At 41.2% G+C, this 137,735-nt stretch overlaps 17 protein-coding genes, 2 long non-coding RNA genes and 1 pseudogene across 32 annotated transcripts; 10 read left to right on the top strand and 10 right to left on the bottom strand.

The window, feature by feature from the left end:
- Nucleotides 1-10,795: 10,795 nt before the first annotated feature.
- On the bottom strand, nt 10,796-13,848 carry LOC4328531 (desmethyl-deoxy-podophyllotoxin synthase). Its single transcript, XM_015771371.3, has 2 exons — nt 12,920-13,848; nt 10,796-11,506 (listed from the first exon to the last, which is right to left on the bottom strand). The coding sequence occupies exons 1-2, from the start codon at nt 13,835-13,837 to the stop codon at nt 10,880-10,882; spliced, it is 1,545 nt and encodes a 514-aa protein (XP_015626857.1). The 5' UTR covers nt 13,838-13,848; the 3' UTR covers nt 10,796-10,879.
- Nucleotides 13,849-27,863: 14,015 nt separating this feature from the next.
- LOC4328530 (desmethyl-deoxy-podophyllotoxin synthase) lies at nt 27,864-29,712 on the top strand. The gene is made up of 2 exons (XM_015768566.3): nt 27,864-28,806; nt 28,944-29,712. Exons 1-2 carry the CDS (start codon nt 27,877-27,879, stop codon nt 29,571-29,573), a joined length of 1,560 nt encoding a protein of 519 aa, XP_015624052.1. The 5' UTR covers nt 27,864-27,876; the 3' UTR covers nt 29,574-29,712.
- A 1,352-nt stretch (nt 29,713-31,064) lies between these two features.
- On the top strand, nt 31,065-32,961 carry LOC4328529 (zealexin A1 synthase-like; annotated as a pseudogene).
- A 323-nt stretch (nt 32,962-33,284) lies between these two features.
- On the bottom strand, nt 33,285-36,193 carry LOC4328528 (uncharacterized). Its single transcript, NM_001409367.1, has 5 exons — nt 35,714-36,193; nt 35,032-35,170; nt 34,149-34,375; nt 33,891-34,064; nt 33,285-33,799 (listed from the first exon to the last, which is right to left on the bottom strand). Exons 1-5 carry the CDS (start codon nt 35,924-35,926, stop codon nt 33,713-33,715), a joined length of 840 nt encoding a protein of 279 aa, NP_001396296.1. The 5' UTR covers nt 35,927-36,193; the 3' UTR covers nt 33,285-33,712.
- Nucleotides 36,194-37,011: 818 nt separating this feature from the next.
- Nucleotides 37,012-45,399, bottom strand: LOC4328527 (probable sucrose-phosphate synthase 2). Of its 4 annotated transcripts, NR_176831.1 has the most exons (14): nt 45,053-45,399; nt 44,825-44,914; nt 43,557-43,765; nt 42,575-42,638; nt 41,398-42,096; nt 41,125-41,232; nt 40,838-40,969; nt 40,530-40,706; nt 39,916-39,969; nt 39,755-39,817; nt 38,961-39,662; nt 38,714-38,841; nt 37,659-38,326; nt 37,012-37,542 (listed from the first exon to the last, which is right to left on the bottom strand). NR_176831.1 is itself a non-coding variant. In NM_001409366.1 (13 exons), the coding sequence occupies exons 1-13, from the start codon at nt 45,383-45,385 to the stop codon at nt 38,050-38,052; spliced, it is 3,036 nt and encodes a 1,011-aa protein (NP_001396295.1). In that variant the 5' UTR covers nt 45,386-45,399; the 3' UTR covers nt 37,589-38,049. The 4 variants fall into 4 exon arrangements, 3 of the variants coding, with proteins under 3 accessions (NP_001396295.1, XP_066163086.1, XP_066163085.1); NM_001409366.1 differs by lacking the exon at nt 37,012-37,542 and having other exon boundaries at nt 37,589-38,326; XM_066306989.1 differs by lacking the exon at nt 37,012-37,542 and having other exon boundaries at nt 37,607-38,326; nt 43,557-43,781; nt 45,053-45,312.
- Nucleotides 45,400-54,336: 8,937 nt separating this feature from the next.
- LOC4328526 (pyrophosphate-energized vacuolar membrane proton pump) lies at nt 54,337-60,035 on the top strand. Its single transcript, XM_015770127.3, has 8 exons — nt 54,337-54,853; nt 56,955-57,529; nt 57,671-58,050; nt 58,136-58,222; nt 58,307-58,637; nt 58,898-59,308; nt 59,387-59,446; nt 59,533-60,035. The coding sequence occupies exons 1-8, from the start codon at nt 54,592-54,594 to the stop codon at nt 59,737-59,739; spliced, it is 2,313 nt and encodes a 770-aa protein (XP_015625613.1). The 5' UTR covers nt 54,337-54,591; the 3' UTR covers nt 59,740-60,035.
- A 301-nt stretch (nt 60,036-60,336) lies between these two features.
- Nucleotides 60,337-63,334, bottom strand: LOC4328525 (uncharacterized). The gene is made up of 3 exons (XM_015770129.3): nt 63,193-63,334; nt 61,155-61,216; nt 60,337-61,022 (listed from the first exon to the last, which is right to left on the bottom strand). Exons 1-3 carry the CDS (start codon nt 63,280-63,282, stop codon nt 60,659-60,661), a joined length of 516 nt encoding a protein of 171 aa, XP_015625615.1. The 5' UTR covers nt 63,283-63,334; the 3' UTR covers nt 60,337-60,658.
- A 939-nt stretch (nt 63,335-64,273) lies between these two features.
- LOC4328524 (protein S-acyltransferase 24) lies at nt 64,274-72,483 on the top strand. Of its 2 annotated transcripts, none has more exons than XM_015771577.3 (13): nt 64,274-64,677; nt 65,496-65,636; nt 66,509-66,621; nt 66,763-66,842; nt 66,997-67,160; nt 67,751-67,889; nt 67,976-68,075; nt 68,601-68,658; nt 68,808-68,885; nt 68,964-69,062; nt 69,332-69,410; nt 69,491-69,639; nt 71,591-72,483. In XM_015771577.3, exons 1-13 carry the CDS (start codon nt 64,378-64,380, stop codon nt 72,053-72,055), a joined length of 1,965 nt encoding a protein of 654 aa, XP_015627063.1. In that variant the 5' UTR covers nt 64,274-64,377; the 3' UTR covers nt 72,056-72,483. The 2 variants fall into 2 exon arrangements, with proteins under 2 accessions (XP_015627063.1, XP_015627064.1); XM_015771578.3 differs by having other exon boundaries at nt 65,449-65,636.
- Nucleotides 72,484-73,887: 1,404 nt separating this feature from the next.
- LOC136355418 (isoleucine--tRNA ligase, cytoplasmic-like) lies at nt 73,888-77,108 on the top strand. 2 transcript variants are annotated; one of them, XM_066307984.1, is made up of 5 exons: nt 73,888-74,500; nt 75,183-75,248; nt 75,335-75,476; nt 76,229-76,422; nt 76,774-77,108. In XM_066307984.1, exons 1-4 carry the CDS (start codon nt 73,967-73,969, stop codon nt 76,231-76,233), a joined length of 747 nt encoding a protein of 248 aa, XP_066164081.1. In that variant the 5' UTR covers nt 73,888-73,966; the 3' UTR covers nt 76,234-76,422; nt 76,774-77,108. The 2 variants fall into 2 exon arrangements, with proteins under 2 accessions (XP_066164081.1, XP_066164080.1); XM_066307983.1 differs by lacking the exons at nt 76,229-76,422; nt 76,774-77,108 and having other exon boundaries at nt 75,335-75,630.
- A 1,109-nt stretch (nt 77,109-78,217) lies between these two features.
- LOC136355419 (uncharacterized) lies at nt 78,218-78,943 on the bottom strand. The gene is made up of 3 exons (XR_010739669.1): nt 78,897-78,943; nt 78,675-78,806; nt 78,218-78,611 (listed from the first exon to the last, which is right to left on the bottom strand). It is a non-coding gene; the product is annotated as an uncharacterized lncRNA (long non-coding RNA).
- A 5,677-nt stretch (nt 78,944-84,620) lies between these two features.
- LOC107279905 (uncharacterized) lies at nt 84,621-86,573 on the top strand. The gene is made up of 2 exons (XM_015767701.3): nt 84,621-84,916; nt 84,985-86,573. The coding sequence occupies exon 2, from the start codon at nt 85,377-85,379 to the stop codon at nt 86,205-86,207; it is 831 nt and encodes a 276-aa protein (XP_015623187.1). The 5' UTR covers nt 84,621-84,916; nt 84,985-85,376; the 3' UTR covers nt 86,208-86,573.
- A 1,001-nt stretch (nt 86,574-87,574) lies between these two features.
- On the top strand, nt 87,575-96,258 carry LOC9272464 (isoleucine--tRNA ligase, cytoplasmic-like). The gene is made up of 22 exons (XM_015767700.3): nt 87,575-87,719; nt 87,864-87,961; nt 88,283-88,361; nt 89,418-89,576; nt 89,753-89,842; nt 90,763-90,896; nt 91,147-91,306; nt 91,463-91,546; nt 91,706-91,918; nt 92,022-92,147; nt 92,628-92,765; nt 92,868-92,971; nt 93,252-93,315; nt 93,583-93,671; nt 93,754-93,895; nt 94,123-94,186; nt 94,260-94,327; nt 94,813-94,935; nt 95,016-95,081; nt 95,427-95,488; nt 95,588-95,620; nt 95,739-96,258. The coding sequence occupies exons 1-21, from the start codon at nt 87,594-87,596 to the stop codon at nt 95,595-95,597; spliced, it is 2,199 nt and encodes a 732-aa protein (XP_015623186.2). The 5' UTR covers nt 87,575-87,593; the 3' UTR covers nt 95,598-95,620; nt 95,739-96,258.
- A 1,216-nt stretch (nt 96,259-97,474) lies between these two features.
- On the bottom strand, nt 97,475-97,822 carry LOC136355070 (uncharacterized). The gene has a single exon (XM_066307204.1). It carries the CDS (start codon nt 97,820-97,822, stop codon nt 97,475-97,477), a length of 348 nt encoding a protein of 115 aa, XP_066163301.1.
- A 1,978-nt stretch (nt 97,823-99,800) lies between these two features.
- LOC4328523 (uncharacterized) lies at nt 99,801-103,336 on the bottom strand. Its single transcript, XM_015768851.3, has 8 exons — nt 103,218-103,336; nt 102,998-103,134; nt 102,684-102,877; nt 102,318-102,602; nt 101,720-101,778; nt 101,578-101,614; nt 101,349-101,420; nt 99,801-100,650 (listed from the first exon to the last, which is right to left on the bottom strand). The coding sequence occupies exons 1-8, from the start codon at nt 103,330-103,332 to the stop codon at nt 99,909-99,911; spliced, it is 1,641 nt and encodes a 546-aa protein (XP_015624337.2). The 5' UTR covers nt 103,333-103,336; the 3' UTR covers nt 99,801-99,908.
- A 4,689-nt stretch (nt 103,337-108,025) lies between these two features.
- LOC9272403 (uncharacterized) lies at nt 108,026-118,948 on the bottom strand. Of its 5 annotated transcripts, none has more exons than XR_010739121.1 (9): nt 118,553-118,948; nt 118,088-118,295; nt 116,861-117,112; nt 113,047-116,508; nt 112,856-112,940; nt 110,563-110,623; nt 110,416-110,440; nt 109,887-110,005; nt 108,026-108,793 (listed from the first exon to the last, which is right to left on the bottom strand). It is a non-coding gene; the product is annotated as an uncharacterized lncRNA (long non-coding RNA). The 5 variants fall into 5 exon arrangements; XR_010739122.1 differs by lacking the exon at nt 108,026-108,793 and having other exon boundaries at nt 109,750-110,005; nt 113,047-113,123; nt 113,456-116,508; XR_010739123.1 differs by lacking the exon at nt 108,026-108,793 and having other exon boundaries at nt 109,750-110,005; nt 113,047-113,123; nt 113,468-116,508.
- On the top strand, nt 112,109-113,965 carry LOC4328522 (protein RGF1 INDUCIBLE TRANSCRIPTION FACTOR 1). Of its 2 annotated transcripts, none has more exons than XM_015770870.3 (4): nt 112,109-112,343; nt 112,428-112,673; nt 112,770-112,910; nt 113,426-113,965. In XM_015770870.3, exons 1-4 carry the CDS (start codon nt 112,335-112,337, stop codon nt 113,738-113,740), a joined length of 711 nt encoding a protein of 236 aa, XP_015626356.1. In that variant the 5' UTR covers nt 112,109-112,334; the 3' UTR covers nt 113,741-113,965. The 2 variants fall into 2 exon arrangements, with proteins under 2 accessions (XP_015626356.1, XP_015626355.1); XM_015770869.3 differs by having other exon boundaries at nt 112,112-112,343; nt 112,425-112,673.
- Nucleotides 118,949-119,275: 327 nt separating the features above from the next.
- On the top strand, nt 119,276-124,275 carry LOC4328521 (BRCA1-associated protein). Of its 2 annotated transcripts, NM_001409364.1 has the most exons (12): nt 119,276-119,557; nt 119,637-119,752; nt 119,965-120,073; nt 120,170-120,284; nt 120,792-120,889; nt 121,159-121,265; nt 121,348-121,594; nt 121,695-121,748; nt 122,032-122,175; nt 122,286-122,350; nt 122,635-122,689; nt 123,184-123,512. In NM_001409364.1, exons 1-12 carry the CDS (start codon nt 119,393-119,395, stop codon nt 123,325-123,327), a joined length of 1,419 nt encoding a protein of 472 aa, NP_001396293.1. In that variant the 5' UTR covers nt 119,276-119,392; the 3' UTR covers nt 123,328-123,512. The 2 variants fall into 2 exon arrangements, with proteins under 2 accessions (NP_001396293.1, XP_066163084.1); XM_066306987.1 differs by lacking the exon at nt 122,286-122,350 and having other exon boundaries at nt 119,283-119,557; nt 123,184-124,275.
- On the top strand, nt 123,780-124,275 carry LOC9267286 (uncharacterized). The gene has a single exon (XM_015768850.2). It carries the CDS (start codon nt 123,802-123,804, stop codon nt 124,111-124,113), a length of 312 nt encoding a protein of 103 aa, XP_015624336.1. The 5' UTR covers nt 123,780-123,801; the 3' UTR covers nt 124,114-124,275.
- A 751-nt stretch (nt 124,276-125,026) lies between these two features.
- LOC4328520 (homeobox protein knotted-1-like 2) lies at nt 125,027-128,467 on the bottom strand. 2 transcript variants are annotated; one of them, NM_001409362.1, is made up of 6 exons: nt 128,002-128,467; nt 126,945-127,065; nt 126,056-126,246; nt 125,848-125,979; nt 125,624-125,757; nt 125,027-125,525 (listed from the first exon to the last, which is right to left on the bottom strand). In NM_001409362.1, the coding sequence occupies exons 1-6, from the start codon at nt 128,323-128,325 to the stop codon at nt 125,486-125,488; spliced, it is 942 nt and encodes a 313-aa protein (NP_001396291.1). In that variant the 5' UTR covers nt 128,326-128,467; the 3' UTR covers nt 125,027-125,485. The 2 variants fall into 2 exon arrangements, with proteins under 2 accessions (NP_001396291.1, NP_001396292.1); NM_001409363.1 differs by having other exon boundaries at nt 125,032-125,514.
- A 3,311-nt stretch (nt 128,468-131,778) lies between these two features.
- Nucleotides 131,779-137,089, bottom strand: LOC4328519 (uncharacterized). Of its 2 annotated transcripts, XM_015770753.3 has the most exons (5): nt 136,582-137,089; nt 135,080-135,166; nt 134,505-134,567; nt 134,352-134,411; nt 131,779-132,305 (listed from the first exon to the last, which is right to left on the bottom strand). In XM_015770753.3, exons 1-5 carry the CDS (start codon nt 136,951-136,953, stop codon nt 132,138-132,140), a joined length of 750 nt encoding a protein of 249 aa, XP_015626239.1. In that variant the 5' UTR covers nt 136,954-137,089; the 3' UTR covers nt 131,779-132,137. The 2 variants fall into 2 exon arrangements, with proteins under 2 accessions (XP_015626239.1, XP_015626240.1); XM_015770754.3 differs by lacking the exon at nt 135,080-135,166 and having other exon boundaries at nt 136,582-137,083.
- Nucleotides 137,090-137,735: the final 646 nt, after the last annotated feature.

Genomic DNA, 137,735 nt, shown 5'->3' with positions numbered 1-137,735 from the left:
GTTAAGTTCAGAGCATAAATACTGTGATTTAGACGACTATTATCTGTATAATCATTTTAATTACAACTTATAGGCCTCATCTTTTTGCGTATGCTTATGCTTATCAACCAAAATTTCAAATTTCAATATTAAATATAGAGTTTATTTTAGGGATTTTTCATCGTAGTTTATTTTTCAGCCTTTGCTTTTAGATCGTTAAGAACATGTATATATAAGTTTTATTCACAAATTACTTTTCATTTGCAAATATGTCATATGGCTTATTCCACAAATAAGCGAAACAACGGGGCTCAATAACATACAGAGACCACCCATATATAACAGATTATCTAATCAGATATCTCAAATATATTCGTATATTCAATGACTTAATTATACGGAAAACTGGTTTTATCTCCTCGTTTTTTCATGTCACCTATAGTTGTAAATAAAAAATTGATAAGATAGGTTAATATGAGATATATCACCATGCAAACATGCAAGTTTTCGACTTCTACAAGTTATAACAAACTAGGAAGGTGGCCCGCGCAGCACTTGTATTATTTGAAAGGTAAGATTTTTACTGTTTGTTTAAAAATTTTGTCTGATAGATTAAGGGCAAACTAAAGTTTAGATACTGTTATTTTATAATAATTTAAGGGTTCTATTTTCTTAAGGTATCTTTAAAATCCATTCATAAACTTTTGAGTAGGAGATTGATTAAGTACTTACGATTTTTGAATCATGTTCTTTTTCTCGAGTAAATAATAAACTATTGCTTGTAGTATGGCTACAAATGAAAAAGTGAGAGCAAGATACTTAAAATTCTTGTGATTAAATCGTCTCATGAAGGTGCATGATACAATAAGAAAGGGAGGGAAGCGTATACATGGAGAAAAAGAAGAAAGGGAAAAATGGAAAAAAGGGAGGGGAAGCGTAGGTACCCACGTACGTAGGTGCGTACCGAAGGTGGAGAGGTGGAACCTCGTAGTATTTGGTTTGTTCTAAGATCAATTTAATCTAATGGTTTATAATATTGGACCCATCGATTAAGTGAAAATCAAGTAATAGATACTTTGCTTTTTTTCTTATAATTTCTAATATTTTAGAGCATCACGTGGCAGCTTGAGGGCATTTTAAGAAATTTTAATGGACTTACCACATGTAATTATAATATTAACCATGTAATATATATGTATGGGATATATGTTAATATTCATTCTAGCTTCGTCCATGTTTATATATAGTCATATTTACAATTATTTATAGTAGCTCTTACATATTCATCTTACGACTTTGATTATGCGTTGATCACCAATTTACTGATCATCATGACTCGCATGAAAAAATTATAATTATGTACTACTTAGGGTTTAGGGTTTAGGACAACTTAAATTGATGAATTATCTTATTTATGTGATAGCTATTTGAGATTATAAACGAATGAATTAACTTCTAAAAAGTTAAAAAGATGTTTAAGAAAAGCACCATTTACGAACTTGGAAAGCGTGGAGCGTGCAAACGAAAATCCAAAAGATGGAATCAGGGAAAAAATAGCGCCTTAAACTCCCTTATAACACTCTTATCCTAGTAAGAGTTCTATTGATATTCGTTAATATTGTGCTCACATTTGTAACATAATGATTTCTTTCAATTGTACAAACAAATAATACAAAATCTGAATACAACATAACACAATACATTATAATTATTATGTAATCAACTATCGATTTCGGCTTAAACAGAGCTAAGTGTTAACACGGTGCTTAATTCTTCTCTCACTGCATCACACATTTAATTTTCTTTTCATGTTATTAACAAAATCGGTAGCGCTGCAGCGGTCATGATCACCTGAGATGCCTCAGACATGACGCTTTGTCACACATGCGAAAGGAAAAGGTGTAGACGTGCATTATGCAGCAGGCCAAAAAGAGAACTTTAGACACTTTAGTTATTAATAATAGATCCGATGATTTAAATAATGGGTCGTACTTGTTCTAGTATAAATATAAATTAGTTAATCTATATTTTAAATTGTTAATTTAATGGGTACACAATATAACGGTGTAAACTTTATTTTAAAACAATGTATTATTTGAGAATAATAGTCCAAAGTAATTATAAAAATAGATCCAATGATTTAAATAATGGGTCTATCTGTTTAAGTGCATGTATATATTAGTTAATATAGATCTTAAATTGTTTATTTGATAGGTACACAATATAATTGTGTAAATTTTATTTTAAAATAGTGCATTATTTAAAAATAATAGTACAAAGTAATTAGTACACCGGTTTAAGTGGAAACTATCTTACATTATTGATTTAATGGGTAAACATATAATATGGTGTAAATTTTATTTTCAAATATTATAGAGCTAATTTAGTTACCTGTGTTTATAAAGAGTTATATAATGGTATATTCTTTGTTTATAAAATTATCAATTGTATAAATGGAAAAAAGTAGTAAAAAAAGGAAACAAAAGGGAGGGAGGCGTACGTACTACATACCCGTACGTGACCTACCTATGCACGTATAAAGAGGAGAGGTGGGACCCATAGTATTTTGTTTGTTTTAAGATCAATTTTATCTAACGGTGTATAATATTGGACCCACCAATTTAAGTGAAAATGAAGGGGTAGATGTTTTGTTTTTTTTTAGAATTTCTAGGATTTTCTTTAATTTATCATAGCGCCACGTGGCAGAAGGAAGTTTAATGGACTTTTAGTATATAATAACATAAATGTGAGTTTATGTTAAATAAATTCAGTTTAATTTGTTTCCGTAAAAATAACATACAGTATCATGCAATTTATGATAACTACTGCCATTTGATCTGCGGCCTACACTACTGTTGACCCCAGCAAGATAAATTGCATCTGTCCTTACTAATCCATTGGAATCACTGGTGGAGAAGTGCTTTTTAGTCCCGGTTCGTAACCCCCCTGTAGTCCCGGTTTTTAAACCGGGACTACCAATCCGGGACTAAAGATCGTTATCTTTAGTCCCGGTTCAAATGCCCGGGACTAAAGATCGATCTTTAGTCCCGGTTGGTGTTACCAACCGGGACTAAAGAGAGGGGATCTTTAGTCCCGGTTGGTAACACCAACCGAGACCAAAGAGAGGTAGCGGCGGTGAGATGGTCCTTTTCTTTTTTTTCTTTTTTATTTTCTCTCGAATCAAGTGGGATACATATCCCAAATCAAACCCCAAATACCCAAATCAAACCCAAACCAAAGTAACATCACAAATCTTATACATCACAGATCCATACAAATGTACAATGAATCACAATATTGTCCATACAAAAGTACATCACAGTGAATCACAAATAAAAAAACAATGTTGACTGCCGCTGTCGCCGGCCGCCGGCCGCGGCCCCATCGGCCGCCGTCGCATGGCCGCCTGCCGCGCGGCCGCCGCACGGCCGCGGCCCCACCTACCGCCGCCCACGGCCGCCTCGCTCCGCTGCCGCCGCACGGCCGCCTGCCGCGCGGCCGCCTCGCTCCGCCGCCGCCGCGCGGCCGCCTCGCTCCACCGTCGCCGCACAGCCGCGGCCCCACCAGCCGCCGCCGCGCAGTCGCCTTGCTCCGTCGCCGCCACCTCGTTCCGTCGCCGCCGCCCGGCCGCAGTAGAGAGGGGAAGGAGGAGGAGGAGGCGGGGATAGAAAAGGGGAGCAGAGAGGGGAAGGAGGAAGGGGAAGGGCCAGGGGAGGAAGGGGATATCGAGGAGGCGCTGGAGGCGGATACCGAGAGACTTAAAGAGGAGAGAAAAAAAGGGGACTTAAAGGCGGGGATAGCATGGGAATCTTTACTCCCGGTTGGTATTACCAACCAGGACTAAAAATACATCTTTAGTCCCGGTTGGTAACTCCAACCGCGAGTAAAGCTTCCAACCGGGACTAAAGATGACAAGGCCTGACAGATTTAGAACCGGGACTAAAGATCATTTTTAGTCCCGGTTGGTAACACCAACCGGGACTAAAGATCAAATATACCCGTTGTAGCCACCAACCGGGACTAAAGATCATTTTTAGTCCCGGTTTTTAGTGGAACCGAGACTATTGTGGATTTCGGGCGACCGACCAAAGACGGTTTCTCCACCAGTGAATGCATCCGCTAGCTAGTAAATGTGCTGTTATTTAGAACAGTTAACCAATGGTTATGTACTATTGTTAGCGATTTGAGTTGCAATTTGCAACTCCCGTATGATCACTCCAACAAGCACAACACCCATGCTGATGACGATAGCACAGCAATATACCTTCTTTGTCTCAAAATATAAAAGATTTTAAACAGATGAGACAACTTTCAGGACATCAATATACTATCTATCTAGATTCATAGTCTAGAAAGTATCTCATCCGTTCAAAAATACTTATATTTTAGTACGGTCGTAGTAGTAATTATTATGCAGCAGAGGCAGCTGGAATTTTTGGCTATCTATGACAAAGCTGACCTTTGAAAATTGCAAACTTCAAGTCAAACCATTAATGCAATACTTAATGTATGGCTCGCTTTAACTGCAAAGCTGACTACTGAACTCACGGTGAAAATTGGCAATTTTTTAATTCATGGCTGAATTAGTGCCAGATTGCCAGTTAGAGTGATAAATAGTTAAATATCTCACAACAACCTGGACGTACGGTGTCGCTGATGAAGAACAAATTGCAGCAGGACGTGTCTTCACCAGCGAGAAGCACATAAAAAGGATAATTCTAAATACATTGGGCTAAACTAGGCCAAGTACGTAATTGTAAGCCGATTTGACCCATTGAGAGTGATCCGTAGAAAGATATGAGCTTGGAAACATATATAGTATAACTGTATGTGTGTGGAGATTTTCAGACATAAGTGATTTACACTACATATTCACTTGCTTTTGAATTATTGCACGAGGTGGAGAAATAAGTCTTCAAGAGTATGGGAGTTTTGCCAATATACTCACTTCAAAAAAAAAAAACTCCAAATTCTGTTAGTCATGCTTGAAACATAAATTTTTCGGTGTCAAAACTGCCAAACTAGCATGGTCCAGAGCTGAATTGTCCACACTACACTAAAACCTAGAACCAAGCCAAAATTCCAAATTCCATGTTCCAAGTTCATATTCATAAAATCGATCAAATTTCACTATGATTGCTGAATAGCGAGCCTCTTTTCTCCTGTTCCCTCTCCTCCCCTTCCTTCATCCCTTCTTACCTCCAGGCTTTGGTAGAGCTTTCAAAAAAGCTCGAGTTCGGCTCGACTCAGACTCGATTCGAGCTCGGCTCGTCTCAGACTCGATTCGAGCTCAGCTCGAGCTCTTAACGAGCCGAGCCTAAGTCCAGCCCCAAACTCGTGAGATTTGTCGAGCCGAGCTCGAGCTTCTCACGAGTATAGATGTACGTTTTATTTTTATGTTCTATATAACAAGATAGTAGGTAAATGATAATTTAATCTACATTCATGTGAAAAATTAGTATGTTTTGGTGTCATATCACAATCTTATGTGATCCTTGGCCCTAGCTTGCATTGAACCGGGTCACCCATGATGGTGCGCAGTCTGAGATGAACACCGCGATCCGCTCGCTGACGACGTTCACGGGCTGCGTCGCCGCGCCGGCGATAGCGACGATGAGACTGGACGCGGCGCGCGCTGAGCAGCTCCACCATGGCGATCTTGCGGAGCTGCCGCCACAGCGCGCCGTAGGGCGCGAACACTAGCCCCAATCAGCCCCCAACCCGTCGGCCATCAAGACCCGGACGGTGGAGCTCCACGGCCGCGTCGCGAACTTGACGTCGTGCGTCTTGGTGAACTCCCTGCAGGCGGCGTCGGTGGACGAGGCGACGACGCGCGACGCGGAGTTCGCCGATTGAGCCTGAGTGACATCAGCGGCGCGTATGTCCAGCCGGCGTGCCAGGTCGGCCATGGTGCTGTAACACCCTGAAAATTCGACGAACAAAAATCAAAGTTTCAAAAATATGGGCCTTCAAAAACTTTTTAAATAAAATTGCATCATGCCGATTTTGTTCGATTATTTTATTAGATTTTGATTTCAGAGTTTATAAATCGCGAATAATGGATAATTAGTTAGGAATAAACCCTAAAAAGTAAATTGACTAAGTAAATAATTAAAGTGCAATTTAAAATAATATTTGGTGAGGATAGAAATGAGTAAAATATTATTACGACTATATTTGTATCAATTAAATTTAAAAGTGTCGGAATAAGAATTAACTCTAATTAAATTCAAGAAAATTATATAAAAATAAAATATAGGTAAAATTAATCAAGGATGGACCCATTGGTTGGAATAACACAAATATTGAGTGAACTTCATTTGTACAAAATTTAGGTTTATAGAATCAATTTTAAATAAATGAATAGGCTTAAATCGGGTTAAATAGAAAACGGCACTATTCATCGGCCGCCAGGTGTTCGACGAGGTTCCCTAGCCTAACCCTGCCCCGCTGCCGCGCCGACGCCGCGCCCGCGCCCCACACCTCACGCCGCGCACCGCCGCTACCGCTGTCGCCGTCGGCCGTCGCCGTCGCCGCTCGCCCGTCACGTCGCCATCTCGCGCCCCGCCGCGCCGTACGCCTGCCGCGCCGTCCCGTCGTCTCGCGCCCCGCGCCGCGCGCCGTCGCCATCGCCGTCGCATCGCCGCGCGCCGTCGCCATCGCTCGCACGTCGCCGTCGCTGTCGCGTCGCCATGCGCCCCGCGCCGCGCCGCGCGCCGCCGCTGCCGCTCGCCCGTCGCGTCGCTCGCGCCACGCAGCCGTCGCGTCGCCTCGCGCCGCGCGCCCCCACCTCGCGCCCCGCGCCGCCGTCGCGTCTCCCCTCTCCCCTCTCCCCCTTATCTCTTCCCCTCTCCTATATAAACTCCACTATTCCCACTCTTTCCCTCCATCCTCACCTCCTCTCCTCTACCCACTCCACCACGCCGCCGCCTCCACGCCGCCGCGCCGCCGCCTCCACGCCGCCGCGTCGTCGCATAGAGCCGCCACGCCGCCGCCACGAAGCCGCCGCGCCGCGCCGCGCCTTGGCCGTGCCGCGTTCCCCGCCGCCGTCGCAGCCGCCGTGCGCCACCGCCGTCGCAGCCACCGTGCGCCGCCACCATTGCCGTTGCCGCCGGTAAGCCGTGCCGCCGCCGCCTTTTTCCTTTTCCTCAGCCGGTCTCGGTAGGCAGGGCGAGAGAGAGAGGGAGAAGGAGCCGAAAGAGAAGAGAGGAAGAGAAGGAAAAGAAAGAAAGGAGCCGGGAGGAGAGAAGAGAGAGAAAAAGAAAGAGAGGAGAGGAAAAAGAGAGAAAAGAAAAGAGAAGGGAAAGAAGAAAAAAAAGGGGAAAAAGAAAAGGAAAGGAAGAGAAAGAAAATAAATAGGGTTTGAGTAAAATTTAGAAGTTTAGAAAATTCAAAATAGTTAAGAATTTAATCGTAGGTTAATTATAGTCGTAAAATTGCGAAAGTTAATTATAGGATTAATGAAAATATAGTTAGATGAATTCTTACTAATTAAATACCTAAAATACTAGCATTTAATTATAGGATTAATGAAAATATAATTGGATGAACTCCTATAGATTATAATCTATAGATTATTTTTAGTAATCTCCCTAAGAAATCAAGTTCGCGATAATAATTTACATATGATTAAGAACTCAATAATTCGATGAGTCTTAGGACATGACTATAACTTACAAAATATCTTAGGAAGAAGAACAATTCCACTTCGCGAATAAAGTAGCCTATATAAAATTCACCTCCCGCGCTCGTTTTTCAATACGGTCATTATGTGGATTTTGTTTGAATTCTGATCGAATTCAAATTGTTCTTACGCATGTAACTATAGAGACCGAGGGAGCCGCGGATCCGGGTGAAGGCCAAGGCCCACAAGACCTAGAGCAAGGCAAGTCATCACTATTCCTTGAACATATTAATCCCAATTGCGAAATTGTTTTGTTTACAAATAAAATTGCATGCAGTTATGAACATCCTACTTGTGATTATGCCATGCCTTGATTATTGTTTACCCTTAAATCCTTGTAACTATGATTTACGTATAAGTCCTTAGTCAACTATGACAAATGCTTAGAAATGCTACTCTAGATTTATGCATACTCATATTTATCAAATGCTATATGCTTGGGCAATTACCTTTGGGAAGGTAATTGAGATGCGGCATGTGGAGACATGAGCGCCACATTGCCATGATATTGATGACATAATTTGTGAAAGGAAAATAAAACTAAACAAATGTTTTCGACTGGGGCGGATGGAGGATTTGGGTGATGTCCGGAAAAGGCTAGTGCCGTCCCTGGTCAGTTAAGGACCGAGCCATGAAGTTAAGAATGAAACGATCCCCCGTACAACCGCACTTCTCATATGGGTATAGACCTAGCGGAGTAGATAGCTGAGCGGAGGCAGTATCCATGCGTAGTGGTCTTCTTTTAGGTGTGTGATGCGGCAAGCAGTCTGCTGGCGGATGCCCGGTTCAGATGGCCAGGTGGATGGTGGATGCCCGTTCCGGATGGTCAGAGACTGGCTTGGCAATACTACATGAGGATACCCATAAGAGAACAATCATGATGGACTGGGTACAACGACAGGAAGCAACGTAGGAGTGCATGTGTTTTTCCTTTCCCGGGTGCGCCAGAACTCCTCTCACTGCTAGAAATCGTGTACGCCTAGAGTGCATGAGGATATAAAGTTCATGGAGCGGGTACTGCCAATGCGAGGTTATCGAAAAGCTTTGCCGTGACACGTCTCATGTGTTGGGACGAGGCTCATGTGTTGGGCAGTCGCGGAGTGCGGGTAAAGTGTACATCCACTGAAGTGTGAGTAAACCAAATCTATTCGAATAGTCGTGCTCGCGGTTATTGAGCATCGGGACATGTATTACACTTGGCTAGTCTCTAAATTCTTAACTTGTGTGGGATGGGTTGTTGCATGACGAATTTTTATGCTGTTGGAGCCACTTCCTGAGAAGGGGGAAGGTGGGCATCCTCAGAAAACCATAACAACTCAATGGCGGGAAGCTATCCTTGGGATCACAATGGATGGTGGACAGAACCATCGTTGTTTAAATACAAACACTGGTACTAAAATTTGATCAGTCAATGCTAGGTCTGAGGCTTGTAAAAAGAATTACAAAACTTGCTTTGCGCAAAAGAACCATAGCTATCCTTTGAAATACCCTTTCATATGCATTGTTGCTGTGGTGGCTTGCTGAGTACGGTTGGTACTCACCCTTGCGAATATAAAATTAATCAGAAGCGGGAGACGAAGCTCCGGAGGATCCCTATGCCTACTACCAGGAGGGAGATGAAGACGATGTCGCCCAGTAGGTCTTAGTACGGTCGTTGCCTGTGGCAATGGCATGCCGCTGCCTAAAATCCGCTGTCTTATCTAATTCTGCTTTTGGTTGTATTCCGGACCGCTCGGTCCGATGATTTAAGACAATGCCTGCGGGCTTATGTTGTAATAATTCACACTAGACTCTCGTGTATGAGTATTTGGTATTTCAGCTATGAGCTCATGTGTACCAGACTACTTGATTCAGAGAAATGGTACTGTTTACACGATTGATTCCTGTTATAAAAACGAGGGTCCACAGGTGCCCATCATGAGCTGGTGGAAGTTGCCGATCGTTGACCGGCAGCCGCCACGGCCCCGGCGGAAGCCTCGGCTGGCCGGCGCCACTACAACCGCTCGCCTTCCTCGATCGCCACCACCTTGTGGAGCACGAGAGTGAGCAGGACGAGAGCCAGGGAGAGGCAAACGTAGCCGGTGACGTCTTGCATTTGCACCACGGCCATGGCGATCTATGAGTGTTATATATGGAGGCCAACAAGAAATGTTATATATAGAGAAAGAATGGAGTGGATTCTAACTTCTTTAAGGGATGTCCCCTCGTTACTTTTTTTTCTTCCAAATCCAATGTAAATGGTAGTGAAAAATCTGAAAAACATTAACAATGTTAGTATAGGGATATATATCAGCGACGGAAATCTAAGTTTAAATTCGACCTACACATTTAGAATAAAAAATAAATTTGGGTGTGAATAATGATTTAAAAAATTTACGCTGTTAGTGTAGACGATTTGAGAATTTTTCTTTGTTGTTTGGATGGTTTATAAATAGACAAGTGGACATCCGCTCGAGATATCAAAATACTAGTTTCCATAGAGAAGTTCATTCATTCATGTAAGTGAAAAAAAAAGTCAGGTACAGTGCGGCTATCCCTATTTTGAAAAGATAGGCAAGAGAAATTATTGCAAAATGAGAGGGACAGCGCGACTACTTTCGTACCGGCACTAATACAACTATACACAATTTTATCTGTTAATAATAGTTACTCCCTCCGTTTTATATTACAAGGCATTCAACTTTTTTTAGTCAAAATTCTTAAATTTGACCAAATTTAAAACAAAATTATAAGTCCTCTTTTCTCATGTTTGTCCCACCCCTCTCCACCTCATCCCTTCCAACTCTCAGGCTCCAACCCGCCTCTTATCCTCTTCTCTTCACACAACGCCATTGTGTGTTAGCAGAGCTACTGCCAGCAATAGGAGGCACGACTATTATCCTCCTTTCTCCATATTGTTCATGGTTATGGCATCCCAGAGTCTACACCAGATATTGTGCGTGCAAGTACATGTATATGTGTAATGAGGTGACCGCCATCAAAATTGACAAGCTAGGAGGACTTTAGCATTTAAAACATATTATTTATCAAATTATTGTCACGAGTTAAACTCTTGATCATATATATAAATTAAATAGTTTAATAACTAAATTTAAAGTAATAATGTAGAACGAGTAGGATGCAAAGTAGGAGTACATCAATCCATCAAAAGTTATATAGTTTATCATATAGGCGCGTACAGATGAGACAAATATTTTGTCTCTTAAGTGTAAACAGCTATAGGGCAGTCGACATAGGCACACGAACAGTTGGAACGAGATAAAGATCATTCTTTTTTCGAATAGTTGCACCCAACTCCTCCATCATGTCCACCTTGGTCGGCGAGATCCCATCAGGAAGCTCCCAATCAAAGTGATAGAGAAGCGAGGCTAGAACGAGCTCCATGATTGCTTCTGCAAATGCCATACCAGGGCACATCCTTCGCCCAGCTCCAAACGGTATAAATTCAAAATCTGTTCCTTTGAAGTCTATATGTCCATCCTCAAATCGCTCGGGTCTAAATGTCTCAGCGTCCTCCCAATACTTAGGGTCTCTACCGATTGCCCACACGTTAACAAGCATAGTAGTACCTATGGGGATATCGTACCCCATGACCTCACATGTCTCCCGACATTCCCTAGGGAGAAGTAGTGGCACCACAGGATGTAACCTTAAGGTCTCTTTGATAACAAGTTTTAAGTACCTCAGTTCAACTAAGTCATCTTCAGATATTGTTTGCTTTCCTTTGATGACGTTACTTAACTCATCTTGTGCCTTCAGCATCACTTTTGGATTCATTATGAGCTCAGTCATCGCCCAATGAAGTGTACTTGCTGATGTCTCGCTCCCAGCACCAAAAAGTTCCTATATGCATGGAAAAAACATGATTTCCCATATACGTAAAAAACAATATCTTATCAATTACTTTCTTTGTTCAGTGTGCATACCTTTTTTTTTATTTTCATATGCTCCCCCATTCATCAGTTAAGGTTATTTAATTTTATTATTAAAGGTAAAACTTTATAGATTTTTACATTAACAGTAGTAAAATTTTAAGTGCACTCAGGTAAAAGGGGTTTGGTAAAATATGTCTTATATTCCATCCGTTCACGAATATAGGGATTATAGATCCAGAAAGTGATTGGTGATACGATTGAAAAATAAATGATTGATAAGACAAAAAGTACTTTAAACTCATTAATATTTTTGGACAAGTCAAAAGGGCTTAAAATTATCTGTATTTGTGAACAGATGGAGTAGTTATTAAGGTTGTACTATTTTGCAACCAATTAAAAGTTAAAGCTTTGGTGTCGAAGATGTTAAAATTGAATAAAATAAGTCCTATCAAAATTAAGGGAGATAATACTATTATCATTATCCATAGGGAAAAGGATGGTCCTAGTACGCGATCGCTCGCTGGAGGGAGGGTTAAGCGATAAAAAAAAACTATCAGCACCCGCGTCCCTCCCCGCACACGTCTCCCCTTTCTACCACACTATCAATTTTAAACCATTTAAAAAATATAAAAAGAAATCTAATACACTTGAAAAATATATTCATGTGAATAAACTTTATACTTACAAATTCGAATTCGAATTTGAACCGGGTATATAAACTTTTAACCTATAAACTTTGGGTATACAAACTTTAGATGTGTAAACCTGATGAAATTTCATACATATAAACTTTATGTATAGAAATATTCTATATAAAAAAATATTTGAATCCAAATTAATTTGAACAGGCTATTTAAACTTTTAACTTATAAACTTTGGGTATACAAACTTTAGATGTATAAACTTGATGAAATTCCGTACATATAGACTTTATGTATAGAAATATTATATATATATATATATATAAATATATTTGAATCCAAATTTGAATTCAAATTTGAACCGGGTATATAAACTTTTAACCTATAAACTTTGGAATGTATAAACTTTGGGTATATAAATTTTAGTTGTGTAAATTTGATGTGTACCACCTTTAGTTATATAAACTTACTAAAAACAGAAAAGTAATGCGAGTGAAAAAAAAAAAGGATCATGGGGAACGGGCTGATCGCCGCGCGTCACCATTCGGTAACAGAAAAAAAACAGCCAAAAAAGCGACGGAAAAAACAAAGATCTCGAGCACAGGAGTCTGGCAAAAATGGAAAGGTAACGGCAAGAAAAAAAACCGATGGCCTCGCCGAGATTTCAGCGACCGATCGCGTATTAGTGATTTCGCAGGGGAAAAGGGGAAGAGGTGAAGAACAAGTACTTGTCAACTTACAAGGATAACGGCTTTGATATTGCCCATGGTGAGGGGCACTTGGAGGCTCCCTTCCTTCTGAACCCTGAGAAGCACATCGACGAGGTCCTCGTCGTCGTCCACGGCGCCGGCGGCCCTCCGCTCCTCGTGCTGCCTGAGAGCGCACTCTATCAGCCCGAAGTTCTTGCGGTGGTTCGCCTCCGCCCGCCGCGTCGTGCCGCCGACGAAGCTGGCCAGCCTCGACGACGGGAACAGGTCGCCGAGGCTGAACCCGGAGGCTATCCTGTCCCCCTCGGCGAGACCCTCCAGGAATTCGTCCCGCTTCTCGAACCTGTCGCCCATGATGGTGCGCACCGCCGAGTCGGAGATGAGCGCCGTGATCCGCTCGCTGACGTTCACGGCCTCGCCGGGCTGCGCCGCGGCGACGGCGGCGACGAGGCGGCAGACCTCGTCCTCCCGGATGCGGCGGAACGACTGGACGCGGCGCGCGCTGAGGAGCTCCACCACGGCGATCTTGCGGAGCTGCCGCCACAGCGCGCCGTAGGGCGCGAACACCAGCCCGACGCCGTCGCTCATCATGACGCGGATGGTGGAGCTCCACGGCCGCGTCGCGAACGCGACGTCGTGCGTCTTGGTGATCTCCCTGGCAGCGTCGGCGGACGAGGCGACGACGACGCGAAGCTCGCCGAGCCTGAGCGACATGAGCGGCGCGTCGTGCCGGCGCGCCAGGTCGGCCATGGTGCGGTGGACGAGCGGGCCGCCCATCGCGACCTGGTGGAGGTTGCCGATGACCGGCAGCCGCCACGGCCCCGGCGGAAGCCTCGGCTTGCCGGCGCCATTACCGGTCGCCTTCCTCGCCACCTTGTGGAGGACGAGAGTGAGCAAGAGGAGAGCCAAGGAGAGGCACAGGTAGCCGGTGACGTATTGCACCATGGCCATGGGTGTGAGTTGTCGAGCACTTCATGGAAATGGTATAAATAGACAGAAGTTGATTCATTTATTATTTGTTGTCTAGCACAAAAATAATTGCAAAATGAAAACATAGGCAAGAGAAATAATTGCAAATTGAAAGGCGCAAAGCGATTTGGAGGTTTGGACATTAATACAGCTTGGCTGTGGTGTGATTTCCGCTGCCTTCTTATTAGCATTAACGTGCAGGAATCATCAGCCTTATAACTCTTTGGACTAAGCTTTTTAGTGTGCTACTTTTGTAATAATGGACTATAGCTCTTGTGAGCAAAGGCCGGGATGTTTCATACCATTATTAAAAAAAAGAGAAAAAACTCTCTTATTTGCTGGCCAATAGCAATCGTGTAGTTGCCTTACTATATTTATACTACACTGAAAAATGTATATGTCACAATGATTTGTAAAAGCTGATCGATATGCGGCACTACTATGCAAAACAAATGAAAATTACTAATTAGCACAAATTATGATTTTGATGATCCTTACTGATGAATTAGATTTGAAATGTAGAGAAAATGTTGTTCTGATTTCTGAAACAAAAGCCAACGGGCCAATTAGAGGTACTGAGGTAGGTTGTTGGTATATACGTATACGTATACGTATGTACTCATCAATTCAGCATCCAATAATTAGTTTGTTCACAACAGTTCAATAGAATCACCACTCAAGGAGCATCCTGCCAACAAAGTTAAACATGTGTTTGGCGTGCTTGCATTTTGAAATACGGTGTTAAATATGTAGTACTGCTGTTAGGAGCGCAGCACGTTCCTTAGCATTTCGAGCACCAAACATGTATTAGTCTAAGCCTACCTCACTCCACGTCCTGTCATCCCGCTCCCATCGCTCCCATCGTTATCGGAGTAAATGATTTACTTCGATAATAAAAACAACTTTCCTACTTCCGATCCCACCCCACGTCCCATCATCCTGCTCCCACTATTATCGGAGTAAATGATTTACTTCGATAAAAACAACTTCCCAGATTCCAGTATATATTCTATTTTTCCCGTACCCAACCAACCACTCTCGCCCCCACTTTATTTTTTCCTCTTTTTTTTTGGGATATGCATCGATCCATCATCCCAGCCCACAGATCGGTGACGCACCATGGAGGAGGACGACGACAGGCGATGGCCGGCGAGCGGTGGCCGGTGGCGGTTGATGCGAAGGCGCTGCTTCGGGCCTCGCTGCCGTACGTCGAGCAACACCTTAACTAGTAAAGAGGCGTTCACCTAGGTCAAGAGCAACAATCGGCGGCTGCTCCACGTCGGCGACATTGACAGAACAAGCACGTAAGGAAATAGCACTCCGATTTGCATCTGCATACTCTAGTTTACCTTCACGCATGAAGCCCCAATTTTTTTTTGCAAATCAGATTAACGTGCAATCTCCAATATTACTTGATCTGAATTGATGGGCTGCATAGGTCCTACATTTGCACATCATGCTCCATGTGGTTCGCCGCAGAGGATAGGGTGGAGTTTGCCGATGATGGAGGTTTTTTGCTATTTTTCTTTTGCTCGTCGTCTCTATAACATGAACGAGAATGTTCTTGCATTTTTTTCGTGCTTGCTAGATGATGGATGGCTGCTACTGCGCAATGTCGAGCCCATCTCTATACCATGCCGCTACACCCTTCTATTATTCCATCATCGACTACCGCTCGCCATCTGGTTGCCCTCTCCACTACCTGTCACAAGACACAGACCGGCATCTCCATCCTTATAGCAAGATCCAAGAAAGCCACCAGAATCCTAGTTTCACGATGGATTTTTGGTTGAATCATTTTTTTTCTTTTCTAGTTTGATTCACTTGTGAGTAATTTTTATCATTTGTATGTGATTGAGCCTGTAATTTTTTTTATTCGTACGGTCATTTTGTGATATAGATTAACAATACTTTTAGTATCATTTTTTACTCTTATACCGTGTATTGAATACATCAGTAAACATATTACTATATGGTTGCTACGAGATCATGAGCTATATCGAGAGAAAAGTAGTAATTGTTTTACTCGCAGACCACGAAGTCTCAGCTTTTACTCTTATACAGTGTACTGAACATATCAGTAAACATATTACTACATAGTAGCTACGAGATCATGGGCTATATCGAGAGGAAGGTGGTAATTGTTTTACTCGCAGACCACGAAATCTAAACAATATTTATAACACTAGTAAAAGAATTACTAGTGTTTTAAGCAGGTAGTAGTTCTTTTACGACCATCTAGGAATGGTGTCGCACGATATGGGGACATTCATGCAAGTAAAAAGTAAGGGCATTCATGCGAGTAAATTTGTTATTTTAGAAGGAGCAGATGTGGAAGGCTAGGAGTAAATGGAAAACTCCACGGAGTAAATTCGTTACTTTTGAAACGTGGGGAGACACTAGAAAAACAGAAAACTGGAAAAGAAAAACTAGATGATAAATATTTTACTAAAACGCGAAACAAAATAACTGGAGAGAAGGAACCAAAAACAAAAAAAATCTGGATGTTTAATATTTTACCGGGCCCTTTGATGAAGCACGGATAAGATGGAAAAGAGAAAAAAGAACCACGGAAGATAGGGTGGTAAAAAAACGAAAAAAATAAACTGATGAAAGGTGGGATGCGGAGTAAAGGTGGGTGGTAAAAAACGAAAAAACTGGAAGGAGGGAGCGCTGTGTGGCGCTCGATCTAATATTCCGTGTGCAGCGCGTGGATTAGCGCTACCGTTAGTTATATGTGCTTAGTTGTAAAAAAATCGGGTGCCGATTTTTTAGTATTCAAGCACATGCAACCTTTTAATTAGGAATGTTGTGGAGTTCAGAGCATGAATAGTGATTGTATGAAATTTTCGCAGTTGAGTTCAGAGCATAAATACTGTGATTTAGACGAATATTATCTGTATAATCATTTTAATTACAACTTATAACATACAGAGACCACCCATACATAACATATTATCTATTTAGCTATCTCAAACATATTCGTATATTCGATGACTTAATTCTACAGAAAAGTGTTTTTATCTTCTCGTTTTTTTCATGTCACCTAAATAGTTGTAAATAAAAAAATGATAAGATAAGTTGATATGAGATATATCACTATGCAAATTAACATGCAAGTTTTCCACTTCTACATGTTATAACAAATATATCAAACATAAAAATGAGTTTATATTAACTAGATACGGTTTAATTTGTTTCTCTAAAAATAGCATATCATGCAATTTATGATAACTACCATTTGATTTGGGGCCTACACTACTGTTGACCCCAGCAAGATACATTGCGTCTGTCCTTACTAATCCATTGGAATGCATCCACTAGCTAGTAAATGTGCTGTTATTTAGAACAGTTAAGCAATGGTTCTGTACTATTGTTAACGATTTGAGTTGCAATTTGCAACTCCTGTATGATCACTCCAACAAGCACAACACCCATGCTGATGATGCTGGCACAGCAATATACTTCCTTTATCTTAAAATATAAAAGATTTTGAACAGATGAGACACTTTCTAGAAATACAATATATACTCTATGTCTAGATTCATAGTCTGAAAAGTATCTCATCGGTTCAAAATTACTTATATTTTATTTTAGTACGGATGAAGTAGTAATTGTGATGCAGCAGAGGCAGCCGGAATTTCTGGCTATCTATGACAAAGCTGACCTTTGCAAATTGCAAATTGCAATTCAAACACATTAATGCATGGTTCACGATAACTGCAAAGTTGACTACTGAACTCACGGTGAAAATTGGCAATTTTTTAATTCATGGCTGAATTAGTGCCAGATTGCCACTTAGAGTGATAAATAGTTAAATATCTCACAACCCCTCTCACAACAACCTGGACGGTGTCGCTGATGGCGTATTGAGCTAGCTAGCTAGTAGCTTAGTTGTCGAATACCTTAAGGGCAACTAGGAATGGTATATATAGAGAAGTTTAATTACTATAATAATATACATAGAAAAGTTATTTTAGTATGATAATGCATCTAAGAATTAAAGTCAGGTTTTGATGTCTGCTAATTGCTTGCGGTCCTCTTATTTGGAAAGATTGGCATTTAACACATTTTTTCAAATTAATACTATATCTTTGTTTTTAAAATAGACTGGGAAATTGACCTGTGGTATAACGTTGACCATTTATTTTATTCAAAATTTGATTTCAAAAACTTTAAAAAATATATAATTCATGCTTAATATTCTTTTAGTAATAAAACAATTGATAATAAAATAAAATATGATTATATAATTCTTTTTAATAAGACGAATAACCAGACACGTCAATATTATGCTAAAATTTAACGGAATCATCTGTTAGAATAATCTATTTGGAGTGTTGTGTAGAGAGGATCCTATCCTGCGAGAGTGACCGACGCGACGCTGGGTCATTGATTTGGACGGCTCTCCAACCTGCAACGCAGGCGCTATTTCAGCTAGAAAATTGAATTGCCAATTTTCGCAGTGAGTTCAATTGTCAACTTTGCAGTTGTTATCAGCTATCTCGGGGAATTAGTATATTGCTGTGCTTACCATGCATACACGTGTTGCAATGAACACAAAAAAAATGTCAGCGGTATCAAGGTTTCAAGTTCATATATTGTTGTGTTTCCCAAACACACGCAACATCTGATTAAGCTCTAATATCTGGTATAGTCAAAGAAGAAAATATCATTACTTGAATTAATCAGTACTACGTCTTACTACTATTTATGTAGGGGGTGCATCTACGACCCCTTCTATTATTGGTGGTATTATAATGGTACAAATATATATCTACTAGTTGATTTTTATGTGCTTTAAAAATATTTTATTTAGGATTTTACTAGGAATAAATTGGTATTGTTAATCTGTCAGAGGTGACCGTGCGTTGCAACAGGAAAAATAAAAAATTATGACAAACATTGGACGAGTAGACAAGGTGTTTAATTTATTCAGATAGATAAGACAGTTAATTTATTCAAAACAGTCTATTTCTATTATAGCTCTAACATCAATTAAGTTCTTTTGTAAAGAAAATAAAACTTAACTTTGTGTAAATTAATAAACCAATCCTTGCCATCCACAATGCATTACCCCCATTTGAAGTTGTAGACTTGTAGTTGTGCCTCAGTAGGAGCAGATTAAGTTTTCTTTTTAGCAATATATTTCTTGAGAAAACAATTCTGATATATTGATGGGATATCGATCACCGTTCTCGAGACAAAAGGGAAACTACCTATTTTTTAAGTTAAATCTACTCCCTATTTTTCGGTGCAAGACAAAAGGGAAACTGTTGAACTAATATTTTTACTCCATCCGTATTTTAATGTATGACGTCGTTGACTTTTTAATCAACGTTTGACTATTTATTTTATTCAAATTTTTTTGTGCAAATATGAAAATATTTATGCCGTGCTTAAAAAACATTTGACGATGAATAAGACGAATGGTCAAACATTAAATAAAAAGTCAACGGCGTCATATATTAAAATATAAAGATAGTATTATTTAAGGTGCCATACCTGATGTTCGAAATATGTGCCCCATGCTGTCACCTGGAATGGCACATGGTGAGGGTTGTTCGAGTATTATCTTCTTTTTTTTCATGGCAACTCGTGAGAGCTTCGACTACTTGGTGTTGACTTGACAGGAGTATATAGGTGTGCCTGCAGAATACTAACTTCATCCAAAATATTACTACCTATAAAATTTTAGGGGGTGTCCTCCCTCCCAAACATCCTCTTGAAACAACAATCTAAATAGTCAATACTTGTTTAGATTCGTTGTTTTAGAGCAAGGATAATAATATAGCACATTTCCTACTATTAGCCTATACTAAAGTTAACACATATAATAGATTAACTATAAGGTTAGCTATGATTTTCTTCTTCTATCTCTATCTCTCACTTATACATTTAATGTTGTTTTGGAGCTTGTGTTAAGCCAGCTCTTACATGAGAACCAACATCTTTCTCTTTTATTTACTTCTCTCCTCTACATAAGTTTATAGTAGGCTTATAGCTTACTATTATACTTGCTCTTGGCATGTCGGTTTTGTCGGACCGTGCCTCTGATTATAGGGGCCCCACCCAACTCCTGAGATTAGCGATGTGATTAACTTAATAGCACGGAGTCGAGATTAGCGGTGCCGTAGCGTAGCGACGTCTACCGAGACGAGCCTGTGACCGCAACGAGCTTATGATCGAGTATCGATCCGCACCATCCATCCACTCCTCTGCTTCTCCTCGCCAACAATAAACAATTTTGATTTGTTTCAATTAATTCTGTTTTTACCGTACATTTAATTTTAAGAGGGAATGGACAATAGTCTCACATGTCAGAATTTTGGGGAGTTGATGCTGGTGACAAGCCATTCCATTCTTTAAAGGAGCATAGATCGGCAGCAGATTTTGTCTAGTCATATAGTACTGCGGATAATTACAAAAGGGAAGTGTCAGCGCGATTTGGACGGCTCTCCAACGGGCACTAATTAATTTAACCAGAAATTGGCCAATTTTCACCGTGAGTACGTTCATAACTTCGCCGTTGTCGTTATCAATTATGTCAGGCCATTACGGTGTTTTGTTGATATAACTAATTATAGGCTATTTGGTAGCACGCGCGTTCCAATCAGCACCTAGTATTTTTGTTAGCGGTAGTTTTTTTTTTAAAAGAAAATTGTGAGGGTGTTGAGGTTTGAAAATGGATCACAAGGTTAAAACCTCACATGTTTTGTCCCTTGCACTATCAAGTATATCTTAGTGTCTTTGTGTTACGCAACATACAATAATTTGATAACACTTAAACCTCATATCTTTTGTCCTTGCACTGTCAAGTACATCTCAGTTTCTTTGTGTTACGCAACATACAATAATCTGATAACACTTGGGGGCATTTTTTTCCAATCTCTCTGGCAGTAAGTCAATGCAAGGCAACAAGAAGGTCATTACGTGGATTAATCACTCTGTCTTGACGTAGGCAACAGACGTCTCTTTTACTATGAGCAATTTTACTATAGCTTCTAATATTGGCGGCAATTTGATTCTAGAAAATCATTGACTTCTGTGTGTATTCTGATTTTAACGATCACTCCTATATTTTTTTCCATATATATTACACTTCTCTGTTTTTTAGGTGCATTCATATATATGAAACTAATTAGTTTTTCTTATTCTTGTGTTTTATGATTCACCTGTTCCATAGTGTCCTAGATGAGAACAGTCGCTGAGTTCGAACCAGATATTCAGCTAGGATTTTTGGCAACGTGTAAAACAAGACAAACTATTAGACATGATTAATTGAGTACAATTATTTCATTTTTTTCAAAAAAAAAACTTCTATATAGTAAAACTTGTGTACGTAACGCACCATTTAGCAAGGGAGTAGCAATTGGAAAACATACTAACGGAGCAGGAGAAAGTAGCCACCACCAAATAGCAGTTCAAAACTCAGACTAGTGCTTAGTGCACCATTTTGTGAAACATGCTTACTTAAAAACGACTTTTACGTTTTACCTCAACAAAGTATTCATGCGTTTTTATACAGAAACTGTAGCTAATATGGCACGCCGGTTTCTTGATGCTTGAGAACTCCCTATTTCCATTGCACTGATAAAAGTGAAATGGTGTTATTTGTAGCAATCTAACCTTTGACAGTAAACACTGATAAAAGAAGGAAGATATCTGAAATGTGAAAAGTGACAGTATAATTGTCTAACATTGTTCATCCTTTTTTTATTTGTGCAGATCATCGTTGAGACTTGAGACCAGGACTGTACACACACCAGCATATATGGAGGCTTCTTTGAATATGACCTTTGCAAATGAGAAAAAGAATCTCCTTGAGAACTCTGGTGAGTGATGAATCAGTGATTCTGCATCTGCACGATGAACACAAACACTTGTAGGAAGTGAAATGAACAGTCTACTCTGAAACCTGACTCGCCGGCGTGCCTGCAGATCGACCGTTCGTCGGCGGTGGAGAGCTTCGGCAGCGGCGGCGGCAGGGCCTGAATGTTCGCCTTCAACAATGGCATGGAGCATCAGGAGAGCACAGGCCGATTTCAAGAGAGGAGATGAACTGATTGATCATTAATCAAGAAGGAAACGAGAGAGCAATACATTACATAATTGTCCAGTAAAGAATCTGAGCTAGCTACCCTCATGGCTTCAGATGATGGTTAATTAAAAGTAGTTAAGTTAATTGACTACTCATTCATCAGAAACTCTTTGGTAGAAACAGACAGAAATCAAATCATTCTGAAGACTTGTTTACTGTCCAACTGCAGATTCGCTGTCAGTTAATTATCCTGTCCCAACTCCGATCCAAGGTCGTTCCGCTTCCACCTTTCATGAACTAATCTGTTCATCCAATTCTGCAATCGCTATTGTTCTTTACCTTTTACCACTACCGCATTATATGTTACTGTACTTCGAAGGATGGAAAAAAAATCCCATTTATTAGTGTGTTATATGTTGGTGCTGCGGTTCGGTCTCCGAGTACTGTTTTGATGGGGTGGGCCGGTGGGCGACGGCCCAATTGCTGTGGCATATACGGCCCAAATGCCTCTTGGGGTCGGTGAAGAATCACCGACCCAACCGAACCGCATCTCTTCTTTCAAGCTCAGAGATTTCTTTCACCCGATAATCGTCGGCGAGTGCAGGTTTCACCATGGCCATGGCGTCGAGGTTGGTAAGCTGTCGAGCACTTCAGAAGCTTAAATCCAAAGCGAACTACTGAACTAGTCGTTATGATTCTATCAGTTTCTTTAATGAGTAAATTACCTTTCACAACAAACGAAACAATACGATGGGTAGAAATAGAATCATAACCGGGTCTCAGAACAACAAAGTCAATTGCTTCAGTATAAGGACTTCGTTTGGTTCAAACCGGGTCTCAGAATCATAAATGACTGACCAGCTTGACGGGAACATATCCTATGCACACAAGCTTCTCGTGCACACCAACTAGTAAATTTCACAGAAAATTCTAGAAAAATTAAACACATATTTTCAATAATATTATTAAATTGTGCACGAGAAACTTGTGTGTATAGGATATGTTCCCAGCTTGACATGTCAACTTTCACGTGGTTTGCATTTGTTTCCATCGGAGATTCGGAGTTCATCTCTACTTTCAAAAAACCGTTCAAAATTTTTAGACTAAACTAGAAAGGTAGTCCCTACAAATACGCAGGCATACAACATAGGCCATGTACTTAAGAAACTTATAAAGGTTTAGATATTTTTTTCTCAGTCTATTTGTTAGCTCTATGCAGTATATTATTTAGTAAATTTCAAGAAACAATTAATTATCTAAAATCTGTGTCATCATATAAAAAGAAGATAGACTAGTAGGATATGTACGTCGGAAAAAAAAATTGTATGGCACACCTATTGAGATTCTGTCACCTGGCGTGCACAAATCTTGGAGCACTTCTACCTTCAAAACCGCATGAAACTAATTAACTGGCTATCGCTAATCTCGCGCGCGGAAGGATTCCGGCGGTCGCGTGCACGTACAGTGCACACAAATTTGTATGCATTCCGTATCTACTGAGCACAACAAAGTACATCAATCAAAATTACTCACACACTGAGGGTGTGCTTAGTTCACACCAAAATTAAAAGTTTGATTGAAATTGGAACGATGTGATAGAAAAGTTAAAAGTTTATGTGTGTAGAAAAATTTCGATATGATGGAAAAGTTAAAAGTTTGAAGAAAAAGTTGAGAACTAAACCAGGCCTGAATCATTTTCTTCATTCATGCAATCTTCAAGATTCTCATCATCTGAACTGAACCGATGATGTGCATGGCTTGGGTCTTTCATGGCATCGTCAGCGAAGTTTGACCTCGAGTTATGACCGATCAGCCCACGCACCTCTGCCGCGCGATCAATCTGGGCAGCGCTAGCTCCGTCGATTTCCGCCGTGTTGCTGCGTGCGTCCGCGTCGCCGTTGCCGGCGGCGGCCGCCCTTTCTTGCACGCACGTCATCGTGTCGTCACCGCCGCCGTCCGTTTCCTGCACGTGCATCGCCGTCACGCGCATCGCCGCCGCCATCCTTCCGCGCGCGCGAGATTAGTGATAGTCTGTTAATTAGTTTTTGCCCTAGTATGGTTTTGAAGGTAGATCAGTGCTTCAAGATTTGTGCACGCTAGGTGACAAGATCTTGATAGAGGTGCCATGCATGCTTTGTGGCATGGGGTGCCATACAATTTTTTCCCATGTACGTCTTCACCGTCCTTACTAATCCACATATACGGATTTACTACTGTTGCTAATAAATATATTTTATTTGTATAATCAAACTAGTTTCCTTCAAATTGGTTTACATTGACGCGGTTTGTCGTATACTTTCATACCAATCAGTAAAGATGGAGGAGATATACATATTCTAGACCTCATTTTGTATGATATATGTGATCTATAATGTTTTTTTAAAAAAAAACCGTAGTCAACATGAGCCTTAGATATCTATTCCTCATCAATTTATTCGTTTTTAATCTCAGTAGTTGTTAGGTGAGATCATGTGCCCGCATTGTTCATCGATCATTGTGTTTGTGTGGTTTGTTTTACCAGGATGTGGTTATATTAGGCCGTGGTTTACGGGTGATCGAGCTTTGTATGGCAGGCCAGATGATCGTCGCTGACTGTTCTTACGCTTCGCAAATTAAGCTGTAGGACACTGTTTGCATGCACTTTGCAAAGCTGTAGGGCAGTTGATGTATAGAGTGGCATGTTTCACTGGAAGGACGAGTCTTTGGATTTGCATATAGGCAACGTACAGCTAGCTACTATTCCCCATCCCATAATATAAAGTATTTTAGATGGATGTCACACATTCTAATACAATAAATTTAGACGTACCGTATATTTAGATTCATTGTACTAAGATGTGTTACATTTATCCAAAATCTCTTATATTATAGAAACGGAGAGAGTGATAGTATCCCGGAGTCTCTTCCGTGCCTCGATCGGGCGCCTTCTCCAGGCCTCCATCGCAGCCGTGCACAGCCAACCGATCTGTAGCTGGGTTTAGTTGGGCGTTCTATTCTTAGGATCAATCTAATCTAACGATTTATAATTTGAGAACAATGCAAGCAACTAATGTGATTGCTTAGAAAGATTTTTATGCTTATTAGCAATTCCTTTGTTCCGAACATCACTTTTTTATGATTTTCAATCATCTATTTTACACAAACAATCTTATCCCATTTATATGTATTTTTTGTTCCTACTTTTTTTTCCAATTCTACCTTTCGAATGAGCCCTAAGTGAAAATTAACGGTTGAATTTTTTTTTCTTAAAATTCTTAAGATTTTCTCTAATTTATTAGCATAATGTGATGATTTAAGAGCATTCCTGAAAATGTTTGATGGACTTTTAATATATAATAGATTGTATGCCCAATTAGATTGATACATGACAGTGCAAAACCAGATGAAATTACAAGCAACAGCTAAAAAATAAAGAGATGTAATTGATAGCACAATAGTAAAGGACGTATGGTTTCAACCCCAATGTATCGTTTTTAATCTCTAACAAATTTATAATTTCTTTTTAAAAATATTTAAAGGACATCTCTTCCACCATATCTAGTTGTAGCCACATAAACAAATAGAGACAACACAACCAATATATAGTACAGAAAGTTTCTGCGTTTGCGCACCGTCTGATCAATCACTTCCTGCTCAATCTTCTTTTCGTCTTTACTCCTAACCCCTCCGACTCCAGTCTCACCTCAGGCTCTTACCATATTCCTCATCGTTACAAGAATTGTTCTGAACTACTGTAGAGAATCATCCGAAGAATCAGGTAGATGCAGATCGAGACGTACGGGACGTGTGCAGGTTGGAGGCATCGCACGCTACCGCGGCGGATATGATGCGACGCGTGCATCTACTCCCTCCGTCAAAAAAAAAAAAAAGACAAACCCTGGTTTCCGTGTCCAACTTTTAACCGTTCGTCTTATTTGAAAAATTATGAAAAAAATTAAAAAGACAAGTCACGCATAAAATATTAATCGTGTTTTATCATCTAACAACAATAAAAATACGAATTATAAAAAAAATTATATAAGACGGACAATCAAAGTTGGACACGAAAACACCTAGGGTTTGTTTTTTTTTTTTTTTAAAGAGGGGGAGTACATGCGACGCATTGGGCAGTTTACGGCTAGATCGATGCATCGATCGACAGCCACCCGACCAGCAACCGGCCGGCCGGCGACGCGAGGACGTGTGGACGGCGACCTGGCGGCCGGCCGGTTTTGGCTGTACGCGCGTGCGTTGCTACTCTATGCTACAGGAAGGATCTTGTCCTCCGTCGAGATTAACAATGACTAAGTTTGTACTACTCCTTAATTAGGGACCTGCCCTGCCGGCTATATATATACGTAGTTTAAGATGGCAGGTAAGGAACGAGAGGGGTGTGTGGAATGAAAAACTATATCTCCCACTAAAGAAAATTAATATTTTGTTTTTTTTATTTTAGGATAAAATGGTAATGTAATAAGTTGGTAGTGCAAATATAGTACAGCCTTATATTTGTAATAATTAATTTTGAGTTCAAAAAAAAGAGCCTAATTAAACTATTTTCAACTTCATTCTTTATTTAATATGAATTCTCAATAAAATCTATATCGAAATACTACATCCGTATTTTAATGTATGACAACATTGACTTTTTATGTAACGTTTGACCATTCGTCTTATTCAAAAAAAAAATATGTAATTATTATTTATTTTAATGTGACTTGATTTATCATCAAATGTTCTTTAAGCATGATTTAAATATTTTTATATTCGTACAAAAATTTTGAATAAAACGAATGGTCAAACGTTAGTCGAAAAGTCAACGGCGTCATACATTAAAATATGGAGAGAGTAACATGTTTCGCCTAATAGATGATCAGAATTTAGTTAATTAGTACTCTCTCCATTTTAGGTTATAAGATGTTTTGGCTTTGGTCAAAGTCAAACTACTTCAAGTTTTACTCATTTTATAGACAAATATAGTAATATTTACATTACCAAATTAGTTTTATTAAATTAATAATTAAATATAGTTTTATAATAAATTTATCTTGGGTCGAAAAATATTACTATTTTTTTCTATAAAATTGGTTAAACTTGAAACATTTTGACTTTAAAACATCTTATAATCTGAAATAGAGGGAGTAGTAGTTATAGGCTCATGCATTTCAACGATTTTTTATTAAATTTACCGAGAGAATTTAGACTTAGTGGGGTTATTTAGCTTTTTTTTTAAGAAGTCTGCTTTTTAGATGGATGGTTTTTATGGTAGTAGGTTTTTACGTAGAGGTGGAGGTGGAGGTGGAGAAGGATGATTTAAGTAGTAGAGATATAGCAACTCCCTCATACTTAAAGTAAAGATCATTAGAATGTGTTCGGGAGGAGAGGGGACATCTCCTCTCCAACACGTAAAATGAAGCACGTATTAGCATATAATTGATTAACTATTAGAAAAGGATTTAGAATGGATTCTTATAATTTTTAAAACAATTTTACTATAGAAATTTTTATTTAGTAGTTTGGAAAGAATGTGCGTGAAAAAGAAGAGAGGTGAAGTTGAGAAAATAGACTTAAGAACAATTTGTTTTAACTAACGATGAAATCTTTTTTTAATGTAGAAGCTCTCTCGAAGTCCCTAGTTAGTACACAACGATTCTTGGTAGTATCATAATAATAAGATCCGCTCAATTAATAGTGAGATTTTTTTAGTTAATGTAAAGAACTCTTTTATAGTGTCTAATTAATTTAGTGTAAATGTATTCTCAATCTGTATCATAACAATGTGATCTGCTAAATTAATGGTCAGATTTTTTCCAAGTTAGTGTAGAAGCTTCCTCAGAGTGCTATGAATATAGATGTTAGATATAAGGTAATTAAGATATGAATAGAAATACCATATCTCTATCTATGGTATAGATATAAATACATACAGCTGTATACATACGCAGGTAGTGTATAAATATACTGCTTTGGCTGCGTATAGTCAGCGAAGCAAAGCGAAGAGATGGAAGAACCAACCAGCTGCTACGGTTACTACCACTACCTCGCCCTCGCCGTGGCCGTGCTGGTGCTCGTCCGGGTCACGAGGACGCGCGGCGGCGGCAGCGATGGCGTCAGGCTGCCGCCGGGGCCGTGGCGGCTGCCGGTGATCGGCAGCCTGCACCACCTCGCCGGGAAGCCGCTGGTGCACCGCGCGCTGGCGGACCTCGCGCGGCGGATGGACGCGCCGCTCATGTACCTCCGGCTCGGCGAGGTCCCCGTGGTGGTGGCCACGTCGCCGGGCGCCGCGCGCGAGGTGATGCGGACGCACGACGTCGCGTTCGCGACGCGGCCGGTGAGCCCCACCGTGAGGATCATGACGGCCGACGGGGAGGGCCTCGTGTTCGCGCCCTACGGCGCGCTGTGGCGACAGCTCCGCCGCATCGCCATCCTGGAGCTCCTCTCCGCGCGCCGCGTCCAGTCGTTCCGCCGCGTCAGGGAGGAGGAGGCCGCGCGCCTCGCCGCCGCCGTCGCGGCGGCGGCGCCCCACGGCGAGGCGGCCGTCAACGTCAGCGAGCGGATCGCCGTGCTCATCGCCGACTCGGCGGTGCGCGCCATGATCGGGGACAGGTTCAAGAAGCGGGACGAGTTCTTGGAGGCCCTCGCCGAGGGGCTCAAGCTCGTCTCCGGGTTCAGCCTCGCCGACCTGTTCCCGTCGTCGTGGCTCGCCAGCTTCGTCACCGGCGCGGCGCGGCGGGCGCAGGAGAACCACCGCAAGAACTTCGAGCTCATGGACCGCGCCATCGAGCAGCACCAGGAGCGGCGCGCGGCGGCAGCGGCGGCGAGCGGCGACGTCGTGGAAGACGACGATCTGGTGGACGTCCTCTTGAGGATTCAGAAGGGAGGTGGCCTCGACGTGCCTCTCACCATGGGGATCATCAAAGCAGTAATCCTTGTAAGCAAGCACAACATCATTTCCAAATTCCAACCAAATGTTTTTTTCTAATTTTCTTTCCAAATCCTTTTCGTACGTTCTAATTCATTTAATTTCTGGCATGTTCAATTTAAGTTAATAATTTTGAAATTTCATAGGACCTTTTTAGCGCCGGAAGTGAGACATCAGCGACTACAATCCAATGGGCCATGTCGGAGCTCATGAGGAACCCAAGAGTGATGAAGAGAGCGCAAGCTGAGTTACGCGACAATCTCCAAGGGAAGCCAAAGGTGACCGAGGAAGACTTGACCGACCTAAATTACCTAAAGCTCATTATCAAAGAGACGCTGAGGTTGCATCTGCCAGCGCCTTTGCTCCTTCCTAGGGAGTCGAGGGAGTCATGCAAGATCTTTGGATATGATGTGCCAAAAGGTACCACTGTGCTTGTTAACGCTTGGGCAATTGGTAGAGATCCTAAGTATTGGGATGACCCCGAAGAGTTCAAGCCTGAGCGATTTGAGGATAGCAAGATTGACTTTAAGGGTTTGGACTTTGAGTTCTTGCCATTTGGGTCTGGACGGAGAATGTGTCCTGGTATAATGTTCGCGCAGCCGAACATAGAACTCGCGCTCGCCACCCTTCTCTACCACTTCGATTGGAGCCTCCCTGCTGGGGTGAAGCCAAGTGAGCTAGATATGACCGAGGAGATGGGCATCACTGTTAGGAGGAAGAATGACCTATACCTACATGCCGTCGTTCGTGTGCCACTCCATGCGACGACACCCTAGTATGTAGTTGTTTTTTCGCACACAAATATGTTATGGAACATTGAGATAAAGGAATATTGTTCCTTCCATTATCTAAGAAAAACATGTTCGCAGATGAATCTTTGATTGATAATTTGAGATAAATTATGCTCCTACTATATAGTTCACATTGTGATATACTACGGGCCTGTTTGGCACAGCTCCAGCTCCAGCTCCACCTCTCCTGGAGCTGGAGCTCAGCCAAACAGTTTCAGCTCCACTAAAATTGGGAGTAGAGTTAGGTGGAGCTCTCTCACAAAATGTACTAGAGTTGTGGAGCTGGGTTTAGGCAGCTCCACAACTCCACTCCAGACTCAACTCCTAGAGTTAAATTTAGGGGTTGGAGCTGTACCAATCAGGCCCTACTTGTACAACTTCATATGATCTTTGGGGAAACACTACTGAGACAACTAGCCATCTACTACCGTCGTAAAATATAGCTATTTAGGATGGGATTTGACTCATCTTAGAATATAGAATTTGAAGAGACCTCTGCTCAGATTCGTTATTATAGGATGAGTCAAATTTCATTCTAAATAGCAATATTTTAATATTTTAGAACGAGAACGCGGTAGCATCCCAGTATGATGCAGCATGTAACCGAAAATGCTGCCATTGATGACAAAGACAACCTGGAAGATTACTGTTGCACTTTGTAACTGAACTACCGAAGCTGATGGCAGCGGTAGTAGAATTCTTGAATTGTCTGTTCATGATGCCCTGCAAGCTAATGCATTCAGTTGGAGTGATTAAAGTAGGCAATAATACCATGAGTAATGTCATTATTTGTATCGGACAAAAAAAATGTACTACCTCTGTTCTAAAATCTATACATAATATAACTAAAATATAAAGATAGAATCGAATAGAAACAAATCTGAGCACGTCTGTTCAAATTTATCGTATTAGGACGTGTCTAATATAATAATTATAATAATGTATCTTATGTTTTGGGACGGATAAAGTAAATTACTTGATCAGCACACTCTGGTGACATGACAGCTGTAAAGTTGACTACTGAATTCAGTGGAAAGACCGTGAGCATTATTGTTCACGGCTGAACACAAATCTGTGGGCCACATCGTGACCTTCTCCGGGGCCCACAGAACGCAACCGGGCCCTTCTTTGGGCCCAAGGAAAAATGGGCTGCTCTTTTGGGCCCACGTGGGCCATTTTGCCTCCGTTTTGGGCCGGCCGTGAAATGGCTAGAGCTGAAATTGCAGGTGTTGATGACGATCGAAAGCTGGATGCTAATTCAAAAAAAAAGAAAAGAAAAAGAAAAGCTTGGATGCTGCACTTGTAACTGAAGCTGGTGACAGCAATAGTACAACCTTGAATTGTCTCTTCTGATCTGCTGATGCATTTCTAGATAATGCATATCCAGCAGATTTGGGTGATTAATCCAAGTAATGATCTCACTCCACTGATAGTGGAAATTGCTGGCTTCAGCATCAAAAACTGCATTGTATGTTTGTTTTTTCGTTCTTTTTTTTGGCATTGTTTCAGCTTCTTTATATGAAGTACAAATTCTACACTCCAGCTTGGCCTTAAAGTGATCGAACACCTAGCTTGCACGGCCATGGCGCCCATGGCGCAAGATGTCGCCGAGTACCTGAGCATCTTCTTGGCTCTCGTCGTGGCCCCTCTCCTGCTGCTCAGGGTGGCGAGGCGGGCGCGCGGCAATGGCGCCGGCCGGCCGAGGCTTCCGCCGGGGCCGTGGCGGCTGCCGGTCATCGGGAGCCTGCACCACCTGATGGGCAAGCCCCACGTGCACCGCGCCATGGCCGACCTCGCGCGCCGGCACGGCGCGCCGCTCATGTACCTCAGGCTCGGCGAGGTCCCTTTCGTGGTGGCCTCGTCGCCCGACGCCGCGCGCGAGGTCCTCAGGGCGCAGGACGCCAACTTCGCGTCGCGGCCGTGGAGCCCCACCCTGCGCGTCATGATGGCCGACGGCGAGGGCCTCGCGTTCGCGCGCCACGGCGCGCACTGGCGCCTGCGCAAGATCTGCGTCCTCGAGCTGCTCGGCCCGCGGCGCGTGCGGTCGTTCCGCCGCGTCAGGGAGGAGGAGGTGGCGCGCCTCCTCGCCGCCGTCGCCGCCGCGGCCGCGGCCGGGGCCGACGCCGTCGTGAACGTGAGCGAGCGCGCCGCCGTGCTGGTCACGGACACGACGTGCGCGCCATGATCGGCGACAGGTTCGAGATGCGGGACGAGTACCTGGAGGGCGTGGCCGAGGTGGGGAAGCTCCTGCTCGGGCTCAGCCTCGGCGACCTGTTCCCGTCGTCGAGGCTGGCCAGCCTCGTCAGCGGCACGGCGCGCCGCGCCGCAGCGAGCCACCGGAAGATGTTCGAGCTCATGGACTGCGCCATCAGGCATCACCAGGAGAGGAAGGCCGCCATGGACGCCGACGAGGACATCTTGGACGTGCTGCTTCGGATACAGAAGGAAGGAGGTCACGATGCCCCGCTCACCATGGGAGATGTCAAGGACACCATACTTGTAAGCACCATGGTTTCTCTCTTCACTCTACTTATTAATTAATTGTCTTTCATTTCATCATTGTGATACTTCATTGTTACTGCTACATATATGTAATGTTGATTAATTTATCTGACATCTCTTATTAGGATCTTTTTGCTGCTGGGACGGAGACATCAACAGCAACACTCCAATGGGCTATGTCCGAGGTGGTGAGGAACCCAAGAATAATGCAAAAGGCACAAGCCGAGCTACGTAACAAGCTTCAAGGGAAGCCAAGTGTGACCGAAGATGACCTAGTTGGCCTAACCTACTTAAAGCTCGTCATCAAGGAAACCCTAAGACTGCACCCCGCCGCACCAATGCTTGTCCCAAGGGAGTGTGGGGAGTCGTGCAAGGTGCTAGGGTACGACGTGCCCAGGGGCACTAACGTGCTCATCAACGCGTGGGCGATTGGCAGAGACCCCAATTACTGGGATGACACGGAGACGTTCAAACCAGATAGGTGTGAGAATAACAAGTATAACTTTAGAGGCACCGATTTCGAGTACATACCGTTTGGATCTAGACGAAAGATCTGCCCTGGTCCGGCGTTCACACATGCCATCTTGGAGCTCGCGCTCGCCGCTTTGCTGTACCACTTTGACTGGGAGCTCCCCTGCGGAGTTGCTCCAGGGGAGGTGGATATGGCCGAGGAGACAGGCGTCGTCGTTCGCCCGAAGAACGACCTCTACCTGCGTCCGGTCGTCCGTGTGCCGCCGGGAGCTGCCTCGAGCGGCAATGGTGGCACCTAGCCGTGCACCGCATCTACTACCTAGCCTTAATTATGTGAAAATGTAACCTGGTTGGATCGAATGGATTAAGTGCTAAATAAAATGGTTTATGTGTTCATGTTTGTTTGTGTTCGTCACATGTCACATGCATAAGAGAGAGAATCAGACTATCAGAGAAGGCGAGGTCCAGAAGCAGGATCAATGTTATGCACCTTGCAATGTCGATAGCAATTGGCATTAGTCCTAAACTGCTCAGTCATCGTGCAGGATATTGGTGCAGGTATCCCATAGAGTCATACTCTGGTTCTGTAATCACCAGGCATTCAGAAATCAAAACCGTGAAAACTAAAGACAGGCATATTCATGCTCCACATAATTCTCCAAGAAGAAATTTGGATAAAAATATTGATATAAATTTTTAAAAGTACGGAACAATGGAAACTTTCATCTGATAAGCATTCTTTTATCGGAATAAATATATCAGTGGATACGTACGATACAATGAACAGATCCTCTCATGCTTTGTATAAATTGTATTACATGCTACTACAATACAGTGAACAGGTCCTTTCATACTTTGAATTACATGCTACAATACATCTCACCATACTTTACATACAATCAATGGTCTGAGAGAAGGGTCAAGCACTCAAGCTTCCTGGTGCACACATTAATCTACACCTCAATTGATGCTTCACCGTTGCTTGCCTTTCTCCATTTTGAGGATCGTTGCTTGTTTATGATTTGGACGTAAGGGTGAATAGTCTAAGTGTCTAACCACACCATGAGCAATAGGTCAACCCCTTGCATCATATGATATCTTGGTATGATTGAGTATAAGACTATGAGAGGGAATATTGCCCTCAAGATCTGTTAAAAGACATCAGGAGGGAAACGCCCAGGCATAGAATTGTTCTGCTGAGCTTGCTTCAGATGCACTCTAAGTGCATAATTATTTATCTGCAATGTTAAATATACTTATGTAAGAACAATCAAAATCACCGGGAGTAGTGTTCGGGACAAAAGAATCACCAGGAGTAAGGAGTAGTACCTCAAGAGTTTTTATCTGTTCCTGATACTGCAAAACCAGTTGTTTCAGGCTATGAACCTCCTGAGTCCTCTCGTCAAACTCTTTTTGACGTTCATGTTGGATAGCAACCGCCCTCTTCAGAACAGCGTTCTCTCTCAGATATATTGCCAGTTGCTCCTTCAGCATCACATTTTCCTGCAGGAAAGCAAAGCATAACTGCTTAATTTGCCTAGGAGTACAAGTACTATGGATGAAACGTGCATATGCTGTTGGTTGCACCTTGTGCAAATTATGCACTGCTTCAGTTCCTGCTCGCTCCATTATGGATTTCTCCAATGCCTCCAGGGCTCTTGAGGCACGAGCCCGCGCATCATCTATGTCTGATGCACTCATCATCTCTCTAACAAATAGCTCAACCCACTCAGAACCATGATGATTTGTCTGAAAGTTTTCTGTAGCATGTGGGTTTTCAGTGAGCACATCCAAATGTCCATTATTAACAACACCTGTCCAAGATTGCAAGCTGACATTTAGCAGGCATTTTTTGGAGAAATTTAATTCATGAAAGAGGCATAGTTCATGAAGACATGGCAAACATAAGTTGGCAATCAAGCTTGGACATATCCTAGAAGGAACCAAATATAGTACATGTGTCATGTCATAGGCCAATTGAAAATGGAACCACCCAGCTTGATAACTTGCTATAGGAGCATGAAGTAGAAGCATGCACAGTAACTTCAAATAAATACTGAGGCTAGAGAACCGCATATCACAATGGAAGTTCATCCTTGACACTACTCAGTACTCACAATTGTGGATTGTCCATTAATGAACACACCACAATCAACTAAAACATATCATATTTAAACGGGATATAAGAACATGGCACTTCAGTTTATCACCCACTCTGGTGTTACACGCTAATGGCAGGTTGCCCATAAAAATGCTACAGTACATTACAATAAAGGCATAGCAGAGAGGTGGGGAATATGCCAAACAGAGAGTTCAAATTCACAGCTTCAGGTATCCAACATGTCTATGAACAGCTTCAGGTATCCAACATGTCTATGAACAATCAAATTGGACCAGCGCAACACAGGAAAGTATGAACAATGAATGTCTGGATGTTTAGCATGCAACTGTCTAAATTCAACAGACGTACCTTCAGCCGATAACTTAAGAGCGGCTGGCAGGACGCTATTGGAATCACCTACCGCAGCCGATTCCAGGCACAGCTCGTTCAAACTCTTTATAGCAGAATCTATATCATCTCCAGATGCCTCAAGAGCTCTTTCAAGTAACTGTAATCATGCGGAAACTCATCATCAAACAGCTAAAAATATAAACACCACATAGCTGTGATGGAAACACCCTTTAGTTGCAAAAAATGTACATGACGAATGCGATCCAATCCAGTTTCTTACAGTATATGCATGCTCAATTGAAGATAGCAAAAGGTGCTGACAAAAAAAAACACATTTGCCGTATTTGTTGATTACACATTCACACTTACATTCCTGAATACTGTAAAATTAGTGAAAACATGGCCAGCCATCAGATCATCGGAGATCGGACGGACATGATATATTAGTAGCACTTCGATTCCTAAAGGTTGGTTGCAAAAATGGATAGGCCATTGCTATCTAACTATTGTTCAACATTTCTGCAGCATCATAGTTGGTAGTAGCTATTAGCTATTGCATCCTTAGCTCCAGGCACCAGAGAATTTAACCCAACAAGCCACATAATTTACTGGACGGAGATTCACCTCTTCGCATCCAATTGCAAACTCCCACAAAAAAAAATCGAAATAATAGCGATATAAGTAGAGCTCGGAGGCGAACCTGGGGATCCATGTGGGGGAAGAGGGAGAGGAGATGGTGCAGGAGCGCCTCCCGGCGGTGAGTCGCCTCGTCGAAGGCGCGGGCCGGGGAGCAGCGGGAGCGCTTGGCGGGGTGGTGGTGGTGGTGGGGAGGGGATGGGGAGGGAGGGGAGGAAGGGATGAGCTCGTCGCCGAAGATGGAGGAGGACCTCTTCCCACACACTACGGCAGACATGGTGGCCCCCGCCCCCGCCGCCCCGCCGCGCCGCAGATCCGTCCGCCGCTCGTCGTCCTCGCCGCCGCCGTCGCGCTACTCGCCCCCGCCGCCGACCATCTGGTGGTAGCCGCCGCTCCGGCCGGCAACCCCCTACTCCGGCGATCCACGGCGAGGTGGGCCTGGGCCTGGGTGGGCCGAGGTGGCGTGCGCGAGTTCGCCGGCTAGTCGCCGAGGAGGAGGTCGCGTCGCATGGGAAGGGAAATTTGCTGGTTTTTTTTTCTTTTTCTTTTTTTTTTTTGGGGGGGGGGGGGGGGGGGGGGGTTGGTTGGTCGGTCAGCTGCGCAGATGAGTTTATTGCGTTTTGGAGCGGCTGCTAAGCTTGTGCGTACTGACCTTTATACCCTTCTCTTTGGCCAGGTGTTCTACTACTCGCTTTTGGATGTTGGAATGTCAGGTCACTACGCTTTACTTCCTTGTTCCAAAAATAAATTTATTTTTTATCCATTTCACGTATATTTAATATAACAAGAAAAAAAAATATTCTTACTTTATTGAATCACAATATAATTATTCTTTTTTATATGCTTTCAATACAAACTGATTACTTAAAATGAACTTATTTTTAAGAGAAATGAGAGGTTAAAAATAAACTTATTATGTAATGGAGGGAGTCACTTTTTTCTAATCTTCTGCATTTTGGTTTAGCCGCCATTTAGAAAAATTGGCTCTCATGTTGAGGCCTTTAAAAAATTGAAAATTTTGAATGAAGTAAGAAAATGATTTACAATAGGAAAATATTTTATGTTTGTATAATTTGTGATATAAAAGTTAACACTGTAAGTTAGACTACGATAAAAGAAACTCCAAAATCAACTCTAAATTAAGTTTTAAAATTCAAATAGCTAATAAGCCAATAAACCGACTATGGGTGCCGGAATATTTCTCCATTGCTGTATACGAAATTCTGATAAAAAAAAACTTTTACAAATTCTCGTGTCTCATTCCTGAAGAGTTGTTGCATTTCAGAGTCCCGTAGATTTTAGTTAAGAAAAACAAATATTTTTGGACTCTTGTATTAAAAAAGATCAACCATAGTATGGTTTGGTGGCAATGTTTTATTTTTTTTCTACTCATCTCCAATAATCTGTTCGGTACAATTGTATTTCTACTTCCAACTGTCAAGTATAATCTATATAAAATATTATCCCCTAAAAAAAGTATACTATTATTTGCACAGGGGGGGAGTTAGCTTCAGATATATACTACTCTACTATGAATTTTCCGATCTTCACGAACTTATTCTTGATACGGATACCTGCCTATTTCAGCGCGTCAAAACGGGGGAATAAAGTCGACTTGTCCAGCTTCAATTGCGTGGAGCGTGGCTGCAAACGATCCTCTGGATTTTTGTCCGACGTTATCCATTCCCGTTTTAGCAGGCAACGGGTGGCTTTTCACTCGATTCCCGACCTCGACACCTTATCACCTGACGTGTGGGCCATGCACGCACGCCGGTGTGCTCTCCTGCTTTGCACCGGCCGGCGAGCTGCCAACTCCGGCGAGTTTTCTGCTCGCTCGAGCCCGTCTGAGCAAGCGATCGCCGGCCATGGCGGCGGCGGCGGCGGCCTCAACAGCTGCAAAAGATCAACATGAAGATGGCAGAGCATCCAAACAAAGTGATTAAATCAGTACAGTACATGATTGAAGGGAAATGTATAAAGATATAAGACCATAATGAACATTGGATTACATTGAACACAACAAAATCGTATTGAGCACACACTCTCGAGAGGTCTGTCTCCCTCCATCCATGTAATTAAGTTGGCCTTCTTGCATTTTAGAGCTCTCTCGCTCTGAACCATTCTATTCTTTATGTATGGTTTTTTTTCCCGTAATCATGGATGTTTAAACCATCTTTGTGTCTGGTTTTTGATGTATCCACATGGTTCACTTCAAAAAAGAACTTAGCACAAACAAAAGGAGGGAGAGTTATTCACAGCTCAGGAATGGAACACACACACAAACTCTGCATCCTACAAAACAAAATCGGCATTTCCATCAAGTATGGAAATAGTGGTTCTTGGTTTGGTTCTTTACTTTCCCTTTTCGTTTTCTTTGTGTGGTATGCAAGCTAGAAGGTGTTATTGTGTCAGCACACCAATCTGCTGCAGAGCTGACTTCATGTCATCTGTACTGTAACCCTCAATGCCAATGATATTTGAGCTGTCCAGGGCGACGACATCTTGTAACGGATATCTCCTGACAGTATGGATTCTGTTCGCGGGGATGTTGAACTCGCCCTTCAGGATGACGGTCCTGTGGAGACCACCTAGCAGTTCTTCATAATCCGAATCGCCACTTTCACCAACAAGGACTGCAACATTTGGCAGCTCTATTCCCCAGCGTATACACAAGTACCTAAATGAACATTAGGTTTGGTCAGCACAACGGGTAACAAGATAAAACTTCATTTCTGAGCAAGTGCAAATGGTTAGGTGCACAGCACAATGACACACAAGAATTACAGCAAGCATCCTTCTACTGTGTTGTAAACAATGATAATTTGTTCACATCATCGTTCATTTTAGCGAATATTAAAGCTGGCATGAGTTTGAAAAGGAATCATATTGCACATTTTGTTATTATCTCTGTTTGAAGCAAAATAGTATGGAACTACAGACAGTTTTTTACTTAAAACTTCAAAATTCACTGTTTATTGAAGTTAGGCAACACAAAATGGAAAAATACTTCTATGGTGAGTTGGTATAAATGAAGGAAAGAAAAATGCAAAAGAAGATGCCAAACCTTAGTGCCTGGGAACGTGATGCGTGAATGGGAACTACAGAGAGTCTGGTGGCACTGTGGTTATACAAGGCATTGCAACGGAGTGATTGGATTCTCATCAATTTCCTCAACTCCTTTAAAGGGGGTAGCTACAATGAAAAAAACCACATTAAACATTCAAAAGGGAACGTCTAAAAAAACATTAAACATTAATAGCACACATCACACACGATAAATCTGTGTGTCAGTGTGTGGTTGGAAGGCTCACATGATTTGGATTGACCACTCTAAATGCAAGACAATAGGTTGAAGAGTGTTCAGGGTCTTCAAAAATAATTTGTCTTTCGATTCTTCCCTTTCTTTCTACCACTGAAGTAGCCCATTTCACTAGATACTTTCTTAGGCCTTCTCCTCCCCATCGATACTCAATATGTGCTTGGTGATTTTGATCTATTGCAGGAGTAACCTGGGAACTGCTTGGCGTATCTCCCGAATACAAAGGATAATAGATATTACTTCCACTATTGCAGATGAAAGCATCAAAAACAGTAGGCAACATGCCTGCAGACACTAGCAGCGAGCGTATCTCTGATATTGTAAGTGAAGTTGACAGCACAAAACCAGTTGAACCAGACATTTTTTCTGTGCGTGTGACTTCAATAGTGTTTCTGATTATCCGGACTAGATCTTCCTTGTTAACAGAGTCTACAGATATAACAATGATATGCTTCCTTCCTGATATGGGTGCCTTCTGTTCCTGTTTGCCACCAATAGCAGGTGATCTCGGACCAAGTGTCAATATCCTTGACAAGTAATTCTTGCAATGTTCAGGCCATGAGAACTGGTGAATATTTTTTAGCCCATTCTCTCTACATCTCGACCAAAGTTGTTTGTCAGAAAGAAGCTTATACAGTGCATCTGCAATGGCATTCTGATCATGTGGATCAACAAGGAGACCATTGTTCAGCACCTGCATGAAACATCCACAAGAAAGTAAAGTGATTTACCCCTTCAGTGCGTTGTTGTATTTTTGACATATAACATGGTAGAACATATACACACCTGATTAATTTCTACAGGAGCTCCATTTTTTGTTGCAATAATAGGCAAACCATTCATAGCAGCCTGCATATAGATATAATAAACTGGTTATGATTTGGAGTTTAGGACACTGAAAAAGTTGAACAGCTGGAAAAGGCAAGTTGAGCTCTCAAAGTTCTGACCTCTATTAGGGTAACACCAAATTGTTCAAAATAAGCCACATTCACAAAAGCACCCTGCAGAAGATCAACAGATGATCAACACCAAAGTAAGTGGGAAAGGAACATAAGGTACTGATGCCTTCTGCCTATTATACCATAAGAAAAAAAAAGATACTTCAGTTTTAAAAATCAAGAAAACAATCTTTGTTTCAGCAAAAACATTGCTTAAAAAAATTGCAACATGGGGTTCTTCTGCAAAGCGACGTAGGAGAAAAAAAGAAGAAACAAGAGCCCACCCCATTTCACAATATCTGTCCATTCAAAGTTGCGCCACAGACCAAGGAGGGACTAAATCTATTTAAAAAAAGCTAATGTAAAATGACCATATGTACCCCCTTTTAAATGCTATCTACAGCCAATTATCCACTTTTTTACTGAATCAAATAGAGCTGGAGTGTGGAAATCTTGCAATCTCAATTTCTTCAATGGGCAAGGCACACATTGTGGTAAAAGGTGGAATGGAGGGAGTACATTGAATGGTAGATTTCAACCAAGAACACTTACAGAACATAAAAGCAGCATAAAAAAACTAAAACATAGAAAAGTTTCTTTGCTTTATTTCAGGAATAGCATACCTTTGTCCTGGCAGCTAAACGATAAATGTCTGGAACTTCAGAGTGCTTATGATGCTTGGGATAAGCCACTTGACCATACAAGTCATATTCATCAATCAATGTAAGCACTGAGGTCAAGACAGCAGCACTCATGTTGTTCATCTTAGAAATGGCCTCACGGTTACCCATTATCAGTGTCTGCAATGCATAATAAAATTAGCACCTAATAGTCTAGGAAATATATATCATTTTGTACACTATACAATATGATTATGACATTACAGAGAACCAAACCACAGAACATCGAGATGGTTTAAGTCCAATCTTACCAGATTTGCTAGCTCCCTTAGAGGGCGACATTCACCAAATGCCTTTACAAGTGATGTAATATTCTTTTCAGGATATGGACGAGCAACAGCCAGAATCATAGGCTTCCTAGGATTTGTAAAGAAGCGCATTATCTGTCATCAGTTGCACATGTACAGATTATCAGTGATCAAACTCAGGTACAGGTTTAACAGGCAGAACAAACTATCCTCAATAAGACAAGAAATACTGAATAAAGGTTATACTAGTAACTGAGATCTCTGTAGGATTCTAAAGGAAGTGCAGTGACCTGAGACCAAATGGGTGGGTCCTCAGAGGCTGGACATGGATTTTCTTCTTCACCATCCATTTCAAAATCGTGAATGATATGACCAAATTCAACACCAGGAGGTATTATCTGAAAAATCAGGAATAGGAAAGCAATAAACATTAGGGGTTATTGACGATGCTTGCAACTACAGCTAGGCAGCTGGTGCTAATGCCAAAAGCCCTAAGGTGTAACATATACTTTCCCAATAATTTAGAAATTGTTGTGCAAGGGGAGGAAAATGTGTATACTCACAACCATACGAGGCATATAACGGCCATAGCAGTTAGCACCACGCTTAACTCTTGCCCGAAGCTTCCTTGCAAGTATAACCTCAAAACCATCATACAAGTTCCACTGCTCTTCTATCTCCTGTCTAGTGCTAGCAATAACAATTTCAGATGCATCAAGAGATAATTCCTCTGCCTCAATTCGGCACATTATTTTGTATGTCATATTTATTTGTTCCCTTGAATGTCGCCCTTGCTTGAGAAGCCCTTCCAATTTGTCCTTACCAAGAAAATGGCCTGTAAATGCCATAGGAATATTAAGAGACCCAGACAACAGAGCAGCAGCTATTCCTGCACTGGCATAGTGTCCATGAATCACAGCAGGCCATACTGGATGCCCACAGCCAATTTCTTCACCAATGGTTTTTGACATCCGCACGATATGGCCAAGTGCACCATCAACAAATTCTTGAATGAAAGGCCATAGATGTTCTTTAGCTAGGTATTTGTCTTTTGGTCCAAATGGTATCCGAATGATGTATGCACCACTGTTCTCACCCTTTTCCTGTTTAGAATTTTTAAAGCTTGTTGAAACCAACATTTCTGTAGGTTCACCATAACTACGATCGAAATTTGGTGCCAAGATTTGTCTTGTCAGCAAATCAACCCTGTAAACTCCAGGAGATGAACTCAACGCTTTAGCAAGTTCAACCACATATTTGACCTACAAAATGGTATGTGAATATATATTTAAGAACTTGTTGGAACTTCTGCTATGAGAAAAATCTCAGTAGATAAACTAGAAATGGAAATAGAGAAAAGGTCTGTAAATCTGTCATACACTAACAGATAATGCAAAAGGCCTTAGTTTTCTCAGGAAAAAGTGTAAAAGTACTAGAAATTACCACCAAAAAGGAAAAGAACATCTACCCCTACCCCCACCCTGACCCCCCACAAAAAAAAATGTCCAGTGGGCCATAACAACCATTGGATATTAGAACCTAACTCAAAATTTAAGACTGCATCCTAAACATAAAAGGATTCAAATTAAAATACACTCAAGTAAATTTTGAGTTGAAAATATTAGAATGTCAGTATACATAATAGTATTTGTAGTCCCAGTATGATATAGTCATAAATAAATTTGTGTTGCCAGAGATTGGGATCCCATGTGCACAATCATGATATAGTAGCAGCATTACCTGGCCACCAGTATCTGAATCTCGTCCTAGCTCCATGTTCTCACCACGGACCAGACCATGTAGGCTGCAGTACGAAGCATGAACTGATTAATGAACATTACAAATTGGCTTCAAGGATAGAGTAACAGACACCGTTTCCACGTGAGCATGGATTATAAAATCAACATGGAAAATTTTGGTCGGCTGCCCATTATGAAGCTGTTCAAAAGATGTATGATTGTTTGTTAAACATGTGATACATTTATATCTTGTCAATTCTAAGTTGTGGCTCTTGTTCTTTCAACAGTAGCAACAGACTGCCCAAAAGCTAAGGAAATAGACACATAAATATATAATATAATATAAACTCTGCAACAGAATCAGATGCAGAAACAAAATGCATGCTAAAATAGCAGCGTCGATCCACTCTTTCCTAAAAAGGCATGCAAAGTGCGCAAAATGATAATGAGGTCATCCTACTAGAGCCAGTATTCATTGTATACCACTTCAAGCTTGTGAATACCTAAATAGACAGAGGAATGCAAAATGCACGAGCATTACACTTGGACTAGAAGGAATCAAGGAAATCTACAGAATCAGGGCATCAAAGCTAGATAATGCTTTGGACTTCGTTTCTTTTCATGTGCCTAGAAGCCCAGAACAGGAGAGAGTTCTTCAGTGTCATGGACATGGCCAAATAAATGTCATGATAAACAAGAATACTGCCATCTCGTTATTTGAAATTACTGCTTCATTTGTCGGATTTTCTTTGAATTATTCTTATAGTACAGAATGATGAGGAACTCGGCTGCAGTTTACTCAGGAAGTATGGAGAAGTTCCTAATAAAAAAGAAAGAAAAATCGACACAGATAGCAGCTACTACTATTACCTTAAGAAATTTGACTAAAGTAGTTTGATTAAATTGAATTTTTCGTCCTGATGTTATGCTGAATGATTCACAAATGGTAAAAAAAAAGGGTTACTTAAAATAATACTTTGTACCTTATCAGTACTATGTATAGCTTGTCAATTGAACTCGTCTTAGGTGAGCTCCCTGTGGTGCTGTCACCATACGCAACTGAGGGATCACCAGCATCTTCTCCCTTTTCTCCTTCAAATAGATCTTCAGACATATCTGCATTAGTATCAGTTCGTAATTTCTCAGCTTCTGGTTGGCGTTTCAACAGACGACAGGCTTCTTCTTTCTCGAACTGCATGTAAGAACATCTGAACATGTATATGACAAGCGAAGGACAAAATACAATGGTACAGAATAGGTACAACTCCAACATCAGTCTTTCAGGCAAGAATATTTGTACATGTTGGTATAGCCAATTATATTACAACACGAAAGGTAGGTAGATGCTGAAAAGAATAAAAATGAAACATTCATTGAACTGGGAAACCAAGGGTTGACTAAGACTTCCATGCAAAAGTACTTCCAAAACAGATGGACTAGCCAAAACAGGATACGTTGCGTCATGAGGACAAAGTAATAGCCAGGCAGAGCTAAGAGCTTAAGAAATAGACAAAATGGATGATGGAACAGGATGCGTTATATTGTGCCAGGCATGTACCATCAGGTCGAGTTGCTATTCATATATTACATTTGTTTGCAGCCTTTGCTTTCATATGTATGAATTACCAAGTGATACAATTCAGGCACTCACATTGTACTTAGCAATATGACAAAATTTAAAGCTTCTAAGATTGTAGCACGAGGCACGATGACATAAACAGTAGCAAGAGATACTCTCTATCGTAATACCTCAAACAAAAGATGCAGCAAAACAAATGACTTCATTCACATTCTACCTAGAACGTTAGGGGTCAAAATGGAACAAACACATAAAGGCTTATCAATTGTAGTGTAATGACATAGCGGTCACAAGAGTATTCTAAACAACTGAAGCAATAGAAGCAACAAAGCAATCCAGCATTCTCTGCGTGCTGCCCGCATTTGTTCAGTAACTCGGCTCAATGTCTTCTAAAAGTCTTATCATAGATGACGAAACAACTCTCTGTAATAAAGCAATGCCAAGCAGGCAAAGCATCCTTCCTAAATAAACCAAGAGCTTTGTTAATTATCCCCTCTGAACAGATCCAGCACCATCTAAGCAAGTAACTATCACATACGCCACACTTTATCAATTCATCCATTAGAATCAAAATTACACCGAGTCACTGGCTGAGCTCTCTGCAACCTACGCACACTATCATCATCATCATCATCATCATCATCATCGAAGGGAACGGAGCGAAGAGCTCACCTCCTTCTTCTTCCTCGCGAGGTTCCAGATCCTCCACGTCATGTTCTCCAGCCGCGTGTTCCTCTCCTGCGGGCTCCGCATCGCGTTCGCCTGCGCCGCACACGCACACGCACACAGATCGATCCACCGATCGATCGATCAATCAAACAAACCCAACGGGGAGGAGAGCGCGGAAGCGGAATTAGAGGTGGGGGGAGGGAGGGAGGGAGGGAGGGGGGAGCCACGCACGCGGAGCCATGTCTTGTAGAGGTCGGTCTCGTCGTACCCGGTGATGACCTCCTCGACGAAGTAGCGCGCCGGGGAGAAGTGGCCGCGCTCCCGGAGGAGGAGCGAGGGGCGGTCGCCGCCGATTGCCGCCTTGCCGGCGTCGAGGATGGCGTCGAGGTAACTGTTTATCCAGTTGTCGTTGCCCGCCATGCCGCCGCCGCCGCCGTGGAGATCCCGGCGAGATCGTGGAGGGGGAGAGGAGTGAGCGGAGGAGTGGAGGCGAAGCCAAGGGAAGGGAAGGAAGAGGAGGAAAAGGAGAGGAGAAGGAGCAAGTGCGGAGAAATGGCGAAGCATAATAATTAAAAAATGCGTCCGATTTGGGGTTTTTTTTATTATTAAGGAGAAAGAAAAGGTGGCCTCGTAATGGAATGAGTAATAATAAATTAGTGCCTGTGTAAATCCATTGTCAAAATTTTTTACCATATCACATCAAATATTTTGACACATGCATAGAGTATTAAATATAGGTTTAAAAAACTAATTACACAGATTGCGTGTAAAATGCGGGACGAATCTTTTAGACCTAATTGCTTCGTGATATGGCAATGTGGTGCTACATTAAACATTTGCTAACGACGGATTAATTAGGCTTAATAAATTCGTCTCGTAGTTTATAGGCGGAATCTGTAATTTGTTTTGTTATTAGTCTGTGTTTAATACTTTAAATATGTGTCCATATATTTGATGTGACACGCCAGAACTTTTTACCCCTAGATCTAAACACAGCCTTAGTGGACTGATGATGAAATAAATAGTTGTTTAATTCTATATATAAAAAATATTCAAACAAATCTTGCTTTTTTAAAAAAAAACTTTGTTTTTCAGGGTGGATTTGTCCATCTTTTCCAAAGGGCAATCAAATTCCATTCAGATTTTGGACAGGCTACCATCAAAGTTAGGTGAGCCCTTCGAAAAAAAATACTAAATTAGTAAGCAGTACTGACGCCATTTCTAAATTTAAGTGCAATTTCGAGGGAATATCATGGTTTGTGAAATAAAAAAAGATAATAAGAGGGAGCACGTTTGGTCCAATTCTTCTTTGAGACCATCATGTGTAGCTTAACAATTTGGCCCAACTCTAAAATAGACATGCCAAGTTTGAGGTCGTTTTGGGCCTTAACGTTTTCACTCTTTTGCATTCGGTATTTTTACCACGGTTTGGTTATTGAAGGATGTAGTAATAAATTACATTGTCCGAATAGTCAAGTCAAATCAACGTATGATTGACAGAACGAGAACCGTGTCAATGGAATTCAATACTACCTCCGTCCAAAAATAAATGCAGCCATAGATATCTGTGCCCAACGTTTGACCATCCATCTTATTTAAAAAATTTGTGAAAAAATTGAAAATATTTAGTCACACATAAAGTATTATTCATGTTTTATCATCTAATAGCAATAAAAATACTAATTATAAAAAAAATTCAAATAAGACGAACGGTCAAACGTTGAACGTGAATAGTGTAAAACTACACTTATTTTGGGACGGGGGAATAGTTTTTTTTGGGTGTGTGTTTTAAGGGCAAGAATGACGATGTGGTGTCACCATTTGGAAAAAGATGTCACGTAGAGCTTTTATGACGACGAAGAAAGAGAAAGATGCCACCTAGAGTATTAATTACCCCCTCCCTCCATCCTGTAATATAAGAGCGAGTATAATAGTAGACTATAAACCGGCTAAATACTGAGGTGGAGGAGAAATAGAGGAGAAGCGGGTTGTCAACTTACAGCCGGCTTGGACACAAAAACAAAGAAACTCTGTGAGAGAGACAAGTGGGCCATATATTAATTGTAAAGAGCTATTCCCTCCGTCCAAAAAAAAGACAAACCCTAGTTTCCGTGCCCAACGTTTGACCGTCCGTCTTATTTGAAAAAATTATGAAAAAAATTAAAAAGACAAGTCACGCATAAAATATTAATCATGTTTTATCATCTAAGAACAATAAAAATACGAATTATAAAAAAATTTCATATAAGACGGACAGTCAAAGTTGGACACGGAAACCCAGGGTTTGCCTTTTTTTTGGACCTTAGGGCAGTCCCAAACCTCCAACTAGGATGGTGTCTATAGCATTAACTATATTGCCATGTAGGACTTTTAACTTATGTGGCACTATATTAATTAAGAGAGAGAGTGAAGAGAGGAAGAAACTGGGTCTCATGCAAGACACAGCTTCAACACGAGAACCTATGCGCCAGGCTCTTCAATAGATTGAACCGCAAGAATACCCACGATTTTTCGGATCGGGAAATGGGTCGAACCGCGCGAAATGGTCGCCTCGGAATACAGGGCGCAACGAAACCAAGGTTCTTTGTTGGCGTGTTGCGAAAGCCATATGAACCGCTATTTAGTCCTTGAATGAAGAAAGGTAGTAATTTCATCTAGTTGCATTCCATCGAACTAAGGTGGGATTGAAGAAAGGGGTCTTCAACTTATCTTGAGCCATCAGTCAGATTAAAAGCAGCGCCCTGCCGCCAGCTCCTGACCTCTGTTCCTATGGGAAAAAGCATTTTGGAGATTTGCTCAGTTGATACCGAATTTGAAGATAAGCCCTTCCCCCGAACAGGCTTTTTATTTGGTGGGTAACATCGATGAAGCTAGCACGAAAGCGACACTATTAAGTTTTGCATTGGGAGATAATAGTGTCTTCATAATAGATAAAGAATAAATATTATTGGTAGAGAAGAGAGATGTTGTATTTATTAATGGTCCACTTTAAGAAACCATGGGTTGTGGAGTATAGTTTCTATTGTGATGTCTTATTAACATAGCACCATAGACACTACTTATGGACACTATGGGTTGGGACTGCCCTTATAGCTAACAAGCTGAGAGAAGGCTACAAATAACCTTATAGCCAACAGGTCGGTTGTATTATTAGCCTTGTTCTAAGGGATAATGGATGGATGTGATACATTCTAGTACAATGAATTTGAACAGATAAGATACATTTATCCATTATCTCTTATATTATGGGACAGAGGGAGTAACATATAGCTTAATATCATATTATCACATATAGTCAAAATCATTATTTCGTGGCACCTAAATTTACGCTTTCTGCTAGAGGACACCATAAGAATGTGTTTATACTATAGGACACTATAAAAATATGTTAATTAACTGTTGAACACTTACGATATTATTTTATTATATGCAGAAGAAATTGAGCGAGAAACAACGACGAAAATACGAATCTCCACTTGTGGTCGGGCAACCGGCTTGCCTAGCCTTCGTGGTGCTGTGGCGAAGCAGGAGGTGTGTCTCCGCCATGGCACCATCTCTCAAGCCCGTGTCCATGGCAGCGGCTCGCGGCATGCTCGACAAAGGAGCCCTGCTGGCCCTAACCCCCGCGACGTCGCCTCCAACTTCGAGATAACCAAACCTCACCGTCGATCTGTTGATATAAAAACACGAGATATGAGAGATCTGCTTAACTCCAGTGTATGTCCAAAAGCTTGTCTTTAGTGTAGGTGTAAAAACTTGTCTTTAGCTAAAACTTCTTACCATATTGTTATTATGTTATACTCTATGCATACATAAAAAGTTGACGTGGAGTTATTTCGTTGGATCAGCCATTCAGTGTCAAATTAGATCTCATAAACTTTCTTTATTGCGATTGGATCCCATAAACTTTGTTTTATTAACAGTAATTTTCATAAAACCAAGTTATATACAAAACCACAACGATTTTATCGTGGGACACATAACTTCAGATATTATAATCCCGTTTGAATCCGATGAATATGAAGATTAAGTACAGCCACGCAAAATAAATCATTAACACATAATTAATTGAGTTTAAATTAATTCAAACCTAAAAAGGGCTTTATCTCATATTTTAAAATTTTTAATAAATCTATATGATTTTATACAACTTAGCGTAGATAAAATTTACACTTCTATTAATTGATCATCCCCTGAAACCAACAGGTGGCAATATTCTCACGTGTCCCATGGTATCATTTTTTCTGAACGAAACTGTTCCTATCATTATCCTTATTTCACGTACTGTTCTCAAATGCGCAACTACAAAAGTATCCCACTTAAAAGGCAAACAGATGCGTCTAAAGGACACGTTTTAAGTCTTACCTGGATTATCCATTTATTCTTCTACCTAAAAGTTGATGATTTCTTCATGAGATTTAAGGCAAATATATGAATTATGTCCACTTCATTTTTTTATTGGCTCAATTCTGTCAATTTTCGATAAACAATGAACAAACATTTTGTGCGAATATAGCCAACGTGTCAGCCCATCAGTCCTTTTCATGCTGTGTAAAGTGATTCTTACACACGCGGCTGTGTTTAGTTCCTTCCAAAGTTAGAAGTTTGGGTTGAAATTGGTACGATGTGACTGAAAAGTTATGTGTGTATGACAAATTGATGTGATGGAAAAAGTTAAAAGTTTGAATCTAAAGTTTGGATCTAAACACAGCCGAAAAAGTAAAAGGGAATAAAGGCAACTAGAGATATATGCTTAGTTAAATATATCTTTTTGGTGCCTGGATTCCTTGTTTGGTACACGATGACTCATCATTATATTTAGCTTAACTAAATAACAATCAAAACCTAATAGGAGAATCTTGTTTGTCGATCGTAATGTTTATCTTGAAACTTGATTAAAAACATAACTTAGGTGTAATGTTAGAGTCTCCAGATCCTTTTTGTCCATGCCATGAGTCTAAAACAAATTGAAGTTTTCAAAGAAACATCACTTGGCCCTTTTAACTCCCTTTAATTTGCCATCATAACATTAATTAGTTTGTTAATTTTTTGTGCAATTGTAAGAGGATGTTTGGTTGCCAGCCATAGTTTACCACGTCTAAGGTTAGACAGATTTGATCATATTGGTAGTTGTTTGGTTGTAGTCACAATTGTGGCAAAATTCTTTTCCAATAAATTGAGTCCACATGTCATTAACTTAGGGAAGTGTGACATGATTCTCTTAGACTTGCTAAGGTGTGGTTAACAATTTGATCGCCTAACTTAAGCAAGTGTGATAGTATTTATTGACAAATGGTGGTAAAATATGGCTAAGAACCAAACACACCTTAAATTTCAATGAGTTTAAATATAGTTAAAGACGTTAAGTACAATTAATAGGGCAAGTTATAGTCAGAACAAACTCAAAAACGGTAATTTAAGAACATAGAAGCAAGGACTCCTGGTTGCTGAAAATGATCCTTGCTTTGTTACGTGAATACTCCATCAGTATATATATGACACTATCAACTTTATTTGGTTAAAATTTTTAAACTTTAATCATCATTTTATTTTGATTAACAATTTATTGTTTGGAATTGTTCTTCTGCTTAATTAACCTAGATGACAGGTAAATGAATGGTGACGACAATAGCCTTCAACATTTCAGGGTGACTATACTTTTTAGTCATAGACAATTATAGTGCTTATATATGGAAGATTTATCTCTGTTCTTGAGGAGATACCGTGAGTACCGTGCAGGGGGAACAGTTAAAAAAACTAGATGAATATGATTTGTGATTATTATTATATTCGATGATACAAATGAATGAGTTAACCATTACAAAGGTGAAAAATTGTTTCAAAAGGGTATTGTAAAAAAAAATAGTATACAAAGTAGCTCGTCCGAGAAGCACTTAAGCCTTATAAACCCTAAAGAACAAACTTGAATACTAGCACTAAACTACAAATTTACAAAACCAACACTGTTCCTTTACAGCTGGGAGCTAGCTAGAAGCAATGCCTGGTCTCAACCATAGGAGAACCTATGTGTGTCCTGCAATGGCCTGAAAGAGATAAGGGGACCAATAGCACAGTGCATGCATGCAAATGAAATATAATGCAATGCAGGCAATCAGGAAGGTACCATCCATCCATCCATCTGAAAACGATGAGAAACCTGACTCCAAATTCACAGAACCACACGTAGAAAGATCTGCATAATTAAGCAAGCAGGCATGCAAGATGTTTTTCTACTATTTGTGTTTTGAATTATTGTGGCCTGAGTTTCCATGGCATCATCCCCTCTTATCCATCCAAGATCACATTGTATGGCGCTTGGCGTTTTTCGCCGATCGATCTCTTAATTCTCTGCATCCTGATCTTTTCCCTTCTCAGATTGGAGGTTGGTAGTTTCAGACAATGGTAGTATGATTGATTGGGACAATCATCTGTTCAATGGTCCTAGCTGAACTTCTTGTTCAGATGAAGCTATTAGGGCACCCATAATAGTTATCTATAGGCTCTCTACAAGAAATCCATGTCAGCATATTTTTCTACATGGAAGATATTAAATGAAGAGAGAGAGAGCAAAGCTATCTACTAAGTTAGAGATAGTCTATAGAGAAAAACGAGGCAATGCATGAGAGAGCTATAGATACCCATGTAGATATACTATTGAGGCGGTTTACTATTAATCTAGTCTATTGCTGAGATGTACATGTTTTATAGATAGCACCTTACTTTACCATTGCGGGTGCTCTTAAGCTAGAAGATTTGTGATTTTTTGTGCAGTTCAATGGCGTTCAATTCAAGCTATGTATTATTGTAGCCAGCGAGGAATTTTACGCATTTCGAAAAGTTCATCTCATCGGAATCTGTATATGTGCCCTTTTCCATGTTGGAATATGTTCTTGGCAAGACGAGAATATTGAAAAGGTGAAGCTCACTGGGTTGTTAAGAACCTAAGCTAGCTAAGGTTAATCATTGTGGCAGGGAGAAGAAGACAAAGCGACCAGTTGAGCTGTGGTTGTCAGCTACTATTGTTCCTTCAGAGAATTCAGAGTTCAGGCATGCTGTTCTTGATGATTAATTTCAGGCATGGAATGATGGAAATCTAATTTACTCATGTGAAGTAACAGTGCAGTTATGACCGAACTTCAGAAACTAAATTGTCTGGTCTAGATATATAAGTATACATGGTGGATTTTGTGATGATAATGTGATGCAATTGTTGTTTCATTTAATTTGGTATTCCCAGGTTGTAATTTACTAGTTGATTTTATATTTGTAGCAGTGACACTACGAATCTACAGAATTTACATGTCACTTTCAAATTCTTATACAAGTCTCTGAATCTCTCTCTTTTTTTTTTGTATAAAAAGGATCACTGTCAGGAAGACTGGAAGAGTATCTTACCTACCATTGCATTAGGAGCATCAAGAAAACTGAAAAGACATCGTATTGTACAAAAATAACAATGGAATAATTCATACCAAACCTGTGTGATCATATCGAAAAGAAATCTTATTATACAAATAATAATAATGGAAGAATTCATACTCAATTTGTGTGATCATATCATATATACTATGTACGTTTAAGCTTAGTAGACTTCAGTGATTAATTGATGATCTGTACGATAAATTTCGTCTAAAATCTACCTAATTGGCAGTACTGTTGAAATTTAGTGACGATTACGGCAAAAAAAAAATCATCAATACACGAGAAATGGATGAAATTACTGCATAACAAACTCGTCTGTTTTTTTTTGGAACAACCAAATTAGACAGGTCATCTCATTGGCGAAAAGCTTAAGAACACAAACAACCGGAGTCTCATCGGTTGCCCATATTCCCTAATAAGCCAGAATAAAAATTAATTTACAGGGAAAACTTTTACATATTTGTTTATAGCGACTTAAAAGCCAACGCTAAAAAGAAATTACGTTGAAAATATCCTAAAATCAAGTTTAAAATCAAATTTAAAAAAAAATAAATTTTAGCTTTTGTTTTGACTTATTAGGACAACTGATGCGGCTCGTGGTGATTTTTTCTGGTGTGGTTGGTGTGGAGAAATCACTTCGCAGAGACAACCACCTCGCTTTTGACATGATCAATCGATGATTTGCTGATGAAACAGTGCTGGTTTTTTTCCCCCGAAAGGTGATGGTTACCGTTGCAATTGTAGAGTAGAGATGGATACATAGCCACATGGCGTGGACAACGATTCTTCGCGTGATATAAACCGCAAACTGTCGATATCACTCCATGGTCCCTTCCATGGTGAATGTGATGTCGCTGCCATAGTCGATCTATTTTTCTCTGGAAAATCTGAGTATTATTGTTACAAATGAAAGTTTTTATTTTAAAAATAAAAGTGTTTTATATCTTCGGCTTTTTAAGTATGCTTTATAGTCTAATTAATCGATTTGGAAAAATCCAAAAAATATCATTAACAAGATCCGATTTTTAAAAAATTGTCATCGATGAGTATAAATTTTATGAAATCCATTGTACTGTCCTAGAAATGCCACGGTGTTATGGTTCCATTAGCAACCTCTGTTAAGTGCTATAGGATAAACAATGCATTTAATGGTACGAGATAGATGGAACCCTAATGGTGATGGTATTTTGAAACAAAATCGCTTGTACAATGATATTTTATGAAACTTGCACCCGTCGATGGTATTTCTTGAATTTGGGTGTTTGTCAATGACATTTTTTGGATTTTCTCGATTGATTTTGTGACAACATGTTCTTTTTAGCTAACAGATAACAAATAACCACGAACATATTTTTTAACGAATGTGATGATGTTTTTTTTAAGAAAAACTTTCTTTATCAATATTTCTTCATAAACTCTTTGATTCGATCTTTTGATTTTTCTAATATTTAACTATTTATTTGCGCCATCAAGTAATTTTCATAACATAGTTTCATCCTTCGGCATTTCAGAACACAACTTGAGTTGTTCTGATATCTTGTTTTTATCAAAAACCTTGCTTTAAATACTTTCTCCATCCTGAATATAGTAATTTCTGGCATCCAAAATTTATATAAAAAAAGTATAACAACTTATATACCAACTCTCTCATCTTAACCCACCACATCCATCTCTCATTAATTTATCTACATGCTTTATTGTCTCAGCTGATCACAACCATAACTGATTTAGTTTCACCTTTCTCTACAATCTCAACGAAAACTCTAAAAATATCTTCTCTGTCCCAAAATAGTATAGACATGCCCCACAATCAGGTTCGTAGTATTATTTTGCGTCTAATCTAACACTATATCAATATTGTTATATTTTAAGACGGAAGAATACCTATATTTTATAATGGAGAGATACATTATATTTTACAGCCTAACAAAACTAAAAAAAACAACTTGATTTGTTGCAATAAAAAATTCTACTGTAATTTTTACAATATATTGTTAGGATAAAAAAAACCATTTTGCAATAAATCCACTTTTTTGATAAAAACCAAAGGATGTCATGTCAGTTAAAGCTGAATTAGTAATTTTCTGCTGCTTACAACAGCTCAAGCCACCAAGAAAATCCCCAAAATACCCTCCCTCTCCCTCTCCCTCTCACGCAGCTCGCTGCCTCACTCTGCTGCGTACTCCTCTTGCTCCGCTCGGCGCCTCTCCTCTCCTCGCGTCCCCTCTCCTCCATTCTCATCCACCTCCTCTCTCTCTCTCTCTCTCTCTCTCTCTCTCTCTCTCTCTCTCTCTCTCTGCGATCCGAGGCGCGAATTGTGAGGAGAGGGGGGGAGCTTAGCTGCGGAGATGGCGGCGGCGGCGATACTGCCGGAGCTGGCGGCGCAGGTGGTGATCCCGGTGGCAGCGGCGGTGGGGATCGCGTTCGCGGTGCTGCAGTGGGCGCTCGTCTCCAAGGTGAAGCTCACGGCGGAGCCGCGGCGCGGGGAGGCGGGGGGCGCCGCCGGGGGGAAGAGCGGGCCGAGCGACTACCTCATCGAGGAGGAGGAGGGGCTCAACGACCACAACGTCGTCTCCAAGTGCGCCGAGATCCAGACCGCCATCTCCGAAGGTGAGCAGAGCAACCCTCTCTCTCTCTCTCTCTCTCTCTCTCTCTCTCTCTGTAGCTCAGCTCGTACGCGTTCGTGTTCTTCAGCATCGATCGGTAGATCTTGTCGTTAGGGTTGAGTAGTCGTCGAGTTCGCTTGGTACATGATCGGATTTTTACGTGGTTTGCGTGTGTTTTCTTTTTTTTTTTGAGCGCGAATTGATGTTCTTCATCCGGGACTCCGGGGGTGATGTTTAGGGGCAAATCAAACGCGGGAATTCACACCTTCTCTTTTCCTGGGCGGAATTTGATTATCGCTTACTTGCAAAGCGATGAATTCAAGTTAAAAAAAAACAGTGGGGATGCGATTATTTTGTTTTGTTCGATGGCATGAGCTCTTCCTGTGCTTGATGGTTGATACTAGTATTCTACTCCCAATAGTCTAGTATATACCAGCTTACTTTTGTGTTAAAGAAATGAGGTTTTAATTGGAATAATTTTGACGGAAGATTTCAGTCATTTTCTTAAGTTGTTGACGTGTAGTAGAGAGTATTTGCTTCGTGTGTTCGTGGTCAATATTACACTATATTATTCCACATTGGTTGGACCTAAACAACGCATTAAACTATTTGCTGTTGGCTGTTGCTACTTTACCCGGCAGTGATTATAATAACTTTCACTTTAGCATGCTCTCAGAGTTGATAGCTAGTAGTACTAGTAATCCATCACATGTTCATATATCTAAATTAAGTACTCCACTTAATTATTATCTTCTTGAAATTACATTATGGGACTGTGGGGTTCTTGGTCAAACTGGTGGTAAGGTGGTTGTGATGTGGGGTAAGAGATGAAAGGGGATAAGTTCTTGCAGTCTGAGGAAGCCCAGAAGTGTGGGGTCAGAGATGAAATGAAAAGATAAGTTCGTGCAGCACGTGGTCACCATTCCTCAGGCTGCAGATTCTGATAAGATAACAAGCAGCCGGTCAAGAATCTATTTATCTCTTGGGATCCACATTTGCGTTTCCATAGTAATTTCAACGAGCTCACCAGAATATTTGGCATGATGTGAGTGTGGTTCATTTAGTGATCCATGTAGACACTCCACAAGGTTGTTGCATTATGGAAGATACCTGCTAGTAAAATAGTTTGGCTTGTGTCCCCAGTTAAAAAGAAAAAAAAACTTAGCTTGTGGGTGTCAGCAACTCAGTACCATACCAAAATTATTTGTTAGTGTCTTAGTGATATCTGTTTGTTGGAAGATAGTATGTTAGTATTAGCTTTCATTAAATCACTATGAAAATAACTACAAAGACGTGTCAGATGCTGTCTCTGGAAATATCTTGGCGCACAGGCTGTGCTGGCTTTGTTGTGATGTTCTACATGGAAGTGACTAGGAGTACTTGGTTAGATGGAGTTTCCCTGCATTAGTGGCAGGCATATGATTCCCCGCAAAAAAAAAAAGGTGGCAGGCATATGATTGGTTTTACAGGACTTGCCAAATAGTTTAGCATTTTCATCGCGTCCTTTGCTTGGAGCTCCTTTCAATAGGCTGAGCCAGAGTTTTGTCTCTGCAGTTGTTAGTTTTGACGGTTGTAAGTTCAGTGGATTATATCCGGTTGGTTGTTGTTGCAGTGCCAGTTGGCTGAATTATTGAATACCTCTCTAGATCTACTAGATTTTAGTGGATAGGTTTTGATTGGTTCTCATTTAACCAATCGATTCATCTTTTTAGATGACCTTCTTTGTTACCATTCGTCTGTAGTTCAGGGTTGTCATTGGTTTGATGTAGACACACGCCTATGATGCTATTCTGACTTTGACAGCACCAAAAGTGGGAAATCGAAACTGAGTAATGCAAAAACTTATTCTAACCTTTTGGATGAACTAGTACCATTTACCTTGATATAAAACAGTATGTTTGTATAGAATTTGTTGACCATGCTCTTTGCGATTTGGGCCTACTTGTTTGTGGGTGTCACAAAACTTTCATTAGCAAACATAAGTGGTGATATACTGATATTATTCTTATGTGACATTTGTTCATTTCTCGCATTTACTTTGCAATCATGGATACAACCTGAACTAAACTCACCTTCCATCTTTTTTTTCTTTTTTTTGTTAATAGGAGCGACATCTTTCCTTTTCACTGAGTACAAGTATGTCGGATTATTCATGAGCATCTTCGCAGTTCTTATTTTCCTCTTCCTTGGGTCTGTTGAGGGCTTCAGCACGAAGAGCCAGCCTTGCCACTACAGCAAGGACAAGACTTGCAAGCCTGCCCTTGCAAATGCTATCTTTAGCACTATAGCTTTTGTGCTTGGTGCAGTTACCTCTCTGGTATCTGGTTTTCTTGGAATGAAGATTGCAACTTATGCAAATGCTCGGACGACTCTGGAGGCCAGGAAGGGTGTTGGAAAGGCTTTTATCACTGCTTTCCGGTCTGGTGCCGTTATGGGTTTCCTGCTTGCTGCAAGCGGTCTCTTGGTCCTTTACATTGCAATTAATTTGTTTGGAATTTATTATGGTGATGACTGGGAAGGCCTTTTTGAAGCTATTACTGGTTATGGACTTGGTGGTTCTTCTATGGCTCTTTTCGGCCGTGTAGGTGGTGGTATTTATACAAAAGCTGCTGATGTTGGTGCTGACCTTGTTGGGAAGGTGGAAAGAAATATTCCTGAGGACGATCCCAGAAACCCAGCTGTAAGAATCTTTCACTTGAATTCTAAAGATTCCCATAAATATACTGTTAGGAAAATCTCACTTTACCAAAACTGCAAAGTGGCTAATCTTCTCTCTGGTCAAACCATCATGGTATAAGAATGACTTTTGTTCTGCTTGCAGGTCATTGCAGACAATGTTGGTGACAATGTTGGAGATATTGCTGGAATGGGATCAGATCTTTTTGGTTCTTATGCTGAATCATCGTGTGCTGCACTTGTTGTGGCATCAATCTCTTCTTTTGGAATCAACCATGAATTTACTCCCATGGTGTACCCTCTTCTTGTCAGCTCTGTGGGAATTATAGCGTGTCTCATAACCACCTTGTTTGCAACTGATTTCTTTGAGATAAAGGCTGTGAGTGAAATAGAGCCAGCTCTCAAGAAACAGCTTATAATTTCCACTGCTTTTATGACTGTTGGCATTGCCCTTGTCAGTTGGTTGGGCCTTCCTTACACCTTCACCATCTTTAACTTTGGTGCCCAGAAGACAGTGCAAAGCTGGTACGGTGTTTTTACATTCATCATTGGGCTATATAATTAACTTTATGATTCATCCTCATTCTGCTGTTAATTTATCACTTATCAGGCAATTATTCTTGTGTGTGGCGGTTGGTCTTTGGGCTGGTCTAATCATTGGATTTGTTACCGAGTATTACACCAGCAACGCATATAGGTATTTACGATTTGCTCATTTATGTGGTGATTATTTTTATGTTTATTCTTCACCTTTTGACATCTCTGTTGTTTACCCTTTCAGCCCTGTACAAGATGTTGCTGATTCTTGCAGAACTGGAGCTGCCACTAATGTCATTTTTGGGCTTGCTTTGGGTTACAAATCAGTCATCATCCCTATTTTTGCTATTGCTTTCAGCATTTTCCTCAGCTTCAGCCTTGCTGCCATGTATGGTGTTGCTGTGGCTGCTCTTGGAATGCTGAGCACAATTGCCACAGGTCTTGCTATCGACGCCTATGGTCCCATCAGTGACAATGCTGGAGGAATTGCTGAAATGGCCGGCATGAGCCACAGAATTCGGGAGAGAACTGATGCTCTGGATGCTGCCGGAAACACAACTGCCGCAATTGGAAAGGTACATATCTGCCTACCCATCCCATTCTTAATTTCCAGGTCTTGCACCGAACTTAGTCAATTCTTCCTGATGATCTCCATGCATAACTGTAGCATAGGTTCACATTTAGTTGAAATTTATACCAAGGTTTTTATCCCTCAAGATGTCGATCATGCCTAGAAAGTGGTTGTTTCTAATTATGATGATGATGTTATACCACTTCAGTATGGTAAGCTTCCTTGATTAAAAGAAAAGTTTATATCGTAATTTTGTATTTGCAGGGTTTTGCCATCGGCTCTGCAGCCTTGGTGTCACTTGCACTTTTTGGTGCCTTTGTGAGCCGTGCGGCTATCTCTACGGTTGATGTTCTGACACCAAAAGTGTTCATTGGGCTTATTGTTGGTGCTATGCTCCCATACTGGTTCTCAGCAATGACTATGAAGAGTGTAGGCAGCGCGGCGCTAAAGATGGTGGAGGAAGTCCGCAGGCAGTTCAACACCATCCCTGGACTCATGGAGGGCACAACTAAGCCTGACTATGCAACTTGTGTCAAGATCTCCACTGATGCATCCATCAAGGAGATGATCCCTCCTGGTGCTCTTGTTATGCTCACCCCACTTATCGTCGGAATTCTGTTCGGCGTCGAGACCCTCTCTGGAGTCCTTGCTGGTGCTCTCGTCTCTGGTGTTCAGGTTGGTAACCATTCTGAATTCTAGGATTACAATTGCATCCAATGGTCCGTGCTCCTTATCCGTTTCACCTTCTCTCAGATTGCCATCTCCGCATCAAACACTGGCGGTGCTTGGGACAATGCAAAGAAATACATTGAGGTACAATATCTACCAGTATCCATTTCCTTTTCTTTTGGGTTCAATCCTGCATGTTACCTTAACTTTCTTTTCATTGTTCTGCATAGGCTGGAGCTTCAGAGCATGCCAGGACCCTTGGTCCCAAAGGTTCCGATCCCCACAAGGCGGCCGTCATCGGTGACACCATCGGAGACCCTCTCAAGGACACTTCAGGACCCTCTCTCAACATCCTCATCAAGCTCATGGCGGTCGAATCCCTCGTTTTCGCCCCCTTCTTCGCCACCCACGGTGGTATCCTCTTCAAGTTGTTCTAAACCGGCGACGTTGGGTGTAACAAAGGCCATAGTTTTGTTGGGGATGAGCAAAATATGTAGACTATTTTGTCATGATTTGCTCCTTGAGTTGATGACTCCATTGTCTACTTGATTTCCCATTTTTGTTCTAGTTCCAGGTTCCAACCTTGTGTTTTGATCCCAGAATTTTCTCTGGTCCTCTTTAGCTTTTGTCTCCAGCTGCATAAGTCATCCTGTGGCACAGTGAACAAGGAGCATTGGAAAATTTGCCATTTTCTAGCGATAAAATGATGAGGATGATGATGATGATTGATGTCGATGATATTGTCTTTTTTTTAAAAAAAAAATCTTCTAATTTTGCAGCAATGGGTATTGATTGACGTGAAGCATCCAAATTGTTGCGCTGTTACAAGGTTCTCCCCACTCATTCTCTCAATGCTTTCCTAAATGTAATTTTTCTTTTTATATCCACAAAATTTTTCTCCTTTTCTTCCCTATTTATTCTTGACAAATAAATGGCACATCTTATAAATTAAATACTATTCTTACAAATGAATTGACTTTTGAACACAAAACCCATTCATAGTGGCAACCCAATTAATCCATTCGAGCACGAGGAACACAAGAACGAGGCTGTCTTACTTGCATTGCTGCATTATTACGTACATCCATTCATGTCTAATGTCTGGAGGGTACAACAACAATGTAAAAAGGGCTAAGCAAACACAAATCGGTAGCAAATCAGAAGAGAGACATGATAAAAAAGAATCTTTTAAATAGTACATGCACAACTAAGTGTTCTTTTTTCCTGTTCTCAAACTAGGCTATGGCTGACGACCGAGCTAAAACCCCTACCTGCTAACCAGTAACCAGTGAACCACTAAGCACAGGATGAACAGAGCCACGTTCTTGCTTGTAAGGTAGGGCTGTTACTCATTGATCATTTCCTCTTTTTGGCAGGTGGTTGCGGGACGTCATCGTCGTCATCCTCTTCCTCTTCTTCCTCCTCATCCTCATCGTCATCCTCGCCCTCGCCCTCACCCTCATCATCGTCCCCGTCCTCATCCTCGTCATCGTCATCTTCTCCACCATCGTCGTCATCACTCCCTCCTTCACCATTGGCTTCAGGGTCCCCGTCCTCGTCCTCATCATTCCCTTCCTCTTCCGAGGCATCTTCATCACCAGCATCATCGTCGCCTTGATTTTCAGCATCCTCGTCATCTCCCTCCTCATCGTTATCATCATCAGACTCACCATCATCCTTGTTCTCAGGAACCGTTTCAGTTTTGCTTTTGCTGAGAATCCTTTAGGAGAAGGGTCAAAAACAAACCTCAGCTTTGAGATGAGATATTAATATGTCTACAGTCATGGATAGAATACATGTATTCAACACTAATGAATTCAGAACTGCAGTTGCAAAGGGGTATAAGACATACCTATTAATCAAATCCCGGTCTCCACCAGATGTAATGAAGATTTCGTTTTGCAATGACAACATCTGGATACCATAGCAAAAAAGAAAAGGAAGGGGTTAAAGCTGATGATGGAGGATTGGTGTATAGCAGAGTTGCTCATCAGACCAAAGCAGAGGTTTTTCCCAAGGGTAATTATTATATTACACAAGTAGCAAACATTAAAATGAAAGATACTACGTGGATAAACAATTCCTTTTTGGAATGAAAATGACAAGGCTATATAGAGAATATTTTAACTTCAATATGGTGTTCATTCCAGTTTAGCTCCAAGAATGGAGTATCTTAATACAAGGCCATTCTGGTGTGTCGTCCAGGCACAAATATAAGGAGAAAAACACAAAACACTAGCTTACAATGCATTTAGTGCCAAACTCTGAAACTCTTGCAACAAACTTACACATCAATAGCTCTAACACAATACATTTGTAATTTTGTATGTGAATAGTCAGACAAAACTCGGTCTAATCCACATCCCCTAGCCATAAAATTATCCTACAGCAATAGCTAATGTTACTCCTTATATGGGTACTAATTTCATTTACATTTACCGAATAGAACATATGACTGACATAGTAGACAGTGGTAATATGGAAAGGCCATAGGGCGCATGACAGGCCATTGTTGCCATGCGGGGGGCTGCTAAATGCACCAAACAGTGAAATCATTAGAAACATGGAAACCACTTGAATATCCCAGTTAAAGAATTATACAAGGCAATCTCTCCGTTCCACAAAGACTTTAATCCAGCAATTATAGGGCAAATTAGAAGTGTGGTGAAAAGGCCAAGGTGCCCCTCATTAATAATCACGGTTGCAATTTCTATGCTCCAATTAAATGTACATTGGGAGTAGGTATAACTCAGAAGTTAGAAATAAAATCTTTGTGGGACAAATGGAAGCCTATTTGGGATGGAGGGAGTTTATATAGTGATGGATGATTGGTCATAAAACAAAGAACATAGCAGCCAATACAGTACAATAGAGTAAACACACTTTACTTGCTGGTCTGAAACACCAGTTCACCTGGTTTTCTCTTCAGTTAAGGAGAAAAACAATCCCAGTAATACCTTGCAGAAGACACTATTGGCACAGAAACCATGTAAATACATGTATACATCATGCACTTTTAGGCCTTATTCTGGACAACACTCGAAATATAAAGGTTCCTAACAAGCACGAAATTTCTGGACCATAGGTTTTCAGTGAATGGTGCTCTGAACATAGACATGATAAATCCAGCAAGGGCACGCACAACATCAATGAGACCCCCATGAACCACCAAGTAATTTACTATCATATAACAATAGAGCACCAGATGCGGAAACTTCTCCAAATTCCTCTGTGCACATTACGTTATCCTATTCGTAAGAACAGTACACAAAAGTAACTCCTTAATCCTAGATACTTCCTCCGTTTCACAATGTAAGTCATTCTAGCATTTTCTACATTCATATTAATGTTAATGAATCTAGATAGATATATATGTCTAGATTCATTAACATCAATATGAATGTGGGAAATGCTAGAATGACTTACATTGTGAAACGGAGGGAGTACAACACAATGCAACATAAGCAAACTGAAAAGGGCGAATTAAATCTCTATGAACAAACTGCCAAGAATTCCCCCTAGTGCCCCTAGTCGTGAGTTAATTGACTCCTTAATCCTACAAATAGCACAATGCAACACAATAAAATCTGGAAAGTATGAACCGAATTCCAAATTCCCCACCAACAACTACCAACAATTTCTCTAGCAAGCTAAATCTACCCATCAAGTTAAACACTTCAACTCAACAGATAACCTCAAATTTGTGTCACCACAGTGCGTGAAAGAGATCCAACACAGAGAATATGGCTTAATTTCTCGAAAAAGAAAATAAATAAATTGGATCAGCAACTAGACGACAAACCGAAAAAAAGGGAGTTCCAAAAGTCGGGATGGATCTCCAATCTACGGCGGCTCAGGCTGCCAGGTACAGCGAAGGAAGAGAAGAATACCTTGGGGTCGAGCTGGGACGGGGTCCAGCGGAAGGCGGCGCCCGCCTCGGCGACGGAGAGGAACCGATGGGAGGCGACCGCGGCAGCCATGGCGTTGGGGTGGGGAGGAGGAGGAGAGAGAGGAAGGGTGAGCAGGATCGATGAGATGAGAGCCAATCCAGTGAGGGGTTTTTTTTTTTTTCGCCCAGAGCAGCAGCTGTCCTGTGCTGCGACAGATCAGGCCGTTTGGAAGGCCCAAGATGGCCCATTTGCGTATATGGGCCGGCATTTCAGCAACAGGCTTTTACCATCGGATAAAGTCCACTTGGCTCCCTTTAGGCCGAATATAATTCGTACCCCTCTAAAAAAACATCGGATAGGACGACTCTCGAACTATTGAAACCAGTGTGATTTGACTTTCCTAGCAGTTTTGAAGGACGGTTTTGCTAATGTGGCGTTGACATGGCGGTGTTGACCTGGTGTTCATCCCATGCGATACTTATGTGGCATTAGAATTTAAAAAAATATATGTGAGACACATCTATCATTCATACACAAAAATATATCGTAGGCCCCACATGTCATTCTCTATCTCAAACCCTTCTTCCTCCTCCCTCTATGAACTTTCTGACTATAAAATCACAAGGAAGTATTTTCATTAACTTTTTCAATTATAATGTATTATAACGATTTTAATATTTTAATTTATTGCTCATCTTCTTAATAACTGTTGTATTATTGAGAAAACGTCTTTACCTGTTGTAATGCTCATACTTTTTTTTCTAAGTTAATTGTGATAAGTGTATAAATAAATGATTATAAAACTTCAACAATATAGTAGAATTACAACCTTATTTATGAGAGGAGTAACTTAAATATGACTGAACAAAAGCTACATTCGTGGTAACTTTCCGAACCGAGTAAAGCAAAGGAAATCTGAAAAAAAAAACAAAAAAGGCGTTGCCAAGAAGGAATCATCAATCGCCATTTCGGCATCTCGTTCTTCCTTGAACCCGCTTGTTCGTTTCCCACGTCTCCCTCTTGCGGTATTGGCCGTCTTCCTCCGCCCAAACAACAAAACAGAAAAAAAAAAGAAAAACCCAGTCAAAACGCCCCCGAGAAGAGGAGACCGTCGCTAAGCCAAAGCCAAGCCACGCGCGACCCAATCCCCCGATCCCTCCTCCCCCTCCCTCCCTCCCTCCCTCCATGGCGTCGGAGATCGAGGTGCTCGAGGACACCACCGCCGCCGCCGCCGCCCCGGCCGCCACCATCGGAGGCGGAGAGGTCGCGGGCGCGGGCGCGGGGGAGGAGGGGGAGGCGGCGGCGGATGCGGAGGCGCTCAAGGACGACGTGTACACGGGCGCGGCGTACGGGGACCTCGAGAAGCTGCACCGCCTCGTGGAGCGGGAGGGCCGGCCGGTGACGGAGCCCGACGCCCTCGGCTACCACGCGCTCCAGTGGGCCGCCCTCAACAACCGCGTCGCCGCCGCCCAGTACATCCTCGAGGTATGATCCATCGCCGTCGCCCAATCCAATCCGCCCCCCGAGCTTGGGTAATGCTAGTGTGTCCTCGAGCTTGCGCGTTTAGGAATTCGGTTTTCCTGCCCTTTCCCCGATCAGCAACGGAGCTCCCCGGTGATGTGTTGTTTGAGGTGCAGACGAAGTGTAGCTCCTGCTGGGAATGCGCTGTGGGGGATGGGCACGAGTTGTTTAGTTGTTGTTGCGAATCTCGTTTGGTTTTTTGGTTGGATCGATGAGGAGAGATTTTGGTTCATGTGGCTTGTAATGACAGGAAGGTATTTCGCTTTTGCTCTGAGGGTAGCGGTTTTGAGCTTAGTTTTGGTATGTTTGTGTTTATGTGTTGGATGGATGTTAATGCTATGTTGGTTGAATGGTGGCTGTTGGATAGGTCTAGGCAGGGCCAATCTGCAGCTCCTTTAGTGTTAGGAAACCCTGTGGAACTTGCCTCTTGCCATATCTTACCAAGCGAGCAAGCATTTCCAAGAATTTCGCTGAACCATAAATGGGATCATAGGAAGTTTGTTCAGTTAAATGTCATGTCCAGCTGTTTAGACAATGAAGCCAACCCCTTTGAAACCTTGCTTGGATTGATTTGAGTATGCCTATGCTGACTGGTCTATCCCAGTCAACATGTTATGCATTGTGTCTTTTAAGGCCATTGGTTTCACGGTTTTATGTTGAACAGTGTAGTTATATAGTACTTCTTGAGTTGCATGGTTTTCTTTGCTGCTCTATAGTATGTCCTATCCTTTTCAGTTGTTTGCTTTGGTGGGATGACGGTTCTCAGCTTGTTGTCTGGACAGCATGGAGCAGATGTAAATGCTATAGACCATACAGGGCAAACAGCACTCCACTGGAGTGCGGTACGTGGTCATATTCAAGTTGCAGAACTACTTCTGAAAGAAGGAGCTAAGGTGGATGCCGCTGATTTATATGGATATCAGGTTTGTCTTTGACTTATCTATTGCATCCATGGTTCCTTAACACATATATATTCTCTTTCTGTTGTCTAATGTATTTTGATTAATTCACCTGGTGACCAACTGTTTCTTACTCAAGTTATGTTGCAATGTCTCTATAATGATTATGTGGTACATAATAGTTTACCATTGCTTTGCTGTATAATCCCTATATCAGTCACTAAGATGCTTCAAATTGTAATTTCATACACATTGATGCTAGGTTGTATGGCTTCCTGCAAGATAATGAAATCTTTTCTCTCGTCAGATACCATAAAACTATTACTTCCTCTAGTACCCCAAAAGCATGTTGTTCTAGTAAGTGGCAAAGAGATTAGGAATTTGTAACATTGCCATTTTTGGCCTTTATAATAAATTTAATTACTTCTATCTCTACCATAATAATGGTTAGGTTGTTAGGATGGGATTAAAATGCACAAGTATTTTACTTCTGTAATCAGATCCTATATTTTATCTTTTAATTCTTTTAGCATACAGTCATTTTGTTTTTGAGTTTGAGTGATCTGCAGGGTTTATTACCGCCTTAAGCTAGTCGCCAGGGTTGTCAACAAGGTACTAAGTGAAGTAGGCTATAGACAAAACAGAGTCATTACAAGGATAGGTTTCGAAAAAAAAAATTTGGCATATTCACTTTGATTCGGAATTAGGTCTTTAATTGAAATGTCAGTCTGTATTTTTTTCCTACATATGCAGATTAGTTCAACAATAAAGTAAGATATCTGCAGTAGATAAATTCCCGGTTTGATCTTAAAAGTTGGGCAGAAAAAGTCAAGAGTCAGTCAGTTACCTTGTATTTGAAGTATTTCTGACGGAATCCATCTGTTGTTATACCACAGACTACACATGTTGCAGCACAGTATGGTCAAACATCATATCTTTATCATATTGTTGCAAAATGGAATGCTGATCCTGATGTCCCTGATAATGATGGAAGAAGTCCTCTCCACTGGTTTGTACCTTTCCCCTGTACATTTTTTTTCAAAGTTCAAACACAAGCCTTGTGGTATTCTTTATTTTTGTCACTTAATGTGTTGTCTAACATGGCTTCATGGTGCCCCTATTGATGATTCAATATTGTTCACATTTCCAGGGCTGCTTATAAAGGATTTGCAGATTCTGTACGCCTCCTTTTGTTTTTGGGTGCATATAGGGGGCGGCAAGATAAAGAAGGCACGTGTTTAGTTAGTTTTTCTAGCTCTTCCTAAACCCTATCTTTATACTGATCATGACAATCTAACCTACAACAAGCATTTAAGCACGCTTCCCCTGCATTAGTTTTGTTGGATATCAAATATTCATTTCCAGCTCAAATGCTTTTCATTAGGTTGCACTCCTTTGCATTGGGCTGCTATCCGCGGGAATTTGGAGTCATGCACTGTGCTGGTTCAGGCTGGTAAAAAGGAGGATCTTATGGTGCAAGACAATACCGGCTTAACTCCAGCCCAACTTGCTGCTGATAAAAATCATCGGCAAGTTGCCTTTTTCCTTGTGAGTGCTATGAATATTCACCATTTTTTGTTTATCATACATGAGAATCCTTCTAGCTTCCCAAGAGTATCCTTTTAGCTTCCCAAGATTCCATCATACCGTAAATGTTGCCATCTGATTGGGAATTTAATAGTTCTGTTAATATGCTTTTTGGCTGCTTTTCCATTTGTGCCACCTATTTTTGGCTTGTTCTTCATTGACAATTATTTTTTATACCTAATACGTAGTAGTAAGCATTACTCTCATGATGAATGGATGTGCTCCACGGCCCTGCTATTTCCCAATAGACTCTGTATATTGCCTGCCACAGTGCCACTTACCGTTAATTCTTTTACTATATGAATTAAAATGTTTTCTTAAAATAATATGCATTGTTAATAACATGGAGGTAACAAAGTAAAAGTTTTTGGATAATCACTAGCATTTGTGGATTGTGAATGCTCTTGTACTTGTTCTGGATATTCTTTTAACTATTCCCCAGTATAGATTATCTTGCTTAAAGGTATAAAACATTTATCGTTAGCCTCAGCATGTAATTTATTCCTGGCAAATGCTAAGGATTGATTTGATGATTTGATTGTTCTATGCAGGGGAATGCTAGAAGAGTACATGAGAGAGGATGTGGTGGGAACAGTTATTTTGGGAAACTATCAAAATTAGGACTCGCCCCTCTTCTTTGGTGTATTATTATTGGCTTAATTTATATATATGTATATTCAGTTATCTCAGGTACATTACTGATATAATGTCTTTTCAGAAATTTTGATCTTTCATACTGTGGTTGTGGATTACTGAATTTGTTTCCTTCTATTCAGGACAATATAGCAGTAATATGACATTACTATTTGGGTTATTTTCATGGTTGGGAATTTTCCTTGCTACTGCCGGATTGGTTATGTTCTATAAGTGTAGCAGGTAAACATTCGATTATATTGTACCAATATTCCAAAAACTGGAGGAAACATATAGACAGATCCATGTCAATTGTGCCTCTTTAGACAGCTCTTTTCTTAAGGGCCTTTTTAACAAATTAATCTCACTTTGCAGAAACTAATATTTTCTTCATTTGCATCTAGTCGTTCCTTAGAAGGGTTTTTTAACATATTAATCTCACCTTGCAGAAAGTAATCTTTCTTTGTTTGCATGTAGCCTGGAAGTACAAGGTCACTTTCTTTATTTTTAAAGAAAACTGTGATTTCTTTGCTGGAACAGAGCAATTTGGCTATTTATCAATTAATACCACGTTTTAGTGTGCTGTCCTGAAACATTGAGGATCTTGTTATTTTGCCTACACTCTTTAATGCATTATGTTCTGGCCTTGCACATCTATATAAAATTGTAACATGCCCACCACATACTACTTTTATTTCACATTAAAGATATTTGATTCAATCATTTAAAAATTTGTTTGAAGAATGGCCATACTATTTTGTTATGCAGAAAAGATCCTGGCTACATTGACAAGAATACAAGAGATGCCCAAAATCAAAGAGATGATGTAAGCTTGAAAGATTTAGAGAGCCAATGTGGCTTCCTGTTAATCTGCCAAATCTCATGTTCAATTATTAGATTGCCACCTTCAAAAAGTTGAAATACTAGTATTAGTACATAATATGCAATATTAATTTTGAGTTTTTGTGCCTCTAGGAACCTTTGTTGAAGAGGGGTCTAGACAACCCTGAACTTCTGGCTGGCAATTGGTCTCAGCTATGTATAACCTGCAAAGTGAGTTATTTCCATTCAAAGTGAGTTTCTCCATATATTTAACTTTTACTTAAAAACCTGATTCATCTATATCAATAGATTGTTAGGCCTGTACGCTCAAAACATTGCTCTACATGCGATCGCTGTGTTGAGCAATTTGACCATCACTGCCCTTGGGTGTCTAATTGCATTGGAAAGGTACTAAATTCACCCTCTTCTTTGTTGAGTTTTCTTATTTGTAGTCAAATATCTTAATTCAGAATTAGGAAGTTGCCTGTTTCAGCCAATTGGCAATTCATGAATAGAAACCTGATGTCTGCAGTCTGCACCCAAGCAGAGGCGAAAAACAAGATAAAACTGTTCAGCCGCTAGTCAATGATTTGCCTTTTGTTTTGCTATTCCCTTTTGATTACTTATGGAGAATTGTTTTGTCTAAGATTCTAACCTACAATTATTTGTGAGTGCAGAAGAACAAATGGGAATTTTTTATGTTCCTGATCCTAGAAGTTTCTGCAATGATTATTACTGGTGTGACGGCCGTCATAAGTATGTTCACATCTTTCTTTAAAACCTTTACAGTTTGTAGTATGGAAGATTTCTTAATCTTTATCCCTTTTCCTTTGCAGGAGTAGTAGGAGACCCAGATTCTCCTGCATCATTTGGTGGATGGCTTAATTATTCAGCCACTAACCATCCTTGGGTGGTGTCTTTTGTTGTGATGGATCTCTTTCTTTTCTTTGGCGTTATAACTCTAACTGTAGTTCAAGCATCACAGGTATGAACCAAGTTGGTATTTGCCTCCCTTTTACCTGTCATTATACTATTTGAGGTCTGACACCCAGATTGAATCAGTATGTACACAACCCATATATGTAACTTTGTAACTTAATAACCCATATATATACTTGCCTTTAGCTTGCTGTTGCATTGCTCTTTTGGCAGTGCATGGATGAATTATTCAATGAAAACCATTACTCATCAAAAGCAGTATTTGGTCATTTCCATTCACACTGATGTATAATTCCCTTATCATTTACATTTGCAATCTCTGATCAAAATCCACCTAATGACACCATGCTTCCATTTTTTGTTTTACTCATTTCTATGTCAATATATTTGGGTGTGAACTGCCAGCCAACCTGCATTTCTTTTGTCTAGTATATGACTTCAACACAAATCCAATGTGTTAACGGCCCTGTTAATATGTACACACACTTTTAGAGATCGCTCTTGCTACTTGTGGCATGATTCTTCATGCAATCATTGGTCCTATCTATTATATTCTTAAAACAGACTTGAAAGGAGCTACCACGTTCATTGTGGATGCTAGAAATTCCCACATTAATCGGAGAAAAAGAAAAGAAGAGTTCGAGTAGAAATACATTTAGAAATAAGTGAAATAAAAAATTATTGAAAGAAGAGTCCATGTAGAACACAACTAGAGTTCGAAATTTTTAAAAAATAAAAAAATAAATAACGAAATTAGAAAAATAAAAAATAAGAGTTCAAGTAAGAATACAATTTACAAACAACCGAAATTGGTAATAAAAAAAAATATTGAAAGAATAGTCCATGTAGAACACAATACGAGATTAACTAAAATTTGAAATAAAAATAAAATAAATTCCGAAATTAGGAAAAAAAAAATAAGAGTTCAGATAGGAATACAATTTATAAATAACCAAAATCGGATTAAAAAATAAAGACTATCGAAAGAAGAGACTATCTAGAACACAACACGAGATTAATTAAAATCCAGAATAAAAAATAAAATCAGTAGTAATACAATTTATAAACAACAAAATATCAGGACGGAAAATATGGAAGTTTGTTTAGAAATAGTCCATCTAGAACACAACGATAACAAATGGCGATAAAAAGGGGAGAAACAACAGGCCCGTAAAGGAGTAGGGTGGTGGCTGTTTATGGGACATCTAAAAACTATAAACAAAACCCCAAATAGAATCCCAATGACGATTAAGAGGAGGGACGACGGGTAGGCCGTTAAGCAGCATGGCCATGACGGTTAGCGGGACTTCTAGAAAGTAAAAAATAAACCCCAATGTTAATCATGCTCGTTTTTTAAAATCTCAATGATAATAAAGAGGGGAGGCTGCAAGCGGGTCGTAGAGAAGTATAATGGCGGAGCCGCTGACGGTTTGGCGGGACTTCTAGAAAGTAAAAAAAATGAACCCCAACGACAATTATGTTTTGTTTTTTAAATCCCAATGATGAAGTGAGGAGGCAGCGGGCGGGCCGTAGAGGAGTACAATAGCGGCGTTTGACAGGGCTTCTAAAAGTTGTAAAATGAAAGCCAATGAGACAATGAACTCTAAAACTACAATGTCCAATTTTTAAAGATTCCAAGAAGGATGAGTAGAAGTCATAGTAGATCAAGCAAACAAATAAATGGGTGACAAAGGAGTAAGGGGTAGCGATTGGCGTGACTTAAAAACTACAAAATTAGAAACTCGGAGATGATAAGGCAATGAGATAGCTATTTAACAAAATTTTAAGTAAAATCATATGTAAAAATAGATAATTTTGTATGAGTGCCATTGAGCTAGTTGTGTTTATAATAGAAAATGATTGGGCTTCTGTTTGTCCCATTGAGCTATACTGCAAATGTTTTTTTCTCAGTCCTTGCAATTATCATTCCCTGCTTATATTTGGGCTCTATTTTTAAATTACATTGTCAATCATTTATTTCTTCTTATCCCTTGCAGATATCCAGGAATTTAACAACAAATGAGATGGCAAATGCCATGAGGTATAGTTATCTCAGAGGCCCAGGTGGCCGATTCAGAAATCCATTTGACCATGGGGTGCGTAAAAACTGTTCTGACTTCTTGCTGAAAGGGTACAATGAGGATATTGAGAGGGTAGAACAGACATTACAACCTGATGAGGAATTGGGAATGATTCAAATGACAAGAAGTGCAGTCTCACAGAATGGCGAGAGCATGTCACTTCATGCTAATGGCACAGACCATGGTTGTGCTGATCCACAAGGGAACTCAAAATCCCATCGTCACTCGCACGGTTCATCACAATGTTGCAGTCACAGTAAGAGACCTGACAAGACCCCCTTGGGGCTAGGATTGGGCCTTGGTCGTAACAACCCATCTAGCCGCTACACACGTTCACTTCCTTCCATTCATTCGGAGAGTAGTGCTTATTTGCCCTTGTGATTCTTTTGGAGAAGGCGAGCTAGATCGTATTTCAACTTGTAGGTGTTTATTGCACAACCACAGCTTTCTTTTGGCTATTTCTTCCTGCAGTATTTGTCGCTTGGATCTGGTCTCATCGACATTGCCAGGGTGTGGTATATTTGGAGGCCCAATCAACCGACTACTGAAATTGAGAATATGAAGGAGATGCAAGTTTTATGAAGGCTTCATGAACATCCTTAGCCTCTCAGGAACACCAGCGAATGTCTGTCTAGGCGTAGCAATATTTTTTGTGCAAAAGTGCATCTTTGTACAATGTCTCAACATTTTGTATGTACAAGAGGGTTAGCTGTCCAGATACTATGATGTTTTCAAGTACAGCTGTATATTGGAAGAACTGTAAATTTATATAGCGAAACCAAATGCTGGCAAATGTTTGTTTCTCTCCATTTTAATTTTGGCAACATTAGAGTATAGTCTTGGAGGACTTGCATTGTCAGCTTGATCACAACTTGTCTTTCAAACGTAACTTAGCTATGACCGTATGGATAATTTCGAAGTTTTCGAATGCTTTAACTTTCAGTTCCAAAAAGAAAAAAAAAGCATCCGATATGATGGATCATGATTGTGATTTGTAGTCACATTGTCCAACTGTGTTATCGAGTTGATTATATGGGGATAAATAAACTTAGCAAATAAATAACTTTAATCAAGTGGTGTAAGTAGAATAAAGGTTTTTATTTTGAGCAAAGATATTTTTTAAGCGTGAAACAAATAATCTATTTCAGACCGGTGAATAAGCTGGAAAAAAACATGGCCTTAGTTGCGTCTCTCTGAAATTGCGGCCAAAATTTAAAATTTAATAGAACAATACATTTTTTTGAAACAAAAAGGACATTTTTTACTTGAATCGAACTATTGCTTATGGAACTCATACAAAATTTATGTGGAATGTTTGCTTAGTGCATGATCTCAGCGCCCGTAACTCGTTCAGAAAAACAAAGGGGACCAAAATACAAGTCATAATAACTCATAAGATCAAATGGCTCCGATCGTTCGAGGGCATTGCCTTCTCTTCGGCTTTGTGTTCAGTACATTATCAAAATCGACTGTATCAAATTTTAGTACTATCAAATGATTCTTTTATTGAAAGTACTGTCAAATGTTAATCTTAGTTTTCGTAATGTTTAGGTTTTAGTAATGTTTAGGGTTTATTCACTTTGTAGCTATTTTTAACCCTTCTAAAATTTATTAGTGTCAAATTTTGGTATATTTTAACATTACCAAATCTTGGCAGCGTTGTATGCTTTTAGTTTAAAGCTTTATTAAAATTTGATAAACTTTTAAGAGTGAAAACTTTTAGAATTGGCAAAGTTTAATAAGGTGACATTGGCAAGTATATATGTTTGGTTTGTTGCCTTATTAAATTTTGGTAATATTAAAAGTCTCATCGGTTGCCTGTTTTCTCTAATAAGCCAAAACAACTTATTAGGAATAAAAATTAATTTATAGGTAAAACTTTTATATATTTGTTCGTAGCGACTTAAAACCAACACCAAGAAGAAATTACATTGAAAATATCTTAAAATCAATTTCTAAATCAAGCTCGAAAATTTAAATTTTAGCTTTTGTTTTGACTTGACCACCTGATGGGGCTTTAAATCTTGATAAGGTTGAAAAACCAGTAATAAAGTGAACTATAAACCCCTCCAGGAGTCCAGGAGTCAGGACTCCGTCCACTGCACCTCCCCGCGATTCTAAAATAGAAAAAACCGCGTGCCGCCGGCGTCGCAAACTTGAGCGCCACGAATCGCCGCGGGAAACAAATACCCCCACCCCCCGCCTCGCCTCTCGATCCCAAAACTTGCGCGCCACGAACCCCTCCTCCTCCCCTCGCCTCACGCATTTGGTCGAGCAGCTCACGCGCGCGCGATGGACGAGGTGTGCGAGGGGAAGGACTTCTCCTTCCCGGCGGAGGAGGAGCGGGTCCTCCGCCTCTGGGAGGAGCTCGACGCCTTCCACGAGCAGCTCCGCCGCACGGCGGGCGGCGAGGAGTTCGTCTTCTACGACGGGCCCCCCTTCGCCACGGGCCTCCCGCACTACGGCCACCTCCTCGCGGGCAGCATCAAGGACGCCGTCGCCCGCCACCACGCCATGCGCGGCCGCCACGTCGCCCGCCGCTTCGGCTGGGACTGCCACGGCGTCCCCGTCGAGCGCGCCGTCGACGAGGCCCTTCGGATCGCCACCCGCGCCCAGGTGCTCGAGATGGGGGTCGCCAGCTACAACGACGCGTGCCGCGGCGTCGTCACCAGGTACGTCGCCGAGTGGGAGGCCGTCGTCACGCGCATGGGGAGGTGGGTCGATTTCGAGGACGGGTACAAGACCATGGACATCAAGTTCATGGAGAGCGTGTGGTGGGTTTTCGCGCAGCTGTGGGACAAGGACCTTGTCTACAAGAGTTTTAAGGTCAGTACGTCAGGTTTTTGAAAATCGCTAATTAATCCCTATGCCTAATTCCCATTTATGCACAATTTAGATTCTAGAGGTCTTTATGATCGATTTAGCCCCTCTTCTGATCTCATCATGGTTTAGGATTATTATATGGGACTATTGTACGCTAATTAATCCCCCATGCCTAATTCCCATTTATGCACAATTTAGATTCTAGAGGTCTTTATGATCGATTTTAGCCCCTCTTCTGATCTCATCATGGTTTGGGATTATTAGATGGCTCTACCGCTAGGACTTTGGAAATCTGTCCGACAGAAATGTATATGATCAAGTTGGTTACTGGCTCACTGCTAAGGCTGCGTTCGTAAAACGGAACAACTCATTAACATGATTAATTAAATATGTTAGTTAAAAAGATTTAAAAAATCAATTAATATGATTTTTATAATTTTCTTTAAAAGAATTAGCAAGCGTGGTTATATAAAACAAGTGAGTAGAAGATGAGAGGAAGGAGTATCGAGCACAGACCGTTCTTCCAATTAGAGTTTGGGACTATGGGGTTTGGGTTTTGGTCAATTTGACATGCTTCGGATGCATTAATGCTGGAATTATCTTTAGTTAATAATATTATGTGCAACCCCCCTTCCCCTTTTTGTGTATTTATTTCCCTGTTTAAATCTCTGGAGCTGTTCTACAGGTGATGCCTTACAGCACTGGCATGAAAACACCATTGTCGAACTTTGAGGCAGGACAGCACCGCCAGGTCAATTGTTGTTTTCTCTCCTCTGCACGCCCTTGTTTGACCTGCTCTGTTAGTTGACCTGATGTTTAATTTTGATGATGTTGTAGTTTGTTCCGGCCGAAACAGCCATGGTGTCCTTCCCTGTTGTTGGTGATGTGGACAATGCAGCTCTTGTTGCATGGACAACAACACCCTGGACGCTACCTAGCAACCTAGCACTCTGTCAATGCAAAATTTGTTTATGCCAAGGTTTATAGCGTATTTAAATATTTTTATTGCTGTGTTTGTTAATAGTACAGTCTGCATGTATGGAGTAATTTGTTGGTGATTTTGGGTACGTGAAAAATAGTCCTGAACTACACCTAAAGCAGACAGACCATAGAAAATGGTGGACATTTGCAATTTTTTTCCTGTCATCTGGTGAACAGCTGGGGTTATCTGGACTTTTAAACTAATTCACATAACTCAAAATTAATTCAAGACCAAGGCTTTACTCTTGCCATGCATTTTGTAATTGTTTCATTTGCCACTTCTGGGTACTTTTACTAATTGCCTACCTATTCTAGAGTCATGACAGAAAACAATTACTAGAATTTTCAAAGATCTGCTGATCTGCAGCTAATATGCCTCTGCTTTCACTGCAACTTCAGATTACCCTTATGTAAACTCATACTGCATTTTTTTTTATCTCAGATATATATAGCTGATACTTCGATTGCTTTGTAACTTACACTTGTTTTATTTCTGACTGTGACTTGCTCTGTTTTTTTAATTTATGTTTACTGTGAAATGATCGCAATTTTCATACAATCTTACCGTGAGAAAATTATTTGGTTAGCTTCGAATACTAAAAATTGTCTCTTGATCTTGTTATAGGTTTAGGCTCATCCAAGTTTATGATATCTCATACAAAGAAATAGTCATAAAGCATTATATTTTATATTTCTATAGTTATACTGTTCTTAGCTTCTATCTGAAGAGCTGCACTACGGTACAAACAGGTTAAGGACAAATCAAATGGGAGCGTATATATTGTTGCAGAAACTAGGCTAGACCAATTGCCGGTCACGGTCAAAGTTACTGGAAAGAAGCCAGGGCCTTCAAAGGGGAGCAGTGGAGCTGCTAAAAATGGACTGGATACTGAATCGTATGAACTACTCGAAAAGATTCATGGATCATCCTTGGTAGGCCTTAGGTCAGTGCTACTGCTGTTATTAATTGGATCTTATGATTCTTTCTTCCAATATATCCGGTATCGCATTCAAATTTACTTTTAATATCTGCAATCACCTAGTACGAACTGATATTACAATGCTATTCGTGTGACTAGAGCCAATGGGATTTCAAATCCATCCAATGTTTCTTATCCGGAAATCTTCATCGTTTTTTGAGATTCTAATGCGTCCATTTCCTTTTGAGGGTTGACAATGTTCTAGACTTCATAATCTTGGTTTATTCTTTCTTTTAGTTACTGAATATATTATTGCAGTTGTGATCTTCAGTTTATTCTAAGCACTCATGTTTTTTGTTTCCTTTTGTGATACAGATATACTCCTTTGTTCGACTATTTCTCAGAGCTGCAGGACACCGCATTTAGAGTCGTAGCAGATAACTGTGTAGCTGATGATACTGGAACTGGTGTTGTACATTTTGCCCCTGCTTTTGGTGAAGATGATTATCGTGTCTGTCTTGCTTCGGGGATAGTTGAGGTAAGAATTATTCTTCTTAATTCGAAGTATAGATACATTTTACTCCTACACACTATCCTAAGCTTAATTGCAGATGGGAAAAATATTTGGACGTTTCTCTCTGTGAAGGCTAAAACTGAGATTTACCTCAATAGTTATTTTCCTTGAATTTAGCAAATGTTGAATTTTGTCCCGAGCTCATTTTTCTTCTTCTTGAATATTTTGTTCTCAAGAGTCACTTTGCTTTGCTATTTTTGTTCTACGATACTTCCATTGATTTTCGCCCTATGATACTTTGCACTACTTTATTTACCTTGATCGGGTAGAATGAATGTGATAACGTTTGCTCTAATCAACAAGAGTAACAGAGTACCCATTGGAAATTGAATTTTTTTTATTTATAAATTTTTTTATTAAAAGTTTTACAAAAATAATTTTCCATTTTGAAAATTGACGGAAGTAGTCGCCTACCGCCCTCTGGGAGGGCGATTTTTAAAAATCGCCCTCCCAGAGGGCGGCGAAAATGACGTGGCAGCCGGCCGTTCGCTCTCGGGCGACGGCCGTCAACGAAATTTGCAGGCGGCCCCCTTGCCGCCCTCCGCTAGGGCGATTTTATACTGTGCGGGGGGCCGCCTGCAAATGGGGGAGGGCGATTTTATACTGTGCTCTATATTTTTTTATAAATATCAATAGTTATCAAATCTTTTTATATTGAAAACTATACAAGATTAAAATCTCCAAGACTGGTAAAATACAATTTTATTATTTTTTAGGGCATATTTGGATTGTTACCGTACAAATATTTTGTTAGTGCCAAAATATAAGCAAGTTTTGGCACTACCAAATATTTGGTAAGGTAAAATTGCATTTGATCATATTTGGTTTGCTGCCAAAATGTAAAATTGTAGTGAAGAATGTTCTACATAATCTCAAATCTAGATTACGTATTACCAATGAATAGGCTTCCATTTTCGTGTGTGGTGTGCTAGTGGGAAAGAAGATATGAAGAGGTTGCCTTCAGATTGTCAATTATATAGCGTCGTTTTCACTGCAATATATGTGAACTCAATGAGATACATTATTCATTAGATGTGACAAGACGATCACGCGTGGGCGTGAATCACTTTATGTCAACAGGCAGCGCCGAAAGTTGATAGTGATAACTCGAGCTGCCGCTTTTCATGTGTGCTGTTGTGGACTGTGCGCGCTACTGGATCTGACACTACCGTGAAGCGCCGAAAGTGTGTTGTCGTGAGCATAAGTTGTTCTAGCACCATATGAATGAAAAGAACTATGTAGACGAGACAAACACAAGTAGTACTGCAGTAGTAATAGCAAAAGTAGTACTGCTTTACAAGTTTGTAAGCCAAAAGAAACGGTCACATAAGGACTGAAGAGGTAGAACACTACTGACGAGGCCTTTTACCCCTGTCCCTCCTACCCTGCGCCCTAATGTGCCCCTGGGAGTACGTGAGTCGGTCCGGGGGTACGGCACGGCCAACCCGTCCTGCCTGTACAGGTGTGACCTCTGGCTGCTCCTGAGTGTGCGCCTCTGGAGCTCCTCCAAGCTGAGAGGAGCCTAGTACGTCGTGGTGGTGTGCACCGTGCAAGTCGTCGTCGTAGAACTGGCTAGTAGGACCAGTCCTACCGGCGTGAGACGAAGAGGCCCCAGTACCGAAGATCCCGGCTGCAAATCCTGCTGGACAAGGACCATCAGTTTCGTACAAGTATTTAACAGTGGTAATAAAAAGTAAAGTACCGTGTGGGCGAGGGATCGACGCTCCGTGAGAGGAAGAGCTGGCGAACGCGCCCGAAGAGGTGGCGAACGCCCCTGCGGAGCTCGCGGAAGCGCCGGTCGTGCCTGCGAACGCGCTCGAAGGCAGACGAGGTCCTGCGATGAGGAAACGTGCAGTTAAAACATGGTGACATATTCGTGCAAAAGCTGAAACAAAAATGAACTAATATCTGGGCTGAACTGTACCGTGCGAAACCGGTGCTGTAGGTCGCACTGCTCCGAAGCTAGGGGCACTCGAAGGCAAACGAGGTCCTGCGAGGATGGAACATCAAGTTACGACGGGGTGATGTTTTCGTAGAAAAACAGAAACAAAACTTAAGAAACCTCTGGGCTGAGCAGTACCGTGCGAAACAGGTGCTGTAGGTCGAGGTCCTGCTCCGACGGTAGGCGCGCGAGGCCGTGGTTGTACCGGACCAGCTGGAGGTACGACGTCCACGGCGCTGCGACAGGAGAAGACGTGCATGACCGCACGCATCTTCTCCTGCATCCGGTCGAAGGTCACCCTCTGCTCAACGTCAGTCAAGTGCAAACCTCTGTTCAACCTCACTTGGACTGCGGTGATATCGGCACTGATATCCCGTGCGGCATCAGCCTATGCAAGATGGAAATAAAAAATTCAGTAGTTGTCCTATATTATGCAAGATAAATGAAATAATTGTAAGAAGTAATACAAATTGGACGTACCGCCACGAAGTAGTCTCGGTCACGGTGCGTGGGATACGCGTCCGTGACAGCGGCAACGTGCGGCTCTAGGGCGTCTGGAGTGAAGGTCACACGCGCACGAGTGCGAGGAAGGTACCAGCGAAGGTAGTCACGATAGTTCTCCTCCGTGTGTGGGAAGAGCTCGTTGATCACCTCCTCTGTAGCTAACACCCAGTCGTCAACGTACTGCTGTACACGTGGAGCCCAAAGTGCGCCTGCTAGCTGTCCCCGTCGAGTCAACCTGTGAAGAGAGGTAAATTATATGGCTCGATGAAGTAATTATCATAAAAATTTAGAAATGAACAATCCGAACTCACGAGTGGTCGGCAGGGAGGACGGTCGGCTGCACGTTGCCCGGAAACACCTGCCTAAGTCCGAACTGTCTCATCACACGCTGCGGGCAGTGAGGCTCAACGAAAATGTCGAACACCATCGGCAGGATGGTGAGCCAGTAAGCCTGGTCGCGTGTGCACAAGGACGAAAGTCCTAGCGGTGCTCTCGCAGCGACGGCCTCTTCTGTGTACGGCTCCCAGATGACGTCGCTCGGCTGGAGACGGTCAAACTCGAACACGAAGTCCGGGTAACCACGTCTCACCTGGACGTGAGCGTAACGACGCTGCAATAAACATGATCGGAATTAGACATGTTATGTGAAGAAAAAAAAAGAAGACGACTGATAAACTTATAACGCAGCGAAGTTGCACTAACCCCACGTCGACACCAGTAAGTCCCCATCGTGGGACCGTCCTCTGGCCACTGCGCGCTGCGACCAACCCCGTAGGGTGCGCTGTCCACCACTGGTCGACCTATGGCAAACCTCTCGGCTGCCCAAAGCTGAAGCAACATAGGGCAGCCAGCGATGATCGCTCCCGCGTCAGTCTTCGTGCACGCCTCACAGAGGGCACGGTACGTGGCTGCTAGCACGGCAGAACCCCTGCTCCACTGCGGCACGTCCTGTGGCTGAGCATCCGCGATGGACCGTGCGTAGTGGACCAGCCGGAAGTCCACAGCGTGCCCGTGGGTGCTAGTGAACATCACCCACCCGAACAACCACAACAGGTACGCCTCAAGGGAGCGTCGGACCGAGTAATCATCAGGGTCAGGGTGCAGAAGGTCCGCCTACAATTAAGAATGAAATTTTAGTACAAAACACTCATCCGGTCGCAAATAAGCATGTATGATAATAACAACTTATTTACTTACAGTGAACTGGAGCAACCAAGCCTTGCTAGGCCCGACTGTAGAGTACGGAGGAAGGGTGTTGGCCGGTCCTAGGTGTGGAAGGCGCATCACCTGCTCGAAGCGCGCAGTGATATCCTCCTTCCACCCAAAAACACCGTCCACGGGACCAACTGGTGCTCCCGCCAGCGGTAGCCCGAGCAGGTACGACACGTCCTGCAGTGTCGGAGCCATCTCCCCACAGGGAAGGTGGAACGTGTGCGTCTCAGGTCTCCAGCGGTCTACAAGAGCGGCAAGGAGTGACCGGTCTGCATCCCACCGCTTCGCTGGGTCACGGTCGTCCGCCGCCGCCTCAACAAGCCTACAAAGTGGTAGAAGACCTGCCGCACGCAACCTGTATAGAGCAAACTTCAAACATAAGTACGACACAAAGCAAAGTTGAGTTGAAATGTGAACATACGCGTACCAAGGAACGTGACGGGGGTCGACACGCAACCACTCGCGCGACGTGCGTGGACGGAAGGTGCCGAGCTGTGCACCCTCGACTGCTGACAGGAACGAGCGGTGGTTCCTGTCAATCCCACGGTTCAACAGCGCCGGTGTGTCGTACGCCATACCTGCATCAAATAGGTTGATCAGAAACATATAAATAATTAGTTCAACATAAGTAATAAATGTTCATAAGCGAATTACTAACACATACTAAACAAGAGTACAAACAAACAAAAGTGTTTAGTCCGAACACTCATCACCAGGTGGTCACCTACCATCACTTGCCTGTCCAGATGGACTAGCATCTGCGCCGCTTGGAACTTCTGCATTCTTCGGGCATTTCTTGTAAGTATGGCCGCGCAGATCACACTTGCTGCAGCGTAAAGTCCTCCCACCTGCTTCTGACTCATCCATATCATTTCTGATGCGTCTAGTTTGGCGTCGACCCTTTTTCACCCTTAACTTAGATGGATCTGGAATATAAAAAACTTGGGCACTCAGCGTTGTGTAAGATCCTGAGATCCCGAACCCATATATCTCCTCACTCCATGTATGAAAGATTGCTTCTTTCCTAAAATAATTTGAGACGTACACATTGGGAGATATGCCACAATCACCGGCAGCAGCAAGAACGTGTGAGCAAGGAAGGTGATGAAGCTTCGGCTTCATACAACTGCAGGTACATCCACCATCCGCCTTCAAGACACATTCCTGCACGGCTTGCTTGCGATAGATATCACGCCTGCTCCTATCAACACACATTATTTCATACCGATGCACTTGTGTGCCTTGAGCAACAACTCGATGTCTCCGTGCCTTTTTGATTTTATCTTCCATGTACTTTGTCACTACGTTGCCAAACACTATGTTGTTATCAGCCATGGACGGACCAATTTTCTTGTATCGATCCCTAAAGTACGCTTGCGTGCCGTGAAGGATGAATTCAACAATAGCAACCAATGGAAGTACCCGAACTCCTCGCATTACCCAGTTGTACACCTCTGCCAAATTGGTTGTCATTATGCCATACCGAGATCCATCGGTGTCGAACAATAGAGACCACTTCTCCTTAGGCTCATTCTCAATCCACTGAGTGAAATTTCTGATGGACGACCCTGACCTCCTTCTCATTGTTGGTGGGTCATCATGTAATGCACCAAGAGGTATGGGAGGCTCGTCACCTTCAACTAGTGGTCTGCGAGATTGCTCATCTGTTTGCTTCGTTGTCAACTCATCCAACTTGTCCCACAACTCATTAAATTTCTTCTCTTGGTTCTTGCACCCTCAATTACCTCGTTCTCCTTATACTCCCAGGGTACATGATCACCCTCTGATATAACAAGTCCAGAGAAGTCCTCATTTGCCCAATCAGTGGCCATTACATCACCTTCCTCATCGGATGATGCGTCGTCGTCCGCTTCCTCATTATCCGAATCTTCCCTCTCCATTTCATCAACAATTATACCGACTCTCTCCCCCTCATCCGCCATGCCCATAGCCTGCTCCTCCCTTGGTTGATTTTCCTCATTTTGCATCGATGGTCCAACAACATCCCCTGCATTGATAGGACCCTCTACATCTTCGGTTTGCATTGAAACATTTATATCTTTCTCTTGTACTGACACAAATATAACGAGGGGCCATGACCGTTCAAAAGCCATTTCCACATACCGTCTCCAAGCATCAGTGCTGTCCATCGGCATTAGTTCCCAAAAATAACCTTCTGTTGCACGACTCACTACAACTGACACTGACATTGTGTAGACTTCTTGGTCTATTCTAAATCCTCTCAACAACCAACTATAAATTGACTGAAATGTTCTCTCCGCAGGCCTATCGATGCCCTTAGATGTCATTACAAAATCTGACAGATCAACACCATCTGGACCAAATCTAATATTTCCTTCACCGTGAACTATCTGAAATGTGACCTTACTTGACATTGTGCCTGATGAAAACAATAACTGCGTTAACCTCGCATTTCTGTACTACGCCCTAAGTTACATTCTCTACAATATTGTTCTCTAAATTTCTAAAATTACGTTACATTCTCCAGATCAAACTAAACTACATCTTACAATTAACACTACTATCTATGTCTCAATTCATACTATTATATTCTATGCTCTGGATCTACACATATGTGTTGTGTGCTACAGATGTGCTAAAATATATGGAACTAAAACTAAAACGCAACATATATACTCAAACATAACATATTAGTACAAATGCAAAAGATGTATGGGAGCATACCTGTGATGAATTGAGCGAACCAGCAGGGCTTCGCCGCTCCCCTTCTGCTGCCCTCCCCTCTCTCTCTTTCGTTTTTTTTGGATTTTTAGTGAATATAATGAAATTTCACAGAGGAGGGACTGGGCTTTATAGGGGGGAGGCAAAAATCGCCCTCCCCCAGGGCGGCAAGGGGGCCGCCTGCAAAATTCCATGCCCCCCCTCGCCGCCCATTTGCAGGCGGCCCCCCCCACAGTACAAAATCGCCCTAGCGGAGGGCGGCAAGGGGGCCGCCTGCAAAATTCCATGCCCCCCCTCGCCGCCCATTTGCAGGCGGCCCCCCGCACAGTATAAAATCGCCCTAGCGGAGGGCGGTAAGGGGGCCGCCTGCAAATTTCGTTGACGGCCGTCGCCCGAGAGCGAACGGCCGTCTGCCACGTCATTTTCGCCGCCCTCTGAGAGGGCGATTTTTCCCAGAGGGCGGTAGGGGACTACTTCCGTCAATTTTCAAAATGAAAAATTATTTTTGTAAAACTTTTAATAAAAAAAATTATAAATAAAAAAAATTCATGGAAATTTCATATGGTCGTGTAGTTTTTGTTTGGACTTCGGCACAGGGCCTAGTTGGCTAAAAGGCCCAGGGCTGACGGCCCGGTCCATGTCATGGGGTTTTGGCCTAGCCCAAGCATGACATGGTCCGACTGGTGTCAGGCCCGTGCCTTGGCCTTTACCTCGACACGATGGGCAGGCCGGCTCGGTATGGCTTGGTCCAACGATCAAGGAGGCAAAACAGACGAGGGAGCCAAAATAGGCTTATTCTAGCTCTATAAGGCATGGCCCAAAGAGACGAGTGATTCAAAATAGACTTACTCCAGCCATTTAGGAGACGGCCCAAATAGATGAGGGAGGAAAATAGACTTTTTCCAAGGAGGAGCATGGTGGCTTTCGTGCCTTCGGTCCGGCCCGAGTCTTATTAGGCCGTGCCTAAGCTATTGGTGCAGTACATTGGCGGCCTGCCCCGGTCGGCGTGTATGTCGGGCTGGCACGGCCCGACTCTTCTTGGGCCTGGGTCGGGTCGTGTCGGGTGGCCCAGTTTGCCATATGGCCTAGAGGGCTTCACCGAGAAAGAAGTGTTTAGTTCACGTTAAAATTGAAAGTTTAATTGAAATTGAAACGATATGACGGAAAAGTTGAAAATTTGTGTGTAGAAAAATTTTAATGTGATAGAAAAGTTGGAAGTTTGAAGAAAAAGTTGGGAACTAAACCAGCAAGTCTTTTTTTAAGGGTTACATGATGAGAGAGAACACTGGTGGTCGTCTGGTCGGGTGACCGGAGGACAAAGATACGATACATCCAGTCCTCACCCCGCCGCCGCCATCCAGGCGCCGACGACCTCCCATCTCGGAGCCGGCCGGTGACCACCGTGCCACCCTTCTTCCCCCCACCTCCACCACGCCGCCGCTCCACCCCCGCAGATCCAGAACGCATCCCCCGCCGCCACCAGCCGCCATCCCGGCTTTGACGACCACCATCCGGAGCAGGTGACCACTGACCACCGCGCCACGCCGCATCCCCCGCCATCCACCACCTGCCCTGCTCGCGATGTGAGCTTTCCTCTATAAACTTCACCTTCACCTGCCCAGTCCAGTGGCGGCTCATCAAAGATTCACAGGAACGATGGCAGCCTTCAGATGTGTTCCGCCATGCCTCGGGAGCAATATCCTTGATCCGGGTAGGGGTTTTCTTTCGGACAAGTGCTTCAACTGCCGCGAGGTTGGTCATCGGGTAGCAACGTGTCCGGTTGTTCCTCCCCGCCCGCAGCGTGCTCGACCGGTTGCCACCGGGAATCCACCACGCTCCTTGTCAAAGCTGCGAGGGAAGTGCTTCAATTGTCTGGCAGCTGATCACCGTGTCGCGGCTTGCACTCATCCTCCCCGTTGCCTTTGTTGTTGGGGATAAGGCCATTTCGCTCGGTGGTGCCCTTCTTCAGGCCACTTCTCCTCAGCTTCACAGAGGGCTGTCCCTGTTGCCTACTCTTCACAGAGTGCAGGGGGATACCAGTCGATGTTGATCACGTTCAATGCCGACGCGATTTCTACAGCTTTGATTTCTCAAGCTATTAGCGAGAAGCTTTGTATCCCACCTGCCGAGTTCCGGGTGGAGATTCTTCCAAAGATGACAAATGACAATGTTGGTGCCGAGTCCCGGGTGGAGGTTCTTCCAAAGATGACAAATGACAATGTTGGTGTCCCCAATAAGGTGGTTTTGGGGTGCCATTTGCCAGATGGTCAGGAAGTGCCCTCTTCTCCACCCGAGGGAGATTTGGAGAAGCTTACAGCAGCGCCCCTTCCTTCAGTTGTATCGCCCCTTTCTCCGAGCGCACCTAACACAGCCGTCGCATTGACTGTTTCAACATCCCATGGGAGTGTTCCTTCATCTCTCAATGAAGGACATGGGGTATCTAGCAAGATAGCTGCACCAAAGGAAGAGCATGTTACTCCAACTATGGACCCTCCATCTAGGTGTGAGCATCTTCCTCTTGAGGTTGCACCAAGCAACCTGGTGACAGATAAAGCAGAGCTACTTGAGATCACAAAAGCTCCAGCGGTGAAGAATAGGTTGGCCAAAAGAGTGCGGCAAAAGATTATCACTGCCACCTCTCGAAGAAGTGTCCCTCTACCTTCAAACATGAAGAAAAGGCGACTCCTCATTGACCAAATGAAAACATATGTACTCATGAAGAAGCTAGGCATTATCACAAAGGATGAGGAGGTGGATGAAGACACTATGGATAGGTGCATTGCGTTCCTAAAAGAGGCATACCCGGGACACTATGTTCAGCTTGCTGTAATCTTATTTGGGCTACACAACGTGGCTCGTGTTCCAGGACCTTAACCTAGATTCATATTAGTTTGGTCAGATGCGTGACTTGTTTAGGTGTTTTAGGTGTTTTGGGTGCTTTGGTGTGACTTGTTTAGGTGTTGGGTGTTTTAGGTGTTTTGGGTGCTTTGGTGTTTGCAGGTGTTTAGTGTAGCTTTGGGGAATGTATTATAGATGTTTTGGCTGCTTTGGTGTTTGCAGGTGTTTAGTGTAGCTTTGGAGAATGTATTATAGATGTTTTGGCTGCTTTGGTATTTCAGGTGTCTAGTGTAGCTTTGGGTAATGATCTTGAGGTGCTTGTAGGATGGTGTTTTCAGTGGGAACCCTTTCTTGGGTCGATGTGTATCTCTTCTTTATCAATGAAATGAAGCAGTTTCTGCCTTTGTTTTTTTTTATAAAAAAAAGAGCATAAACTTGAAAGGCATAGGGATAGCCTTCACATTAAATTATGAAATGCATAAGCATTATCTATTTGCTGTAGTAAAAAGTGATAAATATGGGCCCTACAATACTTTTTTTTTTCAAATGACTCTTACAATGATAGGTTCATGTGATCTTGCTGACCATGCACAAGGTTTTAGCAGAAATATTGGCAGAGGGTGAAAAGTAACAATCTAATCAGCAGTTAAGGTTCGAATTGAAAGGTTTTTTTACTCTATATATATATATATGTGTGTGTGTGTGTGTGTGTGTGTGTGTGCTGCTCATCTTGGAATATTTGTTTGTTGATGTTAGTGAACTTTGGCAAAAGGGGGTGTTGGTGAATTCTGGGGGAGGGATGTGTGGGTGGGTGGGGAGGTGTGTGCATGTGCGTGTGAACCATCTACATTACTACTATGGGTTGCAAGGATATGGTCTGTGACTGAGTCCACCTTGAGTTGAGTATCTTTAACTTTAGTGCCTTTTTGTTTTATGTTGTGTATTGACATTGTTGCCCTGCTGCATTCTTTTTCTTTCCTTTTCTTTTTGGGAAATATGCAAAAGGTTTTGCATATCAGCAGGTTAGAAAGGTTCGCCTACAAAGATCAGATGCTTGAAGGCCGAAGCCAACAATTGGAAAACCAATCAAACATGAAAGAAATTAGGTTTACACTCTTGCAACACGAATTAGCATCCTAGAGAGCAAAATCTCTACTGTGCGTATTCTTCTTTATATGGTGCATAATGAAATACCTTATTGTATCATGTTACTAATTTGGTTAGCATGGGTTATTTGATTTCAAAATTTGCACTTGTACTCTTTAACCTGAAGTATCAAAATGGATTTTAACTACTCTGTGAACAAAAGGATGGCTCCTAATTCAGGTTTTCATTGTTGTACCCAACAATAATCACCATGGTTTTAAATCATTAGCTACTGTATGTGCTAGTAAAACTCACTTAACTGATTGTTTCTTTCAAATGCAGGGTACCGATCTTGTTGTTGCTGTTGATGATGATGGTTTCTTCAAAGACAAGATCTCCGAATTTAATGGTCTACTTGTCACAGACAAAGAAACCAACAAATATGTAATCAATGCTGTAAAGGTAAGTGTTTTCAAATGTTCAGTTGCCGGTAACTTATGCTAACTGTAAGCAGTAAATTTGCATTCAGCTTGTTCAGAAAAAAATCATGCGTTTTTTTACTTGATGTTTTGTATGCTGAAATTGTATGCTACATGTAATATTCAGAAAAAAGGAAGACTTGTTAGTCACGGAAGCGTTATACATAAGTATCCATACTGTTGGAGATCTAATACACCTCTCATATATCGGGCAGTTCCAAGCTGGTAGGTATTTTCTGCTGGTGTAAATTTGGACCATATACTAGCACATTCTTCTGCTGGCTTTAAATTGAGCTGTAGTACTCTGATATTCCTGCTCCAATAAAAGTTTTTTTTTGGCATGTTTATTCTTAAAAAAACGCCGAATGCTTATCTGAAGGTTTTTAATTTGATTGAAAAATTGAATATAGGGCTTTGAATTGAAATATACTGATAGAAAATACATTTCCATTTTTTTTCACATTTGGGTTACTTCTCTTACCTTTTGTTTATACCTTTTGATGTAACTCAGAGGAATGTAGCCTAAAGATCTTTGTTGTAGTGTAGGTTCATCAGAGTTGAAAGGATTAGAGATCAGTTGCTGGAATGTAATAAGGAGACATACTGGGTGCCTGATTACGTTAAGGTATGCTGAACTTTGTGTTTTAATATTGGCTTTCATTATTTGTATTGTTAACATCTTTGTTATATAAATGTGACCAAAGGAAAACCCTGTAGTCAAGTGTTGTGCTACTCGAGTGGGCTACCACCTTTGATGCTAGCCTTTCTCTCATGTAATCTGTGTGACTCCTTTCAACCTTATAAACATTGGCAGGCAGTTATTTTCCAGCCCAGAAAAAAGGGTGGAAGACACGTAGCAGGAAATCTTATATTGTAAATTCTGAAAGAGCTAAAATCAAATATTGTTCCTAGCTTAGCATGCTTGTTGAACGAGTTGTTTGTCCTTAATTCTTAACTTGGCTCTTTCTTGGATACAGAGACAATTTTCAAAACCACTTGCTCCTTCACTGATATTTCCAATGACAATCAATTAGTAGAAAATTTCATCCAAAACATTTTTAAAACTCAAATTTGGCCTTTTAGCCAGAATTTTTATTTTTTTGGGTGCTGGGCCCTGATTACTCAAATTTAAATGTAAAATGTTCCATCTTTTTGGCAAGTTAGATTGGACTGATAAATATTTTTAGAACCAACATAAAAAAGCTAATGCTGTTTTCCCCTGATGCAAACCATGAAGTTCAGTACTTCAATGCTCATTTTCAAAGGTGTGTTTAGTTTTGCTCTTTGCTGATACTTGGTTGATTTCTATTCTGATGCTTTCATGGTGTAATTCTGTAGTACTAAATTTGTAGGTACAGGACATTGGTTGTGCTAACATATTATGTATGGATGGACGCTCTACTGCTACTTCATTCATGCATATGTGCAACCAAATCATTTCTCATATCAGAGTTTGCACGTGACTTTTTGTCATGCGTTTTCAGATTGCACGTTTAAGACTTTCCATGTGGTTTCTTGCCGGTGTTTATGCTGAAATGTTTCTTGTTACTTCCGAGAAGCTCTTGTGAGAGATTTAGTTTGTAGTAACTAGGAAACCACTTAAGATTTTTAATAAATTGTTGCAAATTGATTTTGTGTTTCTTTTACCTAGATTTGTGGTTCTTGACAATTCATAATGCAGGAAAAGAGATTCCATAACTGGCTTGAAGGGGCTAGAGACTGGGCTGTTAGCCGAACTAGATTCTGGGGCACTCCTCTTCCTCTATGGATCAGTCAAGACGGAGAAGAAATAATTGTTATGGACTCTGTTGATAAACTCGAAAAGTTGTCTGGTGTCAAGGTTAATTATCTTTGTTATGAGAGTTTTTTCCCCTTTGCTGGTCAACTAACGCCGGTCCACTATAATTTTAATTTGAGAGTAGTACTATTTTTTTTTCATATTTCTTGAGTTCCAAAATTTACATAGCACTTGACACAAACCTGTTCTAATATAAATCCTCTAAAAATCTTTACCAGATTAGTGATCTTCACCGACACCATATAGATGGCATCACAGTTCCCTCTCAGAGAGGGGAAGAGTTTGGGGCGTTGAAACGCGTTGATGAGGTAAGTTGATCGCAACTCATAATTTTACATCACCTTGTACCTCTCAATTTCCTTGAGTCTTGATTCATGTCCCAAACAGAGAAAAAAATTATTTCTCTGTTCTTGTTTAAGATGTACTTTTTTGATTTGGATTATTAGGGGACACTCTACCTAAAAATAATTTTCTAACATAGCATATGCAAAGAGTAGAGTAGTGTTCATATTGTATGAAAATAACTGTAGGTACATAGTTCCACATCTTATTGCAAATTCATGTTTGTAGAATGCTTTTACCTAATCTTGATCAACAATTATAAAATGCATCTGTAAAATATTATGTCTAAGTTTAGAAAAGTTTAGATTGATTATTCTATTTATAACATCATAGAAGTTCATTGAGATAGTGTAATATCTTAAATTATTAGTAATATCTTAAATTACTAGGAAGGCATATGAACTGTAGCGTGGCCAATTCATGTTCATCTTTTTTCCCCTTTTGTTTTTCATGCACTTTTCAGTTTTGAGTATTAATGTACATAATTTAAAGAGAAATCATTCATCCAAGTTATATTGATAATTCAGCATATTGCAGGACTTACATTATGAGTCTAGATTTGCTTAATGCCTGAACGGATAAATAGCTATTGCCGTGTGTTTTAGTGGCATAAATTTTAATGCTATCGGGAGTCTATAGTAGAAGTTGTAGCCTGCAATATAGGGTATTGAAATAAGCTAGCCCAATTGGAAGCATGGTGCATACTAAATTTGATGAATTCAGCTTGATTACTCCTTGAATTATATGCAAATCTAGGTGTTGTGAAATGATTTATGTCAATTTCATACAAGTTAAAGCAGTGATGTTGGATATCATGTGTATACCCTGTCTTGTCTTCACTGATGACTGTTATAAATTGAGAAAGTATCTTGTGCTCACCATTCAGGTTTTTGATTGCTGGTTTGAGAGTGGATCCATGCCATATGCCTACATTCATTACCCATTTGAGAATCGCGAACTGTTTGAAAAGAATTTTCCCGGAGATTTCATAGCCGAAGGGTTGGACCAAACTCGTGGATGGTCTGTTTTATCTCCTGATCTTTTATTTAACAGCTGTTCTTTTTTAATTTCCCTTGATGGCTCAACATTGTACCTTTTTTCGGAGTTCGTTCTTTCTGTAGATTCATGATCATAAAACTTGATAGTATTTTGTGCATATAAAATTTTAATCGTTAATGCAATTTAATAAGAAAACCTTGTCCAGATGTGCTTACCTGTTTACAAATGTGTCGAAGGACCTATTCAACATATAAAATTTTGGATCTTGCAGGTTCTATACTCTCATGGTCCTGTCCACAGCTTTGTTTGGGAAACCTGCATTTAAAAATCTTATATGCAACGGTCTGGTCTTGGCTGAGGATGGCAAGAAAATGAGCAAAAGTAAAAATAATTACCCTTCACCCATGGAAGTCATTGATAATTATGGAGCGGTATGTTCTAGTTGAAGTCAGTGATATTGGCTTATGCTGCTTATCATTTTACTGATTTATGCTGCGTCTAGATTTTTTTTATCTTGATTATACATATGATTAATTTTATAACTTCTGAGCTGCGATTCATACGTTCAACATCCTTTTCTTTTCCAGGATGCCCTGAGGCTATATGTAATAAATTCTCCTGTCGTCCGTGCGGAGTCCCTACGATTCAACAAAAATGGTGTCCATGGTGTGGTAAGTTTCTTTGTTCCTTGCATTTATGTAATTTTATATGTTTCATTCATAGCTATATTCATATGGTCAGGCTACTGATCCACATATTGGTTATACTTCTCCAGTTATGAATTATGATAGTTTTTGAGAAAAATACTTAACATTCTTTGACTCAACCAGGTGAAAGATGTCTTCCTCCCATGGTATAATGCTTATAGATTTCTTGTTCAAAATGCTAAGAGGCTTGAAGTTGAGGGTCTTGCTGTATTTTCACCAATCAATCAAGCTATTCTTCTGAGGTCATCTAATGTGCTAGATCACTGGATACAGTCCGCTACTGAAAGTCTAGTTAGTTTTGTTCGACAGGAGATGGATGCATATAGGCTTTACACGGTTGGTCATCTTTGATTGATATTTGTTCTCAACTTCTGTTTCTTTTCATATTTATGTTGTGCTTGATATATAATGATAATTCATTATCTTACGTTCTCAACAGGTTGTCCCTTATTTAGTAAAGTACATTGACAACCTTACCAACATATATGTGCGTTTCAATCGCAAGCGTCTGAAAGGTCGTACTGGAGAAGATGACTGCAGGATTTCTCTTTCAACACTTTACCATGTACGCAGACTTTCAGTGATTTTCTGCTTTTGACAACTTCAGCTGAACAGGAAAAAATGCAAGTCACAACAGGATATATTTTTGGGATAAGATGGTGGTTAATGTTTCAATGATTATCTCCTTAAATGGTTAACTTTGTGTTTTTGTTTTCTTGATTCTCATTCCTTCATGTCATGGAATTATCTTGCACCGTTTCTAATCCATTTTCTCATGTTCTTCTATATGACTATATATTTCATTAAGCTACTCCTTTTTGTTAATATAGCACAATAGGAGACTCCTTTAGTCCTGTTGTAGTGCTGTTTACTTGTAAAAAAAAGGCTACTATTTTTGCTTGAATTCAACAAGATAAGCTGCCTAGGAATCAGAAGTTTGTTCCCATGGCATGTATTTCACTTATGTGGTTCCTTCCAGATTATGCCTAGTATGTAGAAATAAAATTTCTTGTACTTATCTAAGATATTTTGATGATTAATTTAGGCGCTTGTAACAACTTGTGTTGTGATGGCTCCGTTTACTCCCTTCTTCACTGAAGTTCTGTACCAGAACTTAAGAAAGGTGTCCAGCAAATCAGAAAAGAGCATTCATTTCTGCAATTTCCCTTCCTCAACTGGGCAGGTACTTTTTTTAATCAGTTTAATACTCCTCTTGGTTATATGCTGTTCTACCAGAAGTCAGAAAATTGTATACAGTGTGCAACTTATTTGGCTCTATGATCAGATAGATGAGCGTGTTGAGCACAGTGTCAACAGGATGATGACCATCGTTGATCTTGCTCGAAATATTCGGGAGCGGCATAACAGACCTTTGAAAACACCATTAAGGCATGCTCATTATACAACTATACTATTTACACAATTTCTTGTTTTATGGTGAATTGATTTTATACATATAGAATTGACCAACAGACCTAGAAACAAAAGATAAATCTGCATCATGAACAGTTCCTTCATTTTTTTTCTTTTTATGTTTGTCACTCGGTGACTTGAATCAATCGACATATCTAAAAATGATTGCTTATTATTTCTTGTTTCCCAAGGCCTATCTAGCTCATGTATAAGCTCTTTAAATATATTTAACTGAGTAACTTTCTTGACTTTCCAGGGAGATGGTAGTTGTGCATCCTGACAATGATTTTCTTGAAGACATAACTGGAAAGCTGAAAGAGGTTTACAGCGAAACTAAGATTATCTATTAAAAAACTCCCAGCATCCCGTTCTAAATTTATGCAAAATTATATCTGCGATCAGCTGATCACTTCAGAATATTCTGCCTTCTTTTCTCCATCACATAGATTTTCAATATTCTGCATGTTTTCATTTTTCATTCTCATCATTTGGCGACTATGATCATATTTATTGTTCAATATTTGAGTTATTCCTAATTATGGTAAGCATTATGTGTTTATATATTGATTCCATTTTCTGCTTTGTAGTATGTCAAGGAGGAGATGAATGTCAAGATGGTCACTGCTTGTAGCGATCCCTTAGTGTATTCATCTTTACGTGCTGAACCTAACTTCAGGTAATTAATGCCTATTTGAATGTGCTTGAAGACTTCCTTTCACATTTGTAGCTGTTTTCTAATATTATTTGTGTTTCTGTAGTGTGTTAGGCAAAAGATTAGGAAAAGACATGGGCAAAATATCAAATGAGGTGAAGAAGATGACTCAGGATCAGATCCTAACATTTGAGGAAAGTGGCGAAATATTTTTTGGCAGTCATCTCTTGACGTTGGAAGATATTAAGGTAATAGTATTCCTTATTATGGTAAAAATGTACCCAAGTGTTTATTTTGATCCCACTGACTTGTTCTGTTTTCATTCAAACAAATGTCAGTGTTAAGGGATTATGCCTGAACATTGTTGCTAGAGGAAATCTTTCTCCCTTAATTAAGTGATCTTTGACTTCATGGATATTTGTGACTGATATTAATATAGAATAATATTTATCCGTTCCTTCAATTTCGTTCTTAGGTTTTTCGAGAATTCAAGCGCCCCGCAAATGTGTCAGAGAAGGAAATTGATGCTGCAGGAGATGGTACCTTGCAAACATCTTCACATAGTTTCAGCATTTATGGAACCTTTTCTTACCTCACTTGATATTGTTGTAGGCGATGTTTTGGTTATCTTGGATCTCCAAGTTGATCAATCATTGTTTGAAGCTGGAGTTGTTCGTGAGGTGATTCAAAAATTATGTCTTATCATTTGGAGTATATATAATGTTCCATATTGTAGATGAATTTCTTTTTAGTTATAATGTCAAATACTATTTGGATGTTTCCTTGTTCATACCAAGCCGAGTAGTGCTTTGGACCAAGGCTGGAAAAGTCCGGCTTTGAAATGCCAGGCCCAAGTTTGGTTCCCAGTCAAAAGTATAGTTTTTCTATGTGAAATATCAATATTTAATTATTTCTGAAGATTTATGAATAAATATCATGCCTCTAGATGATCATGCCCAAATTTCTAACTTCTCCTAGCTATTGCCATGATAATGTGGTATTACACATGATCTGCAAATATTACCTGCAAATGTAATTTTTCTACACATGGTCTGGGTTTTGCGTTATTTAATTACATTTAAAGTTTTCATCGCTTTGTCTCTTCCATTATATCTTGTTCAATTTCTGATTACTGTAGTCTAATGATTATGAACATTTTTACCAGGTTGTGAACAAAATTCAGAAGTTGAAAAAGACTGCTCAGCTGAGACTGACCGACCCAGTTGATGTTTACTACAGTTCACAGGATAGCAGTGATAGCTCTCTCGAAAAGATTTTGCAATCGCAGGTTAGCTAGTTACTTAAGCTAATTATATGCGCTTTCATGGTTTGCTCCATGATATGCATATATGGTGGTGTTGGTTGCAGGATCAATATATTAGAGATGCACTTGGTTCCCCTCTTACCTCGAAGGCACAGGCACAACCCAATGTGGTTAGTTTGAATCAACATACTTTTTACATGACATTTCCTGCTTGCCTTTTGCATGCGTGTGGGATATGTTACATCTGCAGTTTAAATTTGAAGTTATGTATCCAATTTTTTATATACATGTAATAAAATGTGAGATTTGCCTGATAAACAGTACATATTTAAGAAGGATTTACTATTTTATATGTTTTTAGAAGTTATATTAGTTGGTATACCGTGGATAAATATTGTACGGATCTCCGGTTGTCTCACCATCTCAGCTTTTCACCTTGCTCGCAGAATTTTAAACGTCTTAAACATGCGAATATTAGTTATCCATTGATCATACATATTGTTATGGTTTTGCAGGAAGTAATCTGTGAGGAGGCCTACAACGTACGTGGCATGTCTTTCGTTATCTACGTGGCAAGGTATTGCCATGTCCTTTTTCTGTTTATCTGAATCTTATTCTGAATGTTTGATTATCTGAAGAGTGTGTTTCACACTATCACACCTTCCGTTTACTACAGGAAACAGTGAAGCTTGTTCATCCTTTTATCAAGGTATATTCTGACCGAAGTCTGTCGTCCAAGCTAGAAAACTAGTTTTTGCACTCTTGCATTCTATCCCACATAAATATATTTCGGCTATGATATATGATTTCTCTTGTTGCTTCTGTAGATTGAAGATTTCCCGTGAGTAGATCCCTTCTTTGAATTTGGAATTTTATTCAAAGAAATATGTGGTTAATGTAATTGTAGTTGTGTGGTTAACTAGGAAATAGCACCGGCTATTTTCGTTAGTGTCCTTCCCCTCCCTCTCTTTGTAATATACTCCCTCCGTTTCAAAATATTTGACACCGTTGATTTTTTTAAGTACGTGTTTGACCATTCGTTTTATTCAAAAATTTTAAGTAATTATTTATTCTTTTCATATCATTTGATTCATTGTTAAATATACTTTCATGTACACATATAGTTTAACATATTTCACAATATTTTTTGAATAAGATGAACGGTCAAACATGTGCTAAAAAGTCAATGGTGTCAAATATTTTGAAACGGAGGGAGTAAAAGGCAACTTGGCAAGTCTTTGTAAATGGGGCAATTACGTAATTAAAATAACTTCACGAGCCTTGCTGTAACATATACAATCAGCTAAGCAGGCCTGTTCAAAATAGAATGAAAAAGTTTTCCCACAAGGATTCGGAGCTCTGATTTTCTGGTCACAGTTTAAGGTTAAGGGAGTAGGTTGTATAGCAGAGTTTAAGGTTAAGGAGAAACTATTTTAATGCCCTAAATAAGTATAGTTTTCTTATTATCCCTAAATAAGTATAGCTTTAGTTAGCCAGTGACATACTAAGAATAATATGACCATTAATATAGAGAGAAATCGAGAAGAAAAGAAAGCAAGGGGGGAGTATTATTGATTCAATGATTTAAGGAGGAAGCACTGTTGATTCTATGATTAAAAATGAGAAAAAGATGTACTATTAGGGCTCCTTTGATTTGGAGGAAAACATAGGAATTTTAGAGGATTTCAATCCTATAGGAAATTTTTTCCCTATGAAGCCCTTTGAAACAAAGGATTGAATCCTATCTAATCATTCCTATGGAATGGACAATCCTATAGAGATTTTGGAGGAAATTTAGCAAGAGCTTCAACCTCTTGCTAAATTTCCTTTGAGTCTATATCTCTCATTCAATTCCTGTGTTTTTCCAGTAGTTCAATCAAACGATCATTCCTGTGTTTTTCCTGCGTTTTGCAATCATCTGTTTTACACTTATATTCCTATCAAAATCCTATATTTTTCCTATTCCTACGTTTTCTCAATCCTGCGATTCAAAGGGGCCCTTAAAGAGTTATAGCGAACCTCTAGAACTACCTATTTAGATACTCCTACATGCTTGTTTAGGAATGGAGTGGAGGTAGCAGAGAAGATGACTAACAATGATAAATAGTGGCCGGGTGAATTAAAAAAATATTTACTCTAAAATTATTTATATTGCAAATTCTTAACCTTAAAAAAATTCCTTATATAAAGAAGGAAATTGTTATGCGTGACTTAACTTTTTAGATAAGACGAATGGTCAAATGTTGAGCACGGAAACTTATGGCTACACTTATAATGGGACGGAGGGAATACTAAATTACTCTCGCTATTAAAGCATGTTTAATAGAGTTGTTATTTTTATACTCTTCAAATGTCCATTTAACCACCTTGAAAAGAATTCACAGACTCAAATATATCTTTCACTCGAAGAACAAACTTTATTAGTCACCTGGTCACGCTCACGGCCATATTCGTCTGAAACTCTGAACAATGGTCCATGTGCAACAACACAAGGATGACCCAAACTCAATCATATCAACAACAAAAACAATCAAAGAAACAAAAAAAAAAAAGAGAGCACTCTTCACTCCTCGATGATTCCTAATCTAGAAGTCCTAGGATGAAAGCACTTGATCCTATTCCTACCACCATCCTGCCTCGACTTCCGCGACGCCCGCGCCAGGAACGCGCGCGCCGCCGCCATTTCTTCGCCCTCCTCCTCCTCCTCCTCCTCCGTCGCCGGCGGCGGCACGATCGCCGCCTTCGCCTTCGCCGTCGCCGCCGGTGACCGGTGCAGCCTGCACCGGAACGAGCCCGGGTGCGTCGTCGGCGCGCACAGGCAGTACTTGGCCACCGCCGCGGGCGCGCCGGCGTTCTTGGCCGGAGAAGAAGAAGACGACGACGACGACGAGGAGTTCACGGCGGCGGCCATGGGTGGGTGCAGGGTGACACTTCCAGCCAACCGCAGTGGCAAGCGAGGCGAGTGATTAATTTTGCTACTAATCGAAGTGAATGTGAATTAATGTGATCAGTTCGTGTGTCCATATAAAAGGTTGAGAATGTGTTCGCTTTGGGACGCAAAATGTTTGTTGGTGTTGAGCACAACTGCCTCCTCGTTTGGAGGCAGAAAAAGGCTAACTGAATTGGAGAGAGATCCTACAAAAAGGGGCGTACTTTACGTTTATCTGGATGAAAGGATAAGATGTCGATTCCAGTGAGGACAAATATAATCGCGGTGTAAAGCACCGTTTGCTATCTTGAAGATTGTATGATTTGTCTTTGTGTTCCTTGCACTCCGGTATGTTTTCTTGTGTTTTTTTTAAATTACATATAGAAGAGACACACCACACCCACACAGCTTAAAAAGAGGCGAAACACATTCTCCGTGATCCTGGTAGTCGATCAGTCGCCAAAATGGATCACAAGACATTCGACGTCGGGGTGATCCCAGTGACTTGGTTTGTCTGGAAGAAACACAAAAGGGTGTTTGATGAAAAAGCCTCCACGATATAACAACTTTGGGTGGTCATAGGAGACGAATGGAAAACCAACATGGAGGACGGCATGCATTGAAGAGCAGGTACAATAGCATGCTATAAACCAGCTGCAAACATATTTTAAGAAGATAAATAAGGAGAGAGAAGAACAGCGGGCTACAAACATATTTTAAGAAGATAAATAAGAAGAGAGAAAAGCAGCGGGCTATAAATTTGTAGACAGCTGTAGCACGGACTACAAAACACAGTGCGTATGATAGGTGGGACCAGGTATTAATAGTGTAGTATATAACTATTGTATGAATGAGCTATTAGATTGGCTATAGATGAATTGGAGCTAGTAGTTGGCTATACTATTAAACTTGCTCTTAGCCCGATAGTGGTGGTCGGAGTGCAGTTAACTAGTTCTCTAAAGTTTTAGAGTGGGTACAATAGCATGCTACAAGTTAGCTGTAAGCACATGTGGAAAAGAGAAGAGAAGAGAGAGAGAGCACGGACTCCAATACGTTGTATGTATGAGAGGTAGGACCATATATTAATGGTATAGTATATGTTTATAGGTAACTATTATATGAATGAGCTATTAGATTGACTATAGACGAATTGAAGCTGCTAGTTAGCTATACTATTAAACTTGGTCTTAGGGTGTGTTCGGCATCCTGTTTTCCCAACTCTCCCCTTTCGTTTTTCGTGCGCACGCTTTTCAAACGGCTAAACGATGTGCTTTTTTTATAAAAAGTTTTTATACGAAAGTTGTTTAAAAAATCATATTGATCTATTTTTGAAAAACAAATTAGCTAATACTTAATTAATCACGCGCTAATAGACCGTTTCGTTTTCCGTGCGTACCGTTCCTTTTGGGAACTGGCTGCAATGCCCCTTTTCTCAACCCATCTCTCTCATTTTTCGCGCGCACGCTTTTCAAACTGCTAAACAGTGTGTTTTTTGCAAAAAGTTTCTAAATGAAAGTTTCTTAAAAAATAAAATTAATCCTTTTTTAAAAGAAGCAAATACTTAATTAATCACACGCTAATGGACCGCTCCGTTTTCCGTGATCACTCTTTAAGATAGAAACTTGTTCTAGCGAACACAGCCTAAGTAGCCTTGTAAAAATGTGGTTGTAACAGCAGTGCATTGACGTATTGCGGAAGAGCATCGCAGCGTCCGCTTTTATATTTCCTTCATTTTAAAATGCATGACTTGTTAATATTTCATATATCGTTTGATCTTTCATCTTATTTTAAAAACATATATTTCATTTATTTTGTTGTGACTTATTTTATGATCAAACAAAATATAATCTTAACCTATACTTTTACATATTTATATTAAATTTTGAATGAAACAAATGAACAAGTTATGTGAAAAGTCAACGGTGTCGTATATTTTAAAGGGAGGTAAGACATTCTTTCTAAACTCTTAATATACTTTGGCCGGCGAGCGGCGAGACATTTCAAATATTCCAGTTAGCAGAAAAGCAAAAGTGTTTTGTGTTCTAAAAAAGAGAGCAAAAGTAAGTTTCTATCTGTACATCATTCTGGGGCTCTTCAAGAGCGCTCCTTCCTCCAAATGAGAGTGATGCACCGTGTACGGCGACGCCGCCGCCCTGAGCTCCACGGCGTCGCGCCGCCGCCGCCTCTCCCTCGAGTGCGCCACCCACAGCACCACCGACGCCAGCGCGGCGACGGCGACGGCGAGCAAGCCCCGGTACACCTCCGCGCTGTGCCTGCCGAGCCCCGGGCAGTGCTCGTCGCCGACCACCCGGAACGCGCGCCGGACGAACGCGCAGTCCGCCATGTCGGCGAGCACCGGCCCGTACCGCGACAGCGCGTCGCACGCGCTCGCCGCCGCCACCATCTGCGCGTACATCGCCGGCGTGAGGCGCCCGACGGTGGCGCACACCTCCGGCGCCGCCGCCGCGGCGCGGGTGGTGCGGCACACGCGTTCGCGCCACGCGCGCGGCGCGGCGGCGAGGTCGACCTCGCCGGGGTCGCAGCGTTCGCCGGGGCTGCACAGCAGCGGCACCGGCGGGCCGGACTGGTTGTAGTAGAGCGGCGGCGGGAGGCCGGCGGCGGCGGCGTTGGAGACGTTGGCGATGACGCCGTTGAGGACGGTGACGAGGTGGTGCGTCACGTCCTTGCTCCGCGCCAGCGCGTCCGCGGCCGCCGCCGTGTCGACGCAGGGGAGGATGTCGTCGAGCGCCGTGCGCGCCTGCGGGCGCTGCACCCACTCGCCCATGGCGGCGCAGGTGTCACCCACCACGCTGAAACGTCAAGGAATTCTTTTGCTCAGTGTCGAGACAGCAGGTACGTGAGGTCGCCATGGCAGCAAGCAACGGTGAAAATGTAGAAGAAAGTTTTTAAACAAAACATATACCCCATCACAAAATATGACTTGTATATCATTTAAAATTTGTCTAGGAATATTTTGTCTAAAAAAATTTACAGAAAATCTCGACGGGATACCCTTCTATGAGACAATACCTGATACCTGATACTTGTAGTGGTACTAGCTGTATGGTACCCGATACCTGTGATACTTGTTACCCGGTACCTATGATACCTAGAACCTAATACCTGTGATACTCGTGCAAGAGAATAGTTAATATGTCTATTCCGTTGCAACAGGACCCTGTTTTGTAGCAGCCCTCAAAAAATTTATCCCACAATATAACAACTTCTACACCTACATTTCATTCTTAATCAATCATAATCTTCCCTCATTCAAATTGACTACCCACTTTCTCTTCTTAACCAATTATTATTTTTCTCCAATTTAATATCACTTATTTTTTTCTTAATATCCATGTCCAGTGGTAACTTTCTCTTGTTCAATTCTACCTGCATCCTTATATTTTGGAACATATGTATCATTTTTTGAGACGTGAAGCAAATAAAAAATAGTTTTTTCTAGACATGGAGCAAATAATTTGTGGAGTGACTAAAAAGATCGTAGCCTTACTTGTGTAGCAGAAGGAAGGTGCCACAGAGCAAAAGCGTTGCTGCAACCAGAATCCACCCAAGAAACACCAACCTGCATCCAAAACAACCGTGTGGCTCAACACCAGTAACAGATGAATATTTGGGAATCTTATGCCAACTAGGGCAATTCTTTTTAATTTTTTGTAATTTCAGCATGTCAAATGAATTAGTGAAATCATAAAACTCTAAAGGAGTGTTTTCATGCTTACACATAGACGAGTGACTCCATTCCGCATATTGAGAACGCTGAGAAAAAAAGATGCAGAACCAAATAAGTCGCACAAACAGATTAATTACAAAATGTTTTTGCAATTTCAATTCTTCAAAGAGGAAAGGAACTTGTTTTCTCACCGAGCCCAAGAACAGCTAGGATCAACATCGTGGCAGCAACAACAATCAAAATCTTCCTTCTGCAAACAGAACAACCGAAATAAAAGAATTTCTATGAACATCATCAAGGAAAATACTTGTTATGAACACTCATAACAGCAGTATCTATACTTTCTATATAATTGGTACCCACTAACTCCTAAAACTCAACATACAAGTGTGTGGTATGCCACATCATCATCCACTAGCAATTACTATTATTTAGAGTATTTTAGATCTCATACAAATATGATATATCATTTGTAATTTAGTTGTATTTTTAAAACTTAACACGCAAGCAATGTCAAATCACCATCTTCACATTATTTAAACATATAAATCTATCATTTTTATAATATATAACATACATTCATCTATATATCCCGCGCTGCGGGGTGTAGTTTATAAAATATAGCAATCTATAATCGAATGAAGCATATCTTATCTTAGTAGGACGAATCTGAATAAGAGAAATATCTATATTCGCAAACTAGAATACGTTTTTTCTGATTTTAAGTTGCTATATTTTACGACGGATTAACTGTTTATTTTACCATTCATCAGTAAGCTTTTTACCCACATTGTCTCCAAGGCGTCTCGGATCTTGGCGGCGTTGCTCGCCATGCGCGCCGCGAGCTCGTCGGCGGCGGAGCTCATCTTGCGCACGACGCCGTCGATGCTCCCCTTGACGCTGGCCGGCAGCGACACGGGCCCCACGCCGGCCGCCTTGGCCGCCTCCATGGAGCTCGCGAATCCCCTCAGGCTCGCCACCGCGTCGCCGGACTTCCCCGCCACGTACTCCACCGTCGCCGCCGTGCTCCCGTCGAACCGCCCCTGCCCGTCGTACAGCACGCCGCACCCCACGCTGCAAACAATGGCGGCGGCGGCGGTTAGTTTAGTTTACTCACCGGCGGCGAGGTGAGGTGACCGGAGAAATTATACGTACGCGGCGGCGGCGGTGAAGGCGAGGAGGAGGACAAGGGAGACGACCAGCGCCGTGCAGGAGTACGAGCCGCCGCCGCCGCGGCTGCTGCCGGGGCAGCAGCAGAAGCAGCAGCCGGCGAGGAAGAGCGAGACGCCGAACACGACGAACCAGATCGCGGCCGCGGCGAACACCGGCGCCACCGTGAACCCGACCGACTGCATGCACGCGTCGTCACGAACGACGAGCTCAGAATAAAATCAAGAAACGGCCATGGAACAAGAATGGAGGATGGACATGGATCAAGAGGAGGAGGAGGAAGAAGAAGAGGAGCTCACGGCCCAGTAGTGCTCGTCGCTGATGTTCCACCCGCCGGAGTAGAGCCTCAGCCCATCGAGAGGATCCTTCCGCCGCGTCCGCTCCCCGGCGAGCACGAACGTCGTCGTCGACGGCGAGCTCCTGCCGCCTCCGGCCACTGCCGCCGCCGCCGCCACCAATCACATCAAAATTTCACACTTCTTGCCGCGATAAATCAGACAATGCACACGAAATCTTTACCTGCGGATGCATCGGCGGCGGCGGCGGCGAGCAATGCTGCTAAGACGACGAGAGAGAGCACGATCAGCAGGAGGAGAAGAGGAGGAGCACGAGACGCCATGATCACGAACGGCATTGGGCGGCGTCAACTACTACATGTTCTACCTGAATTTCAAACGACGGCAATGGAGGAGATGGCGGAAGTATCGGCAATGAATTTGTGAGTATTTTTCGGTTGGTTGTTTGTTGGCTTCGAAATTTGGGCACGAACAGGTCTTCTTCCTTCCTTCCTTCCTCTTGACTCTTGCAAATTTAATTCCATTCCAGCTTGCATAGTTGCATGCACCGAGCGCCATGGCTAATTTATTTTCAGTAATGAAATGAGTTGTATCTTATACTACAATGGTCCATTAAAAATCTGCTAATACCTCTACTTTTACAGAACTGTTTCATTTTGAAAAAAAAGGGATTAAATTATGCTTTGACCCTTAATTCCATATGATATGTTTTACTACGTCAAAATACAGTACTACCTCCGTTCTAAAATATAGCTATATAGTATAGGATGTGACATTATCTGTCCAGATTCATAGTACTAGATAATGTCACATCCTATATTAGATATCAACATTTTGGGACAGATGAAGTATCAGATTTGACACATCCCTAATATTACTATACATTTAAACATATGTATAATATATACCAATATTTTAATTCTATAAAAATATGTTCTAGTAGCTGTAAATACCAATATTTTGTGATGAATCTGCCATTAAATTTTAGTACACTAGATGTATGTATAATTTGGACTAATCATTGATCAAAATCTAACGAGACCTGGTGATGAATTTAAGAAAATGAACATTTCGCCATGTTCAAAACATAGTTTCGCTAGAATGTCATCCCAAAACGTGATTGATAAAATGCCAACATGAAGCGTATGTCTACTGCCACTTTGCCATTTTCGCCATTTTATTTATTTTCAAAAAGATTTTCTCTCCTCTACTAGATGGTGAGATAAAATTGCCCCTTATAAACTCAGAGAACACGGTGAGAGAGGAGACAGAGAGAAGGGGCGGCAACGCTGCTTGCTGCCGGCCGGCGCGCCGCCTCTCCCCATTGTGCGCGTCCGCCGCGGCGGCCTTCGCATGCTCCGCCCGGCGATGGAGCGGGTGACCAATGAGGAGATGATGGCGAGGACCACATCAGCAACCTCCCGGACGACCAGCTACGTCTTGTCCTGCGCTGGCTCGACACCCGCACGGCGGTCGCCACGGGGGCGCTTCTCTTTTCTTCTCCTCTTCCTCTCGGTTTCTCCTCTCGTTCCCTTTTTCTCTCTTCCTTCTTCGCTTCTTTGCTCGACGCGGCGAGGGGGCGTGGCTGGTGCAGCGGCAAGGCTAGGTGCGAGCTGGCGACCGGGCCAAGGCGACGACGGTCGGCCCAGCACGGTGGCGGCCTGAGGGCGGCCAGGCGGCGTCGGGTGGATGGGGAGAGAAGGTTGGCGTGGCGGCGTCCCAGCGCCGATGAAGACGGCCACGGGGGCGCTCGCGTTGCTCGGCCGCCAAGCTCGGTCTCGCCCCGTCCCACACTGCCATCGACGCCCTCGTCAGCAACAGCGACCACCTCGCCGCGCTCGATCTTGATCCCCTTTCAGCCGATGAGGAGGGGCAATTTGGTCTCATCAAGCCAAATTCCAGCGAAAATGGATTTGAAAATGACGAAAATGGAGAAAATGACAAAGTGGCTGTGATCGCGCGTTTCATATTGGTATTTTAGCGAAACGCGTTTTCATGATGGTATTCCAGCGAAACCGCCTTTTAAAAGTAGCCAAATGTTCATTTTCTCGATGAATTTAGCCTGCAACGGCTGCAATATTTGAGACCAGTGGAAAGTGAAGCTGAACTTCGGTTGCATGCACTTGCACATTTGCGTGGCTAGCTGTATTGTACGTAACTTATGTAGCCAGTCAACAACCTAGCCATAAATTATACTAGCTGCACAATGTATATACCATCAACTATACAATGTATATATAGCTGAAAAAATAGGCATGTTCTGATGTACTGGTACATATACAAGCAAATATACCGTCAACTGTATATATAAATGCAAAATAGCCATGTTCCATGTGCATGCTACCACGTTACAGGCTTTGACAATAGGGCATATCATGCGCTTATTTTGGTGGGTTTCTTTTATTATCGTTTTAAAAGAGACCATCTATACATTTATCAATAAATCTTCTCCTAAAAATTTATGTGATGTAAATATAGTACTCCCTCCATCTACTTTTGATAATCATATTTTATCTTGGCACACAGACCAATGATAAGTAATTCTACTTATCATCTATTTAAACATGCTACTAGTATTCCTCGTAAACAAGCGATTCATTAATATTTACATTTCTCAATGACCATATAGCCAATCATATGTGGAAGAATGGAGAGTCATGCATTAAATCCGAGAAAGTCATTAAGATGATAGGTTGTTGGATTAAAATATGCCTATCAAAAATAAATTTTTCAGATTTAGAAATATGACTATCAAAAAATATATGGAGGGAGTACAATGTAATTTACATTGTAACTTAAGTGTAACTACAATGTAACTGGTATGTAACTTTTATTTAATTTTGAAACAATTAGATTTACTTTAAGATTTGTGCAAGCGAAAAAAAAACACAACGCACACATAAGTGAGGGGATTTGGTCCCGTGACCCCATCCTCGTGAAAATAGCATGTTATCGCAAGATCTTTTAAAATTATATACAAGTTGTATTTATATTGTAGTTACATGTAAGTTATGATGTAATTACACAATGATCACATTATATTTACACTATCAAATTTTTATGAGACAATTTATAGATAAATGTATAGCAAAAACTGCTTTAGAATATAGTTATAAGTATTTAGACATTTAAATTTTACATCTACTAGTGTCATGTGTGTATGTCGCAACGGTGTTGGAAGAAATACGAACGGATGGTTTTAGGGGTTTTTTTTGCCTGAGCTAATCTTTATTTTCATGGCATCAATTGCTAGCCGACTGTAAATTATCATCGTTGTTAGTCGCGCGTAATTGCCAGCCGACTTTAGGATTTTCATCATAGTTCATTTTTTTTCCCATGGCTTATCGGCTTGGATCTATCTGAAGACTTAAATGAATAGCCATTGCTGTTCAGAATCCGATAGGACACAATCGAGCGGCGTTTGCTTTTGTTTGTTTTTGTGCAGCTGAGTTTAAATTCGACCTTATCCTCGGTGAAAATCACAAGCCGTGCCACTATAACTGTATAGAAGCTAATCGGCCAATTAAATCTAGAGAGTTACTATACAACTGAATCATGTTAGGACGTACAACTGAATCCTATTGGGATAGGATGATACCGGTTAGGTATCAGGACATATATCTCTAAGGTATACTTTTTCCGTAAAAAAAAACCAATCCTATGTTTGAATCTAGACACATGTATTAGGTTTTTTTATTTTTGGAACGGATGGAGTATGTCCTGATACTCCAGACACCAAAGCATCGTCGCCAGTGGTCCCATTGTCCACGTCCCACGTCAGAGCTCGTCGCCGACGGCCGCATCCTCCATTGTCCACGCCACAATGGAGCTCGTTGCTAACGGGCCAGCAACTTGGTCCATTTATATATGGCCCATTCAATTATTGATCTCATTGGTCCAGTCGCGTTGCCCATTTCTTTTCTAAATGGGCTTTCACGGCCCATTAATTGGCCTAGATGGGCCTCAACTTTGGCTAATTGGCACGGGCAAGCAGGGACACAGCCCGAAACGCAGAACAGAGTCTCCTCCCATCACATCTGCACCGACAAACAAAATGAAAAAATGTCGAATTTTTTTCATTTTTAAATTTTTTTCTTTTAATATTTACAGAAATAATCTATCGGCGCAACTAGGGCGGCAAGCTAACGTGGCAGACAGCAGCTCGACGGCGCCGTCTGCCAAAAAGCAATTTTTGCAGCCCTGAAGAGCATTTGGCTCGTACTTTTTGCATCTGGGCCCCTTGCCACCCTACCAGAGGACGGCAAGGGACCCAGATGCAAAAGGTACCAGCCAAAAAGTACTAGTCCCGGGCTAGCTTTTTTTGCAAAGGGGGGGGGCGGCAAGGGTTTTCGTGCAAAAAAAAAACCCTCCCTCTCCCGTCTGCCGTCACCGCCCGTCCCTCCCCCATTTGCCACGTCAGCTTGCCGCTCTAGTGGAGGGCGGCAGGGTCTGGATTATTTTTTGTAAATATTAAAAGAAAAAAAATTTAAAAATGAAAAAAATTCAAAACTGTCTCGCCATGAACTCCGAATTTTGCAGATGGTAGTACCTAATAAATACAGAAGTAGCTACCAAATTGGACGACGAAATCCTTTGAATTTTGGGGCTGACCGGAAACGATAGCTGCTGCAGAAGCAAGTACTACCAACATACCTTTTGCAAATGGTACTCCCTTCATCAATAAGAGTTACTTATTTTATATTTTAGTTTTTTCCAAATAAGTTATTTCTATTTGCAGTCTCTATACATCCAACACTTAAATGAAGAGATAAATTAAATGTTTTAAATTAAATGTTTGATCAAAATCTGAGCAGCTATCTTAATACTCATTGGTTGCATGCAGATATACACTCATTGATCTTTATTATATGCAAGATGAGTTAATTTTTTTTGGTTTTGATGATAATAATGTAACTTTTATGGAAGAAAGGAGAACAAGATACCACATTGGAGGATGAAATCCTTTAAATTGTGCAGATGGTAGTAGTACATCAATTCAGAATTGAGTGTGATACAAATCGAAAATCCAACAAGCTCTCGAGTTCTTCTTTTCGATGTGTTTACACGTCCTTCTCGGGATACAACAAGAAATAGTCTACTACTACTCACTCCTTTTACAAAATTTACACATTCTTTTATCACAAGACCAAGAAAAAAAAACTCATCTTGCATTTAATAAAGATCAAGAAGTATATATATGCATGTGACCGATAAGTATTAAGATGATTTCTCAGGTTTTGATCAAACATTTAATTTAGCTTTCCATTTAAGTTTTGGATACATTAAAAGTTACAAATAGAAATAACTCACATAAAAAATAAATATGAAATATATCAACTTGGAGAGAGTACAAACGAATGAGCTAATTAATCGTCGCATTCTCTAGTCCCCTCAATTACGCTTAAAATACATGCATAAAACCATGCTCGAGATTCGTGTTCTATAGCTCCGGATTTCAATACAAGACTGACCAGATCTCAAGGCCTTGTAAAAAAAAAAAAAAAACTAAACCAAACATAGTGCAATTAACCCCTCGCCGAGCCGATCAGCAACAGCAACAGGGAGGCCTACGGCGATGAGGCGGCCACACGAGATCCCATCCAACGCGTGGCCCGACGCGCGGCACGTGACCGCGCCTCCCCGCATTAACCCCCCCTTGTGTCAGACCCCCCTCACGTGACCGGCACCACCCTCATGGCCCACCGCCCCGCCACGTGTGCGTGCCTTGGATTTTCTACGCAAAGGTCGTACGCCCACACGTGCGGGGGCGCTGCACATGCGCAGCGGTTGTAGCGAAAGCTAAAAAAGGAGAAAAGTACTATTATAAAAATTAAAGATGTTTTTACCGATACTTTGGTACGTCATCCGTGTATGAGTATATTTGTAATTTCGTTCGCTTTTAGAAATACGTAAGGAGTCATGTAAGAAATCTCTTTAAAAAAAACTTGCATATTAACGTGAGACGATTAAACTCCTAACCACAGCTCATGATTTTCTCATGTGATTCAAATCCTAAGACTTCACCCGTTACCATGTACGGGTATTTTTTCTATAAAATTAAAATTAAAAAAAATAAAAGAGAGGAGTTGGAAGTTGGGATCTCGTGGACCATCGAATTTTTCTACTGTCACCAGTTAATCCTGGCCGTACATCACCGACCACGGACACTGGCATCTGGGGCCCCGAGACGTGGGCCCACTTGTCATTGGGTGGCGGTAGGTTGAGGGTGGAGGGATGGAGGGGTTTTGGGTGGCCTTTGCAGTCCGGTGGAGAGATTTGACCGTAAGACCGACAAAGTGATGTGTTAGAACCATGAAAGATTACTGCGATTTACTAAAATAATGGCATGATTATAATATTATAATGAGATGTCTACTTGGGTGTAGTGTGTGACCCAACAAGCTATAGCTAGTAGTAAAACCAGATGCATGATCAAATAATAGGGTGACCTACAAGGAGGCTACAGCTAGAAACAAGAAACAACAACATCCATTGCTTACCCATTACTCATGGGGGCTAATTAGCAGCTGGTCCTTAATTTGCTTAGACAGATTAACAACGTGATTTTTAGGTCAAATCCTAGTAGCTGGATGCTAGGGGAAATTAAAAGGTTGTAGGCTTTGGAGCTTTGCTATCACAAGAACCGGGTTGTTGTTATTCCATGGATTATTGATAGGTACATGCATGTATCCCATTCCCCAATTCATGCTTTAGCCTTGTCATAAAAATATAATAATGTAAAATAAATAAAAAGCTTTAGCAAATTCCAATCTCTCTCTGAATAAAGCTTCAGGTTTCTTTGCATTTTAGAAAGGAGAATCTCGATGTAGCTTTCCTATTTATGCATGCACCACTGATGATATATACAGAGCATTGGCAACGTATTATGTACCTCATTCACATGTCATGTTCTGATGCTTTCTTTATCTGACACTTTCTCCTCTAATCCCCATTTCATCTGCATTCAACACCATCATTGTGCAGAGAAAGGGAGTGATGAAACAGCTGTTCCTGAAACAACCAAAATTAAATCAGATACATTCAAAATTAAATTTTAAAACTTAATTTTAGAGTGATTTTGATGTTATTTTTCCAGCATTGGTTTTTAAGTCGCTAAGAGCACACACATAAAAGTTTTAAGTTTTGTCGCTGATAAGCGTTACGGTTTATAATCGGCTTTAGGCAAAACAATAAGACTCTAAAGAAACTGAGAAAGAACTGTCTTTCTTTGTATCTGGAGACCAGGTGAACATGGAAAGATTAAGAGAAAATGCATGAATGGTACACAATATCAAAAGGTATCAGAGATGAAAAGTTTTTGCTTTTGTTAGAGCCATGATATATATCACTTAATATTCCGTTTGACTTCCACAGTTGAAAGACCAGTCAGACATTTTAAGGTGAGCTGTCCATCAACTCACCCTTTCAGGGACAATGGGCCAATCTCTGCAATGCAGTTCAGAATATTAGGATGCATCGTCAGATAAATCACATCAGGAACTCTGATCCATCGGTACAGTCCAGAAAAATGAACTCTATGCATGATGCAAAGTTATTCTTTTGCGAACCTTGACAGAAGCACACCTGGGACAGACCATTGCAGTCCTCATCAAATCCACACCTGGAAGGCTAGAAGTCAAGCCAAATCACAGCTGTTAGATTTAAGCAGTAGTAGTTATCTTTTGAAATCAGGAAATCTTGCATGTATAAACACCAAAACAGAGACAATTTATCTATTTAGTGCAAAGGAGTAGTAACTTAGGCCAAAAAGGTTGGATATACCATGTTAGAAAGGTCTCACAGCACAAGTACACAGTATATACCCCATAAAGAAAAAGTTCAAATCTACATTGTATTTGTACCTGTATTATCTCCATTGCATAGCATTCAAATTTGTATTCAAAACAAGAACTGTTGAAGAGTAAAACAGATTGTAGGTTCCAAAAAAGTTTAATCACAGAATGCATAACAGGTTTGAGTTTTTGTAGTTTACCATTTGAGATATAAAACTCAAGTAAAACAACAGCTAGCCTGTAGCAAACACGATGGGGCAAAGCCCAAGGCAGTAATTTGTTAGTGGAGACTGGTGATTTATATTGTATGCATGTGTTGCCCAAGAAAGGCCATCCTCTCCCCCACACATAAGCCTCCAAACAAGGAATCAAAGGGCTTCTTGGGCACTGCATTTGTTTAAGAGTGGTGAGCTCTATAGCCAAGACTAGAGATTGGAGCTTTGGTCATAAGTTAAAAAGTTTGGACAAGGATTGGGAAACACTAGAAACAGCATCCACGTTCTCCTCACCTCCCCACCTCCCTTTCTACCCTTTATATAATTGTTTTTGTATGCTTTGTTGGCTCACTATGTACAAGTCATGCACATTGGTCCAATCCCCAAGAGATGCAGCAGATTTTAATGTTAAAACACCAGACCTTTCCATGTTGCAATGCCACCAGAAATGAGCATTTGTGAACATTTCTTGTTTATTGTTGGAAAAAAGAGAGACAATATATGTTGCTGAGGAGTAATATCCCAAGTGACTAAAATTCTACATAAAGCCTTTACCCACATAAACCATGTTAACAGTTGATTGCACATTTTATCTGTTTGAATGGTAGTCTGTCATAATTTCTAAAGGAGAAGATAGAATGGTAAATTAATTAATAACGCAAACAATAATTTACCATGTCACCTAAATTGCATATGAAATTGTATGATTGCGGTCAAGCAAATCTAAATGGGGCGAACTTGATTTATGCTTCACTAGCCAATCCTGAACAGTCTTGTAAAATGTAAATTCTTTGAATTTCAGTACTGTTTTGAGTTGAACCTGACAAAATCATGATAGATTAGTTGACTTTTCTCTAAGAGGAAAAAAAACCTTTTGTGGCAATTTTTCTATAATCTCAGAGAATTTTATTGGAATTTTTGAATCAACTCTAACCTCTTAAGATAAATGGTCCAATAAAAAACTAAATTTTGTAAAATGTAGTATTTGATTATCATAATATCACATCCAGCACCTACAACGGCAATTCCGGAACATGTTCTTAATAAGATGCACAAAGTTAACTACACATGGCTATCACTACCCTTTCATAAAGCAAGGTGCATTCCATGATAGTGCCAGAGATTAAGGAGTCAAATGTCAAAAGCCCTAGTGGTGCAAATATATAGCCCCCCGTCTATGGTTGAATCTTTAATCCTTCTTATCCCACTAAACACCCCCTCCTCTCATCCTTCATAAGTTGTACGTATCCTCCTTCCTCACAGCACCTCACCCTCACCCTCACCCAGCCAAAACCACACACAACACCAAAGGATTTCACATCAACAACACACATGATCATGGTGAGGATTCCAAACTTCTTCATACTATCATGAAAATTCTCTCTATCAATTGAAAATTTACTTGGAATTTCGCAACCTCAGCAGGCTATGTGGAAGCCAGCATGGTTAGAGGCCCTGAACACACAGAAGTTCTTCATAGCATGCTCTTTCCATGAGCATGCGAAGAAGAATGAGAAGAACATCTGTTGCCTTGACTGCTGCACCAGCATCTGCCCACACTGTGTGGCAGCACACCGTGTGCACAGGCTACTGCAGGTGCGGCGCTACGTCTACCATGATGTTGTCCGGCTGGAGGACCTTGAGAAGCTGATCGATTGCTCCAGTGTTCAGGTACATCAAATATGCATAGTGCATGCATGCAAGTTTGATAGTTGTGCAAGGGTTAATATGTATGCAGCCTTACAATTCTGTATCTACATGGTGCAGTCATACACAATTAACAGCTCAAAGGTCGTTTTCCTGAAGAAAAGACCACAGAACAGGCAATTTAAAGGGTCAGGGAATATCTGCACCTCTTGCGATAGAAGCCTCCAAGAACCCTATTTCCACTGCTCTCTGGATTGCAAGGTGATTGGCTGGAATTATGATATCGTTATTCTGTGTTTAGATGCAACTGAATTTCGGTGAGCATGAGCATGCTAAATAAGATAACATAATTATGGAATTATGATCTAGAAGGCACTTAGGAAGAACATTATCTTACCTTGTTTCACATGCATATACACATTGGTCCGGCTACCCGAAGAAACCAATCACAGATTAACTGAGAACTAGAAAGAACTTTTAAAAAAAAAACAAATCATATTAGCAGCTTTATGCCAATTACCAAGAGGAAAATGCTTCAGATGCAACAATTATGTGCCATATCCATATTGCAAGTGATCTCAGCTTCGATAATTTCTCATTTCCTTAATATATAACAACTTCCTTCAATATGCATTGTTAAGATTAAATGTAGTATGCATGTATTCTAAACTTGTAATATGTAAATATGTTCAGATAGTCATTAAACACAATTTGAGCTTACTTAGATTTTTGGGGGAGCACATATGGAAATTATTAACATTATGCATCCATTTCAGGTGGAATATATATTACGGCAAAAGAAAGACCTGTCAGCATACTTGCGTCCATGCAAGACCTTGCAGCTTGGTCCAGATTTCTTCATTCCTCATGATGCTGATGATGAGACAACGCACTCAACCCTTGTTGATGTTGACGAGCCCATGGGATCATCAGACTCAGAGAATTTGAGTGCACCATGCCCAAATTTTGTCCGAAAGAAGCGGAGTGGACCATATATCTGTGCACGATCTGCAAACCGAGTTTCTGATGATGATATGGCAACAAACATGAGCAGAAGAAAAGGTGTTCCTCATAGATCACCTTTGTGCTGATAAAAGATCAATAATTAAATAGTTTTTTTCCCTTTTTTTTGCTTTTTTTGAGTTCTTTATCTCTTGGACAAAGCTGGTGCACTATTGACAGAATTTTGTCTCCATGGAACCCTGTGATTTCAATGTACATCACCAGAGGCAATTGTACTCAAATTCTTCATGTAGATGCACCAGTTCATATATATGTACGCCTTAAAATAGTTCATATTATCCCCTTTCTTCTTAGTATGGTATTACTGTTATTTTAGAGGAAGCAAAATGCACTGGACTTATTTTGGGTTGGTCATTAGTTAGTTAAGTTTAACACCTAGATATGATAATGGGACCATTATGTTAAATTACCTTTTATGGCAGAGGGTACCATTTTTATTATTGAAATGTGCACAAGCATGGCCAATAATCAATTCACAAATTTGGATATCAGCAAAGAAATTCAATAATTCTATCCAGAGAGTGTCAATCTGGACCAAATAGTATTTGGAGACTGAAAAATTTTTCTGTCACTTGTAACAAATAGTAGTAGTAAAGAAGTAATATCATGCCAAAATGCATTTTAATATAATCAAGGACCTGGAATACTGCGAACATTTCTAGAGGAATTTTGATAATTCCAGTTTTTTCTTGTAATTACCTTAAAAGTTATTCATGTAACAATAAAAGCATATGTTGCTAAATATTCAGCTATGTTTAAGCAACTACAAAACCAGCGAAAACTCAGAGCCCCATGGATATAAAAAATGTTTCAAGCTCTTGTCTGAATGGTAAAGATCCAAATTAGAAATGTGAGATGGGTACTAAAAATGGCAGCCTACAAATGCTACAGATACATTCTTATTGTAACAAATGTTAAGCTCTAGCTAGCTATGTTAGTTTCCATAGGAGATAGGTGTGTTTAACTTAACAGAGGTGCAATTCTAAAGATCAACTGACAGAATAACAGCTTTCTCCTACCAAACACAAGGTTGCAAAATTCTCGGTCTACCTTGCATTGTATTGCCCTTTTCATGCCTACAACAAATCTTAAGAGAATATACAAACTTCTTGAAACTGTAAAGCCTCCATGAAATCAATCATATCAGAGAAAGACAACACTATGCTTCTTGTTTGATTACGTTTTGCTTCACAGGGAAGGGTAGGAACACAAAGTTAAAATAAGCTTGAAATCATTGGAAGTTGAGCAATTCTAGTTTTAACTAGTGAAGCCCTCAGCAATGCCTACTCAGATCATCTCGAGATCAGAACGTAAGAATAATATTTTTCTCCATGCACCTCGTGATATGATTCGGCGCATATAGCTGGAAAGCTCGGGAAGTGCACTCGTGCGCGTCATCGACTAAATATTATATCCATATTAAGATAATCTAATGTCTACTTAAACAGTGAAATCTTTGTCATCCTCCTATGATGATGATTATAAAAAAGGATCGGTCTAGTTACAGGTACAGGGCTTCTCTCTCCTTGACTTTGACTGGATTTTCTGTAAGCATTTTAACTGCTGTAATTTCTTAGATTGTCTATTGTGTTTTGTCCTTGACATAGCGAAGATACAAGCACCATCTAGTTTATTGGTCTCTCTCTAATCTATTTAAATCGGAAGGATTAACATTCAAAGGTAAAGAAAAATTTGGTGATTGGGGAACATGCAAGTTACAGAAGAGTAAATTCAAAACTTCAGATACAATTTTCAAATATCATGTAAATGATTAAAGATTATTAAAGATGTCTGTGGATCCAAACGTAGATTTGGATTAGCACTCTTTTGTGAAGGGGAAATACCTACGGGGCAGTTGAGCATGTCATGCCTGGTAGGCAAGTTAATGGAAGTTGGCTATACCATTATGATCATATGAAATGGGCTTTCTTTTTTTGTCCAAGTCATGTTATCATATCATAAGTGTGTTAAAAATACATAACCATGTTCCGGCAAAGTCAGGTACATGCAGCAAGATAATAGCCTGATGTAAAAGGGGAAAAACGGAAGAGTAGTAATACACCAAGGAAATGGAAGTCTTAAGAAGAAGAAATATCAATATGTTCATAATTTGTTGGCATCATTCACTAAATCATAGAAAAGGCATAAAATATTTGTGGGGTGGGGTGCAGTGAGGGGAATAAAATCCAGGAAATTTGAGAAATTTGGATGCAGAAAACTGCTGTGTTTAAGGTTCAAATCTTAGGATGAAGCATGAAACTCAATGTTTCAAAAATACCACAGTAGTACCTACAACTATTAATTTAAAAGAGATTATAGTTCTAACAAGGTGCGGAATATAAGAACACCTATTTCACTTTTTGGTGAATCATCCTAGAAAATGATGTATCAAGTGAGAACTAGATTCTAAAGCAGCACAGTTTGGACATTCGATCTCGTCTGACTTAGTGGAACTTCGGTACTCAGCATTGAGAAGTCTGAGAGAGAATATGTTGAGTACAGAAGATTCAAAAATGTAAGGTGCAAAGTTGTTCCTTTTTTTTTAGCAGAGAAATTTCTCTATTCTACATATCTAACTGAGATATCTGACATCTAATAAGATCTCAGATTGTGAGTCCATAAGCTCTTATTTTAGATGAATTCTGACGTGATAAACCATAAATTGTTCAATGCATAGAGATATTCATATTAACCCACACATTTTCCTTTTTAATGAAAACCTCATAAGCTGTAATTTTTGGACATTCAAGTCTTAGAGCTAGTTTATGGTCTATGCTCTTCAATTTCCTCTATATAGTTCCAGTAAAACAGTGCATTATCCCTTTTCCTTACATCCCTGAAATGAAAAATTAAGTACCCAAAATCAATTAAGAATTTATGCAAGCAGAAAACAGTAGTATTGTAATGTAACTCCTATCAAGTCCATGAGCAACACTCCATCATTGACAGAAGTGTCTATGCATAGAGCATCTGAACCCAATAAGTACTCAGTGTGCCCTTTCTCAGACAGCACAGATATATGGGTGACACTTCACAATAGGTGAAGTCAACCACATGAACTACTGAAGGACAGCCATGCTAATCACCTCAAACAGTCAACCAAATTAAGAAATATCATCATTTTATGTTTTTGGGGATGCTCGGTCAATACAGTACAAATTACCAAATAGTAAAGGATGAGTTGAAACCTGATTTGTGAAGATCTCCAGATATGTTGACTGCAGACATGGTAGGTGGTAGGTACACAATAGAGCCGACATATTCTGAATAGTATAACCAGGTTGGTAAATTATTTTCCTCTACTGATTAGCCATGAATCACACCAGATCTGGCATTAAATTAATATAATCTCTCGTCTGATTTGCTATTTTCAGGTAATGATGAAGATTAATATTCATTACTAATTAGTTTTGCCATTTCCAGGTTGTACGAAGCAGGGCCTGGCAAAATGAAAGTAGCAATAGGTCAGGAAGCTGGCAACCACATTTACAAGATAGGACTGGTCCCAGAAAGCTGACTGACTCAGATGTTAGGGGTGTGTTTAGATAGGGTTCTCTTTGAAAGTTATGGTAGTTTTAAGTCCTACTCCACCTTTAACTGGAGCAATGATCCCTGCATTTTTCATTGAAAGGAAACAATGTCCTAGAATGATCTATAGATTGCCTAGAAGACAAAGAAATAATGATGAAAAGGGTAACTTGCTACCAGAGGTAGAGCTAAATAAAGCTAATAAGTGTTATTAGAAACAATGGTTAGTTATGCATTAGCTACAATTATGAACAACAGACATGTTTACAAAATGATGAATAATGTGAGAAACCATTTGTATCACGTGCTAATTTATGAAAAATAAATGACATATCAGAGTATTTTATTGATATGGATCACGATATCACATACTATCAGGCTGCTACTCGTAGAGTACTGTACAATATTGCATAAATATTTTGAAGTATATTTAGGAACCTGCATGTCTTTAATATCACCTTGAAACCAAGGTTCAAAAAAATCTGACTATTTTTATATATGTTATGCAAATATTGCTTAAGAACATTATAATCACTTCAGAAGACTAGAGTTTTACTGTGAAAGTATAAAGCTGAATAGTTCTGAGGCTACAGCTTCAGTATATGGATACAAGAGAATGACCAATAGCATTTACATTTTTCTCAGTCCAAGATGAGAACATATCTTCTTAGTCTGTAATAAAGGTCTAGATGATCATACCTGGTTGATTAATCTGCAAGATGAGTTATGCTAAACTAGAATAGCAGACACTAGACTAACACGGAAAAATAGCATGAAGATACCTGTCTCAGCTTCTCAGGGACCACAATGCTTTGAATGGAAAAGTATTTACTCATCAACTATTTGCTGCACTTTGAATACTGAACTCAGAACTACGAATTACTAACCTGGAACATGCATGAAGTCAATGGTTCAATCAGCCTTTTAACCAAAGTCCGCACATGCCAAATGAGACACAAATTTCAACCTAGAGGGCTAGGCCCAATGGGACAGCCCATAATTGCATATAGATGATCCATAGTGTGATGGTACGCGGCAGACACGAACACATGATATTTGATTAAAGCCCTACCAGCTGAGAGTGAGATAGCTTTCCTGTAAAGTTACACAACAAAAATGTGAATACTCAAACATTAATTAAATCATATTCAAGCTAAATCCGCACCTAAGATAAGAAAAATAAAATCCACGCGGAAGATGAAAATAGGACATTTGCAGTGTGAATTCGCCTAAGCCAAAGTAACTCAGTACTAAGTTGGTACGTTCCCCAAACTGTAAGCCATCACCCCAAAATACTACAAAGATTTCATATATCGGTACAATGCATCAAAATTTCAGCACTGAAGTTGCACCTCGCGGGAACACACCGCCGTAGCAAACCCCGCATCCGGCACCCGCGAGAACGACGATCTGTACAGTTTGCACTGCATCCCGGCGCGACATTACGTCGAACACCCGGCGGGCGAGCAACCAATTCTCGAACGCTCTCACCACTGGCCTCTCCCCTATCTCCCCACCGCGATCTCCTCGCATCAACCTCAGAGAAAGAGCTGCGCCGAACCGTCACGAGGCGGCGGCTGGGGTTGCCGGCGGCGGGCGCCACCGGAGGAGCCACTACGCCGCCGGTGATCGATCGCTCGCTCGCTTCCTCTTCCGTTGCGAGTTGCGATCGACCATCCACGGCTCGGCTCTGTCACTGACAGGTGGGTCCCACACCGTCAGCAGTAGGACATAAAAGTGAAATTTTCAGAAATCCCATGAAACCTCAAGTATATAACTGGTGGCATAAATGTATCACAAAACCTTATCTCCATTTCGGCAAACATTACTAAGATTTTTAAAATATAGATTGTATTTGAAACTTTTAGTTGTTGACATCTTACTTAAGGTTGTTGGATCAACTCTTCCCTTCTTCAACAAGCATTGTTTCAGATATGCCAAAATTAATTTAAATTTGAAAAGGGTGAAGTTTTGTACTCCAAAACATTTAAATCATAAAACACGTGATTATACGCCAAAATCATACTGACGTGGGTTTTATGTATTTGACCATAAAACGAGATTTGATGAAATTTACTCGACACAAAACAACTCTAGACTCTTCTCGAGGAAGCAACGCCTCCCTTGGGAAAGGAAGAGAGAGATTTTCTCTTCCTCTCGCCGCCGCCGCCGCCGCCGCCGCGGCGCCGGCCATGGCGACCTCCGGCGGCGAGGACCCATCCGGCTCTGCCTCGTCGTCCGCCAGCGCGCTCGACTCCCTGCCCTTCTCCTCCGGGAACCCACGCATCGAGGAGACCCGCGGCGTCGTCCTCCTCCACCCCGAACCACCCGCCGCCTCGTCCTCGTCCCTTCTCCCGGTAAGCCACCCCCTCCTCCCCTTCGATGGCCCTCGTAATCGCCTTCTCAATGTTCTCGTTCGCGCGCTTGTCTTGCCAGGTGGGGAGGAAGCCGCGGGTGTGCGTGCCTGGCGTGCCCAACCACCTGACCTACGCCGACTTCGGCCGCTTCTGCGCATCCTGGGCCTCCCACATCCTCGAGACGCGCATCATCAGGTATCGTCGGGTCTCGATTCTCAGTTGGGTGAAAGCTTCGCTGATGATAATTCTCCGTAGTAGTAGTAGTAGTAGTAGTAGTAGTAGTAGTAGTAGTAGACATGGGCTCATTGCGCGTTTCGTCAGACCTCAAACATTGGCCAATTTTGGTGTGCATGAGTGGTTCTGATGTATGTGTGAATTGGAGTGTTAATTGGTGGGTATGTTTGTAGGATTGATGGGGTGGAGGATCAGTACGGCGTTCTTATAAAATTCGACACTCAGAGCTTCACGGATAGCTTCTACATGAGCTTTAACGGGAATCGGTTCTCATCACTGGAGGTGCTGGATTGCTTTGGTTCTGCCGAGCACTTCGATCTTCTGCCGCTCTGAGTAAATGTGTGCTGTGCTGATTGATTTGGGGCTGATGTGCTGCAGGGTAATGTTTGCCGTGTTCGTTTTGTGGAAGACGTTCACTACACTCAATTGATTGAGCACGCACATAGCTCAGTTACAAGCTCAGCTGAACAACCTACATGCCCAGTATGTCTTGGTATGTGGAAGTCTTTTGAGTTACTCTAGAAATTTACCAAATTTTCATGATGTAGTGTTCTTTCAGTCTGTTCAGGGAAATTTGGAATACCTCAGCAGCTTTCAGTATTGTATTTTTTAAGTTAAAAGTTAGAGATGTTCACCCACCTGCTTTTTAAAAATATCATTACTCCCTCTAGCCACAAGTACATATGCCACTTTGGACTTACATGTAGTCAACCTTCGAAATTTTGAGTAATGGTATGCCATTATTTTTTATTTTGATACATGAAAACCATGTGTGTATCTGTCTCAAAGATTACTTTCATAATGTTATAATTTTATCAGGTTTATAAATGGATTACAATAGATATTACTGGTCGAAGTGTATATTGAGAGTTATGCTGATACCCAAAGCATGTCTATGCAACCAGGAGTAGTTTTCTATATTTACTATCTTATTTAAGCCCAAAGTATAGCTTTCGAACTCACATTGATCACACCATTTATTTGTTTTTATTGTCAATAGAACGACTTGACCAAGATCCTGGAGGCATTCTTACAACAATATGCAACCATTCTTTCCACTATTCGTGCATGTCAAAGTGGGCAGACTCTTCGTGCCCAGTAAGATCTTAAGACAACTCACTTACTACAGGTGTTTTTTATATATATATATTAGTTTACTAAGGGCATCATCATACTGTTCTATCAACATAACTTTTGCTGTCACCAAGTTTCTGGTATCTCAAATTTATGGCAATCAACTACATTATTTTTTAAAATAATACTTACTAGGAGATTGGTTGGCATTCTATAATTTGAATTCATTGCTTCTTTGTTTTATCCTGGCTTTAGAAACAAATCTATGTGTGTTTACAGAAAGTGTTGTGCAGGTTTGCAGGTATTGTCAACAAGAACCAGAGAAATCCAGCTGTTCAGTTTGTGGAACATCAGAAAATCTTTGGATTTGTGTAATCTGTGGCCATGTTGGATGTGGAAGGTATTTCATGTTAATTCTGGAAGATGTGAATTTTACTAAGTAAACAACTTATTTGATTGATTGGGGATTAACGTTCTCAAAGGTACAAAGGTGGTCATGCTATTGAACACTGGAAAGAAACGCAACATTGTTATTCACTTGAATTAGAAACACAGAAGGTTTGGGATTATGCTGGGGACAACTATGTGCATCGTTTGATTCAATCGAAAACAGATGGGAATCTGGTTGAGTACAATTTCTATGGTGATCATTCAGTTGATGGTATGTGTTCAACATGCAATGGTGATGCGGGGATCAGTGAAGCTCTGCTCGACAGTAAAATGGAAGCTGTAATGTATTGAGTACATAAAGTTTGTAGATCACTAGCCATACCATCGTAGTACATTTTGTTTTCCATCTCTTACAACTGCGCGCTTTCCCTGCTTTTAGATTGTTGAGGAGTACAATGATCTCGTCACGTCTCAGCTTGAAAAACAAAGAAATGTAAGTTTAAATGCATTGTGCTTTATTTCGTTTGTCTAGTTGATGTTTCTTTATCACCTAGGTAACGCTTTTATCACTTGCTGCTGGTATCTACTCCCACTGTCCCACAAAAAAGTCCAATCCCGGGGATGAATCTGGACTCGTCCCTAGGATTGGACTTTTTGGGGGACAAAGGGAGTATGTTCCAAGGAATTATTGGTGTCAGATCATTAACATGGAATATTTGGCCATGTAAGTTTTGGTTTTAGTACTAATGTACATTCTGATTTTGGTGCTAATGTAGTATTACGAATCACTCCTGCTAGAAGTCAAAGAGGATAATGAGAAAGAAATTGCTGCTGCTACCGAGAAAGCAGTGGGCATAAAAGTACAAAAGTTACAAGCAAAGCTTGATAAGTGCATGGAAGAGACCGGGTTTCTTAATGATGTAAGCTCTTGCCTATTTGTTAAGATCAAATCTGAAACTGTAGCTCTAGAATTACTGCCTTCAGGGAACTTTATGACTTACGTACTCATAATTATTTTGATATATTTTAGATTCATGAAAATCTTGTAAAAAACATGGAGATGTGGAGGGAGAGAATTCAAAAAGTAAAAGAAAGGTATTTTCTCTGATATCTTTCAAATTATCACAGGAACGACTTATGAATCAATTCTTGTTTACAATCATGTCCTATTCCAGCTAGGTAACTTAGTAGAATATGCATATGTTTTCATTGCCTCTCATATGCTGTAACGAGTGACCAAAGTGGATATTTGGTCATTTTATAATTCCCTTGCAGTTGTTGAAATTGGACAGAAATTGCGTTAATTTAGAATTTGAGTTGATCTCAATTTATAGTTTCTGTTTTACTGATGATCAAAAATCGGTTTGATTTTATTATAGGGAACAAGCTGCCATTAGATTGAAAGATGAAAAAATTGAGAAGCTGGAGGAGGAGGTCAGTATGTTTCGTAACTGTTGTTTTTTAGCAAGTTTTATGCTTCTCTTCTCATGATATTGCGTGCCTTTTATCTCGGATAAGTCGGATATGTAACTGATGTTACCACATGTTAGCAACTCAGAACCTCCAGCGTGCAGAGTTGTTCCTTAGTGCTGTCTTGTTTAGACTTGTTAGTGGATATCACACTTGCTTGATAAGACCGTACTATAATCAAATAGTTTAGTCCCTTGTTTGCATAAAGTTTAAGTTATGTTATGCACATAACATAAGTGAATCCCCTGTAGCATTGTATCTCATGATCACGAGGTACCTTTTGTGTTGCAAATAGATGCTGTCTGACATCTCCAAAGAACAAAAAAGAGAAAGCTATGCATTGGTCTTTGGTCACGTTGTTTATGATTGCAATCTTCTGCATAATGTTTACAGTATGCATAGTTTTACCATTGTCTTATTAGAAGGCTTATTACTGACCCATCATCCTCTTGTGACAGCTAAGGGATTTGATAGCCCATTTTGAGCGCCAAAATACCGTGGCAGAAGCTTCAGAGTCAATGTCAAGCGATATAAACGGTAGCACAATTCTCTCGGTACCATCTGAATCATCTGCAAGCAGCAACAGCAGCATCAGAAATTAGGATTGAGATTTGTTACCGTAAGCTGTATTTCAGCATCAGAAATTAGTCTGTTACTGGCCTTACCGTACATTCTTTGCTCCCTTATTATCTAATAATGACAGTTATGTGTTACCATGGTTATATACTTGTTGGCTTCTCAAATGCATAGTACAAATCAAGCCTTTGTACAGTGTGTTTTTCTGGACAATTTTCCTTGCCTGTCCATGTCAAAATTTGACTATTTTTCCAAAGAAAATTCTCTCAGAAGATGCTGGATTCCCTATCTGCCCCTACCCCCAACCACCCCAACCACACATTGCTGCTCTAACATGCATGCCCATTTCCGTCTTTTTCCAAGATCATATCTACTACTTAATCACCATTAAACCTGCCTGGTTACTGCTAATCACAGGCGGTTTGACCGTATTACCACTCATTTTGCTTACTACTTGATCTGAGCCGCTTAGCTCGGTAAGAAGTAGGTGAGTAGCCTTCATGGAGACGGAGGCCTCGCCGCCGTCGCCGATGAGCTCGCTGCGTGACAGGCTGAGGGCCACGGTGTGCTGCTGCTTCGGCTACGGCGGCGGCGGCGGCGGAGGTGGCCTCGGCGACACGGTGGCGCAGTGGCGCCGCCGCGTCGGCTCGCCGGGGGAGTTCCGGTATGATCCCCTCAGCTACGCGCTCAACTTCGACGAGGGCGCCGCCGACGACGAAGACGACGACTACGAGGCCGGCGACAACCACCGTGCCGACGGCCTTCTCTACCGGAGCTTCTCACCGCCGGCGGCGGCCATCGCCGCCGTGTAAGCCTCCGGCGACCGGAAGCTTCGATCGGTTGCAGAGGATATGCGAGTATATATATATTTAGCCATGCACATATTAAGAAGCAATAGTTCAGAGTGTGTAGCACGTATGGTTGCATGTAAAAACTTGATTATATGTACGAATGATCAGTGTTTGATTTGGACTTTTGGAGGTTTCGCGAGTTCGAATTACAACGCAAAATTTTTTCTATTCTTGTAGGCATCGAACGTTTTCATTCATCACATTCATGCGTTACCAGTGATGACTACGATTGATCAACATCGAAATTCTTGGAGATGAACGTACGATAAATGATTCTCAAGTTCTTGATATTTCTGCAACGATTACAGCTGGACGCACAACTAAATTGTCCTAGGTAATTTGGCGTCGTTTGGCGATTAATTATTGAACCTGCTATCCTAGGCCAACCCAAGCTTTGATTAGCTGCATTGACGTTGACAGCGAGCCGTAGAAAAATATCAAGCAAAGACAAATATTTCGCTCTTGGTGTTTGGTTCAAGCCTTCAAGGCTACATGGACACATGGCTTGGACTTTGCGTGCCGGCTACTTGCGATTTAGACCAATTCTAGGAATAATTAAGGCTCGTTTGTCTTAGGAATTAGTAGGAAATTAGGAATGTGCAGGCTGCAGCTGCTTCACTGGCCTGTCTAGCCGTAGCCATCACCACACCAGAAGCCAGTTTGCATCGCCAGCAGAATGTGCCAGATACAGCTGCTTAATTACAAGTTTCTCTCCCCTTAATATTATCATAATCCAGGGACTTAAGCTTGAGTTACACGTAATAGATTTGTTACGGATGAACTATGTAGACTCAAAGTTAGAAATGCTAAAAGGGATAAAGATAAACATCATACTATCGAAGGCACAGTGCCTGCATGCTTGCCTTGCTAGTATAGAAAAGCTTACGCACATATACTCCGATATTTTATACACAGTGAATTACCAAAACATGTTACACCTCAACACTGCATCGTGCATCAAAACAGAGAACATATCCAATCCGAATCTTAAAGCTCCTAATATCATATATATATTACATGATAAATAAGATACACAATTACATACACAATACAATTCTTCCTTCCGTTCATCGGTTATACAGAACATTCCTTCACAAAATCACATTAGCAGACAGTCGATGCTATACTGCGAAAGTCAAATACCACCCACCTCAGTTTTGTGCGCTTATGCTACAATTTCAGATGACTTCTTTGCCCAGTGATTACGCCTATGATCGCAATTCCCTTGTGAATGGGCCGGTCTCCAGATTTTGTCACACCAGAGCACGAGAGAATGTACTACACTCTTCACAATAAAAGGTACTGTTTACATCTAGTTTCATGTTGAACCAATCTACCACGATTGCTCAGCACCACCATCACCTGTAACGTTTCTTTTTTACATGCATGAACAGGGTAGAATTGATAAACACAATGTTGCGAGCTTGTTACGGAACAATGAACAATGAGGCATAATTTTCCTATAAGTTACCTTTTCTTCTTGGTCTTTTCACCAGAGGATGCTGGGTTGCTATGCCAGTTTCGTTTGCGTTGGTTAATGAACCAATTGTTGATTTGCTTCAGTTGTAACCCCGTTTCCTGCACCAGGCGGGCCTTGTCGTCTTCCTGAATATGTGTAGAAAGAATTGCTCGTCATGACCCACAATTGATACCATAATAATAAAGTTACGGAAATGGAATGTTGGTGCCACGTACAGTTGGGTATGGCCACTTAGAATGAGCTTGCCACCAAGCTTTTAGTATAGATGCAGTATCACCAGGAAGTTTACCAGCTCTCCGCTTGCGAAGGATCTCTTCCCTAATATCCACAAGCTTTTCTTTGTACCCCTACAGGCAGGACATTTTGGTTCACAAATAATGCACTACGATGATGGATGAAGCATTTCAAAGGACAAAAGGCTACCTGCTTAAGCTCGTTCTTCAGCTCATGCCGTACACGCTCAACCAAGGATCTTTCACCCTCGGTCAGCATTAAGGGACCAAAGCCCATGCCGTCTGACCCATCATTTCCATCAAACATGTTGGCTTCACTGTCCACTTGGTTATCTTCATCATCAGACATAGTCGCTCCAGTCCCTTCACCAGGAGATGCCCCTGCAGAACCAATCATACAAGCATAACTCAGTTGTCCGAACATCATCTAGGCCCCTTCAGTAAGAAGTATCAGACTTTAAGATACAAATCCGAGCACAAAAAAGGGCATGTTCTCCATATAAAGTGGTGAACAGCTAGCTTATCAAACTCAACTCCAATTGTAGTTACCCAGCGTTATCTACAAGCCTGGATCAACTCAGAATTGTTACCAAGGCCTCACACATGCCTTTGAGATTCTGATCAATATCAGCATGTGTAGTAGAGCTCAGAAAATGAACAAAATCATATTTAAGATTTTACGTAATAGTTGGTAGCTTATGGCTGCTGACAAGTTGGCACGGATTGTCTCTGAGATCTAAGTTTGCTTAATCCTAAGCTTATTGTAGGGCACAACAAAAACTCCTTTTTCTGATAGAGTAATAATTACCAAAGTGATGGTTGAAATTTAAAAAGGTATTGAACATACATTCTTGGTCTCAAATGAATAGTGTTGAAAATGTTATGTATACTTCTTTTCCTTTCTAGTTTCAATTGATCTACTATGTAGTTTCCCATTGCAATTGGACTGAAACTAACTCATAGCAAATTAGCAATCTGCTTGCCTGAATATTATCAATGAAATAACAAAAAAAAAGTGTATGTTTGAAATTTTCTACCATTTGCTGAACTGATTCAAGCAGATAGAAGCTTTGGTCTACCTGTTAGACTTTGTAAAGACTGTTCAAGTTCCCAGCACCCCATCACTGCTTCCATTGCATGAACACGCACATGCTGCTGAAGTTGTTCCTTGAATGAGCAAAGAAGCAACACATAATGTGTCTGCAATTAAGAGAAGTATGTTAGAGTCCACAAGAAGGGCTGCCATGTGAAAAACACAATGACATGTTCATTTCCAAGATAAGGAGTAACACAGGGGTCATAACGTCACAGCAAATTTCGTAGAAAGAGAGGTAATGGCATCAATACATGAGCTTATTTTTCCAGTTAACAGCATGATGAGAACAAGGTATTGTCATTAGATGAGATTAGCATAGCACAGATATTAATAGCAAATCAATAATCTTGGCAGGGAACTTTCATTCATGCAAGGTTTTACATCATCTCAGAAACTAGAGAAATGGGCCTCAGCTATTTTTCCACTTTGATAGCTTTTGGTCTAGATTTATGAGCCTTTGAATTTGTGGATTTATTTCTTATTTATATGACTGTGTCCCGTTTAGAAGGTATCAATGGATGCGGGAGTAGCAATAATTATCAACGGGTGATAGAATCCTTTCAAGCAAACAATTCTTGTAACAACTTCATAATCACTAGGACAAATCCACAATATGCCACTAAGTTTCAACTATCTCCACTACGTGCCACTCACTATAAGGATGTCACTAAGACATCAGTGGCATATCAAAGTCATCTACAACAACAAAACGGGCTTTGCAACAAAATAACCATAGTACAAGTTCACCCTTGTGGTGATTTTCAAGGTATAGTGAGACTGTTTGAACTTTATCCTGAGATTTTTTGTCCAATTTGGATGACAACCAATCATAAGCATAGGGGAAACGTGCAAACTTACTACTACTACTACCATATAAAGTCCATACAATAGCAAAGCAATTGAAAAATCTTATTGCAGATAATCCAAACAAACTTAATTGTCCATTTCTTTTCCTCCCATCGCCGTTTCCCCGACCTGCAGCAGAAAATTCTGCACGCGGAAAGGGGCATAAGGAGGGGCCTGGGAGCGGAGAGGCGTACCATGAAGAGGTCGAGCTCCTCGCCACCGGAGGGGCCACCGGCGGCGGCGGCGGCGGAGGCGGCTGCGAGGGGAGGCGGGCGCGCGGCGATCTGCGCGTCGATGCGGGGGAGCTGGTCCACGGGGGTGGCGACGCGGAGGCAGGCGACGTGCGCCTCGAGCAGGCGCTCGTAGAGCGGGTGCGCCGCGACGGCCGCCTTCTCCCTCTCCCCTCCCCCGACCCCGCCCCCGCCCCCGCCTCCGGGGGAGAAGCTAGGGTTGGGCGACGACGCCGCGGCGGAGGACGGGTCCATGGCGAGGCCGTGGTCCGGGTAGTGGAACGCCATGGGGCGGCTGGTGCCTCTCCGCCCCCCTCTCCAGTACGCGACTCCGGCGACGCGGCGACCGGTGGGTCGTCGGCGGCGGCGGCGGCGGTTGGGGGGGTTGGGGTTGGTGCGAGTGGGGAAGAGGGGAAGAAGAGCGGATGACGATAGGAGAGGAGGTTGGGTTGGGTTGGGTGGTGATGGTGGGGTGGCGAGTCCACTGCTTTTGGCCTGCTTTTGTGGTCGCAGGGTCAGCTTGGCACGATGTAACGGTGAACTCCGCTACTACCCTCCGCGAGGACTTGTGCTCTATTCGCTCCGTCTCAAAATAAAGGGGCTGTTTACTTCTCGAAATAAATTTTTTTCACTCATCACATCGAATGTTTACACACATATATAAAGTATTAAATATAGATAAAAAAACCAATTACACAGTTTGCATATAAATTGCGAGACGAATCTTATAAGACTAATTGCACCATGATTTGACAATGTGATGCTACAGTAAACATTTGCTAATGATGATTAATTAGGTTTAATAAATTCATTTCGCGGTTTTCTAGTGAAATTTGTTTTATTATTACTTTATTACTTCAAATGTGTATCCGTATATCTGATGTGACAACCAACCCCAAATTTTTTTCCCAACTAAACAATACCTAAGCTAACTCGAACTCCCTCCGTCCTATAAGAAATTTTAAAGGTTTGTGACATATTCTAGCTCTAGATGTGTCACATCCCTTCAAAATCTCTTATATTTTAAAACGGAGGGAGTAACTATTATCTGAACAAAGTCTATGTCTAGATATATAGTTATAAGTTACTCCCTCTGTTTTATATTATAATTTATTTTGATTTTTTTCCTTAGTTAAACTTCTTCAAGTTTGATTAAATTTATAGAAAATATAGCAACATTTCAACACAAAACAAATAAACTGTCAAAATATATTAAATTTCAGTTTTAATAAAAACTAGTTTGGTGTTAAAGATGTTGCTATTTTTTTCCATAAATTTGGTTATGAAAAAGTTTACAACAACTTATAATATGAAACGGAGGAGTGGCTTTTTTTTGTTTCAAGGATTTTCAAGATTCCGACAAGCAGCTCGTGAGTAGTTAGAGGGGGTGTTTAGGATAGTTTTATATTTAAGGTTTATTAGAGCTTTGTATTTTTAGCTTTATAAATTTATGGATTTGGATCTATGATTTATTTATAATATTTGAATGAATCATTTTGTTTCTATTTGTAAGATGCACTATAAATTTTAAACCATTAAAATCTAAAATACAAAATCCAAATTCAACTATGTCAAACATGACCTTAGTAATAATCTATAAAAAACTGCATTTTCTAGCTTCTACGTTCTACACTTCTACTCCCTCTTTAAAATATAAGTATTTTTATATTGTTAGAACAACTTATGTTAGGTTTAAAGATTATTTTTAGTCAGTTCAGTGCTAATTTTGAATTTTGAATTGCTTAGATTAAATCTTTCAAAGCACCTGATTGGCTTCAGAATCATCAAAATGATGTGGATAATGGAAATAAATGCATGAATATTTATATTGTGGTAGAAAATATGAACCCTATAAATACTTATATTTCCAAACAGATTGAGTGGTTTATTTTCTAGATTTTTAGTTGCATATTCTTATAATCTTTGTGAAAATCTAAACTTGTTTGAGGAGCTGAAGATTCTAGGGAAAAAAACTACTAATGTTAGAAAACTCATCTAAGAGCCTATGGTCAGAACTAAGATGTGGGTGTACAATGTATGAGCCATAATTCCATATATAGGTTCTAATTTTTGTGATCCATACAAGTCCTAATTTGTGCGATTTATACAGCCACTTAAGGCAAGAAAGAACACGCACAAGAGAAAATGGTGGTTCTTCTCCTTGAATCGAGCGACATGCATTGACCCGCTGAACTATATATACACTTACATAAAAGTGTATAAAACCGTTAGAGATTAATCATCCAAATGATACAAAAAAATTATCATCATACCATGAAACTACTTGTACATTTAATGGTCATATGTACTATTTTTACTTTTGCAAAGCCATATGTTACTATTGTCATATTAACATATGCCGTCCCCTTAATAATACATGCCAATCTATATATCTCTCCTTAATCATCTTGTCTTTCCTTAAAAAAACGTATGATCAACTTTTTCTCAATTATTTTGGTATAAAAGGCATACTATATATACTTAGACGCAATAAGTATAAATAAGAATGCACGTTTGAGCATACTGCGAGTAGAAAATGGAATAATACAGTGAATATTTAGATAATGAAAATTGATTACATGTCCGGCCAAGAAATAATACAATTAATTCGGAAGCACCCATAAACCTCGTAAAACACTAGTGACACTGATACTAAAATATTAACTTTAGTATATGAAGTCGTGCATCTTGAATTTCACCATGCTTATTGAAATGTTTTTTCCTCAGCAAATTAACTTATGTTAGGGAACTACTCCGTGGTTTGAGAAGGGGAAAAGGTTTGACAAGAATAAAAGAAAGTTCTTGTTGACATGACAGTTTAATTTCCCCAAACGATCGCGTCCACTTGGCGTGTTGCGAGTCGGGTGGAAAGTGAAGGTGGAGATGATGGGGATTCAATTAGATTGACGCGATATTTTGGACCATTCGAAAAGGGTACTCCCTCCGTCCCATAATATAAGGGATTTTGAGTTTTTGCTTGCAACGTTTGACCACTCGTCTTATTCAAATTTTTTTGAAATTATTAATTATTTTATTTGTGACTTACTTTATTATCTATAGTACTTTAAGCACAACTTTTCGTTTTTTATATTTGCAAAAAAAATTTGAATAAGACGAGTGGTCAAACGTTGCAAGCAAAAACTAAAAATCCCTTATATCGTGGGACGGAGGGAGTAAAGCCAAGTGATGATCAATTTGATCATGCAGCACAATGCAGGACAGTGACAACACATGGCCCACATCTTGGAAAAAATGCCCGCCCCAAAACTACCTTGTTTACCCAAATTTAAATTTCACAACTTAATTTTAGCTTGAGTTTGAGGTTTCCTCGTAATTTATTTTCTATCGTTTGCTTTTAAATTATTAAGAATGTATATAAAGTTTTATTCATAAATTATGCTTTGTTATTGATGAAACAGCGTAAGCGAAACAATGATTGTTTAAGCTCTTCTATCCTTCTTTGAGAAATTCAGCCCATCAAGATCGAAACGGCACGTCAATTTGTTTGCTGGATTGTTCACACAGGCCATTGCTATGCCAATTGATGGGATTTTACAACTCAGCGTCAAATTTTTTAGAACCTTTTGCATTTTATTCGGGATTTTACAACTCAGCGTCGAATTTTTTAGAACCTTTTGCATTTTATTCATATAGAGAACTCTGCTCTAATACTCTATCTGCAATACAGGCGAACAATAGATAAACAGCAATATCAAAGAGAAATGAGTAGATATTGTTCCATACCCGACCAAATCTTCACAATTAACATTTCAATTGATCGAAACAAAATAGCATGAATAAATTCATCTAATTCCACTAGAACTGGAATCAGTTTGAGCTGTAACAATCTTCAGCTCCATCAAATATAGAAGCACCAGGTGAAACAATATCAGTTGAAGTTAAATTAGTCAATTTTGTTTGGCTACAAGCCTACAACTTGGCTTATCACTTGGGACTATAGTGGTACTAGACCCTGTAATCTAACAACTTAATCAAATGTGTCATTCTCTTCACGCATGGACGTGTGCCCCCCATCTAGCCTGCAATTCCTCTATGTACACTTGCTATTCTGTCAGCAAAGCTGCACTAATCTGGAGAGCTCAATGGACTGATCCATCAGCAGCGTCCTGCACAGGAATGTTGAGATCTGGAAGAGCGAAGCCGCCTCCGATGGACTGCGTGGCTGACTGCTGATCAATCTGTTGCTTTCCTTTTAGATCCTCTGTAATCATCGGTTTGTTCCGTGAGCTCGAGATCTGTAATCTTATCTGCAATTCCGAAAAGAACTTACATTAGATGTCTATACTGTTCAGATTTTGACACCAACTTGGTTGTAAGTACACAAGGCCACAAGGGTAATATCACAAAGCATCTTCACAAGCAATGGTTGTTGTTGGAAACAATAGTAGTAACTCGTCAGCAATGAGAGAACATAAGATTCTTCACCCACATGGGCAAAATTGAGAAAAAGAATACTCCTTCAGTGGACCCCCAAAATCAGCATTCGTTGTGTAGAAATTATTTTGCATGAAATAGGTGTATCAAACAAAACATGTTTGCCATTATAATGGGTGGAACCATCTCGATGCTTATATCTCATATTCTCATTAATAAATGAGATCCATCAAATTGAAATTACCCGGTTGGTGCAACTACAGTTCAACTGAATGAGATGGGATTAGGTGGGCAGGCTATTTTAAATGTGGTAGACAAAATATTGTTTACCATTTTTGGAAGTTGTGGCTTGTTAAGTGTAGGATTTATTAATTGGGAATGTGTGTAGGTCATCAGGAGCTAAACTAGCGATAAAATTCCACTTCAAATATCGGTAAAACCAGTTATTATATTTGCCAAAACTCAAACAAGATCCCTTGAAAAAAAGGATTATTCAAGGGTACACATCACTAATATGTATTTTAAACATTGTCATATGACACAATGCATTGCCAACTGACTATGCATTCACCTTTCAGACACAATGACTTTAGGGCGTGTTTAGTTCCACATCAAAATTGGAGGTTTGAAGAAAAAACTTGGAAGTTTATGTATGTAGAAAAGTTTTGATGTGATAAGCTATGCCTAATGAGAGTTTTTAAATTTGGAAGTTGGATAAGCTAAACTCTCATTTAGGAAAGTTGGAAGTTTGAAGAAAAAGTTGGGAACTAAACTCGGCCTTAATATGGCTTTCAGTAAAGGTAGCAACAAATCGTGGCACATGTCAACATCGTTACCACCTAGTATCATTTATAAGTGGGCAGTGGCAGCTCTCTGTACCTTCAAGATCTTTACTCATTAATTGGGATACATGCTGTCCTGAATACAGAACAGGGTAGCATCTCCATGACTGGGAAATATGGAGTATAAAGCAAAAACAGGCGAGTAGCTTTCAATTCAATATTGGAGACCATGTGTAGCTGCCCAGGCCCCAGAAGTCAATCAATTCCTTTATTGGTCAGATATATCAGTCACAACCACCATACTCAATAGTAGTAGGCTCTATCCAAGAAAGTTGAGTTCTGCCAGTTCTCAGATGTTGGTGAAGGTCGATTTCATCCCAACAAGACAAATACTTCTAATCCTCGGCTACAGAGGTACGTACTCAGATGTTGGTGAGGTTCAATTCCATCCAACAAGACAAATATTAGGTTTTCTAAAGGTGCAGCTTGCATCGTAAAAGTTTGCAACACAACTGCGTTCATATGTACTACTATTGATGGCCAATGATATCTATCCAGAGCATACTATTAGTGCGGTAGTGAACAAGGAAATTATAGTGTTATTTGAATGAAAATTTGCCTCTGGGCTTGCTAAGTATCTTCGAACTTATTTCTGAAGACCTAGAGTAAAGGATCTGAATTCATCTACTGTTTCTCACGCAATGATTTTTTTTTTCGTTTTGTAAATAGTGCGTCTAATCAGTTGTTGTTGCTAAGATTATAGTCAATCATACACCAAATTAATAACTGACAAGCCCATTTCCCAACAGAGACCTCTGCAGAGACTTTGCAAAAGACTAGAAAAATCTACATCCATTATTGTCAAAGGCCCATCAGCCTTGATAATGATATCCATGTCTATTGCATAGCTTATCAGAGTGAGATAGCCTCAAGTTAATTTGCTTAAAAGATATGAACTGGATCATATGGACCACTACCTTTGGAGGTATAAACCCTTAGCAATTTAAAAACTCTCATTAGGCTTTAAGCTAAAATAAGTGACACAGCTTTTGTCATTCAACCCAAAACACACCATTACTGGCCCAGATGCCAAATTTGGGAAGAACTAAAAGAGAAACAGATTAAAATTGTTATTACCTCAAGCTTGTCGTTTTCTTTTGAAAGCGCAGCGCAAGCTCTCTGCAAAGTACGCATCTCCTGCTCACAGCAAAACCAAGTACCAAACGGCAGTTAGTGAATTTGAAGTAGAATACATAATAAACTGCACATAGTAAAGAATGTGAGCATCACCTCACGGAGGCTGTCGTTCTCCACTGCAAGAGATCGCACCAGCTGCTGTACGTCCGGTAGCCTCTGCATATCACCAAAACAACCAAGCATTAAGACGAATTAAGCAACACCAGCAAGAGAACAGGCTTTGGCCCCCCAACAGTTCACAAGATTTGATCTTTTTGTTGGCTAGTACACCTTTGTGGCTTTGCCCTAAGATTCCACTTTTTGTTCAACCTCCCAGCCTTTCAAAGGGCAGGCCGAGATGTAGCAGCTTCTGCTTTATGCTAAACTAGTACAAATATGGCTCAACCACCACAAGAAGAACAACCCCGCCCTTTTCTCTTGTGATGATAGTGGCTTACTCCTCCGACCGGGTCAAGACTCAAAGACTCCTCTTTTGCCCTAGAACTAGTAAAGCGCGTACACAAATCCTAATACTTTTCCCAACACGTGACACACACACATACATTGCTTTGCAACTGTTTTTTGAGTGCCCTGCGCGCGTACGCACCACTCACGCTGGCCGTAGTACTACTATTCAAACAACCAAGAATGACCTACAGGGTTGCGAGGACAAAGGTGTGGTGGCTCACCATTTTCTTCCGTGGACGCTGACCGGCCGGCCGTAGAGGCGACGGCGCTGAGAATGGCAGTTGTTGCTGCCGACCCATGGCGCTAACCTACAGGGAGACGAACCAAACCATCTGTGAGTCATTTACACAAATCCAACCAATCAATCATTTTCCCTGAAAATCATATACAACATCCAAGAAAGCCACACTCGATGGTGGCAAGAACAAAGGAAGGACAGGACAGACACTGGTAGGTGGGCCCCACCCCCAACCACAGCTGTCCCAACGCATGATAGTCACAGGATCCCACATTATTAGTAAAAAAACAAAACATCAGTTATAATAAGCACGCTAATAGGAAAGGAACCCTCAGCTAAACCTACACCTAAACCATACCCTCCTCCATCTCTTTAAAAAGAAAAATCAAATTCTAATTATGAACTTGAACAAATCTTTAAATTGATTTATTTCGAGAACTGCATACGACCATCCATCCCATTCGCCGCGCAACCGCATGACGAACGAAGCTCAGCCAACCGCTACGACCACTGACTATTACATGTGGGCCCGGCTCACCTTTCCTCAAAGGGGAAAAAAAAGGAAAGATAAGAAAAGAAAAAACCCGACACAGGTCATCGACAGGTGGGGCCCCTCTCGCCGGCGCTCACGTCACCCACGTCGACCACCGCCTCCGCCGCGCGCCGCCGCCGACACGCGCGCGGGAGGTGGGCGCCCACGTGTCGCGGGCCCACCTAGCTTTGACTCTGTCCAACCGCGGGGGGGAGTGTGGCCCCCACCACCACCACCACGCTCCCACCACACGAGCAATTGCACCGGAGGATAAAAGGAGCACGGAAATTACCACCCTACCCCCGGAACAAGCGTAAGTGCGTAACCAATCCCCATTGGCCATGGTGAAGAGAGCGAGGGGCAGCATGGGAAATCCGCGTGCGCCGCACACCCACTTCGCCGAGTCCCTGAGTCAACCACAAACTCTACTACTTCCAGCCATACAACCACTGGACGAAAACAATCCGTGCTCGATTTCTTCCTGCGGCTGTTTGGTCTCGTCGTCTCGAGCAATTCCAATGTGGAATCCAGAATCTCATTTGTTCGTGGGGAAGCAATGCGGATCTGCGAGGCGGAAACGGGGATGGATGGGTGGGTTGCGTCCGTTGCAAGCAAAGAAGGGGGAACTGTATTATGGTAGTGGATGGTGAGATGGAGAATTGGCGAGGAGGAGGAGGAGAAGAAGGAAGGTGGAAAGGGAAGGGAAAGGGAAAGGCGGTGTCCAATTCACCAAGGGAAGGGAAGGGATTTTCGCCACTAGTAGGGGTAATTCCGTCACACGGTACAGAACAGAAGCGGAAAAGGGCAAAAAAAAAAACTCGGAAAGCAACATGGGGATAGGAGAGAGAGTAGTGGTGGGGGGAGGAGAAGAACCCAATGCAGCGGCGGCGGCGGCGGCGGAGGCGGCAAGACGGAGGTGGAAGGAGATGCGGGTGCAGTGTGAACGCACTAACCTTGGTCGTCGCCGGCGCGGGGCGGTGTCCGGGAGGCGAGCAGAAGGCGCCGTCCTCGCCGCCGCTGGTGGACGCGGCCGACCCGGAGCCAGAGCCAGACCCGGAGCCGGAGCCGCCGCTGTAGTCCAGCGGCGAGGCCGGGCTAGCCCGGGCCCACCTCCCCTTCTTCCCCGCCGCCGCCGCCACCGCCGACGGAGACCGGCGGCGCGACCGCTTCCCCCGCGTCACCGGCGGCCAGATCAGCTCCTCCCGCGCCGCCCCCTTGCTGCTGCTGCTGCACCACCACGGCGGCGTCCACCCCGCCAGGTCCGCCCCCCGCAGCGAGCAGATGATGCCCGCCGCCACCGCGTCGTCGTCCCCCGCACAATCCATCGCGCGCTCGCCGACGAATCCCCCGACCCCGGCGACCGTAGAGGAAGGTGGAGGTGGAGGTGGGTGGGGGAGAAGAGAATGGAATGGGAGAAGAAGAAACCAAAGCCGCGGCGTGGTGTGGTGTCTCGTCCCTTTTAAATGGTTGGGGGTGGAAGCGGAATAATAAAAAAATAGCCCAATCCCGCACCCACACGACACACACCCCGCACACCTACGATAGCTACCCTCCCCCACTAGCGGGGCCCACCTGAGTCACCGCCCACTGACACCCCTAGCCCCCACGTTTCCACAGGCCCCACCTCCCAGTGGCAAAGCGGAAGGGAGGTGGGGCCGGGTTGTCAGTGGGTGCAGGGTAAAGCGGCGAGGCGTACGCCGCAAGGTAAAGGAGGTGGGAGGAGCGGCGGGTGGAGACTGGAGGGTTGAACTGGAAGGGGAGGGAGTACTAGAGTAGAGTACTGGAGTGGGGTGGAGGTGGGGCCCACTTGTCGGTCACTGGGAGAGCTGCTACTAACTTAAGCGGGCGAATGCAACAGTGGTCGGGATTCGTGGCTCGGCGCGGGCAGGAGGACCGCCGTTTGTGTTCGCCCGTGTGGGGCCCTGGTCCCACCTGGCAGTGACGGTGGACAGGAGGACCTCCAAAGTCTGGGGCTTTTAACTATTTGCCACTTTTAGATTTGGCAAATAACTATTTGTCACCCCTATTTCAATGACATATGTCCACATGTGTCTATAACATGTGGGTCTAGTGACAAAAGGTTAATTGCCACATTTATATGTGGCAA

This window comes from Oryza sativa, chromosome 2 (assembly GCF_034140825.1).
Source record: "Oryza sativa Japonica Group chromosome 2, ASM3414082v1".
NCBI classification, from domain to species: domain Eukaryota; kingdom Viridiplantae; phylum Streptophyta; class Magnoliopsida; order Poales; family Poaceae; genus Oryza; species Oryza sativa.
The sequence above is the reverse complement of the archived record's forward strand: the minus strand, read 5'-3'. Positions and strand labels throughout refer to the sequence as shown.

Coding starts and splice junctions, on each gene's coding strand:
- LOC4328531 (XM_015771371.3), bottom strand. CDS start 13,837: ATGGCCATGGTGCAATACGTCACCGGCTACCTGTGCCTCTCCTTGGCT. Junction 11,507..12,919: donor ATATCAAAGCCGTTATCCTT/GTAAGTTGACAA, acceptor CCATGCATATAG/GAACTTTTTGGTGCTGGGAG.
- LOC4328530 (XM_015768566.3), top strand. CDS start 27,877: ATGGAAGAACCAACCAGCTGCTACGGTTACTACCACTACCTCGCCCTC. Junction 28,807..28,943: donor TCATCAAAGCAGTAATCCTT/GTAAGCAAGCAC, acceptor GAAATTTCATAG/GACCTTTTTAGCGCCGGAAG.
- LOC4328528 (NM_001409367.1), bottom strand. CDS start 35,926: ATGTCTGCCGTAGTGTGTGGGAAGAGGTCCTCCTCCATCTTCGGCGAC. Junction 34,376..35,031: donor TCTTAAGTTATCGGCTGAAG/GTACGTCTGTTG, acceptor AATCTTGGACAG/GTGTTGTTAATAATGGACAT. Junction 33,800..33,890: donor AACAGATAAAAACTCTTGAG/GTACTACTCCTT, acceptor TTAACATTGCAG/ATAAATAATTATGCACTTAG.
- LOC4328527 (NM_001409366.1), bottom strand. CDS start 45,385: ATGCTTCGCCATTTCTCCGCACTTGCTCCTTCTCCTCTCCTTTTCCTC. Junction 39,663..39,754: donor CTCCTGTAGAAATTAATCAG/GTGTGTATATGT, acceptor TGTTTCATGCAG/GTGCTGAACAATGGTCTCCT. Junction 38,327..38,713: donor TCACGTTCCCAGGCACTAAG/GTTTGGCATCTT, acceptor ATGTTCATTTAG/GTACTTGTGTATACGCTGGG.
- LOC4328526 (XM_015770127.3), top strand. CDS start 54,592: ATGGCGGCGGCGGCGATACTGCCGGAGCTGGCGGCGCAGGTGGTGATC. Junction 54,854..56,954: donor CCAGACCGCCATCTCCGAAG/GTGAGCAGAGCA, acceptor TTTTGTTAATAG/GAGCGACATCTTTCCTTTTC. Junction 58,223..58,306: donor TACACCAGCAACGCATATAG/GTATTTACGATT, acceptor TTACCCTTTCAG/CCCTGTACAAGATGTTGCTG.
- LOC4328525 (XM_015770129.3), bottom strand. CDS start 63,282: ATGGCTGCCGCGGTCGCCTCCCATCGGTTCCTCTCCGTCGCCGAGGCG. Junction 61,217..63,192: donor CGTCCCAGCTCGACCCCAAG/GTATTCTTCTCT, acceptor TATGGTATCCAG/ATGTTGTCATTGCAAAACGA. Junction 61,023..61,154: donor GACCGGGATTTGATTAATAG/GTATGTCTTATA, acceptor CTTCTCCTAAAG/GATTCTCAGCAAAAGCAAAA.
- LOC4328524 (XM_015771577.3), top strand. CDS start 64,378: ATGGCGTCGGAGATCGAGGTGCTCGAGGACACCACCGCCGCCGCCGCC. Junction 66,843..66,996: donor GGGGCGGCAAGATAAAGAAG/GCACGTGTTTAG, acceptor GCTTTTCATTAG/GTTGCACTCCTTTGCATTGG. Junction 67,161..67,750: donor GGCAAGTTGCCTTTTTCCTT/GTGAGTGCTATG, acceptor TGTTCTATGCAG/GGGAATGCTAGAAGAGTACA.
- LOC136355418 (XM_066307983.1), top strand. CDS start 73,967: ATGGACGAGGTGTGCGAGGGGAAGGACTTCTCCTTCCCGGCGGAGGAG. Junction 74,501..75,182: donor TTGTCTACAAGAGTTTTAAG/GTCAGTACGTCA, acceptor GCTGTTCTACAG/GTGATGCCTTACAGCACTGG. Junction 75,249..75,334: donor AGGCAGGACAGCACCGCCAG/GTCAATTGTTGT, acceptor ATGATGTTGTAG/TTTGTTCCGGCCGAAACAGC.
- LOC107279905 (XM_015767701.3), top strand. CDS start 85,377: ATGTTGATCACGTTCAATGCCGACGCGATTTCTACAGCTTTGATTTCT.
- LOC9272464 (XM_015767700.3), top strand. CDS start 87,594: ATGCAGGGTACCGATCTTGTTGTTGCTGTTGATGATGATGGTTTCTTC. Junction 87,962..88,282: donor TATCGGGCAGTTCCAAGCTG/GTAGGTATTTTC, acceptor GTTGTAGTGTAG/GTTCATCAGAGTTGAAAGGA. Junction 91,307..91,462: donor TCATTGATAATTATGGAGCG/GTATGTTCTAGT, acceptor TTTCTTTTCCAG/GATGCCCTGAGGCTATATGT.
- LOC136355070 (XM_066307204.1), bottom strand. CDS start 97,822: ATGGCCGCCGCCGTGAACTCCTCGTCGTCGTCGTCGTCTTCTTCTTCT.
- LOC4328523 (XM_015768851.3), bottom strand. CDS start 103,332: ATGCCGTTCGTGATCATGGCGTCTCGTGCTCCTCCTCTTCTCCTCCTG. Junction 102,603..102,683: donor GCCTTCACCGCCGCCGCCGC/GTACGTATAATT, acceptor CATTGTTTGCAG/CGTGGGGTGCGGCGTGCTGT. Junction 100,651..101,348: donor ACCTTCCTTCTGCTACACAA/GTAAGGCTACGA, acceptor TTGACGTTTCAG/CGTGGTGGGTGACACCTGCG.
- LOC4328522 (XM_015770869.3), top strand. Junction 112,674..112,769: donor TCGATTGCTCCAGTGTTCAG/GTACATCAAATA, acceptor TACATGGTGCAG/TCATACACAATTAACAGCTC. Junction 112,911..113,425: donor ACTGCTCTCTGGATTGCAAG/GTGATTGGCTGG, acceptor CATCCATTTCAG/GTGGAATATATATTACGGCA.
- LOC4328521 (NM_001409364.1), top strand. CDS start 119,393: ATGGCGACCTCCGGCGGCGAGGACCCATCCGGCTCTGCCTCGTCGTCC. Junction 121,595..121,694: donor TCGACAGTAAAATGGAAGCT/GTAATGTATTGA, acceptor CCCTGCTTTTAG/ATTGTTGAGGAGTACAATGA. Junction 122,351..122,634: donor ATTCAAAAAGTAAAAGAAAG/GTATTTTCTCTG, acceptor ATTTTATTATAG/GGAACAAGCTGCCATTAGAT.
- LOC9267286 (XM_015768850.2), top strand. CDS start 123,802: ATGGAGACGGAGGCCTCGCCGCCGTCGCCGATGAGCTCGCTGCGTGAC.
- LOC4328520 (NM_001409362.1), bottom strand. CDS start 128,325: ATGGCGTTCCACTACCCGGACCACGGCCTCGCCATGGACCCGTCCTCC. Junction 125,758..125,847: donor CTAAGTGGCCATACCCAACT/GTACGTGGCACC, acceptor ACACATATTCAG/GAAGACGACAAGGCCCGCCT. Junction 125,526..125,623: donor GAAAAGACCAAGAAGAAAAG/GTAACTTATAGG, acceptor CATGTAAAAAAG/AAACGTTACAGGTGATGGTG.
- LOC4328519 (XM_015770753.3), bottom strand. CDS start 136,953: ATGGATTGTGCGGGGGACGACGACGCGGTGGCGGCGGGCATCATCTGC. Junction 134,568..135,079: donor AGCGTCCACGGAAGAAAATG/GTGAGCCACCAC, acceptor GGTGATATGCAG/AGGCTACCGGACGTACAGCA. Junction 132,306..134,351: donor AAGAAAACGACAAGCTTGAG/GTAATAACAATT, acceptor TCGGAATTGCAG/ATAAGATTACAGATCTCGAG.